The following is a 144179-nucleotide window of genomic DNA, read 5'->3' as shown; positions in this document are numbered from 1 at the left end:
GCCTAGCACGTGGTCTATTTTGGAAAATGTTTCATGTGCACTAAAAAAGAATGTGTATTCTTTCTTTAAAGGAAGAAATGAAAGAAACAGTGGATTGGATAGTTGAGAAAATATAGAAAAAAATGAGTTTTTAATGTCATCTCCCGAATCCTTTGTGACACGTTTTTTTTGGTAGTTTTTTTTTTATTTCTGCTCTCATTTCTTCCTGTATTTTCTCGACTATCCGATCCACTGTTTCTTTTCATTTCTTCCTTTAATTTTCTGGATGTCTGCTCAATTGATCTTTGAGTAGTTCCTTGAACATCCTCAGCATTTCCTCTCAGAATTCTTTATCGGAGAGATGGTATTTGTGGGTATCCTCTCTTGGGGATTCAGGCCCTTTTTCTTCGTCCTCTCCTCGTAGTGGTGATTTGCACTTTTTCTTTATGTTGTTGTGGTTTTATAGATGTAGAACCTTCAAGTTGACTAGCACTGTTCCCTCTTTTTTCGGGAAAGGGTTCTGAATGAGCTCTGTCGGTGGTGATCACCCTTTTCCCTTTCTACAATATGTCCTTCCTCTCAAACATTATTCTGTGACTTATGATAGACATCTAGTGAAGCATTGGAGGATATGCTCTTTTATATAGGGGTTGTACAGCTTTTTGCATACATTGGTCTTTTAATGGAGTTGGTATAGGTCGGTGGATTATTGTCATATTGTTTGACACAGCTGAGACATCTTGCACAGAATTAGGTAATATAGGTTGGGATATGAGTTGAGTGTGCTGAGAATGGGGAAAATAACTGCGGCCACACTGAAGGCCACGCCCACTTCTTGAGGAGGCCACGCCCCCTACAGTAGAGCCACACTCCCAGCCTGTTTGGATGCTGGTACCTGGGCCCAAGGGCTTGTGCAGAAGATAAGCGGGCCTAGGTGGGCGGGCCTAAATTAAATTGTTTTAATTTAATTTTTTTCCTCAGGCCAGAGCCATAGTACAGCAATAGTAGGGCTCTTGCTTTGCATGTAGCCAACCTGGGTTCAATCTCTAGCATTCTGTTTGGTCATCTGAGCCCTGCCAAGAGTGATCCCTGAGCTCAGAGCCAGGAATAGGTCCCAAGGACCACTGGATGTGACTGTGCCTCCTCCCCCCCAAAAAAAAACATTTTCTTTCCTATAAGATTAGGAATAAGACAAGGATATTAACTCTTGTCACTCCTATTCAATACAGGATCTGAAACCCTAGCAAGGGTAGTAAACAAAAAGGAAAAAAAAAGCCATCCAAATAAGGAAGAAAACATTAAAATTGTCTCTGCAGAAAAGATTTTAGAACAATCAACAATTTATTTTAAAAAAAAAACCACTCTCCACACGCTCAGATGCACCTCACCCAAGAAGGGATGAGCCTCACCCTAGAGGGGATGAACCTTACCCAAGAGGGGATCAGCAGAAAAAAACAGGTATGCGGGAACCTATGACTGAGATCTCCAAGCCTGCTTGGAATGGGACTGGTTCTTCTCCCCCCATTTCCCCAGTTTCCCAGTAGCTTGGCAGTCACACCCACAAACTGCCCCCAGTGCCAAGTAATCTCATCAACAGCCAAGACCCAGCGACTATAAACTAAAGCTCCCAAAAGAGAACAACCCAGGATTTCCTGAATTGCGTGACCTCTTACACTCTATCTCACTTACTTATCAAAAGTAGCACACATTTGTTTGTTTTTAACATACTTGCTTGTATTCTCTTATCTACAGGATTAAATGGCTCAAGAATGAAATACAACAAGCTTCACACACTTCACTTTTATTGTGGTGGGAAGGTGCTCAGTGGTGGGATTGGTGTTTGAATATTATCTATAATGAACTATTGTGAACTACTTTATGGAAATGAAAACCTCAGTGATAATAACTCCAATAATATAAGTACTCAAGGATGAATTTGGGTTTTTCCCTTTCTTTCTGTTGTAGTTTCCAGGGGTCTCACTCTTGGTTAGGAAGCTTGAGCATGTTGGAAAGTCGAGCATTTGTCGGATAGAGAAGTAGATAATACCAGCAGTGCCGGGAGCACACTAAACACTATGGCCCATCACCAAGATCAAATTCACAGCCTCATGCATGAAAGACAGATACTCTATCCCTGAGCTACATCTCAGGCCTGAAGCATAAATTTTACTGAGGAATTCAAAGATCAGTGAAGAAAATGCTAAGACTTTCATGAAGAAAACTAAGAACATTTAAAAATACATAGAAGGAAATGAATGCTCATGAATTAGGAGAAAATTGTAAAAATTTCCATAGCAACCAACACCATCTCTAGATTCAATACAGTTTTTATCAAAATTTGAGTGGCATTTTTTACATAAATAGAAAAAATCCTAAAATTCCTATGGAACCCGAAGGACCCCAAAGAGACAAAATAATCTTTAAAAAGAACAAAACTGTAGACACAATACTTCCTGATTTCAAACAACAATCATAAATTATTTTACTTAAAATTTTCAACTTTACACTGATGCCAAAACAATATATTTTCACTATAAGCCTTACTTCAAATTTTGATCTTTTCCACGTACATATACAATACTCTTATGCTGGGAAGCAGCAGTTAGCCACCATCCTTGGTCAGTCACTTGGTTACAAGGGAAAACAATGCAAAAAGTGAAAAAAAAATTGTTTACATTTCCAGAATGGTTCAATAAGGTATACAATATTTTCAGCACTTCATTTTATGTTTGATGAGTGTATCCAACTGTATTCTAAAGTAAATGTTCTGAGCACGCTTAAAGTAGGATAGGCTAACTATAATGTTCACTAGATATGTGAATTATGGGTCAGAGAGATATTATAAGGGTTAAGGCACTTGCTTTTACATGGTCAACTTGGATTCAATCCTCAGCATCACATATGGTTCCCTGAGCCTCACCTGGAGTGATCCCTGATCACAAAGTCAAGGATGTGTGCAACACATCAAGTATGTGTGGAATGGGAGACTAACACCCCAGGATAGTAAAGATAAGGACCAGGAGGATTGCTCCACGGCTTGGAAGCTAGCCTCACATGCTGGGGGAAAAGGCAGTTCAGATAGAGAAAGGACCACCAAGTAAAGGATGCTTGGAGAGTCTGCTCGAGGTGGTAGATGTGTGCTGAAAGTAGACTATAGACCAAACATGATGGCCACTTAATACTTGTATTGCAAATCCCAACACCCAAACGGAGAGAGAGATAGAGCAAAAGGAATTGTGCCTTCCACAGAGGTGGGGAGGCCAAGGATTGGGGGTTTGAGGTTGGGAGGGATACTGGGAACATTGGTAATGGAGAATGGGCAATGGTGGAGGGATGGGTACTCAATCATTGTATGACTGAAATGTAAGCAGGAAAGTTTGTAAGTCTGTGACTGTACCTCACGGGATACATTAAAAATAAATTAATTAAATTAAATTTTTAAAGAAAAGCATGTATGTGATCCCCATCATTATAGTAGTGAGAGCAACAAGGAGTAGAGGGGAAATATTTAATATTACCAGTCATTATGGAAATGTGAATTGAAACCATACTAAGGATCCCTTCCTATCTGTATGACTATTATCAAACAATAGAGAAAATAGTTGAGGGTGTGCAACTATTTGTAAAGGAAAGAAATAAAGGAAGCCTTGTGCATGAGCAGATGGAAGAGGAAGCACAAGTGAAGATTTGTTACATTGGTGGTGCCTGATCATCAGACACGTCTAGAACCCAAATACCATATGTTCTGGAATTGAACATTTATACAAAACTTCCTTTCTTCTACCTGGGACTCCGTTCCCATTCCCCATTCACTCTCTCACTGTTTGATCTTCTTTTTCTTCTTTTTTTCTTAATCATGGTATTATCTTGCAGGTCTACTCACCTATTGATACAATTAATTCCAGTACCTTCCATTATCATAGCATATGACTTGTAATCACTTGTAATCACGTGTCATCCCGTTGTTTATCGATTTGCTTGAGCAGGCACCAGTAACGTCTCCATTTATCCCTGTCTCATGCTAGTGTAGCCCAGTAGTGTCTGCTTGCTCCAGGAACATGAAGAGCATCAAACCGTTCATTCAGGGTCTTAACGAAGAAGTCCGACCATCTCATAGGTGGAAGACCAGGTGTTCTTTTGACGTCCCATGGAACCCAGTCGGTACCAACTGGATCATAGCATATAGTAGAGAGATTAGTGTTTGTGTCTTAGACAACCAAGTGTAATATCTGCATTCTAGTCTCGTAAGAGAAAGAAACATAATTCAAGTGGACATACTTTACATGGATGTGAAAGGCATGTATATTTTCAGGGGATTGAGATATACAAGATGAAGAGAGTGATAAACCTGTATTGCTGTTCTGAGGGTCACCATCCAAGCTGCAGTGACCAGAAAATCCCCCAGTGCATTTGGATACAGTCACCATCCCCTGGCGGGCCAACAGCAATGGACAAATGAAGGAATGAGGGCCACAGGCTGTTGGTAATCAATGGTCGTTTATTCAAATCTCACAGTGTTAGTTATAGAGAAATCATGAAGGGTTGGGGGTAGCAATTACACATAGTGTGGTTGAACATTATCATAAACAATGAACAGATATAAAGCTTTTCCTTCAGGGGAAGTTCTTCTACAAGGTTACCTCAAGGACAGAACCTCATCTAGGTGCTCAGCGCTCTAGATTCCTGCCAGGAGATCCACCCAAGGTCAGAATTCCATCTAAGGGAGTATTGCTTTCTCCTTTCCTTCGCTAGTAATCCATTTAAACTGTCATCTTAAATTTACTTCTTAATAATATTTCTAGTCATTTTATATGGACTCAGTAAGAGATATATTAAATTTAATATATCTCTTTGGCACTAAGGCGGCTTTTCCTAGGGACATTTCATTATATATCCCAGACTATAGTCCTCAGGCCAGTTTAGTCTTTCCTCACCCTGCAGGGTCCTTATTCAGTCACTTCTCTTATGGGTCATGTCAGTTTGTTCCATGAAGTTCTTTTTCTTCTTATACTTCTTTTGGCACTTAGCCTGTCCCTTTTTAATGTCAGGGTAGCTTACTGCTTGCCCTGGATCCATTCTTGTCCCTCGCCTGGATCCCTTTTTTGGGGTGTTAGAAACTAAGTGCAACTGAGGCTTAAGTTAGGTAAGTATGGCGAATGTCTAGGAGTAAATATTATTAAGAATCAATTAACTTCCATGCTACAAAAGCATAGCATTAACTGTCTTCCTGTGTCTATACAAAAAGAACATTGCACTAAAATAAACTATGCAAAGGACCTAAAGGAAAGAGAAAAGCAATATTTCACTTACATATACAAAATTCAGATCCCTCAGAAGAATTTGATTTTACAAGTTACAGGTCTGAACTGGGGATATATATTATTAACAGAGAGGGGAAGAACAACACAAAGGTGAGGTTAAAGATAAACACAGAGGATTGGGAATGCCTGTTGGAACTGGGTGTGCCTGGAGAGCACTATAGTGGGAGTAACTAAATAAACCTAAGCAAGGGGAGAAAAAATAAACCAAAGTAAAGCATAAAATGCTTAGAACTAGGGGGTGTTTTTGGAAAACAGTACGGACAATTCTCAAAAAATTAGAAATTGAGCTCCCATTTGACCCAGCAATACCACTCCTGGGAATATATCCCAGAGAGGCAAAAAAGTATAGTCGAAGTGACATCTGCACTTGTTTGTTCATTGCAGCACTCTTTACAATAGCCAGAATCTGGAAAAAACCTGAGTGCCCGAGAACAGACGACTGGTTAAAGAAACTTTGGTACACCTACACAATGGAATATCATGCAGCTGTCAGAAAAGATGGAGTTATGAAATTTACATACAAGTGGTACTACATGGAAAGTACCATGCTAAGCGAAATGAGTCAGAAAGAGAGGGAGAGACATAGAAAGATTGCATTCATCTGGGGAACATAAAGTAACAAAATAGAAGACTAACACCCAAGAGTAGCCGAGATAAGTACCAGGATGTTTACTCCTAGCATGTGTGGCTTGGAGGCCAGCCACACATGCTAGGGGAAAAGGAAGCCCAGATAGAGAAGGGAGTACCAAATAAAGGGTGTTGGAGGATCCTCCCAGAATGGGAGAAGCATGCTGAAAGTAGACTATAGACCAAACATGATTGTCACTCAATGCCTCTTTTGCAAACCACGGCACCCAAAAGGAGAGAGAGAACAAAAGGGCAGGGTGGGAAGGGGGGGTTGGGGAGGATACTGGGATCTGTGGTGGTGGAAAATGGGCACTGGTGGAGGGATGGGTACTTGTTCATTGTATAACTGAAACCCAAGCACAAAATGGGCACTGGTGGAGGGATGGGTACTTGATCATTGTATAACTGAAACCCAAGCACAAAAATTTGTAAGTCTACAACTGTACCTCATGGTGTTTCACTAATAAAAATTTAAAAGTATATATTAATTAGATTATTTTACAAAGAGAAGAAGTTGTTTTTGATATATTGTTAGTCAAAATAAGATGAGTGTTTTAAATGGCCATGGCTAAGTTTTGCATTAGTTTTTGTTACCTAAGACAAACATTCCATTTGGTATGATTAACATATGACTGCTAGAAAATAAATTGATCGAATATGCTATTGGGGGAAAAAAAAGAAAAAAGAACCAGGGGCTGGAGTGATAGCACAGTGGGTAGGGTATTTGCCTTGCAAGTGGCTGACCCGGGTTCTATTCCCAGCATTCCATATGGTCCCTCAAGCACCACCAGGAGTAATTCCTGAGCGCATGAGCCAGGAGTAACCCCTGTGCATCGCCAGGTGTGACCCAAAAAGCAAGAAAAAAAAATCTTGGAACTATAATGCAACAAGACCCGTTTCCCATTTTCCCTTTTCAAGGTACATCTTTGGGATTTTTTGCACTTTGATATTTGGGGAAAGTTGGTAGGCAGCATGTTATTGAGTTTTCTTTTATTAATTAGTTGATTTGTTGGCTATTTGGTTGATTGGTTGGTTGGTTGGTTGGTTGGTGGCAAATTGTTTTCCTCAGCTTGTCTACTTAGTTTTAAAATCTAAATAGGACAGACCACAAAGATGCGATCTGTTTATCAAGGTTACTATTATTATCATCATGTATTATTCTTTCATGTGTCTTCTGTATTTCCTTTTATCTCCTTTACCATCATAAATATTCTGTATTTATGATCATATTCAGATTGTTTATTAGCTCTAATTTGGGATTGCTGACTCTGCTGCTTGTTGGGTCTGAAAATTCTCTTCTTTTCTGTAGGTGGCTGGTGGTGGGACAGCCATAAAATGAGGTCTGCTAAGCAGCACTCAGTGGGCCCTGGGGGCCACTCATGAAGATATTTGGCTAATGGGGTCCGAACTTTCAATGCTAGGGTCCAAGTAAGCTGTTTTGGGGTCTGCACGGGGGGGCCACGTGGTGCCAGGGTTCAAACTGAGGCTCAATACTTGCCAAGCATGTGCCCCTGACAGTGAAAGTATTTCCCTGCACCATACTTTTTGTTCATGGTGGATTTTTTTCCACCGGCTAAAATCATTTTTTTTACTGAAAGCTTTTCTTCAACTGACTTAACTTTTCAGCGTTTTGATATGTTTCCAACATTTTAATTTTTTGACGTTTTGATAGTTTCATTTCACCTCTGACCAGAGAGACTTTTCCATGAGCTCCTGTAAGTGCCCGTGCTGTGTTATAACCAGGACTGGTCTTTTCTTTTCTCTCAGTTTTCACATTTCCCCCTGTGATTTTTAAAAGGGTGATTTGTTTGGGTTTTTTTGTTGTTGTTTTCATTTTTTAAGCTTTCCCTTTTTTCACTCTGAGTGCAGGCAGGGCTGATCTCCCTTGGTATCTTTCAGAGTCAAGGGCTAATTTTATTTCCCTAGTCCTCCTTTTGTGTTTCATTCAGCCCGGCAACTACTCCCACCTTTTTGCTTTCTGATTTAGGCGCCTGCCCGGCCCTGGCCCACGGCCTTCACTCTTCTCTGCAGGGCCTCCTCCTGCCTATTAAGCGCAGTCACACCCGCACCCCTGGCTGGCTCTGGCGGCGCCGCTCACCACTTCCGGCTATGTTTTTCCATTCCCTCTTGACTTCCAGCAACTGGTCTAATTCGGTTTTTATTTTATCCCACACGTCTCTGTGCTTGCAGGAGGAAGGGCTCCACATTTGTCCACTCCTTGACAGTGCCCTTTTCCTTCACAGAGCCCTGGAGAGAATCAAGTCTTAAAACTCCTTACAGACACTGGAACCAGATGCCGGTGAGGATGAGGGCAGATCCTGCCTACAGAAAAGATTCCCCAGAACGGTGCCAGAACCTTTTTGGAAGAAAGACTTGAGCTTGTCTGGTGACTGACTGGACAGTTTCTGCTTAACAACCACCTTTCTGTTCTTGTGCTGGAACAAAATTGGAATGCTCCATCCCTGCCAATTTCGGAGGCTGAGATCATCCTCCCAAGGACCCTGGGGAGACATGAAGTCAGGAATCTTTCACAAAAGAAATGCATGTGGCATGTGAGGCTGATGAAGGATGTCCCCTTGAGAAACAGGCCCAAGGGGATCTCTTTGTTGTTGCTGTTGGTATTGTTGTTTCCAGAAGTTTCCCTGGTTTAAAGTTTGGGTTTTGTTTTGAGGTTTGTTTGTTGTTGTTATTGTTATTGTTGTTGTTGTTGCTGTTTTTTAATTAATTAAAGCACCATGATTTACAAAGTTATTCTTAATTGTGTTTAGATATCCAATGTTCCAGCACCAATCCCAACACCAGTGTCAACTTTCCTCCAGCAATGTTCCCAGGTTGCCTCCCATTAGATTAGCCCCCTCTCAGCCTCCCACCTTGACAAGTACCTTTTGTAAATTCACTTTGGGGATCATGATTTCAGTGTTGATGACTCTGTGGTTTGGATATTTGGCTCTATCATTCCTTAATACCACGGATGTAGCTGAATCCTCTTGCCCTTTGCCCACTGTTGCTTCTTATCTGTCTCTTCACTCTCTCCCCTCCACTCTATAACGTTCCTTCTCCTCATACACTCTGGGCCAAGAGTGATCTAGGCATCCCTCATTTAAACCATTGCATTTCCTTGTTTAGTTGTTCTAAAACCACATATAAGTGATGCCATCCTGTGTTTAGTTTCTTCTGGCTTATTTTATTTAACATGATATCTTCCAGTTTCATCTATGTTGCACTGAATTGCATGTTTTCATCATCCCTTATAGTTGTGTAGTATGTTTTTTTTAAATGGAGCAATTAGCCAGGGATCTTGTTCCTTTATGGAGGAAACACACACTTTCATGGGTCAGCAGCCTGAATAGAGCGGTGTTTAAGATGGTCACTCTCCAGTACTTCTGGTGTGAAAGATCAAGAGGAAAGTCAGCAAGTATCTCAGGAAATTGAAGTCATGGAAAACAGAGCCTATGACCCATGTTTTCAAGTCCCCAAGAGTCACAAACCCCAACAAAACAACCCACCTTGTGACACTTTTGTTCACAAAGACCATGTTTCAGGGTGTTTCAGGGTGCATCCCTAAAATTCCATGATACCGTAAATTAATAATTCATTGAAGGGTCAGCCCAGGAGGCACCACGTCCATCCACATAGACTTAAGAATAGTCAGACTATGATTCCATATGTAGAAATCTTCATATTATTCCAGGGCCTCTAAGCTCTCTGACCTCTTTCCTCTGTGCTATTTCCTTAAATCCTGTATTTCAAAGTTCATGTCCTTCTCAGCACAACTGGCTGCAAGGAAAGTTTGGTAACTCATGTTGCCCACCTGAGTGTGAATTTAAGCAATAATATTAGCCGCCCAGAGATGTTATCCTTTGGCAAAGTCTCAGTGAGCTAAAGGTCTGCCTGAAATTATGTAGTGCAGAGGGCTGACTCCAAAGAGACCCTCCAGCTCCAATCTCAAGTTCTTTTCCAAACCTCACGACTGTGCCTTGGAGTAAAACTCTGAGGTCTTCTCTCTGGGCTTGGAGACCTGGCCAAGCAGCTCTGTGAAGGTGGGGAGCGGGTCCTTGGTCTGTTTTACCACGCAGGCCTCTGGATGCGCACGCATACATATACCTGTCACTGTACCTGCTAGAAACATGAAGAAACAAAGAGCTTGAGAAAACTCACTTCTTTCCTATTAAGGAGTTCTACCTCCTGGTGAAATATCTTTGAGGACCATTAGCTAATACTTTACTATCCCTTAGGGACAATATAGCATCCCAGAAAAATAACCACAGGAATTTTCCTGAAACAATTTCATTCACATCTGTCCAAACCCAAATATATTAAACTCTTCTGAGGTTGTTCATCTCACTATAGCCTCTTCTGTAAAGTCACAGAAGAGGGGGCCAGAGAGATAGTACAGAAAGTAAGGCACTTGGTCTTGCACCCAACAGACCTAGTTTGATCCCTGGCAATGCCTATGGTTCCCCGAACACCACCAAAAGTAATCTCTGAGAAAAGATTCACGAGGAATCACTGAGTGCCACTAGGTGTCTTCCAAAAATGCCCCCCAAATTAAAAATAAAGTAAAGTCATTCAGGCACCACTCCCAGTTTCTGTAGAAAAGTGTATCTGTGGACCGGTCTTTGTAACATGGGTTCATACCTTAGCAACAGTTGACTGAAACCTGAATGGTGTCTTGACACGAGGGAAACCAGTCTATGGATTGGAATGAGCCAGATTCTTTCTTTCACAGGAAATAACCAGAGTAGATAATGCCAGGCTAAGCAGATGCCATGGAGTGCTGAGGTGAGCTCAATGAGAGATGTACACAGATGCCCATAGGTGGAGAGGTAGGCTAAGGACCGCCTAAGATCAGTAAGAGCCATCCAGCCTCATGAGGAGTCTGCTTCAGCCTACAGGCAGAGAAAATGTTGGAACAGAGGAGAGGAGAAATGCCAAAAACAAGTTGCTTTTATCCCACAGGGCAAGAGTCCTCACAAACGCAATGAATCTAGTATTGTATGCCACTACACAAGCTTGTGAGGAGAGAGAGAATGGACAGATACTAGAAAGATGGCCACAAGTATGAGAGAAACTGAGGATCACCGAATGTGGAAAAGGCTTCCTACCTATTAAGTCTCATTTATTATCCTGATGCTTCTGGTGTCCCTTTTTCTGGCCGCTTCTTCTTTTCTTTCTTTTCTTTTCTTTTCTTTTCTTTTCTTTTCTTCTTCTTCTTCTTCTTTTTTTTTTTTTGCCTTTTGTGTCACACCCAGTGATGCTCAGGGGTAACTTCTGGTTTTTCATTCAGAAATTACTCCTGGCAGTGCTTGGGGTACCATATGGGATGCCAGGGATCAAACCCAGTTGCCCGCATGCAAGGCTGCATCATGCCCTCCCCACTGTACTATCACTCTATCCCTTCTGGCCGCTTCTTCTGAACTTTTTACCTGACCTACTTCTTTGCTTTCAGGTGAATATCTGTCTTCTCTATCCATAAAAAGGTTTAAAAACCCAAGATTGGGTCTGTTGTGCCTCTTGCCCTCTACAGACTCATGATTTCATCCCCAGTCACTCCCTTCCACTTTATTCCTTGCAGAGAAATGTGCTTCCTCCCTCACAAAGCACTGTCTTCCATGTCCTGTGTTGATTCTGAAGGCAGGTCCTCTGGGACTCTCCTTCCACTATCTCCTCCCTGCTACATCTTCAATCACTCCCTCTTTGCCACACCTTCCTGCCTGTCTGTGATGTGCTCCAAGGTTTCCAATTGAAATCCCTCTTCCTTAACATCAGGTTTCTCACCACCTATTACCCATTTCCTCTAGGTCTCTTCATGGTCAAATTCTCAGAAGGAGCACTCTATACTTTCTCCAGTCTCATCCATCCCCCTTATTCCCAACATATTGGGGAAATTGGGGAAATAAAGAAAGTCCTCGATTGCAACATTTTATGTCCTGGTTCCAGTCTTCCTCTTGCAACATCTAACTGACCATTCCCTCTGTTGGTCATGGTGCAAACAGGATACATGTGGCACACACAAGCTTGGCTTTTTTATTGTTTGTTTTTTTTCTTTTGGGGACACACCCAGCAGTGCTCAGGGGTTACTCCTGGCTCTGCTCTCAAGAATCACTCCTGGAAGACTCAGGAGACCCTGTGTGGAATGCCAGGGATTAAATCCAGGTCGACTGATTTCGACATTTACATGGAAAGTAAATGTCCTACCTGCTCTAGCCTCAAGCTTAAATTTTTCTTAAACCAATCCATACCTCTTGATTCACAATTAATGCTTCTTTATACTAGGGCCAGTATTATAGATAAGAGCTGCAGAAGCATAGGGGGCTATAGAATGGGCTTCCCGAAAGTAGTGGAGGCTGATAGAGGAAAAATCAAGAGAAGTACACCAAACTCACTCTCCTTCCCTCCAACTTCCTGTCAGTTCTCCCCATCAGCTTGAACACAACCAGAGTCCCTCAGACCAGAGAGAGCCTGCTGTCAAAGTATGATGAATGCATCCCAAGGCTCAGAGCACAAGGGGCAGGGCGAGGGCAGACAGAAGGATGGAGTGCTCCCCCACATTTCCTCCAATTCCCTTCTTTCTTGCTTTCTATCACCCAGACTTTTCTAATTATCTTCCTGATATTTCTTTGTCCTAATCACAACTTTTCAGTCTCTGCATTGGTCTTTCTTCCACCAGTATCTTCAATGTCTTCTCCAAGATATTCTATCATGTTTCATCTCTTCTCTCCACTTCCTCTCTTCCTCCCTCAACTCTCTCTCTCCTTTTATCCCCCTTTTCACTTCATTAAAGAAATAAAGAAATGGAGCAATGGAATTTTACTTCATTGAAGAAATTCAGTAGAAGCTCTAATGTGTGAAGACCCAATCTGCATCTTCAACTTTGATCTCTCACTGACCTCTAGTTGACCTTTCATGGAACTCTAACTCCGTGAAAGTAGTTAACTATTTCATAGTCTTCACTATACAATTTCCCTTAGGTAAAATTTGAGTGCCTCCAAAATCACACATTCAAAACAAAACTCATTTTTCTCTTTCTCGGCCTGTTCACTGTGCTCCCTCTCTTCCTTATCTGCAGGCAACTTTGACTTCTTCACTTTCTTTAATCTTGCTCATCAAAGGGTAGTCCAAACCCAGCAGTATTGAAGATTCCTGTAATCACCAGAAACCCAGAGTCTCTGGCTTCATATTGACCTACTAAATAAGAATTTGCATTTAAGATACCCAGGTGGCAGACAAAAGACCAAATGTGATAGCCTCTCAGTATCTATATTGCAAACCATAATGCCCAAAAGAAGAGAGAGAGAATGGGGGAAATTGTCTGCAATAGAGGCAGGGGCGAGGGTTGGGATGGGTGCGGGGAAGGGGCGAAATACTGGGGACATTGGTGGTGGAAAATGTGCACTGGCAGAAGGATGGGTATGACTGAAACTCAAACATGAAAGCTTTGTAACTGTATCTTATGATGATTCAATTAAAAAAATACCAGGTGGCCAACTACACATAAGAAAATATGGAAGTGCTACTTTACAGCATAGAAGAATTCCCCATTCTGAAAGTAAAGCATTCATATGAAACGTCTCCTAGCGGAAATGGCATATAGTGAAAAGTAAGTGTAACATTCCTATACACGGAATGGGAATTGTACCATTCCTTTACACAGTGTACTGTTTCTTTACTCTTTCAAGCATTCCAAGACCCTAAGAGTTATTTCCCAAATCATCACAAATAATGCATAAAACCTAAGACACTATCACCCAGAGTAATGACAGCAATGACAGTATCACAATCACAGTTCCTGACACGACACTCCAGAAGGCTGAGAGGTGATAGTGATGATATTAGGCTGAGATGGTGGGAGGAAACTGAATGTAGGGGAGAGAAGCAGGGCCATAAACAATATCTCATCGCCATCTGCATCCAGGGAGTGGGCAGGCACTAACATCTACACCCTCTTCTCTGGGGACCTGCCTGAATGTCAGTGATGGGGGTGGGGTTGATGTCTGTTCTGACTGCTGAAGGCTTGAAACGCAGCTGACTGCTTCGCCTCTGTATTTTCCGGTCATCCAATTAATTCTTTGTAGACTCTCAGAACCTCCTACAAGCCTAACCTCTGCTCTCTTTCAAAAGCAAAGCCAGACTTTCTACAACCATGCCTGTAAAGTGGCGATTGTGGAAGACAGTGGGAGGGTGTGGGTGGATGGTCGAGTCCTGCAGCCACCAGGTCAGTAAACTCAGAGGCAGGCGGCAAAGAAAACTTCAGGGAACATAAGTCAGAGTCCCTGCTGGAGGCTGGCACATGCACACATGTATGTGTGTGACTACATGTATACATGCATGTGCATGTAAATGTAGTTGGATCTGGGAAACAATTACAACACCACAGTTCTTTGGAACCTTGAGAAACAGACATCCCTAAGAGGCGTAACTCTTCTATCTCAAACTAAGTTTTCTGGGACAAGGGTTTGTGAAAGGTTAAAGGGCTGAGGCTGGGGCTGGAGTTATAGCACAGCAGGTATTTGCCTTGCACGCGGCTGACCCGGGTTCAATTCCCAGTATCCCATATGGTCCCCTGAGCACCACCAGGAGTAACTCCTGAGTGCAGAACCAGAAGTAACCCCTATGCATCACTGGGTGTGACCCCAAAAAAGCAAATAAATAAATAAATATTTTTAAAAAATAAATAAAGGGCTGTGGCTGAGTACAAGGGAGGCAGCACAGGACAGTGTAATGGCTGGCTCACCAAAGGGACCCTGCTCAGGTTGATTTTTTTTTTTTGCAGGGATTAAATTGAGGGATGGCATGACTCGGTGCTCTGTGGTCCAGTGGGGACCCCAGAGTTATATCTGGAAGTTCTCAGAGATCCAAGAAGTGCTAGTCATCAAACTTGGACTGTCCCTATCAAAGCATATGCTCCAGCCCTCTGAGCTAGCTCCCCAGCCACTATTCAGGGTTTTTAAGTTCTCATGCATGGGATTTGAAGGCATGCATTTAACCTGGCAACTCCTTTGTCTATGTCAAGGAACATTGCACTTAGCTACACATGGCCCACTAGTCTGCGTACCACATTGGGGTCCACTGTGGCATGTTGCACAATAGATGGCACATGCCCAGTGGAGATGAAAGGTACCTGGTCGGGGCTGGAGCGATAGCACAGGATGTAGGGTGATTTTGCCTTGCACACAGTTGAGCTGGGTTCGATTCCCAGCATCCCCTATGGTCCCCCAAGCACCGCCAGGAGTAATTCCTGAGTGCAGAGCCAGTAGTAACCTCTGTGTATCACTGGGTGTGACCCAAAAAAAAAAACCAGAAAGAAAGAATGAAAGAAAGAAAGAAAGAAAGAAAGAAAGAAAGAAAGAAAGAAAGAGAAAAAAGAAAGGTACCTGGTCAAAGAGGACAGAGTGGTATGTTAATGCCACATAGGAATGTTGCAATGGGAAGGTTCTGCAAGTACCCGAAATAGAAATTCTTCCCCACCTTACAGGAGATGAGTCTTTATTCCGTTTTGAGCATAGTGTTCATCCTAAAATACAAGCTGGTTGTCTCTCTCCTGTTCTAAACCCTCCCATAGAAACCCAGTCAAACTCACACTATGTCCTGAATACACTGCACAGTGTCATCCCAAAGTGAGGCCTTTGTCCACTTTCTCTTCTATAGGAAACCCTCTTCTGGATTTCTGTAGTAGACAGTACAACAGGTAGGGTGTTTGTCTTGCTTGCAGCCTACGTGGGTTCAATTGCTGGCACTTCATACGGTCTCCCTAGCTATGTCAGGAGTGATCCCTGAGCACATAACAAGATGTAAGCCCTGAGCACTGTAGGGTATAATCTGTCCACCAAATTATATATATATATATATATATATATATATATATATCCTCCTCCAATTAACTCATATTTTTATAGTCATAAATAATTCTGCAATCTAGCTACACTTGGAGAGGAGGATAGAAACATATGGAACCTAAAGAACTACAGGGAAAGCACAGGATCATAGGATATTTCAAGCACATGAGGGAGATGAGTACTCTCCTGAGCTACAGAAAGAGAAAGAGAGGGGCTGGAGCAATAGCACAATGAGTAGGGCATATGCCTTGCATGCGGCTGACCCGGGTCCGATTTCCAGCATTCCATATGGTCCCCTGAGAACCGCCAGGGGTAATTCCTGAGTATAGAGCCAGAAGTAACCCCTGTGCATCTCCGGGTGTGACCCAAAAATAAATAACTAAAAAAAAGAGAAAGAGAATTGTGTTTCCCAAGAAATAACAGGGACTTCCTCAGAGGGGAGAGAGCAGAGAGCACATATTTCAAGAGGAGATGCAGTGAATCTCCAAGATAGAGAACATGCCTAGAAGATATAAAATTCTGAATCCTAATGGGTAAGAACCAAAGTCATATGTAACACATCCACTGTCTCTTCCTCTCCTGTTACTCATTTTTACCTTCTCTTACTAATCCCCCAGTTCATTCAGGTCTTCATTGTGCACAACTAAATTATTTATTCTTCATGATATTCTTATAGCTCAGACACACTGTGGGGCCTGGATCTGAAATAGGAAGACTTGGAAGAGTGAGGGGACCCCTGGACTATTGTAGCAGGTGACAAACTTAGCATCCTCTGTTGCCTTTTGTTCTTTCTTCCTTCCCATGCCTCCTGTCTGGAATGTGGACATGATGCCTAAAGATGTGGCCAGTATCTTGAGGCACAGTGGGCCCAAGTTTCCTGTTTCCTGAGAAAGAAAGACTTGGCTTATGTCTGTTAATTAAAATCAACACCATGTGAACTGATTTATCATAGGAGTTTTGCTCAGATTAGTGGAAGAAATAGAATGAGAAAAGAAAGAAAAGGAGAAGAGCTAGCATGGGAATTTATAAAAGACAATAGATTATAATCGAGGAGTCGTTGGGGGCAGAGGCTCACTAGAAATGACTATATAAATGTGGGAAACTATGAGGTCATGTTGTCGAGTGAATGGAGAAAAGAGAGTATGATCAAGTGGTACTACATGGAAAGTATCATGCTAAGCGAAACGAGTCAGAAAGAGAGGGACAGACATAGAAAGATTGCATTCATCTGAGGAATATAAAGTAACAACTTGGGAGACTAACACCAACGAATAGCCAAGATAAGTACCAGGAGGTTCACTCCATGCCTTGGAGGCCAGCTGCACATGCTGAGGGAGAAGGCAGCTCAGATAGAGAGGAGAGCACCAAGTAAAGGGTGTTGGGAGGACCCTCCCAGGATGAGAGATGCATGCTGAAAAAAAAAGACTATAGACCGAACATGATAGCCACTCAATGCCTCTTTTGCAAACCACAATACCCAAAAGGAGAGAGAGAACAAAAGGGAATGCCCTGCCACAGGGGTGGGGTGGGATGGGGAGGAGGGGGAGATGGGAGGGATGCTGGGAGCATTGTAGGTGGGGAATGGCACCGGTGGAGAGATGGGTACTCAATCATTGTTTAACTGAAACCCAAGCACAAAAATTTGTAAGGTCAACAACTGTACCACATGGAGTTTCACTAATAAAAAATTTAAAAAAAAAAAAAGAAAAGAAAAGAGAGTATAACGCCAATGACATAAATATGTTAGAAGCTGAAGAAACATTCCGTGAGGAAAGCCCTGAAGACCATGAATACAACACAAACAAAACCTCGAGTCCCAGAAGATTCAAGAGAAGCATATTGCCTGGCCATGGAGCATGAACTAGAAGGATTCAAGAGCATGTGAGGAAGGGGCATGAGCAAGCTGCTGGGGAGAGTGTAGTAGGAAAGACTCTCATGAAGGTGAGAGATACTGAAAGTGCTGATGACTGGAACCAGCAGAGGGGCAGAAACTTGCCCATCCAGAAGGAGGGCAGAACACTGTCTCCTCTGGGTCAGTGACAGAGCTCCCACTGACCATGCGCTCACAGGATGAGGCTTGCCTGACCTGAGCTGTGCCTTATCAGAGCCCAGGTGAGACCCATGAAAGCTGGGTGTGAAGCTCCCAAGTCATTTCCTTCAATCTACAGGCTATGCACCATTATTCATTGCTGTGCTTAGTACAACAGCTAAGATATGGAATCAACTTAGGTGTCCCATGACAGATGAAAGAATTATGAAGATGTGGTATAAAAACACAATGGAATACTGTGCAGCTGCAAGGACTGATGAAATCATGCAATTTGCTGCAACCTGGCTGGAACTGGAAAATACCACGTTGAGTGAAGTAATCCAGAAGAAGAAAGACAAATGATGATCTCACGTATCTCTGGTATATAGAATAATTGGATGAGGAAATGTAATGTAGTGAAGGGGGGGAGGGGGATTGCCTTGATAACCCTTGATCCCAGAGCTTAGAAAAGAGGATATAGGAAAGAAAGCAAGTGGGGACGGAAGAAGATGAGAAAGGAAAGTAATGAGGGAATGGGGGTGGGGTTTTGGGTTATACTGGTGATGTGGGAGACCATGCTGAGACCATGCTGGGTCCCGGGGCTGAGATCTCCAAGCCTGCTCGGATCGGGGCTGAGCATCCTCCACCCAGATTCTCCATCTTCCAGTAGGCAGGGGTCACACCCACCAACTGGTCCCCTGGCGCGGTGTAATCCCATCAATGGCCAAGACCCAGAGACTATAAAACCCAGCTCCCGGAAGCGACAACTTATTATCTCGTTCTTACTTTGGACAATCTGGCAGGCTACCGAATGTAACCTGCCCACACGGCAGAGTCTGGCAAACTCCCCGTGGCATACCAATATGCCAAATATGCCAAATACCAGTAACAATCATGGGTCTCATTCTCCTAACCCTGAAAGAGCCTTGAACGTGGCACTTTTTAGAATCTCAGGGCTAGGATGAAGGAGACGTTACTGGTGCCTGCTCAAGGCAATCGACGAACAACAGGATGATCGTGATCATGATCGTGGGAGAGTGATATAGCCGTATATGCCAAACACCGACTCAATAACGCTGACAACCTGAGATCTAGTTTCAACCACCGACTTTTGTAATGTGCCTGTCGAGGTCACAAGCATGGAGTGGAGCGAGGGCTGAGGGAGGTAGAGTATGGGAGTACTGGTGGAAGGAAGGCGACACCCATGGTGGGACTGGTGTTGACATATGACATGCCTAAAACTCAATTATCTATAACTTTATAAATCACAGTTCTGTAATTAATTTTAAAAAAATTTTAAAGACCAGACGTACTCTGAACCCACGAACTCCCTCCTTGCTTGGAAATGGCAGCAGCCACCTGGACGCCCACTGAGTTTGTCCAAATCCACTCAGCAACTGGGGCCCCGAACCCTCCACCAGCCCCAGCTGCCCACCTACTCGCTCTGGACCAAGGTGCAGGAACGTCAAAACTCTTCCCTCTCACCGAAGCCGTGGTGTGAGGGAGTCTTTGTCCAAAAAGTCTAGCTTAGCCAATACAGGTGCGTGTCAGCCGAGTGATGTGTGGATAAATCAGGCCACACGTCAGTCAATGAAACCAGATTGACACATTCAACCCTGCCTGTGCCCACTCGGGGAAGGGGACACACAGGCATGCTCGCATGGTGACAGTGAAGGTCTTGTCCTTCCCATGTGTGACTGAGGAGGGGATTCCCTGCCATCTCCTGGGCCAGTCCTAGGCAGCTCAGGACCCCGCCTGTCTTCCAGTCAAGAAGCCATGGCTCTGAGTCTCTGGTATGAGGGGACAAGGCAGTCGGGTAGGCGAGCCACCCTCTGAATCTCCTTTCTCCCCAAGAGTGGACAACAGCTAGAACAGAGGGTCCCTCGGGGGGCTAGAGGGCTGAGCGTCAGACAGCTGGTGTGAGGACATGGGGCCAGGGCACAGCCCTCATGTGGGGTCTTACCTGCATCTGCGCCTAGAGTTTCTTCCAGGCCGAGTGTGCCACCAGCCCCAGCACCAAGCAATGCCCACCCATGGGGAACAGGATGCTCATAGTCCACCTGGGCAGATGGGGGCCTTTGGAGAAAAACCCGCCCTGAGTGCAACAAGGGCTCCAGGGAAACCCCAAAGGGCACTGCACCCCACCAGCTTCCCCTCATGCTGACTTCCACAACCCTGCTCAGGGCTACCCTGGCCTCCTCCCTGCCCCCACCCCCGAGTGACTGGATGACAACCCAGCTGTCAGCTGTCCTGGGAAAGAACATCCCAGCTCAGGAAATGGGAGAACCTGGCCCTGGCTCTCCCCCGTCCCGACTGAAAGGCATTTCCTCTTCCCTACAGGCCTGGGGACAGGGAAAGTCTGTCCCGAAGGGGAACTCAGACTCCCGGCCCACTCCCGCCCCTTCCCTCCTGAACACCTGGCGGAGGGATGCCGGAGACCTCTCCACAGGGAGAGGATCTCTGGGAGTGGGGGCCGCTTCCCAGGGCAGGCCTGTGGCCTAGGAGTGGCCACCTCGGCGTGGGGGTGCTGGATCCCCACGACACAGCCCCTCACAGCCCACTTTGGGCCTCCTGTTCCTGTCTGCACCCTGGGGCCCTCACAGCAAGGCTCGCCTCTTCGGTGGTGAAGGAATTAGAAAAGCAATGCCCCTGCCCCAGCCAGGGAGGACACACATTGCCACTGCAGGCATGTGGGGGCCTGAGAGCCTGCAGGGAGGAGGCCCCCAGGCTGGCCCAGAGCTGGGGCTGGCCAAGGACAGTCAGGAGACCCAAGGACTGACAGCAGTGGCACATGATGCTGGACTTGAGCAGTGTCAAGACTGAGGCACAGATAACACAGTCTTACCTGTGTGATGAAGGAGAGGCAGGAGGACTAGTGGTCCCCACCCTATCTCCTAGTACAGGGTCTTTTTCCAGGCAGTTCCTCCTGCTCCACCTGTCACACCCCCCCGCCCAGGTCTCTGACAAGCTTGAACCCACCCTGGAGATGGCTGAGGAGCTGGCACCAAGAACCCCACTTCCAGTGTGATCTCATTGGGCCCTGGACTTGGGGAGCAAGAATCAGCAACAAGCAAGGCCTGGCTAGACGCCCCAACTCCCGAACACCAAGGAATTCAGTGTTTGTGAGTCACTAGATTCCTAATCCAGGTGAAAATCCAACTCACTTTGGACCCTTGTTTTAGCCACACCCAGAGGCAAAGGTGCTGGCTCTCACCCCAGCCTGGACCCCCAGGTCAGCCACAAGTTTCTTTTGGGGACACCAATTTTCCTTTCTCGTCCCCACTGAGCAGCCAACGGAGAACATCCCCCAGCCTGCCTGGCCTCAGCTCTATTCCTTGTGCCAAAATGGTAGGAGCCAAGAAGGAAGGAAGCCTGAGAAAACACACTGTAAGAAGATATTTGCAGATAAATTCACTTTCTCGCTTTCAACACCTGAGCTGCAAAGCCCTGGAAAGTTGCAATTTGTGATCAGATGTCAGACAGGCAAGCTTCTAGATGCAGAGCAGTTGTGCGTGTGATTTTGTGTTTATGAGTGTGTATGATGGTACGTGTGCATTTATGTGTGTGTGTTTGTGTGTGAATGTGATTGTGTGTATGTGGGTGATTGTGTATTATTGTGTGTTGTGGTTGTGTGTGTGTGTAGTTGTGTGTGTGTGTGGTGTGTGAGGGGGACAGGGAAGGGGTTCAGCTTCTAGAATCTTCTTCTCCACATCGTTCCTGCAAGCCCTGTGGGAAATTTCAAGGTGGGCTTAGGGGGCCGGGAGACAGGATAGTAGTGAAGGCACATTCCTAGCAGGCAACCCATCTGGTTCCATCCTGCTCATCGCCTGGTCCCCTGGGTGTGTCTGTAATTCTGGAGGCTGCCAGCACGCTTGCCCTGAGAAGTGCCTCCTCCTCCTCCAGCCCTTGCATTGAATCAACAGCCCAGTTGGTGGAGAATTGCCGGCAGGGTCCCTGGACCTCCTGGACAATGCTTGGGAGCCCACCCCCACCCCCTACAAATTTCCAAATAAGAACTAAAATGGTAAGCACAAGATGAGTCACCCAAAAATAGATGAGACAGAGGGCATGAGGCTCTGCTGAACTGTTGGCCGGCTTGTATGTGAATCCAGTACCTAATTTAGCACGCGCACACGAGGGTGGGTCACCCATCCGCCTGGAACCCACCCCCCACTTTCTGGATGCTGCTCCCTACAGGGAAGCCAGAGTCCTGGACACACTGCTCCCGGGTCACAGTCACTTGCAAGATGCAGTGATGGGGCAGAAGGAAGCCACGGAAATCTCAAGGACCGTGGAAAGCAGCCCGAGCTGCGCGCACCTACATTCGTCCCGGCAGGGTGTTTGAGCGGGAGAGGGTCGCAAGAAGAGAAGTGGGCTCCCTGCTTGCCCGGCCACCACAGTGCCTCGTGGCCCCAGAGAAACTGTTCCCTGTGGTCAGCATCACTCGGGTGTCAGCGGGCGCCCCCTCGTGGTCATCCGCGTCGCTGCCGGTTCCGTCGCGCGGTCCCCGTTCCCGGGGCTCCCGGCCACACCCGGGGCTGCTGGAGACACGCGGTGGCGAGGCTGTAGGCCTCATCCCCCACCCCTCCTGCCGAGACCAAGCCTGGGCAGTGTCCTGAGCACGACGGGCGCAGAGACGTGGTGGCCGGGAGGGCGCCGCAGCGGGGAGCCCCCAACTTCCTCGAGATGCTAATCGGGTCGGCTCCAGAACTGGGCTCTACAGCACACCACCTCCCCAGCCTCCCAGGGGAATACGCGCGCCCGGCCCTTGCAGGCGCGGAAGATCCCGCAGAGAAAGAAAGAAAAAATAAACAAGGACAAAGGGCCTCGCAGTGGGGCCACTTTTCTCCAGCTTCCTCCCGACTCCCTGCAGAATGTAGCCAGTTTGCACGGAGACTGGGGAGGCACTGCCCCCTGGTGGCCGCTTCTTGGTACCGCAACTGTTTCAATCCCCGGCGCAGTTGCCTTTCCCTAAAAGATTTTTATTCCAAGTCACCCTCTGCGTCCTCCCGGTCACCCAGACCTGGGAGTGGATAAAAGATAATCACATATTAGCACGAAATGGAGTGCTTTTTTTTCTGATTCAGTCTCTCTAGAAGAATTGTGGGTATTGTGAAACCTCTCAAATTCCACTCAGTTAGTTCCAAATAGCCCTGGGAGGTTGGTACACCCTGCAACAGGTGACCGTTTCTTCTTGCAGAGGTGACCTTTCTCTGCTCACTGCTCTCCACATATTCCCAATACTCTTTAGCCTGAGAGCCACCGGGGCTCCCTGATGCGCGCTGCTGCTGTGGCCCAAATGTCTGGCCCTGACAGCTGGTTTAGATCTTCAGACTCCACCTTGCAGGGTCCTCCTGCAAATAGGACTTCCATTCCAGTGCCTTCTCCCAAGGTTCTTTAATGAGACTCTCCAAAGCAGACCTGGGGGCTGGAGAGAGAGGACACTCTAAGGAGTGTCCTTGACTGTTGAGGTCAGCTCTGGTGTGACCCCTGACCACTGGCAGAGTTGGCCCCAAATCAAAAACCAAAGAGCCAAAACATGTACTTTTCCTTTTTCTTTATATGTTTTACAAAATATACCTTTTTAGGGGCCAGAGTGATAGTGCAATGGGTAGGGTGCTTGCCACTATCCAAGTTTGATCCCCAGCACCCCAATTAGTCCCCAGAGGCCCCCAGGAGTGATCCCTGGGTGCAGAGCTAGGAGTAAGTACTGAGCACTACCAGGTGTGGCCAGGAAAACCAAAATTAAATAAAATATACCTTTCAAAAATTATTACTGGTTGGGGCGGGAGTGATAGCACAGCGCATAGGGCGTTTGCCTTGCATCCGGCCAACCCAGGTTCAATTCCCAGCATCCCATATGGTCCCCTGAGCATCGCCAGGAGTAATTCCTGAGTGCAGAGCCAGGAGTAACCCCTGTGCAATGCAGGATGTGACCCAAAAAGAAAAAAAATTATTACTGGGTGACGGGGGAGATTATTGAGTCACGCTCAGAGTGCTCGCGGTCTACTTCTGGCTCTGTGCTAAGGAGTGACCTCTTGCAGTGCTCGAGGGACCGCATGTGGTCCATTTGTTTTTACATTTTGAGTCGACAGCAGTCTCAGATATCATTGATGGAGAAAGTTTCTCAGTTGCATAGAAAACAGAACTGCAGAGAACAGGGCCAAGGGGATCCTCCCCCGAGGAGGCCCTGACTTCACCAACCAGTTACTGGATTGGAAGGTCTCTGGACCCCGTTAGGCGCCTGTCGCGGTAGCAGGAGGGAAGACAGGGACTGTGATGTTCATGGGGGAGAATGAACTGGAAGAGGAACATGAAAAGGAGACAGTCGCAGGGCTGGGGACGCAGCTGATGGGGCCCAGCACCGACCCTGTACAGTACTGCCCTCAGTTCAGTGCCCAGCACCACATGCCCCAAACGCAGCAACGCACATCCTGGTGGTCCCCAGCATCCCTGCAGCCCGAACGCTGAACCATCAGTGGGCCAAGGGTTGTCAGAGCCTCAGCAAAACCCAGAGAGAAAAGGAGGAGTAAGTGGAGAAGTGGGAGAGACCTGCAGGAACTGAGCCTGGCACCCCTCCAGGAGCTGTGCAGGAAAGTCCCTAAGAGGGACAACAGCTGGCTGTGGTCCTGGGCCAGGTAGATGGCACAAGTAACGCATGTCCTTCAGGGGATGGCAAATGTGAGCTCCTGCGCCAGTGACGGGCCCTGGACAGGGGAAAGAGCCAACGGATGGACCCTGAGATGCTGGTTCCCAGAGATTCCCAGTCCTGACTGACTGCACGCTGCGTGAATGGAATCAGCTTATTTACTGGGGGCATCCCAGCTGGGGCCCCAGTGGAGAAGGCAGAGGCTGGCATGGGACACAGACCCAAAGCGCCCCCTGCTGGCGGGGAAGACCCCCAGAGGAGCGCCCAGAGATTTACTGGGCCTGGGCAGGTACTGGGGCTGAGAACTGCGAAGGGCCTTAGCCAAACTCTCCGGGATTCTGAATCACATCTTCGGGCAAGGATGCCTAAGACGCTAACATGCCAGCACCCCCTATGGTCCCTTGAGCCCACCAGGAGTAATTCCTGAGCATCGCCAGCAGTGGCCCCCAAACCCAAAACAAAAGTTTCCTACCTCACACACTGCACCTCTAGGACTGAGTCTTAGAGAGAGAAGGTGGGGACAGATAGTGTCACATGTCCCGAAATCTGTGGCACTCTGCAAGAGGCATTGTGGGCTGAGACTGGACTCTTGCCTCTCCAGAAACAGGGGCCAACGAGCCCTATTTCATGCTGAAGTGAGTAGAGATCTCCCTTACTCCCAACCAGAATCCTCTTGAATTATGGGAGCTTGTTGAGATGCCCCTGGTCCTGGCAGTGGGGCTCGGAGATACAGGACTGTGACCGGAGACAGGAGTTGAGGGGGAGTGGAGCCCCCTCCAGCACGAGAGCAAATAAAACTGCAGCCCAGAGAGGCAGGAGGGGCCCCAGGACAGGGGTGAAGGGATGCCGGCACCCTGGTGGCCGTGTGCCATAACACTAAGCCTACAACAGCACTGCACTGCACTGTCCTCCTGTTGTTCATCAATTTGCTCAAGCAGGCACCAGTAACATCTCCATTGTAAGACGTGTTGTTACTGTTTTTACATATCAAATATGCCACGGGGAGCTTGCCAGGCTCTGCTGCACGGGTGGGATACTCTTGGTAGTTTGCTAGGTTCTCCGAGAAGGATGGAGGAATCAAACTTGGGTCGGCCGCGTGCAAGGCAAACGCCCTACCCGCTGTGCTATCGCTCCAGCCCAAGTCCACAATATCAATCATAAAAACACTGTAAATCATGATGGGTTTTTTTTGTTGCTGTTGATTGAGGGGGAGGGGAAGGAGGAAATGGTGGGGGGGGGGCATTGGGACACACCAGTGGTGCTCAGGAGTTACTCCTCACTCTGTGCTCAGGAACTACTCCTGGTGGTGTTCAGGGGGACCATATGGGATGCTGGGACCATACCCAAGTCAGCCGTGTGCAAGGCAAGCTGTACTATTGTAACAATAGCTGCCACACTATTGTTCCAGCCCCCAAATCAAGATGTTTTAACGGCAGCCTATATACTTCTGTGGGCTGGCCCGGCAGACGCCGGCTCCAGGAAAACCTGCTTCCCATTTCCAGATGGCAAGTTCCCTCTTCCCATCACTGGCCGCCTCTCGGCCTGCGTATGAAGGAGTCGGCACTCCCCCACGTCATCGTGAGGTGTCCTGGGTGCCCCCAAATAACCACACACAAGAATCCTATTCTCTCCAATTCCAGGACATGAACTAGCTTCTACAGAAGAGCAGAGGCCCCAGTGGATTGAGAATTATTAAATATGAAGCATGTTTGTCAGGAAAAGGCCTTTGTTGATATAAACAGCGGAGAGCCACCATGGTGATTGGGCTCGGTTTTGCTCGGCCGCCCAGCGCTCTCCCCGCCAAGTCCCTGCCTCGTTTCTCGCGGCTCGATGGATATTTAAAAGAGAAAAAAAAAATCTCCTGCCAAAATTCCGTGATCTGCCTGTTTGATTTCCAGGCTCAGAAAAATATCATTTAAAAAGCGTTGGAGAACCAGCTGGAAAGAATGCTGGGGCTTCTACATGAAGGCTCATTTCTCACACACACACACACACACTCACACAAAGCCACATGTTGTTTGCCAACTACAGTACGCGTTTCCTTTTCGGTGAAGCCACATTTCCTTGGGCCTCACTGTCTGAGTAGCATTCACATAGGACCAGCAGGAACCCGTGTTCACCCTGGCGTTTCCTCTCAGCTGCCCGCAGGATGGGGGGCTGCATCCCATGTGTGACTTCCAGAAGTCAGGGCACTTTGCGAGGAGAAGATCCCTCACTTACAACATGCCCTGAGCCACACCGCAGTGCCCACTGTCCTCTGGCGGCTTGGGCAGAGATACCCTCGGTCTGATGACGCAGCCACATGGCTAAGTCCCCTTCCTAACTGAAGACCCTGGCTCCCCAGGCAATCCCTGCTGTCCTCCAGATGAGATCCAAATTACCCATCTAGGGGCTAGAGCAATAGCACAGCAGGTAGGGCATTTGCCTTGCATGCAGCCGACCCGGGTTCGACTCCCAGCATCCCAGATGGCCTCCCGAGCACCACCAGGGGTAATTCCTGAGTGCGTGAGCCAGGAGTAACCCCTGTGCATCACCAGCTGTGACCCAAAAAGCAAATTACCCATCTAATCTTCAGAAGGCAGCACTACCTGACCTATGTGGTCCCCTGGGGACCCAATGCACACACTGAGATGTATGTCCCCAGGAGGATATCCACAGTGAGAGAGACCCCCTCAAGAATGCCACGTGGCAGCCACCCTCTGTGTGGGTGATCAGGCCCAAGCACTAGAGAAAGACTCCGCTGATCTGAGAGAGAAGCAAATTGACCTCAGATGGTTTTCCGACAGCTTTTCCCACTTCTTAATAGTTGCCACATTGCATCCTACATTCCAGTTCTCTGTAGGACGGGCAAATTAATAATAGAAAAGAAAGAAGGGAAATTAAAGGCAATCAAAAGTTTTCTGATTTTCAATGAGATAAAGCGTGAGATTTACAACTGCACAAGAAAGGTTTTTTCCTAAAATGCCCTTTAGAGATAACAGGGCAAGTAGCATGTCATAGTGCGGCCTGTAGGGATACAGCGAAGCGACAATAAATCATGTGTAAGTTATTTATTAAGTTCGGTCAGATTTCAGACTTCTCTTTTTTTCTTTACAACTTGGCTGGCAATAGAGAGTAAGTCATATCCTATCTGTCACCTACTTCCTGTTCCCCTCTCTGACTAGCTTTATCCTCCCTACGCTGCACCTCTTGCATAAGGCACAGCATGACACGGCCTCAGAGACATTCTCTCGGGAAATAATGGGATGAGGAGCTTCAAGGTTGCAGTTCCTTTCCCTTCTTCAACCTCAGCTCAAGTTCCAGTTCACACATTTCCAACTCCACCCAGGGTAGGCGGGAACCAAAAATAACTTGGAGAGACAGACTCATGGGCCTCTCCTGGTGCCTTTCACTCCAACCTTTACACCAAGAGAACCAAGTCCCTGCTTAGCTCCAGGCCCAGCTGAGGAGCAGGAAGGGAGGAGCTAAAAGGCTTTCTGCATCAGATCTTTTACATCACTATTTTCTTCAGTGTATTTGGTTAATGTTGGGCCCAACTCTCTGGGCGGTCCTTTTGCACTCATAACTTCACGAAGATTCAGATCTGCAGAGCAAAAAGTGTGTCCCTTCCAGCCCATTCTTTAAGCAGTAACCTTAAATAGGCTGATCCACGTACATGAGTTGCTGAATGGTTGCTGAGGTTGCTAGTAAGCACGTTTCCCTCTGGGGAGAGAGAAGTATGGCTTACACACACTCTTTTGTTGGTGTTGTTTTGTTTTGGAGGCCACGATGGCAATGTTCACGGTTTATTCATGGCTCTGCATTCAGGAATTATTTCTGGCGGTGCTCAGGGGACCATATGGAGTACAGGGAATCAAACCCAGGTTGGCCATATGCAAGGCTACCAGCTGTACTATCACTCCAGACTGTACTATCACCCAGCTTACACATATTCTTGCCTGATGTTGGACAATGAATTCATTGAAGCTACGAACCCTAAAAAAGTGTTTCTCAAATTGGACCTACAGCCAATATGTGGACCTATGCAACTACTTAGATGGCGTTATATCCAGATGATCTTTGGTGATTGTTAAAAATGTAAATTCTGAGAGCATGAGGACCAGGGGGTGCAAGGGACGGAGCACATGCCTAGCAGCACGAGGCTCGGAGCTCAATCTCCACGTCACAGGGGTCTCTGGCACCCCCAGGGTGAGTCAGCCAGACCAAGTCTCGACAGCCTGGTCCACATAAAAGCAAAAGACAAATTATCTGACCACAACTCCAGCCTGAATCATAGAGAGAGGAGAAGAGAGGAGAGGAGAGGAGAGGAGAGGAGGGGAGGGGAGGGGAGGGGAGAGGAGAGGAGAGGAGAGGAGGGGAGGGGAGGGGAGGGGAGGGGGAGAGAGTTTATATGTGCTGATGTTTTTATAATTTTTTCAGTTTTTTAAATAGGCTTCTTGAGCATATTGCTTTTGAAGGTTACTTCCTCCAGCCCACGTTTCCAAGGGAGACCTGGCAGTCGCTTTTTTATGAAAAGGCCTTTATGCTTTTTCAATAATGAATTCATGTATCATTTATATAGTTCTAAGTCTACTCAAGTGACTTTTTATACCTAGAGATATAGACTTCTACTTATTAATGGAAATGCTTAAGCATTGTCTATAATATTTTTAAGACAAAGCCAATATTCCCTTTACAGGAAAATAAAAACACACTTAGTAATGAGTTACTCAGATTTTTCTTTTTTTCAAATTCTCCTCTCATGATACTTGTCTATTTGTAGGATTTAACTACATCATGTTCATTTTTAATGTGTTGGCGTGGAATTACTCCTATTAAAACTTTATATACCTGTAAAACTGGTTTTTAAAAACTTTCATCACCTTATCACTGATTTACAATTTTATGAAATTTTGGCTTTATCTGTCTACATATGTGTAGGTGTCACCACTTCCACAAAAGAAAAAACGATCTCACATCTGGGATTTAAAAAAAAAAAGTAGCATAGTATGAAAACAATAAATGGCCAAACTCATTGGAACTGGAGATTTTGTCTATTGAAGTGAGTTTATCTGTTTGGGGAGGGAGCGGGGTTGGGAGGGACTCTTGTGACACTGGTGAAGAGAAGTGGGTCCTCTGGCAATGGGTGTGGAATTGGAAAGATGTATCATGAAAAGAATAATTAACAGTATTGTAAATCTCCTGGTGCCTCAATAAAAGTGATAAAAAGAGCAACAAAAAGCCTTTTGACAAAGAATAACAAGTCCTTAAGTTCTGACTATAGCAAAAATAACCCAACATAGGTAGTGGGAAAAAATTATTTGCAATGTCAGTACGTGAATATAATTACTGCACAATTATCTAATAGGGGGCAGCTAGAGAGCTCCGTGGCATGGAGCACATGCTGTGCTTGCAGAAGGCCGGGTTAATCCTGGCATCGCAGAATCCCAAGCACTGCATCAGGAGTAACCCTTGAGAAAAAAACTCAAGGAGTCCAATTGTAAAATGAGGGACTTTGCAATGTACCTCATCTTTCCTTGATGTAGATACATTTATTCACATTAGTCAACTTTCCCATCTCTTCCAACTATTTAAGATTATGACACTTGGGGCTGGAGCAATAGTACAGTGGGTAGGGCATTTGTCTTGCATGCAGCTGACCCAGGTTCGAGTCTCAGCATCCTATATGGTCCCCTGGGCACTGCCAGGAGTAATTCCTGAGTGCACGAGCCAGGAGTAACTGTTGTGCATCACCGGGTGTGACCCAAAAAGAAAGAAAAATAAAAAGATTATGACACTTCCATTAAAGAAATGAATATGAATGCTATAAATTGATTAATTGTGAAATTACCTTCTTGGGAAGGGAATACATGGGTATTTCATCAGAAAGTTATCAGCTGGGGCCCTATTTATTCTTTGGAAATTGAAATATACACACATATGACTATTCATTTTGTGTGAATATTTATATAAATTATACTCTGGGGGCAGGTAAATGGCTCAGTGGGCTGGAGTCATCTGGACACAAAAGGTGTGTTGTATATAGATACTGTTTCCTAGAGAGTGAAACATGCTGGGACAATGCTGAATAGTCTATACTATTCCCTTCATTCTATTCTCCATTATACTAGAAAACAGTCATTAAGAGATTCCAACATATTCCCCAACAATAGCCTATTAGGCTACTTAGAAGCAGAAACAAGCATTCCTCCTGGGTCACTGCATGGGCTGTGGGCTTGACCTCTGGTCCTCAAGTAGCTCTGTTAGCACTGTCCTCCCGTAGTTCATTGATCTGCTCGAGCAGGCACCAGTAACGTCTCCATTGTGAGACCTGTTGTTACTGTTTCTGGCATATCGAATATGTCATGGGTAGCTTCCCAGGCTTTGCTGTGAGGGGGGAATACTCTCGGTAGCTTGCCACGATCTCCGAGAGGGGCGGACGAACCAAACCCAGGTTGGCTGCGGGCAAGGCAAACGCCCTACCCACTATGCTATCACTCCGGCCCAGGTGTTCAAGTATAATTCTGAAAGTCACGAACCCTGATGCCAAAGGCACTTCACATGAGCGACAGTCTTCACGCGCTTAAGTTTCTACACTGGCAGCTTTCCAGAGTCTTCCTTGGCCTGAGTTTCTCTCAGGATTTTTACCCCTTCTATTAGCCCACTTCCCCACGTTCGATCACTTCCTACTGGAAATGCCAGCTGCGATTTATGATTTCTCGGCCTCAACTCCTACCTTCTGAAAACTGTGGCTCACAACCCCATCTGAGGTCACGTTACAGAATATGCTGGTTGTGAAAACACTGGCAGTGGCCAATGGTTTCCGAATGCGCAACAAGCAAAAGTTAACCTCTGAAATCAACTGCGTCATGAATCCGAAGTATTTCTCGCAGTGCTTGACTGTGTTTCATTTCACAGGTGTAAAAGAGGTTGTCAGTGGAAAACGTTTAAGAAACCCTGCTCTGAATGACCAAGTAAAGGCACTGAAAGAAAAAAAAAAGAGAAAAATCTATTTGTAGTAGAATTTAGGTCTCAAGTATTTCACTAAGCAGCTACTATACCAGGCATTGTGTTTCAGCACTGAGATATGCCTATATGTACACATGTATATAAAAAATGCTTTTCAAAATTTCACTTCTGTGTGGGCCCATCTCTTACGACCCAGGTATCTAGCAGACCACTCGACAGCACAAGAGTGGGAAAGAACTGGCTATTGTATTTTGTGAAAGGATTATTCATATAAATAATGAGTCAAGTACTGAGGTATCCTATTGGGGCACAAATCAAGTCATAACAGATTCCTTAATTGAACAAATTTGTTTAATATTAGGGGGGAGTGACGTGGGGGGAGTGGGTAGTTTGAGCCATGCCCAGCTGTACTCACAGGCTGTTCCTGGCTCTGTACTCAGGAGTGAACCCAGTGATATTTGGAGAACCATATGCAGCAATGAGATTCCAACGAGGGTCCTCAGGATGCAAGGCAAGTGCCTTAATCCCTATACTATTTCTCTAGCACTTAAAATCTTTGGATAAAGATTTGGATAAAAATCTTTGATTGTCAGTTCTCTCGGAGGTGCCCTTACTCAGCTTCACCATATTAAGTACAAAGAAGCGGAGAACTACTGATTTTGGATTATCACACTTTGGGAAGGTCAAGTTGAAAAGACCAATGTGTCTGCAAGTCAGAAGTTCTTGTCCTGGTGAACTCCAATCCGTTACCATCATTCTTGTGTGATGTCATGGGAGGAATCAGAAGGAACTAGCAAACAAATCTCAAAATATCTGTGCACTCAGACTAGCCACTCAGAGCATTTGTGTTAGCAATGCTATCAGTAATTTCTGCATTCAGAGGCCAACAGACTTTCCCATGCCAAAAGATTAAAAAAATAAAAGACTAGTTATATGAAAAAAATTAACAACAAAGTCTCCAATGGAGACGTTACTTTACTTTTCTGTAAAAAAAAAAAAAACCCACTAACCTTAAGAACATGATTCCAACAAACAAGAATGTAAGATAGAAAAGACACCAAGATTTCCCCCAGTTTCTAGGCTTCTGGAGAAGCAGCAGTAAAGGCAAATTAATACAGATCAATGTTAGCTTACATTTCATTCAAAGGATAAGCACAAAATTAAGGAAGCAAGAGGTGAAAGTCAGGACGAATGCTTGTGATATTTCAAATCAATTCTAAATATAAAGTAAACAGGAAGGAAACCCAAAGGAGCCCCCATAAATCACACTGGTTAGATGAGAAAGAAGCAAATGAAAGCAAGCACGCCAACTTTGTTTCAACCAAACAGTGTCCTCTTTATGTAAAACTGAAATTTAAAAGTCCTTAATTTCATATAAAGAGAAGCAGAGTGGTAAGTGAATGGGGAGCAAATGCCAATGATTCTATCCATCTCCTACTTACATGGTCCATTTTTATGCCACATTTTAAAATTATACAACCATCCCCCAACTGCTAAAATCTCTTGAAATATGAAAAGGAAAATATGGCTGCTAACATCACTCTATGAGAAAATACTAAGTGAACCTTGGGATTTGAGACAATAAAAAATAGTTCACAAACGTGCTTCTTCTACTTTGGAAATAATGTCTTGTAAACTTGTTCCCCACAACAGAATAATGATTTTGTCTTACTGCTTCCTGAAGGTGGGGGTAAGCTGGCCAAATTTCAGAGCACTTAGCAAGGGAATCAACAATCAATCCGAATGTTTCTGAGCAGTGAAATGAATTTTAAAAAATTAAGTTCCCATACTGTTTAGCCCCAGTGTTCCTGGGGAAGAGAACTGCAGTGGCCACTAGGGATTCGACCGGGAGCCTTTCAAAAGCTCAACTTTGGCCCTACCTACCCCTAAACATCTTCCCGGCTCTCATCATTTTAATGAGGGAGAACTATTTGCCTTGCGATCACTAAGAAAAATTTACCCTTACTTCTTCCTTCATGTCAAAGAAAAAAAATTCTTTAATGCCACTTCAATATAGTGATCTCTTAAATTTTTAGGAAAGTTTTTTTTTAGCCTTTAATTTGGACTCAGAAAATAGAAAACTGAAAGAAAGCAATTCACTAGGAGTAGAGCTGAATTGCGTGTCAAAAGTGTGGCAGTGGGAAAAAAACAAACCCTGGTGTCAGGCTTTTGCTGGAGGGAGACAGGGAGGAGGGGGGGGGGGGAGAGAGACAGAGAGAGAGAGAGAGAGAGAGAGAGAGAGAGAGAGAGAACTCAGTTCACTCAATTCAGCTGGTAAGCAAAACAGCACACTGATTCATTGCAACTCCCCTGGTATAACTACATCCTGCAAAGCAGAGCGAGTGCTGTAAGCACTATGGACAGACACACTAGCCTGCTGTTTATGAAAGGAGCCTATAAAAGGAATCTTTGTTTTATAATGAACAGGCTGCCGGATACTACAGAAATTGCAGATTTGGAGTATACAAGCTGTTTTGTTACCCACCTTTAAGAACCTTCTTTTGCAACTATCAATTCAAAATTCAACAAAATCATTTACCACTGTACGCCCTGGAAAACTGCTAGAAAATAACACACTATTACAAAAATTTCAGAGACTTGAGGCAGTTTAATATCTATGGAGCATGATGTCATACATAAAAAGTAAAGCCTATGTCGTGACCCACATCCTTTCAAAAGAATCGGGAAGTTGGAGTGGAGACCTGTGGCTTCTGCTGATATTTATGAAATCATTTCTTGTTTTTAAAAGTCATAGTAGTGAATAAACTTTCAGCATCAAAAAAGCTTACCAACAACTACAGTAAACATCACCTACATTCTTGGTACAACACAATCACAACTACAAGTATGTGTACACTTCAAATATTGACAAATTGCTTCAAAATGCAATTCTTAGCAAGTTTTTGGTAATTTATTCACAGTTCAGGATTAGAGTCATTGGACTAACAAGACAAAAGGAAGAAATGACTAACTGGCTCAGCAAACTAAACATTCACTTTAAAGAATAAACAAAACTAAAACAAAGCAAGGATGATTCTAAAACGTCCAGTTCATGAAAAGCATAACTTAAATATCAAAAGTTTTATTTAAAAAAAAAACTCAAGTGCAGAAAATTTAAAAAGATAATTGGATGACTTCTAAATTCATTTGAAAATTAGTACTTTAGGAAAGGTAATTTGAGAATTTCCTAAAATGCTTGCTTTAACCATCATTTATAGTATATTCCATTATATTTATATCAAACTATTACAGACTTACAAGCTACTATAGCATAAATTTATAGTCTTGCTAATTACTATGATTTTAACTCTGGATGGGATTGGTTTGAAGCTAATATTATCAGCTACATCATGTTGCAGATATGAGGATATGCAGTTAAATTAATCAGGGTAGGGAAATATTCATTTACAACAATCTTAAAATATTATGGGTAAAATTGTTTTGTTAAACTTCAGACTAACAGTAAAAAAGTAAAGTGATCTGAAATCTGGGTAAAACACGTTCTCTGGTGTTCTGGTACACAAAATCTACTAGCTATGTGGCTAGAAAATACCTTTATTTACTGTTCCCTTCCATGTCTTTGGCCTTCACAAATTCAATATGAGATGTGAATTTTTTTCAATAAACACTTTTAAATGACATTGTGCTTTTTTTTAGAAAAACCACTTAAGTTGTAGCAAACAACAGTTTACTTCAGAATTTTTTTTATTGCTATAGTATATTCTAATTTTTAAAAGATAAAAGAGTAGCCCTAAACATTCTTAAAATGTTTCTTAAAGCAGCTGTTTTCACTGCTTTGAAGAATAAGAGAAACAAGTGTCAAAGCACTGGTGGCTAGGAGCTAAAAGAAAACGTTTGAAACAAAAAAGATCCTTTCCACCATGCCCATAATGAACTTGGACCAAGAGACCATGTTCAAAAGGATAAGACAATATCCTGTCAGAACAATCGTGAAAGCTAGGGGAGGATACCTACCCTGGGTCCCCTCACCAGCAGCCCAGCCCCACCTCAGCCTGTGTCTGTTCCCTCTGAGTAGCAACAGTGCAGATGCCTGGCTGGTCTTAACTGTTGCAATTAATAACTGCCGCTCCTTAGAGGACCACAGGTATGTGTATGCATCAGTATGACTGATGGCAATAGCTTAATTTATAAACTGTATTTCACCTCTTACAAACATGAATGTGACCCAAAACTTGAAACTTCTCATGGTAGTGAATAAATGCAGTTCCCTAAAACCCAACGTACACTCTCTCTCCTGGCGCCAAATCAGCCTGCTCTTTACTATGGACTTCCCCTGGGGACAACGGCATTGGATTGGCTTAAAATTGGATGCACTGTCCAGCACAGCAATGTGTCTATAAATGGTGGCTTACATAGTTAAACTCAAAATTGTTAACATTCATTTCTTCTTATTATTTCTAGAGTCTAGAGTCCAGGGAACTTTAAGAAGAGAGATGCTGATTGGTTTCATCCAAAGTGACAATCACACTGAACCCTGCACTGAATGTTACATGTGTCCACCAGGATCTAAAAAGAGCTCAATAATCTGCATTAAGAAATTTTATATAAGCAGATTCAAACTTCAATTTTACTATAGGAAAGAAGTTTTTATATAAAGTTCCTGTGTAGAGTATTTTTCTTGAAAAAATTATATTACATTGGCTTTAACTGATCATGCACATTTATTTGTGGTTTACCTCTACTCAGTTTTTTTCATTGTCACTTTTAAAAGTATAAAAAAAATCACATTAAATGGAAAAGGAAGTGGGGGGGAGGAAAAAGGAGGTGAAATTGTGTTTGAAAAATATCACTTCTTTGTTCTTGATATTGTCTGGATATTTGGTTTAGAACTTATCCTTGCTTGAGACAGACAAATGCACAGAAAAAAAGACATTCTGAAAACTAATGATTGATTTCACATTAGTTTCCACTCAGAACACTGATTCAAACTTTAAACATTAACGGATAGTACAAATACATAAAAAAAAATCATGTGCATAAAATGATAAAGTAACAAATGTAAGAAATTATCACACATACTACTACTAGGACTACACAAAATAATCTTAGAAACAAAATAGATAAATAGAACTACAGTAGCTATATGTAGGATGCAAAATACCCCTGTATTATTATTTTCTTAATGATCAAGCTTCCAGTCTCCTTCCAAATTGCCTCAAAATATGCCTATTCTTTCTCAAACCTTCATACACAAACAAAATCAGATGCTTCACTAGTAACAACAGGTATTAGGAAACATTCATTTCACTAGGAAGTTCAAATTTGAAAAAGAGAAAAAAGGCTTTTATTAAGATCGAAAAGGCTGATCTTAATTATACTAAATATACTTTCACAAATCAAAAAAAAGGGAAAACATTTAAAAGAGGACTTGCTGAAAACATGAAAAGCTATCCTAAATGTCCAATATTGAGCAAAAAAACATCATGAAAACATCTATTACTCAAATCTTTTTAGGTGTCAGGTAAGTATTCTAAATATTTTAATCTAAACTTCAAATTTTTATTTCTGATAACCAACTGAAGACATGGTAGTATTATTTATTTGTATTGTCTTCGTTCCTAAATATGTTTCGGGATTAGAACACAAAAAATACAGAGAAAAATAGCTAGAAAGCAACACGAAACTTGATGCACTCCTTCACAAATACAGTCAAGCATATAGCTTTTTCTAAGCCTCAACCGCCATATATGAGTCAGATAGCCAAAAAGCTCGCAAATCTTCAAAAACTTGCAAAGAGCCTAAGAACTGGCATGAAGGGACTAATTTCATACAATACGATGAAGTTCAGATTACTGCAAAAAATTCTGCCTTGGGAAAGGCTTAAAAGAATTCTAAATATGTCAATATTCATTTGAGACATTTGAGAGTAATTGTGTACTGATTATAGAGACAAGATAAAATTTGTCATTCAATGGTTGTTTGGGGCGGGGTGGGGGGCTGTTTGTCTTAAATCTACATACACAAGTAAAGAGAAACCATTTTCAGGAGATGGAAATGGGATACCCTACCTGTGTGCTTCCCATTTCCCATTTTCAAATTTAAAAATCGTATGGTGAGCTGTCCACAGCAGCCCACATCAGAAGTTTGTGCTATGAGATTGTGCAAACACATCCTGGTATGGATTGGAGAAAACTAATGTCCAGCTATACTACTTAGATTCCTATGTTATTTTGACCTACATGGAGATAACAGGCTGTAAGTTTGAGACACAAAAGCTCACCAATCTTAGATACAATTCCCATCAAAAAACATTTGGAGTTTTCAAGTTGGAGCTTGACTGAAAAACAAAAGACAAACTTCAAAATAAATCACAACATGTTCTTTTTATATATAACTTAGCAAGGTCTTAATTAAATGTCAGTGTATACTGGATGGACATAAAGCACTACGCCTATTTGGGGCATTCCAATTAAACACACTCCTCTCTCATTGGTCTGAATATAAGCATGGTAAAGCAAGTGCCAATTATTTTCAGCACATAAAATCCTTTCAGTTTGAAGTGGGGACCCCAGACATTCAACACCCAGCATTCTTTAAAGAAAATGAGAGCTAAATCTTTGATGCTGATTCCAACATATATTTCATTATTCAAACTCCCCCACAAATTAAGGAAAAATATGAGGTAATTTCACACACAAAAAAATCACAAATTGAGTGGAATAATTATAACTGATATATAAATAAGTATTTGCTAAAAAAAAGGCTTAAAAGGGTGACATTTTAAATCAAGGTTTTAAATATAAAAGGTGTCTTGTGTTGCTTAATCGCTCAGTTTTCAGACGCTCCTTATTCTACAGTCACAGATTTGGCAAGATTCCGGGGGAAATCAACCTGCAAGAAAAAGAAAGGAGATCTCAGAGAGCATACAGATTTAGGAAAGACAGAAGAGTTGTTACTAGCAAATTATTTCTGTTTATAAAAAAAGAAAATCTTAAAAGGAGGGTGCTGGAGTACAGCAGATAAGGCACTGGCCTCACACATGGCCAACCCAGATTCAAACCCCGGCATCCCAGACGGTTCCCTGAATACTGCCAGGAGTGATTCCTGAGTGCAGAGACAGGAGTAAGCCCTGGGCATTGCAAGGTGTGGCCTCCAAAACAAACAAACAAACATCAAAAACACCACCAGGAAACACTATGCTCATTTAACCATCTATTAAATCCCACAAAGAATTAGACTAGCAAATAGAGTCACATATCTTGAGACACTAACAGTGAGACAAAAGAAAGAATCCTATAGGAGCCAGTTCTGCACACAAAGCGCTCCTGTGAGGCTCTGCAGGGGGTGACAGGCCCTCTCAAGGGACACAGAAAATGTCTAAGCACAGGATGGTCTCTGGACCGACAGAAATGCTAAAAGTGATGCGCTGTATGCAACAGCCCCAAACAACACAGAACTGCTAACAGATGCCCTTTAAGAAACACAGAATCACACAGAGGAAACAGGCAGGGATTCTCCAAGGGGAGTCAGGATCCTAAAGGTAACCTCCAAGATTCCTTCAAGTTCCATGAGGGGCAAGAAAATGCTGTGATATGATCTCTACATATTCCTACACATTGGACCACACAAACGTACCACATTTCTGATAGATTTCTCAAAAGCAGTTGCTAAAAATCTAGAAGGCGGGACCACAAAGTGATACCACAAAGGATAAGGTGCTTGCCTTGCATGCGGCAGAACTCAGTTCAATCCCTGGCACCCCATATTGGTCCCCTGAACCCTGCCAGGAGTGATTCCTGAGCACAGAGTCAGGAGGAAGCCCCAAGCACTACTGGGTGTGGCCCACAAACATAAACAAAACAGAGACAAAAATTAGAAGGAAAACTGGCAGGAAAACTGGCAGAATACATGGGGGGGAGGGAGCAAACTTAAGGTTCTGCCCTTTCCCTCACTTACATCATAGCCTCTCAGCACAGCCAGATGGAAAGCCAGCAGCTGTAAGGGGATCACACTGAGGATGCCCTGCAAGCAGTCCACGGAGTGGGGCACCTTGATTGTTCTTATCGTGTTCATGATGGTCTCAGTGTCTTCCTTGTCACAAATCACAATGGGGCGTCCCTGGGAAAGAAAAGGACGAACACACACACACACACACACACACACACACACACACACACAACGCCCAGGTAAGCAAATGGCAGGACTACGGCCCATTATTAACAAATTATTACGTGTGCATTCTCTCAATGTGGTCTCACTGCCAACACTCACTCAAAGCTGAGCCCATGTGATTGACTTCTGATGCACATCACAGGTAAAGGAACAAAAGTTCTGTGGGACCCCAGTGACTTGCTGAAACTCACACAAAGAAAAAACAGACACAGCATTTGGGTCTAAGTCTGCCTTTCTTGAACTTGAACCCAAGTTCATACACATAGCATTATGCCTATAATCTTTTTTGAACTTCTATAATGAAGTCAAATTATTTAAAGGAAACGAAGCTAAGCAAAGCTAAGCAAAGCTCCCGTCGTAAATTAAGACCCAACCATTAGCTTTCAACTGAAATATAAATTTAAAACTATGAAACTGGTGGGGGGGAGTGCAAAAAGATAGTATAGGGAGGGGTTAGGCACTTATAGTGCGTTAAATCGACTCTGGTTTAATCCCCAGCACCCCATATGGTCCTTCAAATACTACCAGACAAGAGACCCTCTAACTCAGAGCCGGGAGCAGCTCCTGAGCACTGCCGGGTGTGGCCCCACAACCCAAATATAACCCTACGGACTGGAGTATGTGCTTCAAAAGCTGGTGTCCTAGGCCACCTCTCTCACATCACATGGTCCGCTGAGCACTACTGGGAGCGACTTCTGAGTGTTGAGCCTGGCAACCCCTCCCAGCACCAGTGGGTATGGTTCCCTCCCCAAGGTTTCCTGATTAAAAGGGAGCAGGGGGTAGGGCGTTTGCCTTGCACGCAGCCAACATGGCCGACACAGGTTCAATTCCCAGCACCCCATATGGTCCCCTGAGCATTGCCAGGAGCAGTTCCTGAGTGCATGAGCCAGGAGTAAACCCTGAGCATCGCCGGGTGTGACCCAAAAAGCAAAAAAAAAAAAAAAAACAAAAAAAAGGGAGCAGGATATACTAATTGAAGAGGAGAGAATTAGCAGAATAAAGCTTCAGTTCAAATTTGGTTCAGACCTGCTATAAGATTCTTTAAGCTGGGTCCTGTCAAAGCATGAACATCACAGATTGCTCCCATCTAAATACCAACAAACTGTAAGTCTTGGAACAGGACCCTACTAGGCATGATGAGTGTCATGAGTCACTTAAAGAGTGTGTGCTCGCCACAGTCCCCAACTTACCTGCCGAGCAATGACTTGCTGGAAGGCGTTCTGACACTTGGCGTAAGTGTGATCTCTCATGATGATCATGATGACGGGCATCAACTTGTCCACCAAAGCCAGGGGACCGTGCTTTAACTCCCCAGCAAGGATGCCTTCAGAATGCATGTAAGTGATTTCTTTGATTTTCTAACGGAAAAAGATCAGAATTTGGTCCCCTTTAAAAAAGCCCATTTTTATGTAAACACAAGATATCTGATGTCTGAAGTTGCTGCTTTTCCAAAAGCATTAAAAGAACAGTCACTAATCGGTAACATGTTGCCAGCAAGCTAACAGATTATGATCTATGATATCAGCAAGTTAACTAGAAGTTCTAAAGCCGCTCAAGAACTTTTTTGAAGGTTATTTCTTTACAACTCTTTTCCAACTTGTTTCAGTTGGACCTCAATTAAATTTCACACCTAGAGAACTTGGTTTTATTCATAATGATATCAAGATAACAAATATCAAGATAACAAATTAAACCATTACTTGATAAACCCAAGTTATTAAAAATATACTTCTGATTTTCACTTTTAAGTAGAATACTGTCACACTCTCTCAAAGCAAATACACATCAGAATGCATAAACTATAAAGGCTCTTTTCAAAGTCCCACCTTCTTAATTCACTCAATCTTAAAAGTGGGGCATATGCAAGGCCGAGAGACTGAAATGACAAGTGAGAAAACTTACCAGTGCCCCTTCAAGACAGGTGGCGTAATGGTAGCCCCGCCCCATTATCAGGATCGACTTCTGACGAAAGAGCTCTGATGCCAGTTTCTGGATTTCATCATCCATGCTCAGTACTTCCTTAATCAAATCTGTGAAGAAACCATGTTCGTGAGCAAGTGAAACAGGCAAAGAAGGTCCCTGAATGATGAATGGTGATTGACAGAAACTAGACTGTCTCTGGTGATATTGGCAGAGTGTAGACCAGCCTGCTGCAACCAGGGACCGAATGGCCCCATATGAGTATTTAGGGTATTTAAGTGGTCACAGATGAAAATCACGGTGGGTCCTGATTGTCAACACCAGTCAACAATCTGGTAGGACAGGAGGGTGTGTGTGGGGGGGAGAGGGGGGCATATGAGTATATGAGTATAGGCAGATGTAGAATTATACTGCTGTACACATGAAACTTTTGTGTTATGTCACCAATGTTACCTCAATGAAAATACTTTTTTTGTTGTTGTTTTATTCTCATTTTTATAGAAATAGCCCCAAGCAGCGCTGGGGCACCCCGCACTATTCCCAAGATGCTCAGCCTGCCAGTGTGAAACTAACAGTTCAGTGTTTGAGGCTGTCAGGATTACACTGTTGGTGCTCAAGGGGACAAGTGATATCAGGGATCAAATTCAGGGCTTCTCAAACACCAGTACTTAAATGAGCTCCCGGTCCCTGAAAAAAGAACATTGTCCTGGGTGGAGCAGGGTTAAGCCACACAAGGGGGTGCTTGAGGGGTTACTCCAAGCTCAGGTACTCAGGGGTTACTAAGCAGTGCCAGAGGTTGAACCCGGGGCTCCCACATGCAAAGCGTGTGCACCATCCAGCCCTTTAAGCCATTTCCCTGGCCCCTAAAGAATTTTTTTAAGGTTAAAAAGTAATGAAACTAGCAAAAATCTATGAAAAAAGAGCAATACACTGAACAGATGCAGTAATGATAGACTGAGTCTTACTCAACACTTCAAGAGTGAATATCAGAGCACTTCAAGGCCAAGAGGAACTGACCCGGGACCCACTCCCCTGGACAACGGAAGCGTAACACGTGAGTATCTGCCTACCAGGGAGCCGCTTCAGGCCCAGCATGATCTCTTTGCGTCTCTCTTGCATGGAGATCCTGTCATCGCACATCATAAGGGCGAACATCACCAGGGATACAAATTGGCTGGTATAAGCCTAAGACAACACACAAAAGCAGGGAAATTAGTTTTTGGTAAATGCCCTTTAAGAACCTGAAGGGGTTTGGCAGGGTAGAGGCACATGGGGAGGGGGTTTAGTTTGGGGGCCATCCCTGGCAGTGCTCAGGGCTTACGCCTGGCTCTGCATTCAGGAAATATTCCTGGTAGTGCCTGAGGGACCGTATGGGATACCTGCATGCCTGGGTTGGCCACATACAAGGCAAACGCCCTACCTGCTGTATTATCTCTCCGGCCTCAAGAACCTGGGTGGTTATTTATTTATTTGGAAGCAAAAACAGATTTCACTTAGGGGTTTTGGAAGGGGAAGGAAGAAGAGAAACTGAGAGAGTACTGCGCTTAAGAGAAAACTTGGGCTTCCCCAGAGGAGGAGAGAGAGCCTCTCCACTCACTCCATCATTAGATAGGAAAGCGTGAAAGTACATGTCTCAAGAGGGGAGATGCGGGCAACACATGTGCTTGGCCATGTTGGCACAAGCAGCACACGGGCTCGGGAAGCAGATGCACTCCGTGGGATTTTTTCATTTAAAAACTGAACATAACTAACTCCCTTTGGTTTTCTAAGTACATGCTATTCACCTTTTGAAACATCAGTAACTGAACTTACGAAAATCTATCACTACTCCCTTTAATGGAGTCTTGACCAAATGACTTAACCTTTATTTCTAGATAATCAAGAAAAAAAAACCTGCTTATGAAATCCCTATTGCTATTGAGAAAGGAAGGGAAAGGTACAGCTACAAATAAGAATTTTAACTGTCACTCTCCCTGCCAACTCACAGTTCAAAAGTCAACAGAAAGGCTAAGAGGGCAGGACCCAGTTGGTGGAGTGATGCACAGCCTCAGACCACACTGAATCCCTTGTTTTTCAGTGGTAGAAACAAGGGCTCTGGGATTCCAGACCATGACTCAAGCTTGTCTGGACACTCTTCCAAAAAACGTACAAGCTATTGCTGGGAGCAAGTGGTTACTGTCTCAGACCCAGAGTGAAGATTCGTGCACAGCGCTTTACAATGCTTAATTACCACATGGAGAAAGTTCGGGTTAAGGCTTTCTATAAATTAGAGTGCCATCAACATCAAAATAAAAAAACCTCACTCTGAGTTTTTAACATAACAAAAAAAATTCTCCCTACAAGGTTATTTAAAAGAAAAAAACACTGAAACATAAAAAATATATTTACATCCCATTTCACTTGCCTTTAACCTCAAATCCACCCACCCTCCACACTAGACAATCAACAAAAAATATCTGATGTAGGCAGAAAAAGAATCAGTACAGAGTAAATACATATGTGGAATGAGAACATTTTTTACATTTATACTATTTTCTAAGATTCCTATTTTGTTGCTAAAAGTTATGTATGCATATCTCAATTTCAAAGACAGGTATTAATTTAAAAACGAACATGACTAATTCCCTTTGGTTTTCAAAGTATATGCTATCATCTTTTAAAACATCAGTAACTGAACTGACCCAATATTTAGGAAAATACTTTAGGATAGTCTATCCCAACGTTAGCATTTAAAAAATTTCATTGCTTTGTTGTTTGTTGGGGCCACATCTGGCTGTGCTCAGAGTTTACTCTGGGCTCTTTGCTCCAGTGCCAGGGACTAAACCCAGATTGGCTGTATGCAAGGCAAGTGCTTCCTTGCAGAGCTGACAATCACTCTGTCCACCTGAGCAGTTCTTTAAAAACAAAGGTACGCGCTGGAGAGAAGAGTAAAGTGAGTAGGGTGTTTGTCCTGCATGCAGCTGACCCAGGTTCGATACCCAGCACCCCATACTGGTCGCCAGAGCAAGTCAGGAGTATCCCTTGAGTGCAGAGCAAGGAGTAGACCCTGAGTGCCACTCCTCGGTATGCCCCCACCCCCACCTCAATGGGCGGGTGGGGGGGGTAAATTGCAACAGATGTAGTACCTAAGGAGAAACACATATTGTCATATAGAATTCACTTGTTAGTTTTTAAGTGCCAAATTTTTTACCAGAGATGAACAACTCTTTATAAACTTTCAAAAAATTATGTATACATTGACCTTTTTTAGAAACCATGAATATGTAAAATTAAAAAATTAGAATTAAACTGGATGTTTCTAATTTGTTACACTTTCCTAACACCCTAATACACTTGCTAAGAGAGACCAGCTGTATCAACCATGCATCAACTCAGTCTGGCAGGAGTATGAATGACGTGGACAGTCAACAGAGGCCCTTGCAAATGTAAGCATATGCATATCCTCATGTTCCTTTTAACCTTTTAAGATGAGGACAGGAAGAGATGACCAGTGTTTGATCTATTATTGATCCCTTAGTCTTAGAGTGATAATGCTTAATGTACTCTGCAACTTCTCTAGGTGCTAAGGAGAGAACACTAAGAGATGGATCAGCCTCTCCCCTACACCATCACTCACTCACGCAGAGAGCAGGGATTTACCTTTGTGCTGGCCACACCAATCTCAGGGCCGGCATTAATGTGAACACCACAGTCTGTCTCCCGTGATATGGAACTGCCCACCGTGTTCGTAATCCCGACCGTTAAGGCTCCTCTTTCCTTACAGTACCGGAGACCCATCAGGGTATCTGCCGTCTCACCTGTGTGGAAAAGATAAATGCAGCCAGCAATGAAAACAACAGTCCTGATTTTTTGGATGCAAATGCAAAAACGAACAAAAAAGTGATATTTGAATAGTCATGGTCATGGTCATGGTCCTCCCATTTTTCATCGATTTCGCTCGAGCGGGCCTAGTAACATCTCCATCATGAGACTTGTTGTTACTGTGTTGGTATATTGAATATGTCACGGGTAGCTTGCCAGGCTTTGCCGTGCGGGTGAAATACTCTCAGTAGCTTGCCAGCCTCTCCGAGAGGGTCAGAGGATTTGAACCCGGCTCGGCCGGCCAACTGCATGCAAGGCAAATGCCCTACTGCTGTGCTATCGCTCCAGCCCATTTGAATAGTATTTGTTCTAAACAAATTTAAGACATGAACTTCAAATTAATTTGTAAAATTTTTAATGATAGGATCCAACTTTGTGGGATCTCCTTTCCTCCTCTGAATATTCAGGTCAAATGTCATTTTTGCTCATTCATAATTATGCAATATTAAAATGTTGTTAAGCTGTCTGCCACAATGGCTTCAAGTTTAGACATCATTTTTGGTCAAGATAGGCTAGGCTTAGGAGGAAGAAAAATTTTCTTTTCCCTAAGTCTTTAAAATTAGCAGAGCTGGGGCCAAAGGGCTAGTACAGCAGTTAAGGGACTTGCCCTGCACGCAGCCCACCCAGGTTCAGTTCCCAGCATCCCACATGGTCCCCTGAGCCCCGCCAGGAGTGATCCCTGAGCACTTCTGGGTGTGGCCTCAAAAGTAAAAAATAAAGATGCCAAACTCAGCGTACCTGACTGACTAATGAAAAAACACACGTCGTCCCGGAAGACTGGGGTGTTTCTATCCAGGAAGTCACTGGCCAGCTCCACCATGACGGGCAACTCAGTCAGCTCCTCCAGAACCTGGCGGGTCTGCAAAGAAAAGACACTTGGGCACTCAGTTCTGCTCCCAAGACTTTCTTTCACGGACTGTTGCAGAATGAACACATAGCTTTCCATTTTTCCAGCTATAAAAATTGATGCAGTGCACACTGTTTAAAGACCTCATAGATCAGCTTAGACAGACAAAGGAACACCAAGTAAAGGGAACAGCACGCTTGGGATGGGAGATGCGTGCTGAAAGTAGACTATAGACTGAACACGATGGCCACTCAATACCTCTATTGTAAACCACAAATCCCTAAAGGAAATAGAGAGCAAAAGGGAATGCCCTGCCACTGAGGCGGGGCGGGGGGAGGAGGGGGGGAATGGGAGGGTTATTGGGATCATTAGTGGAGAATGGGCACTGGGTACAATGGAGATGGGTACAAGATCATTGTATAACTGAAACCCAAGCACGAAATTTTGTAAGTCTACAACTGTACCCCATGGTGTTTCACTAATAAAAATTAAATTTAAAAATAAATAAATAAAGACCTCATAGATCAAATAATGAAAATCACACTTGAGAGAAGCACTGTTATTGTTTTGTACAAATGTTGATAGTGGTCAATGCATAAGGTTTCATAAGAAATACACTCACACATGTATTTTGATGAGTGGAAAAGGCACTGTTCTGAGTTAGCTTGTATGTTATTTTCTAATTTCTCAATTCCTTATCTTCAAATGGCAATTCATATACTACTTAAGTCCCTGAGACTGTTCAAATAAAGAATAGTGCACAAATACCCAGTGGAACTTAAACACTTCAAAAGTATAATATGTTCATAAACAGTACCATTTTCCAATAAAAAGTCAGTACCCTTTTGAAATTTTGCTTAAGAAAAAGCTCATTTTGGGCCCAGAGAGATAGGACAGAGGTTAAGGCACTCCCCTTACATATGGCAGACCCCCCCAGCATCACATATGGTTCCCTGAACACCACCACAAGAGACTCCTGAGCTCAAAGTCAAAAGTAAGTACTGAGCACTGACAGGTATGGCCCAAAAGCCAAATGCCAAAATAAAATAAAATAAAATAAACGCATGCATTGCTGTTCAAAGAGCACTTTTACTCAGAACATCACAAAATTAAAAAATTAGGCTGCTGAGAAGGAAAAATCAGAAAATTCTAACGCAATACGTAATTTCTGCCCCAAAACTTAGGTTTTGCAGTGAATGAAATACTTAAGCAGCATAAACTTCTGAACAGAGGATTCATTCAGTAATAGATCTAAGCTGCCTTTCAATTAGCCATTTCCAGAGATTCCTTAATTTATCTGTACTACTGGCCCCTTTTCAGGAAAAAAAATAAATAAAATTACCCAGCACTTCCCTGGCAATCTACTTCCTTCAAATAAACAAGCAGGAAGCACCCCCAATTCTACCCAAGGCGGGGGTTACAATCCCCCTCTCACCTCCCTTCCCCGAGCGCAGGCATACTGCCTACTCAGGAAAGCAGGTCTTGAATACTCTTCTCTTCTGTGCTCGAAACACCCACCTTTATTAACTCTTCAATACTGCAGATATTCTCTTTTTTTAGAACCATGCAATTTTTCAGGGACAAGACGGGGAAAGACACACTTTTCCCCCCTGCAGAGGTGGGGTTGCACATTCCTGGTCCTCAGGAGCTGCTCCCTGCTCCATGCCCAAGAGTCACTCATGGAAGTGACTGGGGTCTGCTGTGTGCAGCGCAAGTGCCACCATCTCTCCCAGCAGGGCCTCTGGTCCCAGGAAAGGCAGGCTTTAGAAAAGAACAAAAGCCTGTAGAGCTGCCAGAGCTGGGTGATGAGCCTACCTCACTCACTAGCTAAATGACTGGCTCTCACAGGCAGAGATCATAAATAATTCATGAAAAATGACTGTCATGTCCAGGGATCGAGACGAGTAGTTAAACACTTGTATAAAGCCCTAGGTTCAAAAAAACAAAACAAAACAAAAAAAAAACCCAAAAAACAAAAACAAAAACCCAAAAACCTGGCATCAAAGGGACTGGAGAGATACTAGTAGTAGGGACTTGCCTTGCATGCAGCCAACCAGGGTTTGATCCATATGGTCCTCCTGAGCCCAGCTAGGAATGACCCCTGAGCACAGAGTGGGGAGTAATCCCCAAGCACTGCTGGGTGTCACCCCCCCACAAAACAACAACAATAAAATGTTCTAAACCATAAACTTTGGAAGTACTGTAGCACTGTCACTGTCCTCCCATTGTTCATCGATTTGCTCAAGCGGACCCAGTAACGTCTCCATTGTGAGACTTGTTGTTACTGTGTTTGGCATATTGAATACGTCACGGGTAGCTTGCCAGGCTTTGCCGTGCGGGCAAGATACTCTTGGTAGCTTGCTGGGCTCTCTGAGAGGGGCAGAGGAATCGAACCCGGCTTGGCCGGGCTGGCTGCATGCAAGGCAAACACCCTACCGCTGTGCTATCGCTCCAGCCCAAGCTTTGGAAATAAATCCTAAAAGAAAATGTTCAATGTACACTTTGAGTTGACATCGACAGCACACACAATGTCTCTCTATAAAGAAACTATAAGCAAACGTGATGTATGGGACTTTCCCACCTGTTCCTGTGCCTCTGCATTGATAACCAACAAAAGTCCCTGTTACCGAACTTCAGCGTCCCAAAAAACAATTTAAAGAACAAAGTCTGAGGAAGAAATACATATACCTACCACATGAAATCCTGTTAAGACTCACACAGTACCCCTCTGCCTGCAGCAACTGAACAATGATAAAAAAGAACCCCAAAAATGTTCTTATAAAAGCAGGAATACACTCCACAAAGCAAGGCTAGGCTGGGGCAAATGCTTAGCCCATTCTTAGCTTTCATAACGTCAATTCTAGGAGGTTTATCCAAAATCTGTGTGCTAAAGTCTTTCCTAAAGCAGCTCTTCCATTAGTAAAGAATTCTAGGCAGTTATTAAAATTTTTCCTACTAACCTTGATTCTTGTGACCATAATATGGGAAGATCACACATTGTTTTACTAAAGGATAGACAGTTTTATGTGCCATGTTCCTGGAGATACTGTTTATCTACATCTACCTTCTGATACCCATATGACACAGTGAAAAATTTAAAACACTCACTGGGCCACTGGAGCACCTGCCTCACATGTGTGAGACTCTGGGTTCATTCCCCAGCACGGCAGAAGAAATACCAAGTGACACTTACCGCTACACCAGCATGGTAACTTGTTCCACAAGCAATAAGTATCAAACGCCGGCACCTCTGGATCTCCTTAATGTGATCCTTCAAACCACCCAAATTCACTGAAATAAGACATGGACATGTAACCATTTAGAAAAGACCACATGAACTTTGCTTAATCAATCAAGTCTCATGAACATCAACCATGGATCTGGTAAATAATGCTGCCATTCTCAAGAGCTCTCATTTCTCTTTTTTTTTCTTTTTGGGTCACTCCTGGTGATGCTCAGAGGGTATTCCTGGCTCTGAACTCAGAAATCACTCCTGGCAGTGCTTGGGTACCATATGGATACTAGGAATCGAATCCGTGTCAATCATGTGTACGGCAATCGCCCTACCTGCTGAACTATTGCTCCAGCCCCTCTTTACAGTTTTTAAGAGTAAAGAAGAAAGGGCACAACTAGACCCCAAACTTGGAACTTCATTCACCACTCCATATATCCACAGCTACAGCATTTACCACTATGCCTCATTTGGCTGCTTTTACATTTGGCTCATTTTACATTCCTCTCTTTAAAAGTTCTCGGGTGGGGGGGAGGGGGGCTGGAGCGATAGCACAGCCGGTAGGGTGTTTGCCTTGCACATGGCCAAGCCAGGTTTGATTCCCAGCATCCCATATGGTCCCCTGAGCACCACCAGGGGTAACTCTTGAGTGCAGAGCCAGGAGTAAACCCTGTGCCTCACTGGGTGTGACCCAAAAAGAAAAAAAAAACAAAAAAAAAAACAAAGTTCTCTTGGGTTTGGGAAAGATAGTTCAAGGGATAAAGCACACTACTTCCATGTGTGAGGCCCTGAATTTGAAAGCAGGCACCAAAAGCAGCCCCGTGTAGCCCCTAATGGTCCCTTAACTTGGCCAGGAACGGTTCTGGCCCTCAGCCCTAGTGGTACCATTAAAAACTACATCAATAGGACCAGGGAAATAGTACAGGGGTAAGACACTTCCTTTGCACATGGCTGATCCCAGTTCAATTCCTGGCACCAAGTATGGTCTTCCAAGCCCCAAAAGGAGTGATCTCAGAACACAGAGCCAGGAGTGAGCCCTGAGCACATAACTGATGTGACCCAAATACCACCCCCCATTAAAAACAAAACAACAACAACAACAACACATTTAAAACAAAACAAACAACAATAATAAAGCACACATTTAAGTTATACTGGGCCACGGAGGTGGCTCAGTGGCAGAACAGACACCCTGCTTGTGTAAGGTCCTGGGTTCAGTTACCAGCACTACAACAATACCAAAGTTGTCTCAAAGGTAAAACTCTAGGGACACTGACTACAGATAAGCAGCCATTGATGAACAGAGGCAGATAAGGGGCCGGGAGGGTCTACACAGGGGAACATGCCGAGTTTCAGAGTGAAGGAACTGTGCCCACAATGAAAATAATCGTTCAGTTTGTTACAGCAGTGCAGATATGACCATAGTATGAAAGTTTATTAAAATTCACTGAATAATATATAAACAATGGTGAATTTTCTTCCTGTTAGAGCTCAAAAGGCCTGCCTGGAGGGGGAAATATTCTAGCGCTGTTATTTCCCACGCGGCTCCCCACACGGTGCTCTGCAGTCTAAACCCACGCCGCTTTCACCTCTCCCCTTTGCAACAAGCCCTCACCCAGACAACCACACAGCATCTCCCCACCTCCACACGCACTCCACAAGCAAGTCCCACGAGTCCCACTTTCAAAACTTATAGCGAATGTCACCTCCCGAGTCTGACACGGCCCTGGCGGCTGAAAGCCACTCTCTCTCCTGGTCTCCTGCCTACCCTCCAGCCTCCCAGCCCGTGTGGCACTCCCGGTCAGAAGGCCTCTACCAAAGCATCCACCTAGGCCTGAAGGAACAGAGCTGGGGCGGAGCACACCAGCCTTGCAAGCACACGCTCACGGGCTCAGATCCCACACGTCGAGTACGATAACCGGCAGCTCTGCTGTCTGCGATCGCTGGCGCCTCGAGGTGACAGCAGTAAAAGCAGGGTGGCTCCCAGCAAGCACAGGGACGAACGCAGTGTACCGTGTGCAAGCACTGGAGCCAGGCAGGACCACCTCGGGGGAGACTCTGTGCGACCAGCAGTGTCTCCGGAGGAGCACCATGACCACAACCCATGCACCAGCACCCCAACCCGAGGAGCCACTCAGTACTGCGACTGAGCGTGCGAGCCCGGGTATGTGTGCAGTTCTCCTGCTGGCACAAGTACTATCCCAACATCAACAAGGGGAAAGGAGGTGGAGGAGAAACATTTCTAATACAAACAAACTGGAAGAGGACAAGTACTACAGGAAAAGGGGGGTTGCTGAGACCACTCTTGGCCCCAGTGCTTAGAGAAGAAAGACAAAGAAGGAAAGAAACGAAGGGGGAGGAAGAAGAGAAGGGGAAGTAATGAGTGAACAGGCATCAGGGCTTCAGCCCTAGAGGTGATATGGGTGAGTGGTGTAGCCAGGTATCCAAAGCCCAGACTCAACCACATGGAAAGCACGAGATCTAAGCTAAAACCACTGAAACTCTGTAATGTGCCAAGTTGACAGGTAGGGGCGGGGTGGGGCTTGGGGTGGGGAGGGAATAGGTGAGCACTGGAGGAGGGAAGTTGACACTGGTGGAGGGACTGCTGTTGAAATATTATATGCCCAAATGTAACTATCAGTTGCTTTGTAAATCACAGTTCTTCAGTTTAAAAGAAAAAAAAAGGAAGAAAAAAGCTAACACATAACATTTAATCTGAAAGCCCTCCAGTGAGCCTGTTCTTTTTCTGTCTCGATGGTAATCCATAAGTCTTGTCAATGATTCCTTCTTAAAAAAGGGTAAACTTTCTGGGCTGGAGAGCTGTTACAGCGGGTAGGGCTCTTGCTTTGCCAATGCAGGCTCGGGTTCAGTTCCGAGCACTATACATAGTCCCCAGCACCATCATGTGATCCCTGAGCAGAGCCAGGAGTAAGCCCTGGGCACTGCCAGGTGAGGTCTAATTTCCCCCAGCCCCCACAAGACTTTCTATCTATGAGAAATTTTCTTTTTATTATTATTTTTTTAATTTCTTGCTTTTGGCGTCACACCCATCGATGCTCAGGGGTTACTCCTGGCTCTGCACTCAGGAATCACTCCTGGCGGTGCTCAGGGGACCATATGGGATTCTGGGAATGGAATCAAACTCGGGCTGGCCATGTGCAAGGCAAACGCTGTCCCCACTGTGCTATCGCTCCAGTCCCTATATATGAGAAATTTTTATTCAGGGTTTATTCAATTACCCAACTGGTACTTCTTGAGCACCCACCAAGTAAACTGGTGGCATGGCCCCCGTGCTTCCAGCGCCAGGTAGGAGCCTGGCTGGGGCATGGAACATACACTCGGGCAGCCCAGGGGCCCAGGCCCACTACCAGCCTGTCCACTCTGCTCCCGCTCTTCTCCTTCCAGCCTTTTCTCCTTCCTTAACAGAAGTTTTAATGTGTCACAAGGTGTGAGTTTTGTCTTTTCTCTTTTCGAATATCTGCATGTTCATGTAACTTTCACTTCTGACAGTATTTATTTTTCTTAAAAAATTGGTAAAATGAAAAAAAAAAGACAAAACAACAAAAGCTTCCGTGGCTTCCAAAAATCACAGAAAACGATGTGAACTACGGGAGCCTTTGAGATCCCACACGCCCCATTTCCTGCTCCTAACCCCTCACACTCTCCGTCTCACCGGTGGCCACTCCAGTCCCACTGGCCTCCCTGCCCTTCCTACACCAGACACAGCCTGTGCATGGGATTCTTTGTTTTTTTGACATGTACAGCCAAGGTTTTGCCAAGAAAGACAAGAACATTAAGAGGAACCAGCAAGGCAGAGAAGCTGAGAGATGTTCCTGTAATCAAGGGAGAGCCGAGGGCTGCCGCCAACAGCCAGTAATGAGAGGAAGGGCTGAGGGGAGACAGCCTGGTCATGCCTGCTTCTCTAAAATGAGTGCTAGCAAATTCCCTGGCAGCTGAGCGGGGTCCAGTATGATCCAGGGGGGTCACGGCCACTGAGAGCCGGATGCACGGGACAGACTTGGGAGACGCAGGGGATGAGAGAGAAGCCACCGAGATGCGAGGCATGTGACCCCCAGCAAGACTCTCAAACCAGCAAATCCCTAATGTCCTCCTTTCAAGGGCAGTGTGATCTAATTGCTGTCCTGCTGACATGACAGAGTGTGACACAAACAAACGTGGGTTATTTATTTATTTTTGCTATTTTTGGGGGGGGTCACACCCGTCGATGCTCAGGGGTTACTCCTGGCTCTGTACTCAGGAATCACTCCTGGCGGTGCTCAGGGGACCATATGGGATGCTGGGAATCGAACCTGGGTCGGCCGCATGCAAGGCAAATGCCCTACTCACTATGCTATCGCTCCAGCCCTGTAAATATGGGTTTTTTTTTTTAAACCACCAGCTTCAGAGTTTGCCTCATTTGCTTCCCTGTGAGATGAAGCTTCCTCCTGTCCTATCTCCGTGAGCAGCATCATGGCTCCTCTCTCAAACCTTCCAGCTCTCCCTTCCATCACAGGTCCTTCCTCGCATACAGGCAGACATGGGTGTTGGCTCCAAGGACTCCCGCTTCTCTCCTGACCCTTCCGTGTCCTTCCTTCCCCAGTGCTTCACCTCAATGAGGACAATTACATTCACAATGCCAACTACATTCAGGCTTCTCTCTCCCAGTGCACACCAGAAGCCGGCAACTAGTTCATCTGAGTAGAACTAGGAGCTCCTAAGTCTCCCCCAAGTCTCTCAATAGCTCTGCAATTTTTACCAGAGGAAGCATCTTTCACAGACCCTTCATTAGACTCCAAGGCCCTATTCAGCACCTCATCCCACCATTATTTTTTTTAATTGGGGTTGTGAGGTGTGGGGGAAATGCTGGGGGGGGGGGGGGGGCGCTGCGGGGAGTATGGACCATACCCTGCAACACTCAGGGGATGCTCGTGGCTCAGGAGTGGCCTCTGGTGGTATGGCTCAGGAGACTATAGGCAGTGTTGGGGATCAAACCAGGGTCCCAGCTGTGTCAGACACGTGGGAAGTAAGTTAAGCATCCGACTTCCTGTAGTATCTCTCCAGCTCTCCTCTCTCCTTCTTTCCTAGACTTTTGGCTCTTTGAGTAGTAGCCACGGCAGACACACCACACCAAGTATTAGCCCACAAACAGCCCTCTGAGAGCTGTCTCTGTCCCCTCTGCACTGACGCTGTTTACACACCTGCAACACTCCTCTCCACCTACTTAGACACTCCAAGTCCTCTAAGTTTCCGAAGCTTTCTCTGACCTCATAGTGCCGACTGCAAACTGATGTGTCTTCTTTACTTTCTCTAAATTCAATGTCATGCTCTAAGCATGTCAACATGAAGATGTGTTCCTACCGGCACTGGTCTTACTTTATTTCCATAGTGGATTGTACATTCACCCTCATCCTGAATCAGAAGAAGCTTGAGAAGGAGACTGAGACAGTTTCCTTCAAGCCCACAAGACATTCCAATGGAGCCTGTGCATGGTGACACTCAATCCCTCCCAGTCAATCTTCTACAAATCTCTCCTGCTCAAAGTCTGATGTGCTAAGAAAAATGACTAAGGGCAGCATCTACTCAGAAAGACCACTTTCTATCAATTAGCAACAGATGGCATTAGGGAAAAGATAGCAACCACTACGCTTACGACACACAGAACCAGGGGAAGTCTCTCGCATATTTGTGATTATTTCTCAAACACTAATTCTGATTTAATTCAACAACTTATTTGCTGTTTATTAAAATGGTCATGATAACAAATCATGTCCCAAAGAATCAGACTTAAGCAGCACAGGTCAAGGACTTCTTATGACCACCGAGTCATTCTTTGACTCAACTCCGCAAAAGTACACAGCCCTGCGACAGAAGCTCTAGGAAGATTTCCCAGAAATAAGGCCAAATGTGCACCTCAGCTTCAATCATGCAGGAAGGAAGCCGCCATCACGTAAGGTATCCAGCAAAGAGCTGAAATGCCTCTGGGGGATTTCAGGCTTTGTCTACTTGTGACAGAGACAATACCCAGACAGAGCAGACACATGAAAGCACACGAGGGCCCTGACTTCTCAGAATTCACAGCAGGTGGCCCACTGATGGCAAGCCAGCCTCACAGTCCCATAACTGGCAATAATAACCATGAGAAGATGGTTAGTAATCCAATCGTTAACAATAGAGTGCTAGCATCATACTGAGGCATGTCACATCTCGTAAAATTCCCCTTTGTAAAAAAAAATATCACACAAAATCACCACTCACCACTGTCTGATCTCAGAACACTGTCGTCACCCCAAAGCGAAACCTCATATCCCAGAAGGACCAATCCCCACCTACTCCATTCCTGGCAACCCATTCCTTATCATTCTCTGCTAAAATACTGCAGTGAAACAAAGATCACAAAAGTGACCATTTTAAGTGGCAGTGAGCGTATTCACCCTGCACGGCCAACATCACCATCCAACTCCAGGGCTTTTTTCAGCTGAAAATCTTCCACCCCAGCCCCTGATAACTACTAGGAAGTTTATATCTTATAAGATGACTGTGTTATGTTGATGGCTGGCCACCAAGATAGTTCTGGAAGGATGTAAAGGACGATGAACCTCAAGGCTAACAACTCCCAACCCAGCAAGTAGACTCTGAAATCCTGACAGAACTGATGGATAATTACCTGTATAGTCATCAAAGTTGACTCTTCCTCTCATTGTGTTCACAACCGACTCTGGCTGCTCAAAAATCTCCTTCTGCATAAATGAGCTGAAGTTACCTAAACAGAATGAAAAGATACAAAAATAATGATTTAGATGATTCAAACATACATTAATAAGAATCCCAAGAAAAAGAAATTTGTTCATAACTCAACACCTATTTCCTTTAATATGATCTTAATAAACTAAGACGCTTCTGCACCTCAAAAGAAACAGTGACCAAAATACAGAGAGAGCCCACGGAATGGGAAAGAATATTTACCCAATCCTCATCAGGTAAAGGGTTAATATCCATGATATAAAAGACATTAGCAGAACGGTACCAAAAAAATTCTCCAACCCCATCAAAAAATGGGGAGTAGAAATACAGAAGCTCCCTCAAAAAAGAAATACAAACGGCCAAAAGGCACATGAAAAAAATGCTCTACATCGCTAATCATCAGGGAGATGCAAATCAAAACAACAATGAGATATCATCTTATACCACAGAGATTGGCACACATTCAAAAGAACAAAAGCAATCAGCGTTGGCGTGGATGTGGAGAGAAAAGGATGCTCCTTCACTGGTCCAGCCTTTTTGGAAAAAATTATGGGCATTTCTTCAAAAACTAGAAATTGAGCTTCCATATAACCCTGCAATACCACTTCTGGAATATATCCTGAAGGTGCAAAAAAGCACAGCAGAAATGACATCTGCACCTGTATGTTCATTGCAGCACTGTTCACAGTAGCCAGAATCTGGAAACAACCCGAGTGTCCAAGAACAGATGACTGGTTTAAAGAAACTTTGGTTCATCTACACAATGGAATACTATGCAGCTATTAGAAAAGAAGAAGTCATGAAATTTGCTTATAAGTGAATGAACATGGAGAGTACCATGCTAAGTGAGTCAAAAAGAGAGGGATAGACATGAAATGACTGCACTCATTTTTGGAATATAAAATAACATAATGTGAGACTGACACCCAAGGACAGTAGAGACTGGGCAAGGAAGATTGCTCCATGGTTGGAAGTCTGCCCTGTGAGCAGTGGGAGAAGGCAGGTGGGATAGAGAAGGGATCACTAAGTCAATGATGGTTGGAGGGATTGCTTAGGATGGGAGATGTGTGTTGAAAGTAGATAAAGGACCAAGCATGATGACCTCTCGGTATCTGTGTTGCAAATCATAATGCTCCAAAGTAGAGAGTGTAAGAAGGAAATTGTCTCCCATAGAGGAAGGGGATAGTGTAGGATGAGGGCAGGGAATACTGGGGACACTGGTGATGGAAAATTACCAGTGGAGGGATGGGTGTTCAATCATTGTATGACTGAAACTCAAACAAGAAAGCTTTGTAAGTGTAGCTCATGGTGATTCAATTTAAAAAATAAATGATCTTAGCAAAGAAATGAGGCAGAAGGCCATGTAATAGAGTAGTATTCATATTTTACCCCCTGTGAAGAAAAAATGATCAACTAAAAGAGAAAAAAATACTCTAATTAGCTTTTAAACTTAAAATACACCATTAGAGCTTAACAAGGTTGTGGGACAAGCTTAAATTTTGGAGTCAGACCTAAGTTTCAAATCATCATTCTACCCATTATAAGCTAAGTGGCTTAGAAAATCATCTTTAATGTATAAAGTAAAAATGCAGCTATTTCATAGCAACTATACAGTGAATTAAAATGATAGACTGAACATCTAGTACAGTGGGTAGGATGCTTGTTTTGCACATAGCCGATCCAGACTCTGTCCCCAGCACCTAATACGGTCCCACAAGCCCCACCAGGAGTGATCCCTGAGTGCAGAGCCAGGAATAAGCTCTGGCATTGCCCACGAAAACCCTACAACTAAAAGGGGGGGGGGGGGAAGACATAACATCTAGCAGCTGAGCAATAAATGTTAGCTTTTAGTCCCATCACAATCTCATCAGAAGGAGAAAAAATAAAAATCACAATACAATAATCAAAAGCATCAAACACTCCACAGGGGCTTATCTGCTTTTCTGTTATTAGATGTGTCAGATACTGTTTTAAGGGTTTTGCATATATTAGCTCTCCTAATTCTCCAAACAGTTGTTTTTTTTTTTGGGGGGGGGGGGAGTGATGTGTGTGGATGGGGATTTCGCCACACCTGGCTATGCTCAGAGCTGACTCCTGGCTCTGTGATCAGGGATCACTCCTAGAAAGAGTCAGGGAAACCATATACGGTACTGGGGCTCAAACCTGAGTGGGCTACACACAATGCAAGCAAGCACCCTATCCACTGTACTATCTCTGATCCTCAATATTTTTATTTTTATTTATTTTTATTGAATCACTGTGAGATAGACCCTTACAAAGCTGTTCATGATTAGATTTCAGTCATATAGTATTCCAATACCCATCCCTCCACCAGTGTACATTTCCCAGCACCAATGTCCCCAGGTTCCCGCCCATCATGCCCCAAGTGCCCCCCACCCCCTGCCTGCCTCTATGGCAGGCACTTTTCTTCTCTCTCTGTTTCTATCTCTGTCTCTTTCTCTCTCCTTTTGGGCACTGTGGTTTGCAATATCAATACTGAAAGGTTATCAAGAATATCCCTTTACCTGTGTTTAACACTCTGATCCCCAATATTTTTAAAAAAGAGGTTTGCACCCTGTGGTCTTGTGAAGGAGGTCAGCTACTCCAGGTGGTACTCAGGGGACTCTGATGTGCCAGGGATCGAACTGGGGCTTCCTGAATGCAGTCAAAGCACACAGTCTGCTGGGCAGTCTCTCTGGCTCGTCGCAATATAACCTTAACAAAGGTCCTATTATCCTCATTTTATATATGAGAAAACTCAAGTATGGGGGAGGGATGAAGATAATAATAAAAACAGAATATAAATCATGCTCCTAAAATAATACCAAATACTGAGCCAGAGAGAGAGTCCAGGTGGCAAGGCACTTGTCTTGCACGCATATGCAGCACAACCTTGGCTGGAACCCCTGGTACCACATCTGGTCTCCCCAAAACCACCAGGGTGTGCTCCTAAGCACAGAGCTAAGAACAGTCCCCTGGGTACTAGTGAGCATAAGCCCCTCAAGATATAAAGTCAAATATCAAATACTGTTTACATGATCTGTTTTTCACATTTCTCTTCTTTTTCTTAGAAACAACAAAGCAGAACTATCAGCCCAGCAGAGCATTTCACAGATTCTTCCAATTTCTGGGACAAGGCCGTTCCAGAGCATCATGTGCTCAGATGCCCACTCTAGGGCAGGAAGCAGGACGAGGGCACTCACCCTTCATGATCTGCTGCAGTTCCATCTGGAGGGTCTGCACAGCTCGCCCAGGGTGGTCTCCCGCAGTACGTTTAATCCTGTGGATGGAAAGACGGCCATCGACCACCGCAGCAACGTCGTCGTCTTCCAGGAAGATGACCCGATTGGTGTGTTCTATGACTGCACTATAAAGGGGCCAAGGAGACAGCACAGTTAGTAATCAGAGAAGGCTATTTTAAAGAAAACCAGCTGGGGCCAGACAGCTAGTACAGAGAGTAGGGCGCTTGCCTTGCACCCAGCCAACCCGGGTCTGATCCCTGATGCCCCATATGGTCCCCTCTGAGCACCGCCAGGAGTGATCCCTGAGTACAAAGCCAGGAGTAACCCCTGAGTATCAACAGGTGTGCCCCGCCCCCAAACCAAAATTAATAAATAAAACCCTCATTAGACACAAGGGCCAAATTTAACAATTTTTTTCTTTTTGGGTCACACCTGGCAATGCACAGGGGTTACTCCTGGGTTTACACTCAGGAATCACTCCTGGCAGTGCTCAGGGGATCATATGGGATGCTGAGAATCGAACCTGGGTCAGCTGCGTGCAAGGCAAATGCCCTACCCTCTGTGCTATTGTTTCAGACCTCCCAAGAGTCAAATTTAAAGACAAACTCTGACTCTGTGCCATCTCTGTTAACTGACTGGCTGTCAGTGCCATTCCTAACAGGGGTGAGTGGAAAGGGGAGGTTACTAGAGACCATGAATAACAAAATCTTGGTGCCTCACAGAGTTAAGACTAGAGCAGAGAGAAATGTTTAGCTACTTCCTCCTCATTCTTTCACCAAGTCCTCCAAAGTGTTATCCCCCTTCTGTGTCGGCCAGTCCAAGTTCTCCAGTCTCTTGGTTGGATTCCTTACTGCACACCCAGCTTCATTCCATTCCCTCAGAGACCTTCCCACCAACCTGCTTCTGCCCAAACAGCAATTAGACGACACTCTCCAACTCTAATTACAAGTTCTCCCAGAGGACCCAGGAAGATGGCTGCATCCCCAGGGTTCTATCTCCAGCATGAGTATGGTTCCCCAACAACCTCCAGTTATGGCCCACAAAAAAAAAAAAAAAAGCCAAGGCCAGAGAGGCAGAAGAGGGGTTAAGACACTTCCTTGAATGTGGCAGTAGCCAGGCCAATACCCCACACCACCTGTGGGCCCCTGGGCCATGTTTGAGGCATTCTGAAGCTCTGGTCACAAGTAAATTTTACATTTGTGTGATTATTGATAAAAGTCTCCTCCAAAAAAGAAATGCTTCACGTGGGTAAGTAATTTTTCCTTTTCCTCCCCATTATCTTATCAACCTAGTACATGGCTTTGCTCAGTGTTCAGGTAAACGTGTGAGTAAGTGATAAAAGGCTTACTGTATCTTTGTGATTTCTGGTTAATTCAGGCCACCTCCATCAACTCAGTAAGCAGAAGTGCTTTGAGGGGGCCTCCAAAGCCATGCTGGGGGACTCCTGGTTGAGGTTTTAATCAAAGGCCTGAGGATGCAGTGCTGTCTGGGTCCTGTGGTGCTGGGGGTCACTTGGACTTCTGGGCCACACTCAAGGATGCTTAGGGGACTAGGTGGTGCTAGTTAACCAAACAGGGTTTGGCTGTATTATGCAAGGCCTGGACGCTCCTCCCTCTACTACTTCTCTAGCCACAACACTGTAACCTATTTAATGACACCAAAAATTCACCTTAGCACTGACTATATACTTGCAAAAACTTAGAAAACAGTGAAGCTGTTTTTTGTTTGTTGGGCTGGAGCGATAACAAACCGGTAGGGCGTTTGCCTTGCACGCAGCCAAGATGGTCGACCCGAGTTCGATTCCTTGGCCCCTCTCGGAGAGCCCGGCAAGCTACTGAGAGTATCTCGCCCGCACGGCAAAGCCTGGCAAGCTACCCAGGGCGTATTCGATATGCCAAACACAGTAACAACAAAGTCTCCAATGGAGACGCTACTGGGCCCGCTCGAGCAAATCGACGAACAACGGGAGGGCCTTTACCTTTACCTTTACCTTTGCTTTTTTGGGGGGTCATGCCCAGCGATGCACAGGGATTACTCCTAGCTCGTGCACTCAGGAATTACTCTTAGTGGTGCTCAGGGGACCATATGGGATGCTGGGAATTGAACCTGGGTCGGCCGCGTGCAAGGCAAATGCCCTACACTGTGCTATCACAATCGCTCCAGCCACTGAAGCTGTTTTTTTAAAAACAAAACAAAACACTATGTTTTCTAAAGTCTTAAACCAAATGACTTCTTCACTGTTAGATCTTCTTAGCTTTCTGGCATATCAATGGCTAAAATACTTGCTAGCAATTTGAGTGATTCCATTTTATCCTCAATACTTATAGTTTTTCATTGATAAGTGCAGTTAACCATTGCATTTAGTCTCAAATGTCTTAGTTTAATACTATTTTCTTTATAAAAGCATGACACTGGGAGTGGTAACCCAAAAACCAAAAGGAAAAAAAAAGGTAATTGTGTTGCAAATTAGTCTTGAATTAAGGCTTCCACATTTAAGTAAAGCTTTGTGGGGCTCTGCCTTTCGTGGGTCAGCCCAGGTTGGATTCCCGGAATTCCATATTGTCCCTTAGCCCACCAAGTGCGATCCCTGAGCACAAAGCCAGGGGTAAGTCCTGAGCACAGCTGGGCTTGGCCCACCTCACCCCACACACACACACATTCTACAAATGAATGCCATTGGAAGACTTCTCTGCTTCCTATGGCATGAAAAGTTTAAAATTCCTTCGGAATCAGCCCAGGATGCGGACCTTGCATCAGAAGCGAAGTAATATTCCACTGCTTTTTCTTCAACCGGGAAAAGGCAAGTTGTGCTGTCCACACGCGAGAGGTTGCAGTTGCTTTTCTTGTCTTTCCCTGGAGCACAAAGTTAACACAAATTGGTAAATGTATAGAGAAATGTATGGCTAGCATCTAAATATACGTGATTTTCTATAGAATCAACAACAACCAACAACAACCAAAAAAAAACCCCATAGCAACAAAAAATAATTATAGCAATTAAAAATGCCAGGTAGATCATCTTACTTCATGCAATAAGCCAATGAAAATAACAGACATGTAGTGAAGAGTGAAACAGCAACTATTGAAGAGAGCGTGGCAGGAACTAGTGCACATTATCATTTTCCAGATCTTTCTTCCCCAGGTAAAGCTATTAATCACTTTTTCTGGGTTGTTAAAGTATGTACAGACTAGTCTTAATTTAACTTTCTACAAAACTTCTTGGAATTATGACATAAAAGTTAGTGTATCTAAACTGATTTAAAAATTATTTAAAATATCAAAACTGTGCATACAAAATGAAATGAAGGATAGTGGCAAATTTGTTCATTATCTTGCAACAAAACTTCTCTAAGCTTTAAGTCAGCAGAGGTGATCAAGCTTAGCCCACACTAACTCTGGTGTGAAAGCCAAGATGCTCACATCCCTTACCACAGTCCAGCACTGTTCCACCTGCTGCCAAGACTGGACTACCATACACCCAAAACTTCTTTCTTAAAATTAAGTTTTCAGACATTTCTTGATCAGGATAAAATATGGTATTTTGGCAATTCTGTGCTCCTAACACTAGAATTCTGACATTTCAAACAGATTGTCACTGATGGGTTTTCCCCCCACACCTTTTTGCTCACTGTCAAAGTCAAAAGTTGATACCTGGGCTGGAGTAGAGGACACAGCATGTACATATGAGGCCCTGGGTTCAATCCCCAGCATTATATACTCCCCGAACCCAGCACTGTTAGCAGTGGCCCCCACAACAATGAAGAAAAATTTTAGGGGACAGAGGCCAGAGACAGAGTACAAGGGCCTACATAGGGCACTTGCCTTGTATGCACTCAACCTGGGCTCGCTCCCTGTCACCTCATATGGTCCCCTGATCACCAACAAGAGTGATCCTTGAGCACAGAGCCAGGAGTAAGTCCTGAGCACTGCCAGGTATGACTCCCACCCAAAACCGGAAAAAAAAAATAGATAAAAATAAGCCTACTTGTAAAAACTAATATTGTGTCTATCCTCTAAAACATGTCTATTAAGACTTGACCTCTAGAACAGGGAAACATTATAGAAAAGTAAAACAGATCAGTGTTTTCCAGGGGTGGAAAGGAGGCAGAGTTTACTACAAAGGGACGAGAGGGAACTGGAGTGGGGCAATGGGGGTTGAAACTAATCTATACCTTTGATAGCAGCTGTGGTTCTATAACTCTGAATTTGCCAAGACTCAAAACCATACATCAAAACTTTATATAAAAACCAATGAACTAAAAAGTATGCTAAAGCAGTGTTTCTCAGCTGGGACCCACATGATTCCTGCAGGCCCCCAGGACATTCCAAGGGGGCTCAGATGAGAAATCACATAAACAGGGTCACGGCAGGAGACCAGGGAACCAACAGATTGGATGTGGGGGTCACAGGAAGGAAACAAGTTCTGAAGGGGGCCCCAGTCAGAAAAAGGCTGAGAAGCTCAGTATTCAAGGCACGGCTCGGCGCCTACATGTTTTAAAGAAACCCAAGAGCTTCATTAGAAAATGTCACACTGGGGCTGGAGCGATAGCACAGTGGGTAGGGCGTTTCTCTTGCTTGAGGCTGACCCCGGTTCAATTCCCAGCATCCCATATGGTCCTCTGAGCACCACGGGGAGTAATTACTGAGTGCAGAGCCAGGCCAGGAGTAACCCCTGAGCATTGCCGGGTGTGACCCAAAAAGAAAAAAAAAAAAAGAAAGAAAATGCCACACTGGGGCACTCCTTCTCTAAATATCACTTATTTCATTCTTCAAGTAACAAAGCACATTCAATTACACTATTTAGAAGAATTTGAGGTATCAATTGGTCTACTTTAAATAAAAAGAACATGAATGCTCTGTCTGGTATATGACTTCCTCCAACTTAAGCAGTCCACAATTATTTTCGTTTCACTCTATTTGATCAATTGGAACATCTGGAGAAAAAGAGCAAACACCTGAGAGTTTCCCTAGGGCTCCCCCTTTCCATCTCCTCTTCTACGCTACTGCAACTCAACAGAATCACCTACTAACTGCCTACTAGCAGAGAAATAAGGACTAACTAAAACAAGTTACATCATCTCAAAGAGAGAAAGAAAGGAGGGGGGGGGAGAGAGAGAGAGAGAGAGAGAGAGAGAGAAAGGAGAGAGAGAGAGAGAGAGATCATGAATTATACATTAAAAATGATGTGGGTTTCAATTCTTTGGCATGGACTGCTTTAAGCAGTAAGTAAATGGAAAAGCACACCGTGTTGTTTTTCTAATCCTGTCAATGAAACAATCCAAACTTTATAGCTAAAAGGCCTATCAAACTTTAGGTAAGTGAGAAAGTACAAATAAACCTTAAATATAAATAATAGAAATAACAGTTCCAAATGCAAACAAAGCTAATCAAGACATTAAATGTAAACCTAAAAGTAAAATATCATACAAAAAATAACGATCATTCAAAATTATTTCAGTTAAGTTAGTAAATGATTCAAATTCTGCTACTGAGTGTAATCCATAATAGCCTAGTACATAATGTTCTTGTCTTAATCTTAGTTATAATAATGTATTCTAATTACATAGTGTTAATTTAAAAACAGAAAAAAATGTTATAATTTTCAAGTATTTCATCAAATTTCAAGATACTTTAAAACAAATTACTAAAAGCAGTTTTCTAAATGCCAAAAGCAGACAGACAAAATATACTCTGCAAATTAGGAAAATGTCAAAATTATGTTTCCCCATAATAAGCACATTTTTAGAGAAGCCCAGCACATTCAATCACTCCAAGAACAAAGAATTAGTAAAGAATGAACAAAAGAGGATAAGATTCCTCCCCATCCATGCAGAGTGCATTTCCCACCTCTTTCTCCCTGTGATCCCCACCGTGTGAATTTTGATCCAATCTGAGTCCTAGCTAAGGATATACAACAGAAAAAAAATCTACTCGTCAGAAAAATCATAAAAACAAATCCTTTTCATGTCTAGACACACTACGTATATAAATGGATATGACTAAAGGGGAATCGATTCCAACTTAAAGAAAACATTCTTTACATATCTACTGCACTCAAGTTACACATTTCCCCCAGGACAAGACATATGAATAGTTTTTACCTGTTCTGTAGAGGATTGGAATGTGATCAGTAGAGAGTTTGTGTTCACTTCGTACACCAATCAACAGAGGACTACCACGTCTATTATCATAAAATTAAAAAGAATTAAGTCATCTTTACAGGTAATGCAGGGATGCTAAATACTTCTAACTTGATGAAAATTTAAACATTTAAATTTTCCACATAATTTCAGATTTTTAATGATATGCAATCTTCCCCAGTTGCAGATTTCTCTTTTTTATTTGAACACAACTATTTCCATCCTTTTACATATACTTTCACAGCAGTGCTAAGGGCTCAAATATAAGATCCCATTTGAGTCTGAAAGTCTAAGATATTAACGTAGGCCCATTACAGAAAGAAAAAAAAATTACCAACCAACTCCTGTTCTCAACAATGTATTTAGAATTTTTTTCCCCTTTTAATGCCAAATGGATTCTTTCTTTCAACTGAAGACAGAACTCTGGTGAACATAAAAAATCTCAAAAGTCATTTAAAACAATAAGGTGTTTTATATATATATATATGTATATATGTATATATTCTCAAAATAAGATGATCCCTTTCACCTAGGCTATGCTCACATATTAAAGTAGCTCTCTTAGGGGCTGCACAGCACAGCAGGTAAGCTACTACTTGTTTTATGTGGGCGCAACCCATGTTCTATCTCCAGCACCCCACAAGGTCCCCTGAGCACTGTCAGGAGTGATCCTGAGCATAAAGTCAGGACTAAGTCCTTAAATTCAGCTGGGAATGGCTCAAAAGGCACATCAAAATAATAATCATGATAAAAATTAAGTACCACTCTTTTCCCAAATTTTAGAGTTCCTCATTGCTCTGAAAAAGGGTTTACTTTTTTTTTTTAAAGAAGTTCATGGTTAGACTTAATGTTCTAGCAAAAGCAGTATTGGTAAAATTATCTAGAATTCTGTCTAGAATAAACACTTCAAAAAGATAATATAAAGTGGAGGAAGTCAATGTATGTTTTGGACCTGGAATTAGAAAGTATTCAATAGGCTAATTCACAATGCAACCATGGTTTCCCACCACAGACAAATGCCAAAATGTATTTTCTCTATTAAAGAATTCTTTTGGGCTGGAGCAATAGCACAGCAAGTAGGGTGTTTGTCTTGCATGCAGACGACCCGGAAGACCCGGGTGCAATTCCTCCACCCCTCTCAGAGAGCCCGGCAAGCTACCGAGAGTATCTCACCCGCACGGCAAAGCCTGGCAAGCTACTGTGATATATTCGATATGCCAAACACAGTAACAAGTCTCACAATGGAGATGTCACTGGGCCTGCTCGAGCAAATCGATGAACAAGGGAAGGACAGTGAAAGAATTCTGTTAAATGATGGGGCTGGAGCAATAGCACAGTAGATAGGGTGTTTGCCTTGCACACGCTGACCCGGGTACGATTCCCAGCATCGCATATGGTCCCCTGAGCACCGCCAGAGTAATTCCTGAGTGCAAAACCAGGAGTAACCCCTGTGCATTGCCGGGTGTGACCCAAAAAGCAAAAAAAAAAAAAAAAAAAAAAAAGAGAAAAAAAAAAGAATTCCGTTAAATGAAAGAAAGGTGAAATATGATAAGAAGTTTGTTCAAATAAGTACATTCAATAAGGGTATCTTTAAGAAAGAATAAAATCTTGATAGTTGAAGGGTTATTTATAGTACATAAACAATAAACTTGCAGTTCAAATGTCTCAAAACACATTATTAGTCACAATTGAATTTATATGTACCTTGTGCCAACTGCTTGACCAGGAAAATGAACACTTTTAAATACAAGTGCAAAAGCACCTTCCTACATAAGGGGGAAAAATGCATTAGCAATATTTTATCACATTCAATTATCAAATGTTTAAAAACTACTGGCTTCAGAACAGAAATTTTTTGTTCATCCATTGCTCTTTTATGCTTATTTATAAAAGAATCTATGTTCTAGGTATATACACTAGAGATTTGGTATACTCAATATTGGCTTTTTAATCAAACCCACTTTTTAAATATGTTCAATAGATAACATTTCCACAATAGACTATTTTAAAATTTATTCTTGGATATGTTACCAATATTTCTCAATAGACACAGCTGATCTCCATTAGTGAAAAAGGACAGAAATAGAAAAGACACCAAGCACAGTATCTAAAACCTGTTATCTAGTAATTTTATAATACTTTTAATTTTTGTTTGGGGTCCACCCAAAAGTGCTCATCAGGGCTTACTCCTGGGTCTTTGCTCAAGGATCACTCCCGGTAAGCTCAAGCGAACATATGAGATGCCAGGGATCTGAAGGACCCAGGCCGGGCACATGGAAGGCAAGAACCCTACCTGCTGTACTATTGCTTCTGCCCCAATTTTACACGACTGTTAACTTTTACATGCTTTCATTCTTTTTTGACCTTTATATTAAAGGTAAAAATTTATATGATCACAATTACTGGCATTTACACACTGCCATTCCCTCAACCGAACATCCTAAGTTACTGGGAGCTGAAGAAATAAAAACTGAACTCTGGGGAGCTTGGTGACAGCTCCAAGGGATGGAACACAAGAACAGGCACCCCGAAATCCCAAGGACCATGAGGATAAACTCCCAAGCACCAAACCAGGGTGGCTCCAAATACGGCCAGTGTGGCCCCCAAACAAAATAAATGAGTAAATAAGGGACTGGAGGGTATCTTCCTTACACTCGGTCAACCTGGGTTCAAACCTCGGCATCACCTATGGTCCCCAGAGCACTGTCAGGAGTAATTCCTGCATGTAGAGCCAGGAGTAACCCCTGAGTACTGCTGGGTATGGCCCCAAAACAAAAAAAACAAAAAAATGAATAAGTAACAAAAAGTAGGAATATGAAGGAATTACCACAGAACACAAACCAGGTTATACAATGAACAGGAAAAAGAAGGGGTAGGGTGTGGGTAGGACATGACTTCTGCCTGGAGCACATTACTACTCCAATTTCCCAATCCCTCCTTTTGCGGCAGAAGGTGAGGGCTAAATTTGGGCAAAGAAAAGCAGCAAAGGCCTTTTAAATAGAAAAGCTAGAATTCTGAGTGTCGGGGGAAAGGTGTGGGCATTACTATGCCTTTGGAATTCTTTGGATCTCTGATGTCTTAAGTCTTCTGTTAGGCAACTGGCTGGGACCACAAAGGCCACTCGAGGATGAGGGGAGCTCAAAGGCAGAGTGCCTACTCTGCAAGCATGCAACAGGTGCAACACGAGCTCGATCCCCAGCAGCACGCCACAGGGGCCAGTGTGAACTCCAGTGCTCTGCGGTTTAGAATCCCCAGAGCCACGAGTGTGTGATACTGAGCTCAGGAAAGTACTGAAGTACAAAACAGATCAACCCTCAAACCATGCATGCAAGAGCCCCTGCACCTTCATCCAACCTGGCCACCCAGCATCCCATATGATCCCCAAGCACTTCCAGGAGTAATTTCTGAGTGCAAAGCCAGAAGTAACCCCTGACCATCGCTGAGGTGTGACCCAAAAAATAAAAAAAAAAAGAATATTACTCTTCTGGGGCCAGAGAGAAAAGCCATTGAAACAAATGTGCTTGCCTTGCAGGTGGCTGACCCTGTTAGATCCTCAGCACCATCTAGTCCCCCGTACTGCCAGGAGAGAACCCTGAGCACAGAGCCAGCAGCGTCTGTGAGCACCAAGTGAGACCCCTAAGTACCTGAACAAGAATAATAACAGTAACAACACTTTTCTCAAGCTGGGAAATACCTTTCTATAGAAGTAGGGGCCAACATAAATGCAAAAAGTATATGGAAAAATAAGAGTGTTCAGAGACAGACATTAACTCCTAACAGTCATGCTACCCTCATGCTAAGCGACTAGTAGGAGGACACGAGTGAGCCAGTTCTCCATGAGGAGCACTGCATACGTGCTCGTGTGTGCTGACGGTGGACTTACACATTTCAGATACCAACGTTTCAGACAAGCTGTTTGATTCTGAGGCTCTGGAGTGCAAAGCTGGTGGTTCAGTGCTCCCAGGCCTGGCCCAGCCCTGCCACACCTGATGCCCTCGTGCTTGGTAGAGGTGGGGGGATGTGGGGCTGGGGGTCAAATTTGGCATCTCACATAGACCAGGCAGGTGCTCCATTCCATTGAGCCCTAGCCCAAGGCCCAGGAGATTATTGTTAATCCTCATAACACAAAACAACTATAAAATAAAGGTCGAGTTGTTTACACGTATGTGGAAAGGAAAGGATGACCAAGTCAAATTATAGGGTTTCAGAGTTACTCAAGTTGATCATATAAAATATGATTCTATATATATTCAATATATAATGTGTGTCTATATACATACACATATAGACACACACATATACACATATATATATATGAAATAGAAGTCAAACTAAGCATAGATTCTGCTGATTAAAGTTACTTAAAAGTTTATGCTAGTCATTGCTGGCAAAAATTATCTTTGAAAATACAGTTTAATACCAATTGCTGGATAACTCTCTCCACCAAGGTTGTGAAGCTGGTATCTTGACTTTCTCGATTGTCATACATGTACTTAACGAGCTTGGCAATGGTCTCTGTGTCTGTTTCAGACTCAAAGTCATAACCTTTGCTTTCCTGTAATTTAAAAGAAAAAAAGGAAATATTCATGACATTCAAATTTTTTCTACAGAATCTTCTTCCTCAAAAGAGTGGGTCAGGGGGCTGAAGCGATAGAACAGAGGGTAAGGTGTATGCCTTGCAAGCAGTCCACCTGGGTTCCATCCCTAGCACCCCATATGGTCCCCCGAGCACTGCCAGGAGTGATTACTGAGTTCAGAGCCAGGTTGTGCTCTAAGCACTGCCAGCCATGGCCCTCAAATAAACAAATTAAAGAACAGGTGGGCTGGAGGTGTCAAGTGGGATCTTGGACACATGACTGATGGTGAGGGGAGGTCACTCACTATGTCCACCAAGACCACTGTCAGTACCACTGTAAATATATTTACTATAATTTTGAAATTTTTTCTCTAATCAACATTTAGTATTTGAGGACCACCATCTTCCAATATCCACTGTCCAAAATGAAGATCACCACCTGATGACAGTTCGTCTTCAAAACAGGTGTGACTGTGCACATTTCATAACCACATGAACAGTGAGCCACCTGTGCACTGAGCTTCACATCATTAAAATGTGGAACATGAAACACTAATTTCGTCATGAATGATTCTTCCTTGGTTGAAACTGCGTTGTCTGATACAGCCATGTATGTGTCTATTCAAATTTCAAAGGGCATAAAACTTCTAATGCAGTGCCTCAGCTGTCCGAGTCCACCAGCGCGCATGGACAGTCGAGGGTCCCTCGCTGCAGGAAGTGGGCAAGGAGCGCCTGAGAAGGCCCAAGGGAGCGCATCATCCTGACCACCATCACACGATACAGAGCAGCTGATGCCAGGTGCCTTCCTTGTTCCCGCAAATGGTCCTTCTACAGCCTAGAATCTTTCTTACTTTGATTTCATTTGTGTTATTCTTGTGGTGTTGGTCCCCACGGGAAACAAGGCGATGCACAGTAGTAGTTGCCCAGTGCCACGAGAGGCAAGTGTTCACCACCTGAGCCGCAGCTCCAGGTCCCGCCTAGAATCTTTTTGTTTCGTCTTGGTTCAGCTTTGGTTTCGGTTTGGTGAATATATGGGGAATGCATCCAGCTTCATGCTTGAGGAGTACTTTCAGCAGTGCTCAGGGGGGCAATATAGGGCCAATGATTGAACAGAGACTATCCACATGCATGGAAAGCACCTGAAGCCCCATACTCTATCATTCCAACCCCCCAAATCTCTTTAAAATGGCAAGCAAGGCCTCTCACAATGATGTCCTCCCACAATTCTGATTCTTGGGTGGGGGGAAGGAAACTGGGTTTCTGTGCAAGGCCGGGAAATGTGATGAACTCAGGTCCTCGGATGCCAGGGATACCTGGGCCACCATGGTGAACTTGGGATCCACCAGGGCTGCATCCAGCAATGCTCAGGGACCAGATGGTACCAGGAATCAAACCTGGGCCTAGAATGCATCCTAACCACTGTACCTCCCAGTCTAATTGTGTTTTGAGTTTTGGGATCATTCATAATAAAGCCAAAGAACTTTTTATTTTTCCATTCAAGAAATAAAACTTGGGCCAGAGAAGAGAAACTGAGAACAGGTCTTTAGTAGAAAGTATATCACGATGGGAGGTGGGGGATGAGGAGGGGATAGGACAGGATGAAAGGTGGAGGGGAGGAAGGAGGCACTGGGACAATGGTGGAAGGATGCTGACACTCTGGTAGTGGGTGTGCTGTTGGAATGTTTCATACACGAATCCCTGTCACTACCAGTACTGCCAATCACAGTGCTGAAAATAAAATTGACCAAAACACCAAGGCCAGAGAGATACTAACTACAGTGGTGAAGGAGCTTGCCCTGCATATGGCTGACCCAGCTTCGATTGCTGGAGCTGCATTTGGTCCCCCCAGCACCACTAGGAGTGATCCCTGAGCACAGCTGGGTATGATTCCCTGCAATTTCCCTCCCCTCCCCCACCTCCCCACCTCAAGAACATTCTCAGGGAACTGAAGATGTGGTTCAGTGGTACTGCACATGCCTTGCATGTGTGAGGCTGTGGGTCCATTCCTTGGCACTAGGGAATGTTCTCAAAGCGTGTTGGCTTGTGTGTAAACAAACCTCGGTGAGCGCCACTGGCAAGTATGCACAGCGTGACCCAACGTGTGGTCCCCACTGAGCACTGTGTGCCACCCCTGAAGGAGGGAGGAGACAGGGAGTCATTTTTTAAAGATATTCATAAAAGATAGGTCTGATGTCTTTTCACTTACCAAAAACTTTTTCAAGTCTTTGTAGTTGGTGATGATTCCGTTGTGAATAACAATGAATTCTACGAGATCAAAGCATTGATGACAAAAAAATTACAGGTCTGGCAAATACTGTGAGACATTTGTTAACAGTCTTCTGAAGTCAAGAAGTTTGTCGCATGTTATCCTTCCAGATAATTAAGTAAAGGCCCTCCCGTTGATCATCGATTTGCTCGAGCAGTACTATCACTCTGCTCTCTCTGAGAATAGGTAAAAAGGTAAGGTAAAGGCCCTCCCGTTGATCGTCAATTTGCTCGAGCGGGCCCAGTAACATCTCCATTGGAGACTTTGTTATTACTGTGTCTGGCATATCGAATACTCTCGGTAGCTTGCCGGGCTCTCCGAGGTAGCTTGCCGGGCTCTCTGAATAAACTTAACTAAAGGGCTGGAGCGATAGCACAGCGGTAGGGCGTTTGCCTTGCACGCAGCCAACATGGCCAACCCGAGTTCGATTCCTCTGCCCCTCTCGGAGAGCCCGGCAAGCTACCGAGAGTATCTCGCCCGCATGGCAGAGCCTGGCAAGCTACCCGTGATGTATTCGATATGCCAAACACAGTAACAACAAAGTCTCCAATGGAGACGTTACTGGGCCCGCTCGAGCAAATCGATGAACAACGGGAGGGCCTTTACTTTATTTTATCCTTCCAGATATAATCAACTATCATTTCTTATCATAGTCAGATTTTCCTCAAATAGATGACACTATGTTTTATGTGGTCTGCTGAAAACACGCAGTGGGTAGAGTAGAGAAATACATTAAATTGGGTCCTCTGGACACCAGTTTTGGTTGTGGCTAAACTTCTGTCTTCTATCGCCATAGAAAGTCAGGCAGTTCCTGGGCCTGTCTCCTTATTTACAAAATGAGAGGGCTGAACTATTTACGGGTTATTCTCGCTTCTTTGTTCATTCATTCTAATTATGCACAGAACATTCCTAAATTTAAAGAGAGAGCCTTTCACACAAAAACAATGATCTGATTTATACGGAATGTAAGAACTAAAACTAAAGAAGTTAATAAGAAAAGCCAGACACTGAGAAATAACTTAGCTGAGATTAATTCCTAGAATGTCAGATACAAGAATGTCAAAATAGAATTCCAGGATCAAATAGATAAGATAGTGGGACTATTTTAATCTTTTTTTTGAACGATTCAACAGTTGACAATGTGGCCACTAACAGTGCATGTAAACATACCAGAGTGGATTTATTATTTAAAATTCATATTCAGGGCCAGAGTCATAATACAGTGGGCAAGGCACTCGCCTTGCATGCAGCCAACCAGGGTTTGATCCCAGGCACCACCAGGAGTGATCCCTGAGCACAGAGCCAGGATTAAGTCCTGAACACTGCGCAGGTGTGCCCGCTCCCCAAAAGAAAATAAATTCATATTAATTCAGCACAGCGGGTAGGGCATTTGCCTTGCAAGTGGCCAACGTAGCCGACCTGAGTTCGATTCCTCCGCCCCTCTCAGAGAGCCCGGCAAGCTACCAAGAGAGTCTCGCCCGCACAGCAAAGCCTGGCAAGGTACCTGTGACGTATTCGATATGCCAAACACCGTAACAACAGATCTCACAATGAAGACGTTACTGGGCCCGCTCAAGCAAACCGATGAACAGCGGGAGGACAGTGACAGTGACATATTAATTCAGAAGGAAAATTATCATGAGGCCTTATACTAAACTATCATAATTTTTGTAATATAATATTTGACATTTTGATTTCACAGTAAATGCATCTGAATTCAATATAAACCAAATAATAAATACTTCCACTAAATTTTTATGAGAAAAGATGGCACCACACAAAAAATAAATCCAAGAGAAAAACATATTGCTAGAACACAGAGAAACAAAAATAGCAACTGCTGATATAAAGAATTACAGTCAGAATTCTCAAAACTTACTCAGATGTAAGTTTTCAGAAGTGGTTTAATAAGATCTTGTCAGTATTAAAATGCTGAGTGAATCAGCATTAAATCTGACTCAATGTTAAAAGACGGTAAAGGGATATACCAGATAACCTTTCAGTATCTGTAGTACAAACCACAATGCCCCAAAGGAAGGGGAAGGGAGGGAAGGAAGGAAAGAGGGGGAAAGAGAAAGAGAGAAGAAAAGTGCCTGCCATAGAGGCAGGCAGGCGGGAGGGGCAATGATGACAAGGAACCTTGGGGACACTGGTGCTGGGAAATGTACATTGCTGAAGGGATGGGTATTGGAACACTGTATGACTGAAATCTAATCATAAACAGTTTTTTAAGGGTCTATCTCACAGTGATTCAATAATAAAATCTTTAAAAAATCTGACTCAATAAGAAGTATGTGAAGCAAGAGAACCCTAAAAAGTGCAGACATATATGCATAATATGTATTTTACTTATTTTTAAAGATGAAATAAACTAAATGACTATTTTCAAGGAAAGGTGGAATAAGAAAGAAGAAATAGAAAAAAGAGGTGCAGTAGCACTGAAACATAAAACAATGGTTTCAATACTATTATAGACCACGATGCCACAATTAGAAAACCTGATTTTAAAAAAAGAACGGGGGGCTGGAGTGAGTAGGGAAGGTGCTTGCCTTGCACATGGCCAATCTGGGTTCGATCCCTGGCATCCCATATGATCCCCCAAGCACTGCCAGAAGTAATTCCTGAACAAAGAGCCAGGAGTAATTGCTAAGCATTGCTGGGTGTGGCCCAAAATGAAAGCAAAAAAAAAAGCAAGAAGGAGAGAGAGAACAAAAGGGAATGCCCTGCCACGGGGGGCAGGGTGGGATGGGGGGGTGGGGGGTAGGAGGGATACTGGGATCTGTGGTGGTGGGAAATGGGCACTGGTGGAGGGATGGGTATTTGATCATTATATAATTGAAACCCAAGCACAAAAATTTGTAAGTCTACAACTGTACCTCATGGTGTCTAATAAAAATTTAAAAATTTTTTAAAAAAAGCAAGAAGGGAGGGAGGGAGGGAGGGAGGGAAGCAGGGAAACAGGAAGGGAGAGGGGAGAGGGGGAGAATGCTCAGAGGGCTGGAGCATAGGTCTGTGTGCATAGGGGTTGAGGTTCAAGGCCCAATTCAAGGTGTCCCAAGCCCCAGTGGGGACAGTTCTGGAAAAGACTAGCACCACTGGGGAGGCCACCAAAAAAGAATAAAATAGAGATTAGATTTTTGGTCTGCCTTGTTCTACAGACATGAAGTCAGATCTACACAAATATTTTGAACAGTTTTAAATTAAGTTGATTTCCTCAAAAAGAGAATCAATCCTTAAAAAAAATTAATGAAATGTATTAACAATGCTGCATCTGGTTGGTAGCACAATCACATACAGAAGGAATATTCCAAGTAACTTTCAAACACAGTAGTTTGTCTATATATCCCTAGAGAGATATCCCCTATGGACAAAAAATACACTAATCACAATAACAAAAAGAATAAAAAAACAATAAACATACTGTTATAACAGTACTGGTCTCACATTTCTGTATTATACATATCATGTGGTAAATCAAATTGTTGCTGGTATTAAAAGAGCTTTTAATGTGTGACGAAAAGGAAATACATACATCAGTGAGGTTAAGTAAATGCCGTAAAGCTCTGATGAAAATGTTTGTGCATACATATAGGAAAGGAAGAGGTCAAGCTATCACGATTTGTGGTTGATATGATACTAAGAAAATCCTAAAGACTCTACAAAAAAGCTCCTAGAAACAATAGTCTTGTATAGTAAAGTGTCAGGCTACAAAATCAACACCCAAAAGTTCATGGCTTTCCTATATACAATGAAAGAGAAAAAAAGAGATATAAAAAAAAACCAATCCTGTTCACAGTAGTACCTCAAAAAAATCAAATACCTCGGAATCAGCTTAACTAAAGAGGTGAAGAACCTATACAAGGAAAATTACAAAACATTACTTGAAGAAATAAAAGAGGACACTAGGAAATGGAAACACATCCCCTGCTCATGGATAGGGAGGATTAGTTAACATTATCAAAATGGCAATGCTCCCCAAAGCACTATACAGATTTAATGACATTTTTCAAAGAAATAGACAAAACACTAAAATTCATATGGAACAATAAACCTCCATGAATAACTAAAGCAATCCTTGGTAAAAGAAGATGGTGGCATCACCTTCCACAACTTCAAACTGCACTACAAAGCAGTAGTAATTAAAACAGCATGATATTGGACTAAAAACAGACCCGCAGACCAATGGAACAGAGTTGAATATTCAGTCACAGACTTTCAAGCGTATGATCACTTAATCTTTGATAAAGGAACAAGAAATGATGAATGGAATAAGAAAAACCTCTTCAACAAGTGGTGCTGGGAAAACTGGACAGCTACCTGAAAAAAAAAATGAATTCTGACCTCTCTACAATGCCAGGCACAAAAGTCAGATCAAAGTGGATTAAAGATCTCAATATCAGACCTGAATCCATAAGGTACATGGAAGAAAATGTGGGCAGAACCCTCCACGACACTGAAGCTAACCGCATCTTTAAGGATGAAACACCACTGACCAAGCAAGTGGAAATGAACATAAACAAGTGGGACTACATTAAACTAAGTAGCTTCTGCACCTCAAAAGAAACAGTGATCATACTACAGAAAGAGTTCACAGAATGGGAAAGAATATTTACCCACTACCCATCTGAGATGGGATTAATATCCAGGATAAACAAGATATTAGTAGAACTGTAAAAGAAAAAACCTCCAACCCCATCAAAAAATGGGGAGAAGAAATGAACAGAGCTTCCTCAAAAAAATAAATAAAATACACACACACACACACACACACACATACACACACACACACACAAATGGCCAAAAGACACATGAAAAAACTGCTCTGCATCACAAATTATCAGGGAGATGCAAATCAAAACAACAATGAGATATCATCTCACAGCAGAGACTGGCACACATTCAAAAGAACAAAAGTAACCAGTGTTGGCGTGGATGTGGGTAGAAAGGGATGCTCCTTTACTGTTGATGGGAATACCAAATGGTCCAGCCTTTTTGGAAAACAATATGGGCATTTCTTCAAAAACTAAAACTTGAGCTTCAATATTACCCTACAATACCACTTCTGGGAATATATCCCAAGGGTACAAAAAAGCACAGCAGAAATAACATCTGCACCTGTATGTTCATTGCAGCACTGTTCACAACAGCCAGAATCTGGAACTAACCTTAGTGCTTGAGAACAGACGACTGATTAAAGAAACTTTTGTACATCTACACAATGGAATTCTATGCAGCTGTAAGAAAAGATGAAGTCAGAGAGGAACAGACATAGAATGACTGCACTCATTTGTGGAATATAAAATAATAGTAGATACAAGGGCCAGGAATATTGCTCCATAGTTCGAAGCCTGTCTCATGAACTGGGGGAGAAGGCAGATGGAATAGAGAAGGGATCACTAAGTCAATGATGGTTGGAGGAATTTCTCAGGATGGGAGATTTGTGCTTAGAGTAGATAAAGGAACAAATGTGATAGCCTCTCAGTATCTATATTGCAAACCATAATGCCCAAAAGTAGAGAGAGAGTATGGGGGAAATTGTCAGCCAACAGAGGCAGGAGGGTATACCGGGCCATTCATGGTGGAGAATGTGCACTGATGTTCAATCATTGTATGACTGAAACTCAAACATGAAAGCTTTTTAACTGTATCACAAGTGATTCGATAAAAACAAATAAAAAGGAAAAAAAAAGAAAATGTTTGTGTAAAGCTGTGTTCGCTTTGGGGCTCAAGAGATACTATGGCAGGTAGGGTACTGGCCTTGCACATGGTCCAGGCATGATCCCTGGAACCCCATATGTCCCGCAAACCCTGCCAGGAGTGATCACTGGACACGGAGCCAGGATAATCCCTGAGCACCACAAGGTATGGCCCAAAACACAAAAAATACAAAAAATAAAAAATAAACTGATCCTTAATCTTTAAATTTAAACATATATGTATGCATACATACACAATATACACACACACACATACACACACACAACTACATATATTGCCTAGTTCTGTCCATTTAAAAGACACAAGGGCAATGAGCACTTCTCTGTCTCAGCACCAAGCAGTGTTCAGGAACCACTCCTGGCAGTGCTCAGGGACCAGTATGTGGTACCCAAGATTGAATGGGGGTCGTGCCCCCTACAGCTACACACAAGACAAATGCCTTACCCACACCCCACCCCTGAACTATCCAACCCAACAACTGGCTAATGGTTTGTAAATATCACTTCCACTAAAAGGAACAAGGGCTCTTGGATATAAATAGATAATCATGGGCTCTTTATCTAACAAGAGTTAGATAAACCTAAAACATCCAGTTTAGCTTAAACTAAAACACTCATTAGATTACTGGGGTCAAATCAAAAGAACTCAAGAGCATTATGACTCAGCTCCCGTGGCCAAAGATGAGGAAATCTGTACATCAGGAGAGTTACTCTATTTTGAAATGAACCCCAAAATAGGTAAATGCATGAGTTTATAATTAAAAAAAATCAATCAGGGGTTGAAGAGATACAACAGGTCTATGAGGGCTTTAGACGGGAAGCCCGGGCCCACTCCCCAGAGCACATACTCTCCCAGCACTAAGAGCCGCCGAGCACAGAGCAGGGAGGACTCCCACACCCAGCATCACCAGATGTGACTAAGATAAATAAAATCATAAAACAAAATTGGGTTGTTCATCTAAGAACATCAGAATCCTGCAATTTTAAAAGGCCAAATAAACAGAGGAGTCATTAAGCATTTTCTATATAGTCAGTATGTCAGGGAAATGGGAAATTGACATGAACGAAATCAAGTAACTGAATTTCTATTTATACAAATATTTGAGATAACAGGAAGATGTAATGATAGTACAGGATAGTATTAGGATAACAACCCTAATGAAATGAGTCTTGGCAATGACCATCAATTGTTGCTAACAAGAGGCAAAAAAATCCAGTGTCAGGGGCTTGAGCAATAGCACAGTGAGGAGGGCATTTGCCTTGCAAGCGGCTGACCTGGGTTCGATTCCCAGCATCCCATATGGTCCCCCAAGCACTGCCTAGAGTAATTCCTGAGTGCAGAGCCAGGAATAACCTCTGTGCATCGCCAGGTGTGACCCAAAAAGTAAGGTAAAGGTAAGGTAAAGGCCCTCCCGTTGATCGTCGATTTGCTCGAGCGGGCCCAGTAACGTCTCCATTGGAGACTTTGTTGTTACTGTGTCTGGCATATCGATTCCTCCGCCCCTCTCGGAGAGCCGGCAAGCTACCGAGAGTATTCGATATGCCAGACACAGTAACAACAAAGTCTCCAATGGAGACGTTACTGGGCCCGCTCGAGCAAATCGACGATCAACGGGAGAGCCTTTACCTTACCTTTACATACTTCCAGATGTAATTAAACATCCTGCCATTAAAATAAAAGGAACAAAGAGACACATTCAGTTAAGCACAAAAAACATGTGACTCTAAAAATCTATACGGTAGAAAAATCTAAAGGACAAGTGACTCAGTAAACTGTATGGAAAAAGGAGGAAAAGGAGATATCTCTAAGAGACACATCAATCTACTAAACGCTTATCTTTCATAGACTGAAACCTCTACAGACTAAGCAGTACAATCCTTTGCTCTGTGATCTACCATATGGTAGATACCAGTTTCCAAATAATCTGGGCAGGGAGGGCAGATTACAGATAAAATACAACTGATCATATACTCATAAATGCTCAAGACTGGGTGACAGATACAACAGATTTCACATATTCTCTATTTCTAAATGTATTTGAAATTTTCTAGATTAGATAAAATAAAGCATAAGTCCCTTCATTCTTTTCCCATGATCGTTTCCTCTGTAATTACTCTGTATGTCCATACTTACCATTGTTTTTATCAGAGCGCTGAGGATGGCTATTGACCGGATTGGGTTCTCCATGTGTTGCCCAACGGGTATGAGCAATTCCAAGGTGCACATCAAATTCTATGTCCAAATCCATATCCTGTTGTTCTGAAGAAATGAAATTTAAAAAACAGTATGAAATCATGTTGCAGAAATCATCCCCTATGCTATATTTAAATATAATTATCATAGAGCTGCTCAACTAGAATAAACAATTATTGAAAGGAAAGATCGGGCATATTCAAAATAGTAATTAAAAGATTTAGAAGTTAATGCATGCGAAATATTTTAGGTACATGGTTCCAAAAATAATAATGACTGTGCAAAGAGAAATAAAGTAAAAGTAACAAAAGTGAACAACTGGTAAAGCTAGGTAAAATGAACATGCGATTAACATACTATTTTATTTTTTCAGTTTTCTGTGGAAGTTTAAAAATTCTCAAACTCAAGAGTTGAACACAAAAAATTAATGTGATTTAATTAAATGTGATTTAATTTAAATGACTGTCATGTTAATTAAATGTGCAAAAATAAAACTATTTTAATCCCATGGCTACAATTTCTTTGAACCCTGGTGAATGTAAATATCTGTCGCTATATAAACTGCAATTATGGAAAGCTTCTAAATGAAAAGTAGGCCCAGAGAACAGGGTAAGCAAGAAGTTAGAAACTGACGCTTCTTTACCTTAAAGGACAAATATTCTAAAATATGTCCTCATAAGTACCATCTTCTTATTTCCCCCAGGTTGGGGTGTGTTTGTGTGTGTGTGTGTGGGGGGGGGGGGGGGTTCTAATTATTTACCAGTAAAGCCTTACTTCTAGTTTTCTAAATAAAAATTTCATTTGACTAAGAAACCAGATTAGCAAAAGTTATCAGAATTAGGTTTCAAATAAGAGCAAATGATCCAGAAGTCTGAATAGAGAAGTTCATGCAATTTTTGCATACAATCTTTAATGGTCTACGCTGGTTAATCAGAGGTCACTGACAACACAAATCCTATCAGGAAACAACAATTAAAGTCCTTGAATAGACCTGCAGTGCTTTTTTAAAAAGCAGTTTGGTAGCCCTAACTATGCCTATGAATCATCTGACAATTAGTCACAGGAATTTATAAAAAGATTCCTAAATTCTAACATAAAACGAGAGAACCATTTTTGTCATAAAGTCCAACTTTTTCCATGAAAAGCACACAAGGTCCTTCACTGTCTGGCTCCCCTCCTACTTCTCACCCTCATCTCCAGTCCCTCTCCAGTTACTCATAAAAGCCTTCAATGTACATATTTATAAATCATGACAACAGTTGTTTGCTTTCTAAAGACTTCTCACCACCCTGTGCCCCTGGTTACCATCATCTTCCTCTGGGCTATTTCAACAGAATCCTAACTGGACTCCCTGTGTCCAATCTTCTTGCTGTACAACCCAGCCTTTGTATACCAACCAAAAAGGTCCTTTCAAGACAGAAGTGAGACAGTTAACTCCCTTCTGCAAACTTTTCCAGTGGTTTCTAACGGCACACAGAGTTCACAGTCATCATCTTGCAGACCCTACATAACCCAGCCTTCCCTCACTTCTCTAGCCTCGTCTCCTGCCACTATCCCTCCCCCTTCTGATGCTCTAGTCCCACTGACTTCCAGCAAACCAAGCCTACCACTAACCAAATGATAGCTGTGTGGCCCACTTACTGAACAGTAAGCCCCACCAGGGCACAGAGCTTGCCTGTCTTGGATCCTTAGGACCTAGAACAAAGGTTGGTTTTAGAACAGGCAGTCTAGTTCAGTGGGAGAGTTCAAGGCCAGGTGTGTGTAAATTCAAGGAAGAAGATGAAGGAAGGGATGGAAGAAGGGAGGGGCGGGGGAAAGAGGAAAGAAGGAAGGAGGGAGGGAGGGAGGAAAAAGAAAGGAATGAAAGAGGAGGAAATAAAGGCAGGAAGGCAGGAAGGCAGGAAGGCAGGAAGGCAGGAAGGCAGGAAGGCAGGAAGGCAGGAAGGCAGGAAGGAAGGAAGGAAGGAAGGAAGGAAGGATTGTGATTGATGCTTGACTAAACAGTTTCATCAACAGTTTGTTTTGTTTTGGGGTCACACTTTGCACAGCTCAGGGGTCACTCCTGGCTATGCACCTAGGAATCACTACTGGCGATATTCCAGGTACCACAGTGGATGTTGGGAATCAAATCCAAGTCATCAGGGTGCAAAGCAAGCACCCAATCGCTGTACTATGACTCTGACTCCTCAACTGTGTTTTCTAACGAGAATCCAAGGTGTACCCTGCTGGTACAGAAAGGAGCTAGGCATAGAAGGAAGGGAAGGAGAGAGGGAGGGAGGGAGAGAAGGAGGGAGAGAGAGAGAGGGATAAAAGGAGGGAAAAGGAGGAAAAAGAAGAAAAGGAGGGAGGAAGAAAGAAACTGTCCTTGGTCATAGCTAACAGGACAGAGATAGAATTCTTTCCTTTTTAAAATACATATTGAATTAATTAACAATAAATGACATCTGTTTGTCACCATTTTATAAGCTAACGCAAGCAATAAAAACAGAGAAGGTGCTAGCCTTGAACTGGCCCAACAGGGTTGGCCCTGGTGTATGATCCGCCAAGCCCCACCAGAAGTGATCCCTGAGCAGAAATCCAGGAGGAAGCCTGCAGGGCAGGCAGTGTGGCTCAAAGCAGCACACTCCCACCAATTTTTTTGACTAGTGTTTTAGGCTAACTACACTTAAAGCAGTAACACAGATACATACACAATATATATACAATATTCTATTGCAAAACAATAGAACTGGAGGGGAAAAAATAAGATTCTATAAAGTGAATCAATTTCAAAACCATGGCAATTATTACCAGACTCACTGTTACCAAAAGAACATTTAATGTTTAATTGACACTATAATAAGCACATCCTCACAAAAATATTCTTCAAGGATTTTTTTTTTTTTTGGTGGGGGTGGTGGTGGTGGTGGTGGCAGTTGAGGTGTTTTTGTTATTGTTTTTTGATTCTGGCTTTTTGGGTCACACTTGCTGGCAGTGCTCAGGTGTTACTCCTGGCTCTGCACTCAGGAATTACTCCTGGCAGTGCTCAGGGGACCATGTGGGATGCCGGGGATTGAACCTGAGTCAGCTTCATGCAAGGCAAACTCCCAACCCACTGTACTATCGCTCTAGTCCCTTTCCCCAAATTTTATGTATCTTGAATTCGCCTCTTTGAACACCTCTGTTCTAAAGACCTTTGCTGAATCTTTTGCCTCTCACTCCTATATCAGGCTTCTCCCCCTGCCGCCATGAGCTGCCAGGTGACACTGAAGCAAGTCATAAATTGAATTCATTTCAAGTTCATAATTAGTCACCACACCTATACTTCTCACTGTTGCCATTTAAGGAAGTGATAGTTCATTCAACTCTACAATAACTCAGGGTATCTTTGTACTCTGCCTAATCCTCAGCCACATCTATAATTCCACTACCGCCACTGTACTCTGCATTTTTATTGTCCCCTATTGGCTGTTTCACAGAGCTCATTGTTCAGTCTTTGCTCCTGGCAGGCTAACTACTGCCAGAGTCTTTCTAAGCTGCAATCCCTCAACAATTTCCTTTCTCCTCCTTTTTAATATACCACCCCCATACCTTTCTCCCCAAAGATTCTCTTCCCCCGAGAACCGTTCCTCAGATGTCATCCTTATTGCTTTTTTAATAGCTCCAACAACCTTAAACTCTCTGATAATTATAAAACATTCTCAAATCTATGCCCAGAGGTAACAAATGCTAGCAGGCATTGGTGCCTCACCGCTTTTAAGGTATAAAATGCGTTGAAGAATCACTAATTCTTCTGACTCCCGAGCATATGAGCTCTCCTTTGCCCTCTTCTGACCCCAAAGGCAACTTAATTGCCCCTCATCTGCAACCTCTCATCTGCAAAGGAAGGATGAATGTGACCTAGCTTCGTGGGTTCTGATGATGAACAAATGGGTTTATATTAAGCATTTAAGAAAATGCCTGGACAGCAAGAGTGATACCACAGTGAGGAGGGCATTTGCCTTGCCTTGCCAGGCTCAATACCAGGCACCCCACACAGTACCCCAGAGCCCCAAGAGTGATCCCCAAGTGCAGAGCCAGGAGTAAGCCCTGAACACCGCTAGGTGCGGACCAAAAACAAAACAAAAGAATCTGAAACACAGAAAGTAACCAATAAATGTAAACTATTATTTTCTAACTCAGCAGTTATGGATGACCTCATAATCCACCAAGCCGAGAGCCTTTTAGTAAGATGTTGCCCTTCCCTTTTTCTCATGTTATTGTAGCGCCGGCAATCAAACTCAGGGCCTCACACGTGCAGGGAATACAGCCCACCACCATGCCCCTGGCCCCACCTTCTGATTTTTTTTAATAGGTGAAACATATTGAAACTTGCTGGGAATAATAAAATAAGCACCCCAAATTTCCAAATACAGCACCCAGGGTTAGCAAATACTGTTAACAAATGCTATTTGTGTTTTAGACCTGCTTTTGACCTAGAAATGTAAAAATTTTTTTAAAAAAATGTAGCTGATAAGTTGACACCTTCTTTATACCCCTGGATTCTCAAGTTGCTATCCAATCCTTTGAGACTTCAAACTTCTATTATGAACATGTGTCCACCTACCATTGATGGCATTCCTCTGTGTGTTTTTAATGGTCATTTTACTTAGCTTTCTGGCCGACTGCTTTTATTGCTGGACACTCAGTTCCCAGAAATCACTCACATTTCTGCATGCAGAACCAGACCAGTGCACACTGTTCAAGAGTTACTTAGGGTCACTTACTATCCGTACATCTTATTTTTTCATTCCCTTATGGGCAGATATTTGCTTTTAAATTTTGAAGTAGCAAATTTTTGTTGCTGTTGCTGCCATTGTCTGATCTCCTGGTCCAGAGTGTTTGGGATCATGGCCAAGAATGGGACCAAGAGAAAAAGTAACCAAAGGCATCTCCCCACTCAGGCACAGCCAGACTGTTGTTCCAAGAGATTGATCAGTTCGAGATGCTTCAAGGACCCATTTGCTCCTTCTATCCTGACTTTCCCGCAGGAGGATATTCATGTTTCAGTATGTTCACATTCAAAGATGATGATTCTGGATCACAATCTGTGATAATATAAATTAAAAGGACTACATATGAGGCCCAGGGAGATAGCTCTGAGAGGTGGAGTGCATGCCTTACATGCACAAGGCCCTGGGTTTGATCCTGGACACACCACATGGCACTACAGGAGCAGCCCTAGAGCTCCCAAGCACCTCTGGGACACCCTGGAGGAAAAAAAAAAAAAAGAACTACCTATTACTGCCAACAAACTCACCTGGCCTATTCTTTTCACACAAGCTACCTTACTCAGAAAGTTGACTCTTCTCAAAATTGCTACCCAAATATCACTGGCAGGGAATCCCTCTGTCTCCTCAGGCTCCCAAACTTGTGGGAACTCTCTCCCCACTGAATCTTCAGCAGGCTCTAGTGGTACCTTCTAAAATTGGCCTAAGGTAGAGGCTACAATATACACAATAGACAGAGTATCTGAATTTCAGGTTTTAGAGTACAGTTAGGTAGGTGTCTGTTTAATCCTTAACTTTAGCCATAAGACAAAAAAAAACACGAATTAATTTGTTAAACAAGTATGATGAAACTAAATATTTGAACTCTATGAAAAAAAATTACTAAACCCACCATTTTCATCTTCTACTCTCATGATTACGATGGCATTGTCTGTTTTAAGGCCACTCCCAGCAGTATTCAGGGCTTACTCCTAAATCAATCCTGGAGATATCCAGGGGACCGCATGGGGTGCCTGGAATCAAACCCAGGATGGCTACCTGCAAGTAAGCACGTTACCTCTTGTACGATCTCTCTGGTCTCATCAGGTACATTTTAAAACCACTATAATCAGTTGTTGTTTATAAAAAATCACTTATCTTTTCTTCTTTTAACTTTAAAAATCAATACTTTCAGAGCTGGAGTGAGAGTACAACAAGCAGAGGGCATCTGCCTTGTATGACACTGACCCCAGTACAATCCCTGACACCCCAGATGGTCCCCCAAGCCATATCTGGAGTGATCCCTGAGTATATAGTCAGGAGTAAGCACTGAGAACTGCTGGCATGCTCTCTCTCTCTCTCTCTCTCTCTCTCTCTCTCTCTCTCTCTCTCTCTCTGTCACACACACACACACACACATACACACATACACAAATAACTACTCTTAAGGCAGGTTTCAAATGAGGGGAAAAGTCATTTGATAGGATAGGAGGAGGAAGGAACAGGAGGGATAGGAGGAGGAAGGAAACAAAAATAAAATTACTGTGAACTTCTTCATCCAGTGCTTTTACTTTCCCTTTCTTCTTAATGAGTTGGATTTTGCAGGCATTGGCCTCCCAGTCTTTATCATTGCCTCCGTCAAATCCCACACCTACGGGGATCAAATGGAAGAAAAGTAAGATTCAGAGATAACTTAGAGGATCACCATGGCAGACATTTTTATTGAAAACACTTTTCATCTATGCAGTTAATAAACTCAACATTTTCTAAAAATCTTGTGTCAAGAACCAAGATAGCTGATAGGTCACTTGATCACTTGACTTCCCATTAATCATCATTTGCTCGAGCGGGCGCCAGTAATACCAAGAAGGGCTTCAAGAAAGCTGATAGATTTAAAAAAAAAAAAAACCCGAATCAGAAATAATTAATTTACTAGTCTCGAATTCCAAAGGGTCTGTAACATAAACAAACAAAAAGGTAGTTACAAGAGAATGTAGTTTTAGGTTTCAATAAAAGTATTAGAGGATGCAACTGGCAGACAACTGGAGAAAAACAAAAGATGGGTGGCCATCTCAGAAGGCAGGCACAAAGGGGGCGCTGAGGAACAGTCTCAAGAGGTTCTATTTATGTTCCTAAAGAATTTGAAAACCTTCCCCAGCACCTGAGGCAGGCTTCCAATCGTGGACCAAACCTTCTGGTCCTTGTTTCTACTGTCCTTAGATATTAATCTGAGATAGAGAAGAGGCCACTATGACAAAGATAGTTGGAAATGATCAATCTGGATAAGAATGATGTCTCACTAATAAAAATTTTTTAAAAAATTGTGTGCTGAGAATAAGTAAAGAAACAAATATGATAACCTCTCAGTATCCGTGTTGCAAACAAAGATAGTTGGAAATAATCAATATGGCTAAGAACTCTGTGCTGAGAATAGGTAAAGAAACAAACATGATAACCTCTCAGTATCTATATTGCTTTATTGTCTCTCCTCAAAAGGAGGGGGGCGAGAGAGAGAGAAAGAGAGAGAGAGAGAGAAAGAGAGGGGGAGAGGGAGGCTGGGGGGGGGGGGGAAGGAGGCTGGGGGCGGGGGGGAGGGAAACTGGGAACATTAGTGGATTGCTGGTAGAAAAAGTGTACTGGTGGAAGGATGGGTGTTGGAACATTGTATGACTGAAACCCAACCATGAACAGTTTCATATCTATTTCACAGTGATTCAATTAAAAATTTAAAAAAAAAAAGAATTTGAAAACTGAAAGTCCTGGATAAGCACTGAATAGCTTGAAGCACAAAGGGAGCATGGCAAAAAAATAAATTAAAAAAAAAACTTTAGAAAATGCTTTTCAAAAATAGCACACAGAGGGAAAACTGAAACTTATGGCAGAAAAGAGTTACCATAAGTTCTAGTTACGGCAAAGAAAAAATCTGGAGGCCCTCAACTAAACAGTGACACTGATGACAGAAGTGATACTGAAAGCACCGACAACTAGAAATAATGTGAGAAAGCAGAAGTGTAGGGCAGGTCCCAGACTGGAAGGACAGCCTCGTCACTGATCACAGGAACACAGTAGCAATGGAGTGGAGGGTGGGGATAAGATGAACAGTAGCAGTGGCCTATCCGGGAGAGAAGTCTACGAGAAAATTGAAAATACAGGTTCATGTCTTGAGAAATACGTCTGGGAGATAAGTTACCTAAATGATATTTAGAAAGCTGATGAGGTCAGAGCTTACCCAGGATGATACAAAGTAAGAAAACTAAGCCTAGGAAAGGACAGTGAAGAATATTACTAGCCAAGCAACAGGTGGAAGGAAAAGAACCTCCCACAAAGCAGACAAAAAAGAACCAGGGGCCGGAGGGCAGGACTCTGACTATCACACAGTTAATCCAGGTCTGATCCCCAGCACCCCATATGGTCCCCTGAGCCCCACCAGGAGTGATCCCTAAGCACAGAGCCAGGAGTAAGCCATGGGCACAGCTGTAAAAAAAAAAAAAAAAAAGAAAGAAATAATAGGTATGGCAAGATGAGAATCAAACACACTGTGTCCGAGGGGCAAAGGAAGGAATAGGAAGAACAAAACTGTTGAGGAAGTGAATTTCCATTGATGGTACAAAGTCACGGAAGAAAAAGTGCACAGGACAAAGGCTGCCATCATTATAAAGGCTCCTGGCTATTCCGGGAAACTCACTGGCATCTGAACTTCAGGAAGGTTCCCCCCAACAGCTGGTTCAGAATGTTTCTGTGGGGCCAGAGAGACAGACCAAAAGGACTAGTGCCCGAGGCCCAGGTTCAATCCCTGGCATCAAATGGTCCCCTGAGCACTGCAGGGAGAGACCCTCAACCCCAGCAAGAAGTTCAGAGCAGTCCCCAAACACCATTGGCTGTGGTCCAAAAACAAACCAAGTTTCACTGCAGCTAAATTGCAAATAACCTAGTTTCTGCTGAACACCTGCTCCTTTTTAGAAACCTGAAATGTGATCAATCCCCACTACAATCTTTGGGGGTGCTTTATTTGGTTGATTGGTTTTTGGGCTATAGACCTCATGGAGCTCAGAGTCATTCCTGGTGCTCAGAGGACCACGTGGTGCTGGCATGAAACCAGGGCCCCCACCAAGCCAGGCACGTGCTCCAGCCTTTGGAGCTGCCTTTCCAGTCCTCCAGGAAGAACTCTGGGTGTACAGGGGCTAATGAGCTTTCCCGGCATACAACAGTTCACACACTCTGACAACTCCCTGAGGAAATGCAGTGCATTAGGCAAATGGGACTCCACTGCAGAGGACTCTGGGAAGCTTGGGCCGGCTTCCGTCCTGGCCTCAGCCTGTGACCCTTTGCTGACTTAGCTTTAAAGACTTCTGTTGTAATGCTTCATAACCAGGGACTTGAACTACACTGGGTTCTCCTCGGGAATTACCAACTCTAGGAGTGGCCTTGGAGACCCTGAACAGTTAAAGGAAAATGCTGGTATGGAACATAAAGTTGACAAAAAGTTACTTTTATCTGCTTTGTCATTTAAGGTAAAAGAAAACAAGGGGCCAGAGGAAAAGAGAGAGAATACAGGGAGAGAGAGAAAGAGAGTGAGAATACAGGGAGAGGGAGAGAGAGAGAGAGAGAGAGCGACAGAGAGAATACACAGAGAAAAAGAGAGAAAACAGAGAGAGAGAGAGACAGAGAGAGAGAGATAAAGAGAGAGAGAATATGGGGCTTATGATGCATGTTTAATCCCCAGCATCACAATGACCCCCAAGCACCAGTGGGGGTAGCCCAAGCATCACCAACCAGGATGGCCCAAGTAATCCCTCAGAAGCACCACTTTGTCAGGCCCTACCAGTAAACAGCCAGTCCAAGTGACCAAGATTCTTTGAAAGTGACTCTGGGGTCATCCTGAATACCAATCTGAGTGGCACCCCCCCCCAAAAAAAAACCCTCAGACACATCTGTGTTCCATAGGCATGAAATCTGTGAAGAAAAGGAAATTAAAAGTTATAGAAACATAGAAAGATAATGAACAGTCAAAGGTCTTCAAGAACTTTGTTGTATCCTGAAAATGCTCAAGTGACAATTTTTATAGCAACACTCTCACCAAAAGATACCCATAAGAAGTAATACTTTACTAGATTATTTTGAACATTATTTTAGACTTTGAGTACAGAATTACCTATGAATGGTAGCAATTTTTAGTCTAGCTTTTCATTCTTAAATTACTGAATTATTATTTTTATGATACCAGCAGATCTTTTTTTCATAGTTGCTTTATATCAAATTAAATGATTAGCTTTTCCTAAATTGCTGAGTTTTCATCCTAAATGAATAGTGATTTGTGGAAGGCTCTTTTTGCATATAATCATATAATTGTTCTATCAGGGATGAATTATATGGACAGAGACACTGGATTGCTCTGATGACTCACTTTATCATGATTTGTATAGAGAGGGGTTTGAGATAGACTGATAGCACAGCATTAGGGCGTTTGCCTTGAGCGCAGCCAGCCCAACCAAGCCGGGTTTGATTCCTCTGCCCCTCTCAGAGAGCCCGGCAAGCTACCAAGAGTATCTCGCCTGCACGGCAAAGCCTCACAAGCTACCCATGACATATTCAATATGCCAAACACGGTAACAAGTCTCAAAATGGAGACGTTACTGGGCCTGCTCGAGCAAATCGATGAACAATGGGAGGACAGCGTTTGTTTTGTTTGGGATTGAGATAGATAGATAGATAGATAGATAGATAGATAGATAGATAGATAGAAAGAAAGAAAAGCATTAAGATGTTGCCTGGGCTCAGACCTCCAGGATGATCTTGAGGGGGGAAGGGTCAAGTCCAAGCCCTACCAAAGCCTCGGCAGCCGCTCACACCCCAACAGCTGCTGGCTGAACTCCACCACCTCATAACTGAGCTCCACAGAGAAGCTAATCTGCAAAAATTTCAAACACACCAAAAAAACTTTTTTTTGGCTGAAAACTCTGGACCTTCTCGAGTCAGGATGGGTGACCTCCCCCCAACTCCCCGTACTTCCAGAAGCCCCATCAGCCACACACCCACATCCCACTACCACAACCATGTAAGCTCCTGCTCCAGAGGCCCATAATTAGTTCTTAAAAGAGATCAACTAGCCACAAAAATTTCTTGGATACCTGGTCCCAGCTGAAATCTCTGGGGTGATCTAGGGACAGGGGCAAGCCAAGTTCCCACCCTACCAAAGCCCAGGCAGCCACACTCACACCCCAACAGCTGTCGCCATGCCTCTGGCCAGACCACCCAGTTCTGGATTCTCTGGAGCGACATCTCCAAACTCCACAATGCTAACATCCCAGTAGGAGGAGAGCAGACTGGATGGGAATGGAACTAATCTTCGACTAACAACAACATGAACACAGAAGGCTTAACTTGCAACAACAGCTTAGCAAACCCTCAGACAAGGACTTAATGTTCCCAGGGTGAGATACAAAGATTCTCACAAATTTTCTTTTACAATTTTCTTTTCTGATTATTCCATTAGCCAGCCAGTGGTAAAAAAAAACAAATATAAAAAAAAATACTGTGGGCCTGCTATGGCAGCAGGTTTGAGGGATGGTTGAGAAAAGAGAGACAATGGTGGAGGAAAGGTGACAGTGGCGGCGGAGTTGGTGATGGAATACTGAAAACCTGCAACAAATCATTATGGGCAACTTTGGAAATCATGGTGTTTAAATAAAGTGTATGGGGGAATGGGATACAGTCGACCGAGAATTAGTGCAGTGGTTAGGGTAACTTGCCTTGCCCATAGCCCACCCAGGTTTGATTTTTTGCATCCCATAAAATCCCCTGAGAACTGCCAGATGCAATTTCTGAATGCAGAGCCAGGAGTAACTCCTGAGCAATGCAGGAGTGGCCCCAACACCAAAAATAATAACAATAAATGATAATAATAAAATAAAAGCAATAGGATGCAATTTTCTTTCCTATTATCTTTGGGGGGCTGGAGCGATAGCACAGCAGGTAAGGCACGCAGCCAACCCAAGTGCGATTCCTCTGCCCCTCTCAGAGAGCCCCGCAAGCTACCAAGAGTATCTTGCCCACACGGCAAAGCCTGGCAAGGTACCTGTGACATATTTGATATTCCAAAAACAGTAACAAAAAGTCTCACAATTTGTTGTGAGACGTTACTGGTGCCTGCTCAAGCAAATCGATGAACAATGGGAGGATACTGCTACCGTGCTATTGCCTTTGTGATTTTTAAACTTACTGCTTCTATTAGTTCAAAAGCAACAGAAGGTAATCTTCTTTCCTAGCATTTTCTTTGTAATTTTAAAATTCATTTCTTTCATATTACTATCAAAAGGAGCTTTAAAATGTCAAAAATAAAATATTACTAACAAAGATGGGGAGAAGTAATACTCTTATATGAATGGTAAGACAGCTGAATATACAGATAAAAACCTTTCCAACATGATAAAAAAAATTCTAATTGTTCATATTTTTTATTTATCTGAGACAAAACCATTGTTACTAAAAAATCTATTCAATTAAAACAAAAATTTCTCTACTTAGAGTCAAGAATCATTCAAAACCCGTATTTTTTTAAAAGAAATACCAGCAGAATCATATCCTCTGTACTCCAGTCTCTGGAGGCCTTTGATCAGGGTCTCCAAGATTTCTCTTCTTGTACGAGGAACATGGTAGTTCAAGTAAGCAAATATACCTGAAAATAAACAAATACTTATGTTAATAAATTAATACTTCATACTTAATACTGATACTTGTTAACGTTTAGCATCAAATTTGGCACAAATATGACAAAAATCCTCATTTGCACAATTAAGTCTAAGCTGTGTCCAAACGTGAAGCTAGAGTTCCACTCCTATTTCCTATTTTTTGCTTTGGGGGCTGTATTTGATGGTGCTCAGGGGTGACTCCTGACTCTGGGCTTAGGGGACAACATATCATGTGTTTAAGACAAGCACCTTACCGCCTGTACTATGGCTCCTAGAGCTCATATTTAAAATATAAATATGGGATGGAACAATAATACAGCAGGTAAAGCATTTGCCTTGACGCAGCAGATTCAGGTTCAATCCCTGGCATGCTGTACAGTCACTCAACCCTGCCAGGAGTAAGCCCGGAGCACTGCCAGGTATGGCCCCAAAACGAACAAACAAACAAATAAAAAAAAATCAAAGGAACAGACAGTTTAAAGGCATTCAGGCACTCGTCTTGCATTCCAGTGGTCCTGGTTCAGATTCCCCAGCACCACATACAGTCCCATGAACACCACTCAATGTCATTCCTAAGCACAGAGCCAGGAATAGCCCCTGAATACCCAGGGCTAGTACTGGATATAGTCCAACCTCCCCCTCCCCAACACACACACACACACACACACACACACACACACACACACACACACCATTTATTTTAGAAATAAACTGAAAAATAAAGAAGGACAGGCTGAGATTTGGTTCAGATGACAGAACATACATCCTTGCAGGTACTAGGCCTTAGTACCTGAGAACTAGCCTCACCACGGCACCTCTGAGTTCAAATGCAGAGAGAGATGGTCCTTAGCCACCAGACACTGCCAGGAATGCCTCCCCTCAAGTAACTAAAAAAGAACAGCTCACTTCAAATTGTCTACAGGCAGTGAAACCTTTCTTTGAAGAAACACCAGGTGGTGTTCAGGGACTACCCCCATCTTGGTGTTTGGGGGACCGTGTGGTGTTGGGGATCATAACTGGGGCTCCCTCATCCAAAGTACATGCTCTAGTCCTTTGAGCCATCTCCCACCTGTGATTTCAATCTGGAATTTCTATTAAGTGTAAGAATCTATAGGATAGATGTTGAAGTAAATTTTAGTCTTTTTCCAAAGCAGCTTATAAAGTCTGTCACTTATCTTCCATCACTACCACTTTGTCAACTAAAAAGACATCAATGAATCAACGAATGGATGGTTTACGTCCAGCACCGTTTTTATAAAAGACTCTCTGAAATAAGTATTTTAAGTAACATCAGGCCCAACAAAACTATACAGATGGAATAATTTTTCTTGCTTCCAATGACTATGCTATTAATAACTCTAGTACATAAAAAAGGATCACAATTCCTACTTGTTATGTCTCAGAAGTGTGTTTTATAGCAGAATAGTCTCCACTGCTGTCCCAAACTAACTCGCTGACAAGTCAGACCAATTTTTTCTAGATGAATGTCTCACCTTCTGACTGTATCTAATTGTTTCCTAAGAGTGGTCTAAGCAGCGTCTCTATTCCTGATATTCCCTGTAAACCTGGAAGACAGCTTGGCTCTACAGCTTAGAAATTTGGGACAAGAATTATTCACAGAAGAGTATACTCTGTTGGTTCCCTATTTACTGATGCTAAGATTCATCACTGGCCTACAATAAAGACAATCAAGGGGCCACGAAAATCTCTCAGGTAGGAAAGCATATGCGTTGCATGTGTGAAGCCCTGAATATGATCCCAAGCACTGCATGCCCCCTTACTCAGAGAATAGAGTGTGACTTTCCAAAGAAAAAATAAATAAATGACACTCAGATCATTCAGCCTATAACATTCTAAAAGCACCTTCAAAATTTTGATTTTGGAATCACCCAGCAGTGGTCAGGGGCCACTCCCAGCAATGCTCAGGGGACTATGCAAGCCAGGGATCAAGCCTGGTACTTGATCTCCCATAGACAAGGCTTGCACCCTAGTCCTTGGGGCTATTTTCCTGATCTCTTTTTGGGGTGCATGTGTGTGGGATGTGTGTGGGGTGTGTGTGTGTGTGTGTGTGTGTGTGTGTGTGTCTGTGTCTGTGTGTCTGTGTGTGTGTGTATGGCCAGAAATGAACTAGATCCTGACCTCCTGGAATATATTCCAAAGCTTTAGGTATTGAAAGTGCTGATTTTTGGGCTGGAGAGATAGCACAGCGGGTAGGGCATTTGCATTGCACGCAGCCAACATGGCCGACACAGGTTCAATTCCCAGCACCTCATATGGTCCTCTGAGCACCGCCAGGAGCAATTCCTGAGTGCATGAGCCAGGAGTAACCCCTGAGCATTGTCGGGTGTGACCCCCCAAAAAAAAGCAAAAAATAAAATTAAAATAAAACTTTAAAAAAAAAAAAAGAAAGTGCTGATTTTTAAGACTTTCCTATCTGCTTTCTTTGTGGCCCATATAGTGGTACACTTCCCAATTACGGGCATCTTAGAGCTAATGAAACTCAAAACCTCCCTAGTCGTTGAGAGAGGAAGCACAATCATAAATAATCATTACTGTCACATGTGGTTCACTATTACAACAAAGGAAAGAAGAAGAAAACTAATAGAGAAAGAAGAGGAAGCAGTATTTCTCCTTGCACCGTTAAGTAGGGATTGGAAGAAAGACGCAGGTAGACAAATTCTCTAAAGCCAAAATAATAGGGCAGGGAGGATAAAGGAATCATTGGTTAGGATGACAGGTAAAGAGGCTGACTGCCAATAGTACAGACCAGTGACAGCTCCAAGGGCCCTTGACAGTCCACCTGTTGGGATTAAAAGACTATAATCTGTGGGGAATCTGGAAAAATGTAATAAATAACCAGCTCATCAAGCGTGCAGTGCGGGGAGGTGGGGTAGGGGAGGGAGAAAACAGTGCTCATCACAGCAGATCTATTTCAGGTCATAGACTCGTCTTATCAAATCTTCCAATAAACAGTTCTGCTTCAGAAAACCACCCAAGGGGATAGGGAGATAGTACAGGGGTTAAGGTGCTCTCATTACATTTGCCAGTTTGCCCCCCCCCAATCCAACAATGGTCCCTGAGCAAAGAGCCAGGAGTAAGCCCTGAGAACTGCTGGGTGTGGCCCCAGGCACCTCTTTCTCCACAAATAAATAAATAAATAAATAAAACTTTTAGTGGCATTTGCTTGGAATAATGGTTTCCCTAGCAGTCTCTTTCTCCACCCACAGGCGTCTTTCTCAAAATACAACAACTAAAATTCAGTGACACCAAAGCACCAGGAGCACCTTGATGTGATGCATGAAATACTCAGACACACTCTAGGTCACAGGCTTCACACACCTACAGAAAGCAATCTACTGCGAGTTAAGACTATCAAACCTCACTGAAATGAAAGCCGAACGCAGCTGAGCTGACAAATTAAACTATTAAAGTTACCATGCCTGGTAGGATCTCTGCCCTTACCAGTAAGACATTTTTTGTTTCAATTGACTTCTATATTTTGAGACCCTAGACACTGCAACAATCTATTAGTACTGTATTCAAGTCCATTCTGTAGATTTCATGTTTTCCAAATCAAAATTCACCTATAATGTCACTTAACAAAAGCCATAAATTTAATTCAGTATCACTGCTCAGATTCAGATTAAGTAAATGTGAAAATCTCTTTTGATCACAACACAGGTGACATAACCATTAAAAAACATCATTATATAGTGGAGTTCATGCCCAATTCAATCAACCTAATCAGTGGCTGAATAAATAGCAGTACTCCTACATTAAAAAAAAAAAAGTCATATACACTGTCACAGCCCAATTATGCTATTTTTTGCTTTTTAGGCCACACCCAGTGGTGCTCAGGGTTTACTCCTGGTTCTACAGAGATCATTCCTGCTGGGGCTCAGGGAACCATAAGAGGTGCTGTGGATCGAATTCAGGTAGACCGGCCACATGCAAGGCAAACACTCCACCTGCTATGCAATCTCTCTGGCCCCCAAATATGCTTTTTAAAAAAATTTAGGCACATAGATAACATTCTATCCTGTGTATTTTTTTCTTATACTTAAGATACTGGAGATCTATTTTTCATATTGGCATGCACACATCTACCCTATTCTATTTAAAGGCTGCAGATAAGTCCATCGTAGATTTATCTAACAATTTACCTAGTGGGGCTTTCTACTTCTTTATAGTGACAAAGAATACTGCAATTAATATTGATCCTTGGAACAAGCAAGAGAAAGAATACAGAAGCTAAGACAATTGTCTTGCAATGCAGTTAACCTGCATTCAATGCCAAACACCATGTATGGTCACCTGAGCTCCCCCATGAGTGATCCCTGAGCAGAGCCAAGAGTAAGCCCTGAGCACAAACAGGTGTGCCCCACCTCCTCCTACTTCTACTCTCCCCCCCCCCCCGCCCCCGCCAAAAAGAAAAAAAAATTCTAAGTAGATAACAAGATGCTTGTCATAAAACACAGCCAATACTGAAATTAAGGAAGCATAATTTATACTGGTCAATTTCTTTACAGGATGAAATACTACTTGAGTATTCTCTGGAGTCCTAAAAATACAAAGACAAAATTATCGAACATGGGATGAGATAATGAAGAATTTCAATCTGTCTTCATTGTCAAACTTCCCTATTTGCAAAACACTGGTTCGAGAATTGCTAACTGTAAAAATTACATGCTGCTGCTGGACAAGTTCCACATTTCTCTCCTGCACATGGAACACTCTGAAACTAAAGGCACTGCTTAAACTCCAACAGTCCAAACTCTACACACCTTTACAGTCGGCCTGTCATCAGCACCCCTGACAAGCACGCATTTACGGCCCCCAAGCCTTCAAACACTCCATCTTGCCCAGGCCTCTCTGACCATCAAATCAGACCACATCTTCCTACCATCTTGCTAAGGCAGCCTCTCTGCTACACCATGCTTTCTCCTACACTTGAATACAAAGTTGAGAGTCACAGAGAACTCAGCATCCACAGTAGGACCACTTTGATATGGTTCCAAGTGATGAATAAGCCCATTAATGAACTGCTTGCCAAATTATCAAACTTCTGGATGGTACTATTCTCAAGCCTACATTCTTGATTTCTCTCTCCCCAGTTACATTCTTATTTCTGGTAGATTCTCAGTTGAAAAACAAACAAAAACAAACAAACCCCAAAAACCGAAGCCTTCATCTTTAGTATAGTACCCTATATGCCTTTTTTTTTTCTTTTTGGGTCACACCCGGCGATGTTGAGGGGTTATTCCTGGTTCTGACTCAGAAATCACTCTTGACGATGCTTGGGGGACCATATGGAATGCTGGGAATCAAACCCAGGTCGGACGCATACAAGGCAAACGCCCTACCCACTGTGCTATCACTCAAGCCCCCTATATGCCTTTATCTTTCCTTGTAAGCTCAAAGTAGTAAAATATTTGAGAAAAAATATATTACTTCCTAGAGCAAGTCTTTCCTTTTACTCGATAAGTGATTCATATTTTAAATATGAAGAATAGTATTAATATCAAAATATTTTGAGGTGGGACCAGAGAGACAGTCTAGGGCATATTTGCCTTGCATGCAGCTGACCCTGGTTTGATTCCCAGCACTTTGATTGCCCCAAGCACTGCCAGAAGTAAGCTCCGATCATTGCCAGGTGTGGCCCCCCCAAATCCCTACCCCCCCACACAAATATATATATGCATATGCATATGTATACACATACACAAACACATATACATATATATGTTAAGATCTTGCACAATACTGGGCGGAAAATTTTCTATCCAATGATTTAAAACAACTTTCACTCAATTTATAAATTATGACTAAGAGTGTGAATCAATCACTGGACACTGAATCTATGAAGTTCATGGATTCTAAGTTCAGATCTCAACTTTTCAAATCTATTAGGGGACCTCATTCACACAACATTCCCTGCTCTACTGATACACTTACCATCCTCCTCAGCACACACTCACATCCTTCTTTCTGGGTTATATACGTGACTTCTCTGATGATTTCTTTATAGCTAAAGACAACTAAATTCTCTCCGCAATATCAAATGCAAATGATGTTTTCTTCCTTCTGTAGACTCTGTGCAAGGAAGTTTACTACTCTAGAACTTTTGGTCTCTTTTCTAAGCCATGGGAAAGAGTTCAACAAATTTCTGACTTCATTCACTGTTGGTAATAAATTGCCATCAAAGTGTACGAATAATTCTCAGTCATCTGGCATTCGTCCTCAGCATAAAAGTCCTACCTCTTTACCTGAAACATCCCTAGCCTGATAAGCATGTCTATGTATTCCACTTGAGGTAGAGAACGTGACAATGAGCAAGAACTGCATTTAATTCTTGAATTACTCACATCCGTTGCATGTTTCCTCCAGCTCTTAGAAGGGAAGTCCCCTGCTTCAGTCATTTCTTCAAAAGGCAGAGAGTCAAGTATTGAGTATTCAAACCAAATTATCTTCTAAATGTCTAGGGATCTGAAACGTATTTTCAAAAACTCCCAAACTAGAGAAAGTGCTATTTTTGCAAGATGCTAAATAGCAATATGGTGAAAGTCAGGTTCCACAGGTAAAGTTTTAAGAAAGGGCCAGACTTGTCCCCAGCCCCCCATGCATGAGATTATATCTACTAAAAAAAAAAAAAAAAAAAACCCGGTTATGCTGAATCAGCGACTGAAAACTCCATGCTTCAAGGAGTCAAGAGATGGGCAACCTGACCTCCCCAAAACTCCCTGCCCTTCCAGTTTCCTGGCAGGCAGTTACTCCTTCCCAAGAATTGCCTCTGGACACCATTAAGGTACATTAATGGCCATGATTCAGAAACTCACAAATGAATTTCGGAAGAGAGCAGCCCACCACAGATATGCCTCCAGACCCCAAGTATTTAAAAATTTTAGAACTCCAGGAGCACGTGGCCACTTTCACAGCTGCATGACACTTCATACTATTAATGGCAAGCAATACAAAATAAATTATCTAGCATCTGCCTAAGGGACAGGCAGGGGTGGTGTGAAGATTCAAAGTAATGGTTGGTGGTGAGAAACTGCAACGGTGGTGGGATAAGTGTTGAAATACTGAATGTAAACAATTATTGTGAATAACTTTATAAAAAAAATTTAATTTTAATTATCCAGTTTTAACAATAAACTTTTCCATTAGTATTGCATATATTAAAAAAAAAAGAATAGAAAGGGCCAGAAATTACAGCAGGTAAGACATTTATCTTGAACACACCCAAGTCAGGTTCAATCACTGTCACCACTCGCCCAACCCAGTCCAATTCCCTGAACCCACCCTTCCAGGAGTGACTGCTGAGCCCAGGGGCCAGCAGTAAGCCCCAATGACCACCAGGTGTGCGCCACTTGCAAAAAAAAAAAAAAAAAAGAAGAAGCATTGGGTTAAGGGTTGGGGAAGAGAGCTCAACAGGCTAACTGTGAACTTTGACTACAGGAGCCCTGGATTTGATTCCAGCACTATATGATCACTGAGCACCACAAGAAGTGAGCCCAGGAGTAACCCAGACCACTACCCAAAGAGCAAAAGAGAAACAAGAAATACCAGGCTAAACAAAGTTGATGCATATACTTATGGAACTGCCTCAAATTTTAAATCTTCAAAAGCTAAAGTTCTCAAACCTGTGCTATAAAAAGTCTTGGCCCATCTTCCCTACTAATTACCAGCACCCACTAGCTTCTCACTTTCCACGGAACACAACTGAGGAAATGCTTATTAGGCAATCCTTTTCTTTCACAACTACTTCATATTAGGTACGGATTTCTAAGGATGTGCTTTGTGATCTGTCTGGACAGCCAGGAGTCATTCTAAAGTTAATTTTAAGGATCCTTTTCAAGATCATTTTAAACTGAAAGGTCCTTAGTGATCTCAAATATGACTTCATCTTCATAAAGTTCATATGAATGCACTATCAGACCAGAAAGGTATAGGGTATAGGGGAAAAGTCTGTTAAAAGCTGTGTATATAAAAAAAAAAAAAGCTGTGACTAACTAACTCAAGTGACCTGACACTCACCAAAACCAGAGATAATACAAATATAAAAGAACAATGAATTTCAAATAATCAAAAGTAAGATAAATTTGGAAGACACCATGATTCTTCTCTGTGAGAATCACAATGCATATTAAAGATTCCAAGGAGTCTTTCAAATTTACAAAGTGAACTCAATACTGTTTAACCTGTTTTTTTTTAAATTTACTTGAATACTTTTATCATTGTTAACCTTTATTAACAGACCAACACAATTTCATAAACTTATATTGTTGGCACATATGATTGGAAAAAAGCATACCCCAGAATGATCAGCCCTCATTTTTCTTCTTCAGGATTTTATGAAATTGAAACAAAATAATCTTTTATAAAAATCTGAATAGGCAGCAGAAAATCCTAAAGTGAAACTCATTTCCTATCTAATCTGATTTCCATTCAATCCTCTAACAAAAATTTTATTTTACTTTCCTTTTTTGTTGTTGAATTTTGGACAACACCTGGCATTGCTCAGGGCATTGCTCCTGGCTTTGTGTCAGGGGTTATTCCTGTTGGGGTTCAGAGGCATATGTGGGGTACTAGGGATAGAACCCAAGTCTGCTGCACGCAAAGTAAGTGCCCTAACCACTGTACTAACAAACATTTTATTTTAACAATTAAGATGTGGCAAGGCTGGAATGATAGCACGGCGGGTAGGGCGTTTGCCTTGCACGCGGCCAACCAGGGTTCAATTCCCAGCATCCCATATGGTCCCCTGAGCACCGCCAGGGGTAATTCCTGAGTGAAAGCCGGGAGTAACCCCTGTGCATCGCCAGGTGTGACCCAAAAAGCAAAAAAAAAAAAAAAAAAAAAAAAAAACAATTAAGATGTGGCAGAGGACAGAAGTACAGGGCTATAGCACTTCCCTACCATATAGCCGACCCTAGTAGACCCTGATTCAAACTATGTGTTCCCTGGACACCGGCTTGCGTGACCCCAGCACAGAGCCCAGAGAGGAGCCATCCCACCCAGCATCTCTGTATGTGGATAGTCTCCTGAAAAAAAAAGTGTGGGAGGAAAATAAAGACAAACCTGGATGCTGTAATAGCTCAGTGGCAAAAAATGCCTAACTGTAAGGGTGAAGTCTCAAATTTGATTCCAAGCTCCGTCCCACATGCTTCCTGAACAATCCCAGAAACCATGCTGTTTGGGACCCCAACTTCATGCCCCCATGGCCCCAAGTGGGTGAGAAAACCCACAAATCACAATAAGGTATGTGAGCACAACAAGCAAGCGTGCACCTCCAGGAGCATAAGGAGAGAGTAAAACTCTTGGAAGCACATGTGAAAGCCACGAAACCAAGTACGAAGCACTTAGCAAGTACCACAGCCAAGTGTGTGCATAACAGTAACAAAAAAAAATAGGAGGGGGGAAATATTTTTTAAACTTAACTAGAAGTCTAGTAGTACTGCATTGTAGCACTGTCCTCCCGTTGTTCATCGATTTGCTGGAGCGAGTACCAGTAACATCTCCATCGTGAGACTTATTGTTACTGTTTTGGACATATCGAATACATCATGGGGAGCTTGCCAGGCTCTGCTATGCGGGCAGGAAGGTTAAATGTTTGTCTTGCATTGGTTAATCTTCACCCCAGCTTCATATATGGTTCCCCAAGCACTGCTAGGAGTGATCTCTTAAGTCAGAAGTTAAGTCCTGAGTACTACCAGGTGGCCCAAAAAAGAAAAAAGAAAAAGAAAAAAAAGGAAAGAAAAAAACAAAAGCTAAATATAAGGTAAAGGTAAAGGTAAAGGCCCTCCCGTTGATCGTTGATTTGCTCGGGCGGGCCCAGTAACGTCTCCATTGGAGACTTTGTTGTTACTGTGTCTGGCATATCAAATACTCTCGGTAGCTTGCCGGGCTCTCCAAGAGGGGCGGAGGAATCGAACTCGGGTCGGCCATGTTGGCCGCTTGTAAGGCGAACGCCCTACCGCTGTGCTATCGCAAATATAAGGTGTAAACCTTAATCTGTCATGAAAAAGAAGACAAACTCTTCCTGAGTCTCATTAGCATTCGGAGTTTTCATTAAGAGATAATAAATGCTGCACCCTATTCCTGGTTATCTACAACTCTGATCTGATTTAAATGCAATCAGAAATACCCTAGACACCAGCTCTTCATTTATTCTTTATCATCTGTTTCCTAAGCAATAAAACATGGAACGGGGATGTTGGCTGTGCGGAACTCCCTGCAGTCCCCACCCTAAGAGTCCCCACCCTTATATGAACCTTTCTGAAACCAGGTCTCACTTTTTTCCTTGTATAAACGTTGACTCCCCTTTTTCCTGGAACAGGATGAAGAAATGACCAGCAACCAAAATGTCACGCATTTGAATAGGCCCACACCTCATTGGTCAAGAACAGTTAATTACCACAGGTGGCACACTAGGGATTAACCAGTTTGCAAATTCACTAACACACAATCCAAAGGCAGCTCTGTGTTCTCCAAAAGCGTTCTACTCACCAGACATAGCAAAAGCATAACTGATTCTAAAGTCAGCTCCACTCTAATAATTTCAGCAAGCTATTTATAGGTGTTTCTGTTTTTGTGTGTGTTTTCTAATCTACTCTAAATTTAAACCAGCTCCTCATTTTCAAAAACTGAAATTAGCATAAAGTTAAATACAGGGAAAATATGCACTAATGAGTACAACCCACCTCTTGCTGGATCTTCTCACACACAAAAAAAAATACAAAGTCTCTCAAACAGCTTCAATACTATCATTATTTTGGAATTTATTTTCTTCTAGAGGTAAGGTCATTAAAACATTTCAATGAGGTAAAAAGTAAATTCTTTTTATTGACAATGGACAAGTTAATATCAGCTCTGGAGCAGGGGTGATGATCCCTTTTACCTTTTCTGGTGTTGGGGGGTCACATTTGGCTGGGCTGAAGGCTTACTCTAGTCTGTACACTCAGGGATCACTCCTAGCGGATTCAGGGGACCACATGTGGATTGAACCCCAGTCCACTGCACATAAGGCAAATGCCCTACCTGCTGTACTATCTCTTCAGTACCAACATTTTTAAGTAATACGGAGAAGACCAAGTCTCATAACATAAAAGAAAATAATGACTTTTGGGTTAACGTTAATTGGTCTAGGATTATCTTTGATGAGATAGAGACCAATCTCTCATAGCTAATGTTACCAGAGCGCACGTGCAAGAAAGGATGCGCTGTCTGTCCATCCTCATGGTCACTTCTGGGCCTCTTCCATCAGAGGATCTAGGCTCGGCCTAATCGTCACGTCAGGCCCCATTATAGGGGCCCAGGGGTGGAGGGGGACAGGGGTCTGACTGTAAGTATGATCCTGTGTAATGCCTCTGCCGAAGCGCTACCATTGGTGGTTTTCTATAGGGCCTGATTGAAGGGAAAAAAATGCGACTAAGAAAAAAAATATTTCTTAAAAAGAAGAGTCCGACAGGAGGAATGGTGCAGCGGGTAGGGCACTAGTATTGCAGACAGCTGACCTGGGTTCGATCCCCGGCAACAAATAAGGTCCCCAGAGCACTGCCAGGAGCGATCCCTGAGCACAGTGCCTGGAGTAAGCCCTGAGCACCGCCAGGTGAGGCCCTCAAACAACAACAACAAACAACAAAGGAGAATCCGAGGTAAGTTCCAGGGGTCTCCCCTTATATTCCACAGGTTGTCTCACAGTCCGGTGGACTCGGGGTGGGCACCCCCTGCACACCCCACTTCCCCGAGCCCTCGCTCTGTTTCCAACACGGGCATTTATGTCTCTTGCCTCTTGGTTCCCTGCTCGGCACAGAGCCGGCCCCCTCGATCCTCCAGATCCTCCCTTGGTCCACGCGCACGCCCAGGTGCCCTCCTGGGTCGCCCACCCTCCTTGCATCTCTCTGAGGCCGGCCCCGGCTCCCGGCCACCGGCGCATTCCCGGGCCTCGGCCCCCCGCGAGCCGCCCCCAACCCCATCAGCCAGATTCCGCAACCCCCGAGCCTCGGCCGCTCGCGCCCCGCACCCCAGCACCGCCCCGCAACACGCCCCCCGGCCCGTGGCCCCCTTACCGCACATGATGCAGGAGGCACGGTCCGCTGCGCGAGCGGAGAGCAGCGGGCGAGGTCGGGAGCACGCACAGCCGCCTGCGGGACGACCTGCTGGCTTGGGGGGTCCGGGGGGTGCGCCGAGACGGCTCCCTCGGGGATGCGACAGCCACAGCAACCACTGCCCGCTCGGCCGCCCGGGCTATGCCTGCAACTGCCTCCGGGCCCCGCCCCCCGGCCCGCACCGCGCCGCCGCCGCCGCCGTGCGCCGCTCCCATTGGTCCGCCTGGGTGCCGCTCAGGCGCAGAGCCCGCCTCCGCGCGCCTCCCCGCCCTGCCGCGCCCCCGAGCCCACGCAGGCACTGGCCTGCTGGCGGCGGAGACGTGGCACCGGCCCGCGGCCGCATCCGCCTCGGGTTCCCGGAGCTGCCCGGCCCCCTGGGCGAGCCGGGGGAGTCGCCCCGCCGCGGGGCAGGAAGAAACGCGGTGACCCTCCGGGAGTGACGTCAAGATAAGGGAAGAGGAGGAGGATGGGATTGTTAGGAAGGTAAATAACGCAGGGGCACGCGCGCATTGCAGCCCCAGGCCCCAACCGGTAGCTCCGCCGTGCGCCCGGCCAGGAGGAAGCGCTCCCAGGTACACACAGGCGGCTATTGTGCAGGAGGAGGAGATTCCCGGGGACAAACCGGTCAGGGTGGCAGAGCCATGTCAGGCTGAAGGACAGTTGCCCCCGACTGAGGTGAGGGGAAATTCGGAGGAACCCAGATTCTGCAAAGCGACCTTGCAGTTCAGCCTGGGCGGCCTAGTGAAAGGCAATTGAGTTCCCGAGTTCAGCTTTCCACTGTAATATGCTCGGCCTCTTAACAGCCCTGAACACCCACATCTCCACCCCCATGCGTGACCTCCAGGGTTTTGCAGATGAAGGGGTTCGGGGGGTCGAAAAGGAGGGGACATCAAGGCTCAGCTTTGGGCTTTCCTGCACCGCGGCCTTGTGCTTTAGCATCTTCTGCTTGGAGTGGCTCTGCAGACCCACCAGAAGAGGCGAGAGGAGTTGTGGGGCGGACTGGAATTGCCTGGAGCTTGACAGCCTGACATGTGACTCATAAATAATTACTTCTATGAATGAACGCTCCCTTCCTGCCAAGAGAGACTTCATCCGAAGTCAGGGATGTTTCTGAGAATTGATTACCTACCTGAGCCTTTGCTTTGGGAAGATCAAACTGCTGCCATTGGTCAAATGTAGGTGGTCATAGTCACACTACTCAGGACTCTAGAAAGAAGGAACACTTGCCAGGCCTGTAGTGCCTGCTGGGAGCTTAAGACCCCAGAGGTCATCTCTCAGAACGGCCTTGTTTCCTGTTCCAGCTCCCAGCCCTTTTTTTGTCCTGCAGAATCTCCTCTCATCTCTGGTTAAAGGCAAATGCAGCTTCCTCCAGGGAACCTTTTTGTTTGTTTGTTTCCTCCATAAGGACAAAAAGGCCAACAGTAGTCTTCTTCCTTTCATCTACCCTCTCTAAAGCTTTGTGTTTAGATAGTACTACTATTCCTTCTACAATAGAGACAGTGACCCCCAGATACAACACATCATGCTTCGGTCCAAACCCAGTCCAGTGGCGCTCAGGCCTGGCTGTGCTCCAGTGCCACTCTGGCATACCCAGGAAGAAGGTGGGGACATGTAGAGCTGGGCAGGCCCTGGAACATGCTAAGCATGTGCATTATCACTTGAGCTATCTCGCTGGCCTCTGCTATTTTTATATTTTCCTACCAGGATAAGTTTCTTGAGACTAGAATAAATCTTTTTTCATACCCATCACCTCACACAGAGTTAGGCACCAAAATGTTTTCATGAGGGCTGAAGAGATAGTACATCAGGTAGGGCACTTGCATTGCACTTAGCCAACACGAGTTCCATGCCCAGCACCCATAAAATTTCCTGAGCCCCACCAGGAGTGATCGCTGAGCACAGAGCCAGGAGTAAGCCCTAAGCACCACCAGGTATTGCCCAAACCCCAATTTTAAACGCTTTTCAATGACTGGAACAAAGCCACATTGGGCGGGCTGAAGAGATGGTACAGGAGTTAAGGTGCTTACCTTGCATTCAGTCAATCCCAGCTCAGTCCTTCATACCACATAGTCCCCTGAACACCACCAAGAGGGATTTTGCTGGGTGTGGCCCAAACATCTCCCAAAATAAAAAGCTATCTGAGGCCAGAAATGCCTCGTGGAAGAGTGCACGTCTTACATAAGTGACATCCTGGGTTCAATATCTGGTGTCTGCCCTCCCCACCTCATTAAACTCATGTGTTTATGGGGCTGGAAAGATATTACAGTGGGTAAGGTGCTTGCTTGTCTTGCACATAGGTCCTATCCTAGTCCCTGGAGTACTGCTATGAGTACCCTTGAGCACAGAGCCAGGAGTAAGCTCTGAGCACAGCCAGGTGTAAGCAACAGACAAACAAAATGAGCATGTTCTTAGTAGAATCAACTTCTTATGACTTGTTTTAAGATCAGGCAAGCAAAGAACTTTTCAAGATTTTAGCACAGCGAGTAGGGCATTTGCCTTGCACGGAGCTGACTCGGCTTCAATTCCTCCGTCCCTCTCGGAGAACCCGGCAAGCTACTGAGAGTATCCCGCCCGCACGGCAAAGCCTGGCAAGCTACCCATGATGTATTCGATAAGCCAAACACAGTAACAGCAAGTCTCAAAATGGAGACATTACTGGGCCCGCTCGAGCAAATGGATGAACAACAGGAAGACAGTGCTACAGTGCTTCCACCTGAATCATTTCTAGATTTTGTAGTTAAGTGTCGCTAAAGATTTGGTCTTTCTTAGGTCTACTCTATTTCCCTAGCTTTCTTTATTTAATACCATTCTACTAATTGATTGATTTTTTATTAGAATAGGGAAAATGCTTTTATTTATCATTAGCCTCAAGATCTAAAAAAATATTTTTCTCCTGAAAGCACTCTGATATCTTAAATTCCTCAAACACCCACAGTAAAGTGAACTGTTCATTAGCAGACAACACATTTCTCAATTGCCCTGGCATAATCACCCTTAAAAATAAAATAGACAACCATTTCTTACTTGAAGAAACTAGTCTCAGTGTCTGCACTTTTAGCCTCAAAATCTCCATCTAAGAGTCTGGTAAAGCCTCAGTGATCTTGCCAGTAAGTCCAAGGTATGATTCCAATGCTTGAATGACATCTTTGTGCACTGCCAGGAAATTTAATTTGCTTAAAAACTAGTTCCCACTAAAGGGTTCCTGCTTAAACTCTGACCATCTGTGGATCCCTTACTTTCCTGCTTGTCTCTCTGTCACAGAGACCCATTTATCTTACCCATCTCCCGTCTCCAGCTATATTGAAAGGAAATTGTGAAGGAAACTTTGAAAATCAATATTTTCCCAGTCCAGCCTTGAACAGCATCACTAACTCGCACAAAGAGCCCTCTGTACCCACGAGGCAGTCAAGATACTGATACAGAAGACTCTTGTTTGTTAGACCCCAGCGGACATGGAGTGTAGGCTTAGCTGGACCTGTGTACAGGATTAGTGTTGTCAGAGCCCAGGACTTAGCCTCTGCCTTGCCAATGGTCCTTTCAGTTACCCTTTCTAAAGAAACAGACCCGTGATTGAAATGGCTTTATAAGATTCCCTCCCCCACCACTTCCCTTTGTTGTTGCCATTGACTGGGAGGTCACACTTGTGTGTTACTAACATTCTTGGTGCCAGTGCTTGCTAGAGTTCCTGTAGACTCACACCTGTGCTCATTGGGGAGTCACACTTTGGGGCATGATGCATACTGGAGGCAGCATCCCTTCGTTGCTGTGCTCGTCCCCACCGGGCTCTGCACCAGAGATTGGACACAACTGGTAGTGCCAGGAGTCTCAGATGGCACAGCCACAGGGACTATGGGGTCAGCTCAGGATGAGATTGACAGCTTCGCACTCCCAGGGTTGAGATATTCTGCCACTGAGCCACATTCGGGTTCCCTATTAATGTAAGTATCAATTTGTTTCTGTTTTGCAGTGCCTGGGATTGAGCCCAGGTCTCATGCATGCAGGTAAGGGCCCTGCCGCTGAGCCACAACCCCAGCCCAACCATAATAGTTTCTACTAGGTGTTGTTTTTTTGATTTTTACTATTTTTGTAGTGCTGGACATTTATTTTTTTTAAATAATGTAGGAGTACTGCTATTTGTTCAGCCATTGATTAAGCTGGTAGAATTGGGCAAGAACACCACATTACTTTTTTATTTTATTGTATCACCGTGAGATAGAATTACAAAGCTTTCATGTTTGAGATTCAGCCACACAATGATGAAACACCCATCCCTCCACCAATGCACATTTTCCACCATCAGTGTCCCAAGTATCCCCCCCCCCCCCACACACACACACATACACATTGCAGTCCTCACCTTGCCTCAATGGCAGACAATTTCCCCAATACTCTCTCTCTAATTTGGGGCATTAATTTTGCTTGAATTTTCCCACCACCATTCAAGCCCACCTGTCAGGGGCAAACAATAGATAATATATTTTCCATAGCTCATTTCGAATATCACAAGAACTCACACAGGTGCAATGGTAAATTTCTAGGTTGTAAATGGTTGGGTTCCAGAGACATCTCTGTATGGCACTAATCCATTTTGGGATTCAATTTGGAGTCTCTGGGCCAGGGCTGTTGGTGTGCTAAGATGCTATCCAGAGGCAAATTGTGGGCGTGACAGCCAGTCTTCTGGGTGAGCGGGGACCCAGGGAGGGACAGACCAGGTCCTCTGCCACCATGCAGCCTGGAGATGTAATTCTGGAACCCGCATACCTGGGTCTTGCTTGTGGAAGCTCTTGGTCACCGGGATTCCATCTGGAGTAGGCGGGGAGACTGCACCTGCTCCATCTGGGATGTCCCGGTGATATTAGCTTGATATGGGGCCTGGAGAGATCTCCGGAACTGTGGTTTCTTCTGGGACTTGCTGCTGTGTCTCTGGGTCAGGGCTGTTGGTGCGCTAAGATCCACATTACAAAATTTTCAGCAGATTATATCTTGGTGAGGTCCATCCTGAGACAGTGGAGTCAGGCTTGGGGTGTGATGGCAATTTTGGATTGTGGAAGCAAGTGGCTGCCGGGGACTCTGCTTGGGCAGGCACGGGCCAACCCACCCCCTCCAATTTACTCCAGACTGTTCGGCCATGTATGGGTCTGAGCTTAACTGTGGCTTTTGATCTCTTTCAAGATTAATTTAGGGGTCTCTGAGACAAGGCCAATAGTAGAGCTTACAGGGTGATGCTGGCGTTGGTTCATGGGGGTGACTGCCAGTTCTTCCATGTGTGTTGGGAAGTTGGGGAGGTAGCCCATTCCAACTCTGAGTGAGCTTGTATAGCTTAGCTGGAGGTGGTTTGTGGGTGTGACTCCCACATACCTAACTTTTGGCCATTTAATTTCTTGGTAAACTCGTTCCCAAGTTGTTGGGGTCTGGCCAAAAGCATAGTGACAATTTTGGAGTATCAGGAAGCTTGAAAGCAACATCAGGCAGCTGATGCACTTGCCCTGCAAGTACAGGTTGACCTGTTGGTGGCACCATACCCCCCAGTGCTGGACATTGAAGCCAAGTACCTCCCACATGGGAGGCATGTGCTATTCACTACTGAGTCACATTTCCAGCCCTCTAAGATTTTTATTTTTTTAATTATTTAAATTGTTTAATTTTTTGCTTTTTGGGCCACACCCAACAATGCACAGGGGTTACTCCTGGCTCTGCACTCAGGAATTACTCCTGGTGGTGCTCAGGGGACCATATGGGATGCTGGGAATCAAACCTGGGTTGGCTATGTGCAAGGCAAACACCCTACCCGCTGTGCTATTGCTCCAGCCTCAACTCTAAGATTTTGTTTTTTTTTTCTTTTTGGGTCACACCCGGCAATGCACAGGGGTTGCTCCTGGCTCTGCACTCAGAAATTACTCCTGGCAGTGCTCAGGGGACCATATGAGATGCTGGGAATCAAACCCAGGTCAGCCGCATAGAAGGCAAACGCCCTACCAGCTGTGCTATCGTTCCACCCCCCTTTTTTGTTTTTGTTCTTGTTTTTATTTTTTGCTTCTCACCTCTAAGATTAAATGGCCCCTTATTTATCTTACCCCCATCTGAATCCCAATAGTAAATAGTAAGATCATTACAGTTTTTAAAAATCTGGATACGACCACACACAGTATAGATCACTGTCACTGTCCTCCCTTTGTTCATTGATTTGCTCGAGCAGGCTCAGTAACATTGTGAGACTTGTTACTGTATTTGGCATATCGAATACGTCATGGGGAGCTTGCCAGGCTTTGCCATGCAGGCGAGATACTCTCGGTAGCTTGCCGGGCTCTCCGAGAGGGGCGGAGGAATCGAACTCGGGTCAGCCATATTGGCTGTGTGCAAGGCAAACGCCCTACCTGCTGTGCTATCGCTCCAGCCCACAGTATAGATATGCCTAGCAAATGTTGATCTAGTTCACACCCCGGTGCTAGATGGTCTCCGGCCACTGGTACCGCTGGGGAGAGCCCAGATAATGCGTGGCACCCGAGCAGTTCCACATTCTCAGGCCCTAGCATCGAACCCCCAACCAAATTGACTGAGTATCATTGGGAGAGGGCCCTATGTCTCCTGAGCACTTCTTGGGAAGCTTCTTCCCGCCCCTCAAAAAAACCCAACACCTGGGCAGTCTTCCTATTATAAAATAAATAAGTCCTAGGAATATAATATACAGGAGAGTGACTATAGTTAATAATAATGATTATATATTTGAAAATTGCTAAGAGAGTAGATCTTAAAAGTTATTGTCATGGGGCGAGAGAGCTAGCCAGGTGGGGTGAGTGCATGCTCTGCATGTGTGAGACCCAGGTTCAACTGTGGCATTTTGTGGTTCACTGGGCATGCCTCCAGAGCACTGTGATGGGAGTAGCCCCTGAGCACAGCTGGGTGTGGCCCCAAGGCAAAACAAAACAAAAACAGAAAGAAGCAGGTTGAGCCACCAAAAGAAAGCCATAAATCAAAAAAAGAAGGCAGCATTCCACACACCAGAGTGACCTTTCAATCACTGCCAGCCTGGGCAGGGGAGGTAGCATAACAGTAGAGCAATTCTTCACACCAGTGAGGCCCTTTGTCCAGTACACAGCAACGCTCCCACCCCCACACACTAAATAAATAAAGCCCACATATCTGATTCTGGGTTTCCTTGTTCCCAATTCAGTGGGTACCTGCCAGGATTAACGCTATATTACTAGGTACACACTTAGAATTTCATTATTGCCCATTTTTTTCCAGCACTACTTCTTCGAACACCTTCTTATCCTGCTACTCTGAAATGCTGCCAATTTCCTAAAAAGAATACTATCTCAAACATTTGCATCTTTAACCTCTTTTGAAAGCAGCATTAAAAAGGGAACAAGGGAGGCTGGAGCGATAACACAGCGGGTAGGACGTTTGCCTTGCATGCGGCCGACCCGGGTTCAATTCCCAGCATTCCATATGGTCCCCCCAGCACCCCCAGGAGTAATTCCTGAGTGAAGAGCCAGGAGTAACTCCTGTGCATCACTGTGTGTGATCCAAAAAGCAAAAAAAATAAAAATAAAAAATAAAAATTTTGGGCTTGACTATAGATGACTGACAAATCATTCAAAATCATTCACAAAATAAGCATGTTCAAACTGTCTTTGCTTTTTACCTGTCATGCTTCAGACTCCACCCTTAAGTAGAGAAGACTCCACCCTTCCCCGCCTGAGATCAGTCTCACTATCCATACTCTAGAGTGAAACTTTCTATTCAAGTATATATACTTTGTATTTACACTTTGTATTTCGTGTTAAAAGGTCAGAAGAAATTGGGGCCCAGGAGACACTGGAAGAACTAGTAATACATACCTTATGTATACAAGCCCTGGAGTTCAGTCCCCAGTTTTGCTTAGGTCCTCCAAACACTACCACATATGGCCCCAACCGCCCCCTCCCCCCCAAAAAAAATCAAGTTTTGATAGGGGCAAAATAAAGGCAGTTCCAGTATCAGAAGGCAGGCAGACCTTGGCTAATGACAGTGGACAAGAAAGGGGCAATATAAGCATGTGAAATTGAAAATGGTAATGCAGAGAGGAGGAAAATTTTGTGGCAGACAGAACCCAGATATTTGCAGCCATTACTCTGAATATTTCTCCGAGGTACTTTTGGATGAAATTAAATCCACAAATTGGAGCAAAATAGACTGCCCTCCAAATGTGGATGAGACCAATCCGGTCCTTCAGTATAAAGGATGGCCACAGAGCAAGGAGTCAGCTGACACTTGAAAAGCAAGGGATGCTCCTCTCCCACAGGTAGGAACACTTGGGAAGGGAAATGTGGATTCAGTTCCCTCAATGCAGAGCCTAACAAGAGAAGGCACTGCAGAGAGAAGGCCAGGGCTCACGCGTCCCTACTTTCCACTTCAGCTGTACTGTGATGGAAAATGTACTTTGCTGCTCTGTGCCCCGGGAGGCTAGTGAGAGGATTCAATTACTACCTCACTGCAAGGCTTGCAGAGTGGGGTTAGTCGCAGGGAGAGCTCTGTGTAATTCTGCTATAAGAAAGAGTATTCTGCCCCTCATCTTCAGTACAGGGCTTCATCCTATTTGTTTAGCAAAATATCTTCTGAGTGCTTGCCTTACTCTTGGCTATCTTAGTTTCAAATATTGATTAAAATGGCCTGTATTTCTAAAGTTTTCAAGCAAATACTTCATGTTAAAATGTTTTACATTTTTAGGGTCAATATTTTTGGTTTTGCTAAACTCAACTAATTGTGAATAATTATTTCCCACTTTTGGACCTTATAGTAGAAAGTTTAGTATAATTTAAGTATTCAGAACTAAAAACCATTACCTGTTTAAACTATACCTAGTATTTCATTTTTCATTTATTTTGTTTTTGGGACCAACCCAGCTGTGCTCGGGGCTACTCTTTGTTCAGGGATGACTCCTGGCAGTGCTCAGGAGACCATATGGGATGCAGAGAATCAAACCCATGTTGGTGTTATGAAAAGCAAGTTCCTTTCCTACTATACTATATCTCAGGTCCCTTAATTTTTAAATGTTTTCATTTTTAAATTGTCACTTAGAGGACCAAAGAACTAACACAGGGGTGAAGGTCCTTGCTCTGCATGTGGCAGATCCAGTTTCCATCCTTGGCACAGTGCGTGGTCTCCCATGCACTGCATAGAGCAAACCCGTAGCAGAGTTGGGAAGAACTCCCAAACACCAGCAGATGTGGCCCCAAAACTCCAAAATAAATTGGCATTTGGTACTATTTGCCATGAATAAAACTATAGCAAAAGTATTTACCAAGTTTGATTTACTCCATGATTTACTAGGCTCTTTGTTAGAAGGTTTCAAATGAGAGAATATCTGACAACATCCAACTGCAAACTGGGAAAAGCTTTTGTGAAACAGGATCCTCGGGGGGAAATGGGTGACTCCCAAGCTTGCTCAATGACCAATAATGCCTGAAAGGCTCCAGGTGCTTTGTCCCCTTCCCGTCTGCCATGCACAGTGGACTGGCTTGCCATCAGAATTACAGAATGTCTGTCATCATGTTGAAAGGAAAGAGAACACAAGCGCAGCTCCTACCAGCCTCCCCCTTCCCTGCCCATTAGTTGTCTCTCATTTTTCAAAACTCATCCACTCTCTTCCTTAGAGTTCCTTGGCCAAGCCTAAGTCTTATGTCCACACACAGTTTAACAAACTGGCAAAGAGAAATGGGGTCATTTACCAGCACCGCTTCAATATAATGAATTTTCTGCGACTGAGGTGTAACCTTCCCTTGGTACATCACCCAGTGAGAATTACGAAGAACTCTTTTTGCAGCAATGTGTGTTCGAGAAGCAACTAAGAATGTCCATTCCGCCTACTTCTGCACCATTTCCAGCGATCTTCCTTTATTCTAACAGGGAACCAATTCTCCAACCCCACTGGTTCTATGAACCCAAAGATTGGGGGTAAAAAATGTAATTCCCAGCATTCACAACTGTTGAATTTTTCTTCTTTCTCCTTTGGGGAACAGAACTGGAGAGATGCAAAGTGCCACACTATTTCCCTATCTTTATTTTCCTGATGTTGTCTGTGAACCGTTACCTCAGAAACACTATAGAAAAATGAGGAACAAGTCTTATTTCCTATATGAACTCTCTGAAAAAGCAGAATCCTTGGGACAGATTACAGTTCCCTGAGCCAGAAGAAGCCAGTGGAAAAAGAACCAAAACAGTTTCTCAACTGTTCTCCTAAGATTTTGTCTGATAAGGTAAATCTAAAGCATGTTGAGGCAGTTTTTCTTAATTCAGTATGCTCTGTCTCTGCATTCTGGAAATTTGTTCTTTGTTTTTTGAGGCGCCAAAATTGGCAGTGGTCAGAGACTCCTTCCTGCTCTGTGCTCAAGAGTCACTCCTAGCAGTGTTCAGGGGACCATGTAGTGCAGAGACTGAACCTGGGTGTCCACCATGCAAACATGCATTCAGTCCAATAAGCTATTTCTCCAACCATGAAACTTGGGTTCTTTATCAGTTTTTACCATAACTTTTTTGATCCGTTAGTGAAAAGTTATGCGCTGCTACATAGGGGACTTTGAGAAAGATACCATTTTAAACTAGAAATGTTTAGTTTGTTTTGCTTTTAAACAAGGTGAACATTTGATTAAAATAATTTCAAACATCTCATAACAATCTAGGCCAATTTTGAATATTTTTAAAACATTTTCTCATCTTATATATATAAAGAAGATGGATGGGGGACAGTCTATTTTAAACCACTTCACACATTATGCAAAGAAGGACCATGAGAAATGAAGAACAAACATAAAAATATCTCTGGATAAAATCCACGTGCACAGATGATTCAGGATGTTATAAATAACTCATATAAGGTAAAGCAAACATGAAATATTTATACATTATTCTCAAGTAAAGAGCATATTTTATTAATCCTGATATCACTAATAAAAGTTGATATATATTATCCAAGTCCAACGTTGGGTCCAAAGAACATTCAAATGATGAATTTTAAGGTGAATTTGCTTCTTTTTCATCTGTTTCATCATCCATAACCTGAAGTCCCCCAGAAAAGAAAAAAAGAATTTAAGAATACAAAGGTCATTAGTTCCTATTTTCCTTATTTATCACTAGCTTACATGAAATATTCTCAAGTATAGCAATACATATCAAGCCAATAAAAATAAGTATATCAATAGTGCTCAAAAGGCAAGTTTGTACCATATCTAATATCTTAACAAAAAAAGAAAACTGATGAAATCATTGATCTCTCTTGTTTTCATTATTGTGGAGGCCACAGACAGTGGTGACTGGGATCAAAACCAGTGCCTCACACATGATAGGCATGTGCTCTTCCATTTGCTACATCCTTCTCAAAATAATTAGCTCTTTTGATCATGTTGTAAAAGAGACTTCTAATAGCAAAGTCTCAACTGGACAAAGAAGATAATAAATATAAAATATAAGAAAACTGACTCCATAGAGAAATACATAATCTACTATTTTATCTTACTCAAATAAAAATTCATTTTACACAAAGACTTTTACCCTATAAGTTAAGAAAAATACCAGAGAGGAAAATAGCTCAAAGGATTAGCGTGCATGCTTGTCAAGTGGGGAGCCTGGGTCCAATGAGAGATGGTTGCTAAAGCACTCCTGAGAGTGGCCCCTGAGCACTGTCAGGTGTAGTTGCCCCCCTCCCCCAAATAATGAATACTTGAAGAAAAATCAGTTATGCGTTTCCTTCATCATATCTGCTACAATTAAATATCAGTTCAAATTCATAATCTGCTAGCTCATCACCCCACCCTAGGGATGGCTCAATGGGCTGAGCTCATGCCGAACATGCTGGAGACCCAGGTTAGATCCCCAATATCACATGTCCCCTGAGCACTGCAGAAGAGACTCCTGAGTAGGCTCCTAAAACAAAACTTAAAAAAAAAAAAAAAACTGTACCAAACTCCATGGTTCTCAGTAACATCCTGGATCTCCACTCAGGGATGACTCCTGGTGATGCTCAGGGAGCCACATGGGGTACCAAGGATAGAACCCAAGTTCACTGCATACAATGCAAGCTCTCTACCCAGTATACTATCTCTCTGGCCCCAGTCATAGTTTTTGAAATGCTTATTTATTTTCTAGAAATTGCTACTTAATATCCAATCTCAGCAACTTCTAATCCAAATAATTTTGTCACTTAATTCCTTATTGAGGAAGAATATCCTCAAATTTGGAAGAATATTTCAAAATATGTATATAATACAAACTATATTTAGTACATGTATAAAACAGGCCTAAGGATGATAAAGGAACAACAAAGACCTAGAATACATGTCTTCCAAGGAAATTATTCATAAAGAGAAAACATCTACAAAGAGGCTTTTGATCAAAGAAGGCCTTCCTTTCAAGCAAAGAACAAAGATCAAAGAGGAGATATGTACTGTACCAAAAAGATACACTGTAATACTATCCACACATGAATGAGTCTCAAAGGATCCATGAGGAGATGCCATCTCCTTAAAAGCAAATAATTACCCGTCTCACTTTTTTTTCAAATTTCTAATCTCCATGTATTCCTTTCTCCTTCACTCTTCTTGTTAAGAAACACTACATTTGGAACTGGGGAGATAGTACAGCAGGTAGTACATCTGCCTCGCATGCAGCCAACCCGGGTTTGATCCCTGGCACAACATATGGTGCCTTGAGCCCCATCAGAAGTGAGCCCTAAGTGCAGAGCCAGGAGTAAGCCCTAAGCAGTCAAGTGTCACCTCCCCTCAAAAAAATTCACTACTCATTATTATAACAGAGAAGGTGCTGTGCTGTACCTCTTGGAGAATATAGCAAGGTATTTGGGGGCAGAAAAATACTGACACCAGGCTATAGTTGAAACTCTACAATTCGGTACTCTGATCTGCTACACAAAGAGTATGATTTCTCAAGGAGCTGTGAATATTTAAGAGAATGTGGACAGGGGTCAGGAATGTGGCTCATGAGGCAGAGCATATGTGTTACAGATGTGATAGGCTGGGCTCACTCCTTAGCACTGCATGCCCTCCACTGCCCCACAGCACGGCCAGGGCATAGGCCCTGAGTCTCCAGCACTAGAGCGAAATGCCCCCCCTCCCCCCACCACACACACACAAAGGAGCAAGTTGATCAACATGATATCTGTAGTTGAGCTCTTTCACTAAGAACCTAACTTTCATCTATAATAGCACATGAAATCTTGAATCCTCCTTTCATAATTTTCTACAATAGCAGTATTCTGGATTTTACTTTCCTAACATACAAAGTGGGAAGAACTTGATATTATACTGTGTTGATGAAAGATTGAGTAAATATTTACAAAAATGCCTACCACACCCTAGGTTTTGTTTTGGTTTTGGGGCCATACCTGGCAGGTACTCAGAGAATCATAGGCAGTGCCAGGAATTACTCCATGCAAGGCAAGTACCTTAATTCCTATATTATCTCTCTGGCCCCAACACAGTATAGCAAGGTGATTTGGGTTTTTTTTTCTTTTTTTTTCAGTTTTGGGGCTACACCCTGCGGTACTCAGGAGTTACTCCTAGTAATGCTCAAGGGACCATATGGGATGCTGGGAATCGAACCCAGGTCAGCCACGTGCACGGCCAGTGCCCTATCTACTGTACTATCTCTCCAGCCCCAACACAGTAGATATTTTTTATGCTAACTTACTTATAGGGGATATTCAAGTCTGGGAACAACTGCACTGGTAAGGTTCAGCCCTTGAAGAAAATTTCAGGTCATGAATCTCTCTCTCTCTCTCTCTCTCTCTCTCTCTCTCTCTCTCTCTCTTTCTGTATATATATATATATATACTTTAAGTGAAGCAAAAATAGTTTGGGTTTTTTTTCTGCTTTTTTGGGTCACACCCGGCAATGCACAGGGGTTACTCCTGGCTTTGCACTCAGGAATTACTCCTGGCAGTGCTCAGGGGGACCATATGGGATGCTGAGAATCGAACCTGGGTCAGCCACATACAAGGTAAATGCCCTACCTGCTGTACTATTGCTCCAGCCCCGCAAAAACAGTTTTAATTAAAGAAACTTACTTAGAGAAGTGTGAGAAGAGAGAAAGAAATACCTGTTCGAGACAGAACACAGACTTTTCCAGAGTGGGAAAAACCTCAAATAGGTATTTTACAAACTGTCATAAATAATGATATACCTGTTCTACACCTTCTACTTCTGGGATATAAAACTGCAGCATGTTCTGAATGCCATTTTTCAGAGTAATAATTGAACTGGGGCAGCTGGTACATGAACCTTGGAGTTTCAGTTGTACAATGCCATCTTCAAAGCCTTTATAGATTACATCCCCTCCATCTTCCTGCACAGTCGGCCTGCAGTGACATTAATATTTGTGATTAATTGTGACTTCTAAGAAGTTTTTGTTGAAGCTGTTCAATACAGACCACAGCTAACATTTCATAATGGTAAAAACAAAGTTAAGCTACTTTTATAACAGTGAAAATATTGTAAAGATAGTTACTATATGTAACTATTTCATTTGTATCTTTTTGTAACTAGTTACTATATGTAACATTTCATTTGTATCTTTTTGTTTTCAGATAAAGTACCAGAATTTACTGTACAAATATTTTTCCTCTCCTTACTACAGTTACTTTTGTAATAATTTTCATTTATTTTGGGACCATAACCAGCAGTGTTCAGGGACTACACCTGGCTCTGGGGTCACTCTTGGACCATATGAAGTGAAAGGCATGGAACCCAGACCTTTTGCATGCAAAGAATGTACTCCAGTTCCTCAAATTTCTTAATTATAGTGATTACCAATGATATCTATACATTAACTTCTTCTGGGTGGATAGTGAGGATGGCTTTTTTTTCCTCCATGTGAACTTTGCTTTGAAAAGTTTCATTACATTGAAATGCAGTGTATAAATAAATCATATACAATCACTGAATTTTCACAAAGGGCACAGACATTTGTCCCAGACCAAGAACTGAACATTGTACCCCACAAGTCTCTACTGTACTTCCTTCTATTTCTTCCTCTCAATTATCAGCACCCATTACTCTGATTTCTATAACCACTGATGAGCTTTACTCATTTTTGAATTTTGTAATTTATAAATACATACTTTATTTGAAAAACGGTATGAAACCAGGAAGCTTGCTCAAAGGAGTGGGACACATGTTCTGCATGCAGGAGCCCCGAGTTCAATCTCAAGGACACCGCAAGGTCCTCTGAGGAGCAGCAGAAGTAGATACCAAGAATGGCCTGATTGGCCCCCCAAAACACAAACAAGACCAAAAATTTACTTTTTTGAACCCAGTTTCTTTTGTTTTGGGGTCACACTGATCACTTAAAAATACTGAATAAGGTCAAAGATAGTTCAATAAGATGAGCACATGCTTGCAAGCAGGAGGCCAGGCTTTAATATGGTCCTCTGAAACCCACCAGGAATGACCAGAACACAGAGCTGAGAGTAGCCCCAGAGCACCACTAGATGTAATCCCAAAACAAAAACATGTATAAGTGACCACAGGGAATGCACAGTCTTTAAATTTAATTAGACATGGGTAAGTCTTAGAGGTTACATTAATTTATCCTTATTCTGGAACTCAATTATAATTTCACAAGCAACTAAAATGTTATTACTATAATGAATACCGACTCTACAGTATATTTGATCTTAGAAAGAAGAATTAGTACATACCGTATTCTAGTATCTAACAATTCCTTTATCATTGCCACAACTTCATCATCCTCTTCAGATGCTACAATGATAAAATATATCAATAGTTAAAATACCGTATCAATGCAGATATAATTATCTATGCATAATTATAAATAAAATGTCAATAGTTAAGATACTATCAATGTAGATACAATTATCTATGCATAATACAAATATTGTGTCTACCAAGATACATCTTTTATATACAATAGTAAAAGACAATTGGGGCCGGAGTAATAGTACAGCAGGTAGTATTACAACAGTACAAAAATAGTAAATTTGTCCTTCATGTGCCCAACCAGGATTCAATCCCCAGCATTCCAAATGGTCCCCTGAGCACCTCCAGGTATAACCCCTGAGTACTGCCAGGTGTGGCTCAAAATAACAATATCAAAAGTAATAATAAAAGATGACTATAATAAAAATAATTTTTAAGAACCCACCAAAATAAACAAGGTTATATTAACTAAAGTCTCAAAAATATTATGCAACATGGGGCCAGACACATAGAACATGAATCAAAGTGCTTGCCTTGCACGTGGCTGACCCTGTTTGATCCCCAGCATTACATATAGTCACTGAGCACTACCAGGAGTAATGCCTGAGCACAGAGCCAGGAGAAAGCTTTGAGCACCACTAGGTGTGGTCCCCAAACCAAAAAAAAAAAAACCCAAAACAACCAAAACCCCCCAAATATAGAAGATATAACTTATTATGGTGATTATAAATGATTTGGGGAATGAAAGATCACTTAACTCTCAAAAAAAAAAAAAGGAAGGGGTGGCGGGGTATAGCAGTTGCCTGGCACGCAACAGACCCAGGTTCACTCTCCAGCACCCCATATGGTCCCAAGCCCTACTTGGAGTGAGCCCTGAGCACAGATGGTGTGGGCCCCCCACCAACAAAAAAATCAAGAGGGACCAGAGCAAACAGCTTACGCAAACAGCTGCAGTCAATGTCTTGCATGCAGGAGATCTGGGTTCCATTCCTGACATGATATGGTCCCCTGAGTACCTCTAGGAGTGACGCTCAGGAACCAAGCACTGCTGCATATGCTGCCACTCCTGACCAACTCAACATTTTTGTTTTTGTTTTTGGGCCACACCTGGAGGTGCTCAGCGCTTAACCCTGGCTCTGTGCTCAGGGATTACTTTTGGCGGGCTCAGGGGACTATACACTGTACTATTGCTCAGGCCCAATCAACTCAACATTTGATGATAAAGCAAGTATGCTGAAACAACTTAACCTAATATTAGAGCAGGTTTTTTTTTTTTTTTTTGCTTTTTTTGGGTCACACATCCATCGACGATCAAGAATCAGGGACGCTGTCTCATTTGCCAAGGTGTCAAAAATCAGATGGGCTGGTCACGTAATGAGATTTAAAGACGACCACTGCTGGACTAGAGCTGTTACTGACTGGATTCCACGGGATGTCAAAAGACCGCGTGGCCGCCCACCTACCAGATGGTCAGACTTCTTCATCAAGATCATGAACGATCGGTTTGAGGCTCTTCATGTTCCCAGAGCGAACAGATGCCACTGGGCTACACTAGCACGCGACAGGGACAAATGGAGACGTTACTGGCGCCCGCTCGAGCAAATCGACGACTAACGGGAAGTTAAGTGATTAAGTGATTGCTTTTTTGGGTCACACATGGTGATGCTCAGGAGTTTCTCCTGGCTCTGCACTCAGGAATTACTCCTGAAAGTGCTCAGGGGACGATATGAGACGCTGGGAATCAAACCCAAGTTGGCTGCGTGCAAGGTAAACGTCCTACCCGCTGTGCTATCGCTCCAGCCCCTAGAGTAGGAATTTTAATCTTTGTAAGCTTTCATATTCTCAAGGATCGAACAAACAAAACACTGTCTTCCTGTTGTTCATTGATTTGCTCAAGCAGGCCGAGTAATGTCTCCATATTTTTTTGAGACTTGTTGTTACTGTGTTTGGCATATTGAATACGTCACGGGTAGCTTGCCAGGCTCTGCCGTGCAGGCGAGATACTCTTGGTAGCTTGCCTGGCTCTCCGAGAGGGGCGGAGGAATCGAATCCGGCTTGGCCGGGTTGGCTGCGCACAAGGCAAACGCCCTGCCACTGTGCTATCGTTCCAGTCCAATCGAAAAGTACTTGAATTTCAATGTAAAAGGAGGGGTTTAAAAAGGAATACCATTTTATTATGGTTTCAGTTTCTCAATTTAGTGGTTTATTTTGTAGAGGTATTTAAAAAATCTATTTTGTGGGGGGGAGAAAAAAATATTTCAGGTTTTGTTTTTTTGTTATACCTAGTAGATGGACTATTCTCAGCACAGTGCTCAGAGGACCATGTGGTGCTAGCAGTCAAACCAGGTCTCCCACATGCAAAGCATGCACACAAGCCCTTTGAATTATTTCGCTGGCCTCAATTTACGTGTCTGGTTTATTATTTTTTTTATTTAAACACCATGATTTACGGGGCTGGAGCACAGCGTGTAGGGCATCTGCCTTGCATGCAGCCAACCTGGGTTCGATTCCTCCACCCCTCTAGGAGAGCCCGGTAAGCTACCGAGAGTATCTTGCCCACACGGCAAAGCCTGGCAAGCTACCCATGACATATTCAATATGTCAAAAACAGTAACAAATCTCACAATCTGTTGTGAGACGTTACTGGTGCCCACTAGAGCAAATCGATGACCAACAGGAGGACAGTAACAGTGACAGTGATTTACAAAGTTGTTCTTAATACGGTTGTTTCAGGCATTCAGGCATTCAGTGTTCCAACATCAATCCATCAATGTGACCTTCCCTCTACCAATGTCCCAGTTTCTCACCCAACCCCCACTCTTTAGCAGGCACAAATAAATTTACATTCTACTGTTTGTTAGAATAAAACAGCAAATGGAATTATCAGAAAATACATCAATAAGTGTCAACAGTGATAGTTGTTAAACCTCACTATGATGTTTACTAAAGTCATTGTATTGTCTAAGGATATATTGAGCCAACTGGTACTGGTTGAGCCTTTCTGTTACTGTTTTTGCTCATGGAGCTTTGTGGACTTCTGCCCAACTTTCAAATTCGGTGTGCTCCTAATGGGCTGTCAGTGCTGTAAAATATGGAGGGGCTGAACTCCAGGAGCTGCGGAGCAGGGCAATCCATATGTCAAAGGTCGGGATGGTGGCTCCTGAGCCTCTGGAAAGGGGAATCTGCCCACTCCATCCCAAGGAGGCCTCAGAGTTTTCAATCCAGAAATGGATCTACCTGGGATGATTCAGTGGCTTAGTGGCTTTTTCAATTTATGATTTTGTTGATTTTTAATTTTCTTTTCAGTTTATGCTTTTTAAAATGACAGTCACATGAGAGGATGATTATCTGGTGAGCATCATATTACTTTCTGTATATACGAAAACTTCTATAGTAATATTTTGGTTTTATATAATAGTCAATTTATATGTATATAGTTTCATCTAATTGGTGGATGAAACTAATACTTATGAAGTTTTTCCCCTGAATTTGACAGCAGAGCTAAATACAGATGACTTTGCACTACTGTGTCCCACACTATCATGCTCTGTGGATAATACATATTTGTACAAGCTGAAAGAGTGTGCAGTCCTGCATCAAGCAAGTCTATTGGCACCATTTTGCCACCATGTGCTTATTTTAGTGACCCTGTCACACAGATTTGGTAGTTAATGCCACCACACACTTACCAGTGGCAGTACAGTATAAATACAACTTTCATATGCACCAGCAAACCAAGACATTTATGACTTGCTTGATCAATTATCACTTTATTGTGGTCTAGAGCAATATCCAAGATGTGCCTGTATTGTAATTGATAAAAATCTGTATTCTCAAGACTTCTAAAACCAAGACAAATTAAATGTAATGAATTATTGTGAACTTTATAAAAATAAAATTAATTAAAAAATAAAACCAAGACAATGTAAAGAAAGTAAAAAACTCTTTAAAAAAAAAGGATAAAATATTAATCACTCAATACCTGCTTCTCCGGAAGGTGTTTCCTCAGTAACTAAGGGTAAACCAGATGCAAAAAAATCCATGATTGTTGCATAAATATCTGGCTTCAGTAAATTCCAGTCTAGCTCTTCACTTTCCTGTAAATATTTGAAGGAAAATGCTGCATTTCCACCCAGCAAAGACAAAAAACAAATCAATATATTTGTAAATCTTTTTAATGTGTACATTTTTATAGCTTTTCCTAGTATGGCTTATATTACACATCAGCACTCATTTCTGAAAAATACACGTCAATATCAATTATTAAAAGATCTGGCTTAATGACTTTCAGAAGATACAAGAGTTAAACATAAAAATTCTATTAAATAGTTAACTTGAGAACTATGAGAAGCAAACTTAATTTGAGGTTTTTAGTAACTGCATATGCGAAATATATTAAGAAAGTAAAATTTGGATAGGGGCATAGGAACCAGAACTAGGAAATATTACATGTCTTATTTTAAAAATCTTATGTTTACCTTTGTGACAGTGATGAAATCTGGCCCAAAGAAAACACTTTTAACTCCTTCAATCCTAAATAACTGCCTGAAGGTAAGAAATGAGATAATAAGACGTTTTACTATAAAAGTGTAAACCTAGTGACCCCCACCCCCTTCTCGAAGGTCCTCCAGGCTGGGCCGGGAACTGGGGGGGCGGGTACAGACACAGCGCTCCACCCCCCCACCCAGTTCACCAGCAGCTCAGGTTGCCGCCTTCAGGGAGGCAGCCTGGGCGAGGCTGGCAGGTGCGGGCACCCAGGCCTCTCCCACCAGGGCCAAGTCCACGGGCAGGGCCCGCTCAGGACATGCCCAGTGCCTGCCGCTGAACCCCCGTGCCCAGCCCCCCAGCGGCCATGGGATCGCGAGGTGCTCCAGCCCCGTTTTTGCCTGCTGAGAGAGAGAACCAACAGCAATAACGCACCTGTAAGCAGCTAACTCATGCCTGCCGCTTGGCTGCATACGTGGCCGGGGTGAGCGCAGGTGTGTACATACCCCACACTCTTGTACCTACCTGTACATGTGCTGGTCCTGTTCCAGTCCCAGTTGTCAGAGTTGTCTTATTTTCTGGGGTGTTTTGACCTGAGGGAGGCCATGGTCTGCCCCGCCCCCGGGCTGTGTTGCCCAGGTCAGACCCACTTTGTGTTCCATTAAGGAAAAGGCCTTGGCCCGCCTGAAGGCCCGCCTCCGTCTGTCCCTCCTTCCCTGATGCTAATGACAATATGACTTACTCTACTATCCGAAGACTATTTTTATGTAATTAATGTATGCTTTCTTGTTTATAAATGCCTGATTTAAAAAGAAAAATAAAAAATGTAAACATAAAAGAAGAAAGCAAAAGAATTTTTACATGCCCATCTCTCGCTCTATCCATTATCAACTGCTCAATCCTAATCCTAGCCATTAACCCAAGAGAAACGAAAACACAACCATTTATAACAGCTTTATTTATAATTTCAAAAAATTAAGTGGTGAATGACTAAAAAATCTATATATACTCACTCATACAGCTCAACTATGTATTAAAGAACGAATTACTGACACTTAAAAACAAGAATGATTCTCAGGGGCTGGAACAATAGCACAGCGGGTAGGGCATTTGCCTTGCATGCGGCCGACCCAGATTCAATTCCCAGTATCCCATATAGTTCAATCATCCCACATAGCATCCCATATAGTTCAATTCTCAGCATCCCTGAGCACTGCCAGGGGTAATTCCTGAGTGCAGAGCCAGGAGTAACCCCAGTGCATCAAAAAAAAAAAAAAAAGATTCTCAAAAGCATTAAACTAAACTAACTCTCGGAGAGCCCGGCAAGCTACCGAGAGTATCTCGCCCGCAGGGCAGAGCCTGGCAAGCTGCCCTTGACGTATTGGATAAGCCAAACACAATAACAACAAGTCTCATGATGGAGACGTTACTGGGCCCCCTCGAGCAAATCGATGAACAACGGGAGGACCGTGCTTATGAACCGTGCTTATTAAACTAACTAAAAAAAAAGTACAAGAAAATATATAGTTCTATTTAAATGAAATTCTAGAAAAATCAAAACTAAATTGGAAAAAAGAACAATAGTTTATCTTTATGTGACAGCCATGGTAACAATTTCACATCGTGTACATACATTAAATCATCATGTTGTATCACTGTCACTGTCCTCCGGTTCTTCATCGATTTGCTCGAGCTGGCCCAGTAACGTCTCCATTTTAAGACCTCTTGTTACTGTGTTCGGCATATTGAATACGTCACGGGGAGCTTGCCAGGCTCTGCCATGCGGGCGAGATACTCTCGGTAGCTTGCTGGGCTCTCCAAGAGGGGCAAAGGAATCGAACTCCGGTCGGCCATGTTGGCTGCATGCAAGGCAAACGCCTTACCGCTGTGTTATCGCTCCAGCCCTATCATGTTGTATACCTAAGCTTAAATAATATTTCAGGTCAATTATATTTCAACAAAACTAAAAAAATAAATAAAACTTTTAAGAAGCCATTTCCAGGGCAGAGAGAAAGTACAACACTCCTGAGTACCACCAGGATTGATCCCTAAGTGCAGAGCCAGGAGAAGTACTGAACACAACCTCTTCCCCACAAGCCCCGCCACAGTCTTTTCATAAGAAAAAAGTAGTTGCAGGGTTGTGTTTAAAAAATTAAAAATAAATTTTTAAAATTCTAATCTTTAATGGTATTTAAAACTTGTTTTTTGTTTGTTTGTTTTGGTTTTTGGGTCATACCTGGCAATGCTCAGGGGACCATATGGGATGCCAGGGACGGAACCCAGGTCGGCAACATACAGAGCAAGCGCCCTACCCACTATACTATCATTGCCTTGAGCCCAAAATCCCATTCAATATTAAATCTGTAAGTAGCCACAAAGTTCTTGGTTGTGTTTTATAACCCAATAATCTCAAACACACGCCTTTAAATGATTTTGTTGAAAATTCTGAATACTGTATCATATTCAACATTATAACCAAAAGATCATTCTTGTATCCCATAACTATGCTGTTTTTAAAATATTAAATAAAGACTTCATATTTGAGGTTATCAGGATTTTCTTTATTTTTTGTGGGGGGCTGCTGGGGCTCAAAACCTTGGCCTCACACACAGGAAGCATGTGCTCTCCCGGTGAATACATCTCTGGTTCTAGATTTTATTTTGGTGGCTTGAACCTATCAAACTATCAAATCAGCCTAGTAAAACTTATTTTGCCATCCAAAATATAAAATTTTCCCATCTGATAAAATAATTACATTGATAATTTTAATGTTTAACGTTGATGAAAATAATACTGAACAAAGACGTCAACTACAGAAATAGATGCCCCTTGCACGTATCGCTACAGACTGGTTTTACATTTGTGTACATTTCTGTCTGTGCCAGAGTGAGAAACAAGTCAAACGCCTCCTTGCCAGATGATTGACTGTTGTTTACTCATTCATTCCATCCGATAGTCTTATGTTCAACAAATATTTAACACCTTCTGAGTTCCAGACACCAGACACTGCACCACAGACACAGTGAACAAGACAGGCTGCTCTGTGCTCATGAAGTTCACACTCTAGCTCAGTGGTTTGTTTGGTTTGGAGTTTGTTGGGGTTTTTTTTGCAGCAGCAGCAGCAACAGATGGAAACACTCAGAACATCTCAGTTTACATTAAGACACTGTGACACAGTTTTCAAACCAGAGTTGTTTCAGGCATACAATGTTCTAACACCAATCCCAACACCTATGTCCCTTTCCCTCCACCAATGCCCCCAGTTCCCTCCACCCAACAGCGTTCCCCTTGGCAGTCATACTGCAAACTTATTTCACATTTCTAACTCTTGAAAAATATGAAAATAGGATTATTAGAAAATAAGTTAATAAAAGCTAAATTGTGATGACTGATATGCTTTTAACCTTGCTTAGTCTAGTAGGTAGCAACCAAGTGCACTATTAGTGAGTGCTGTACTCAGTGCCACCAGTTGGGAAGTTTCTCCTATCCTTTAAAGAAAGCTCTTTTAACACTTCTTGCCAAATAGCTCTATGGCTTTTACACCTGTGGCCCCATGAAACTAGATATATATTTCACAGACCATAACCCACTATTCTATCTTACAGCAAAACATTCTCTGCTAAAACAAAAGATTTAGTTTTGCCTGGCTGAAGATAAATTCTGTGAAAATAGGAAGTGGGCTACTTTCAAAAGACTAACTTGACTGAACTATAAGCTTTTAAGACTAGGGGAGGGGGCTGGAGCGATAGCACAGCGAGTAGGGCGTTTGCCTTACACGCGGCCGACCCGGGTTCGATTCCCAGCATCCCATATGGTCCCCTGAGCATCGCCAGGAGTAATTCCTGAGTGCAAAGGTAGGAGTAACCCCTGTGCATTGCCAAGTGTGACCCAAAAAGCAAAATAAATAAATAAATAAATAAAGACTAGGGGAGGAGGATGCTGGCTCAGAAAACTTACCTTGTGAATGCCCAAGATGAAAATGCATAGGTAAACTTTTAATTATTAAATCTGCTACAACATGGGACTGGGCAGAGCTCAAGTGGTAAAGCATGTGTAAGACCCTGAAGTGATCCCCACCACTGCCAGACCCAGCATAGACCTACACGCTCCAAGTACTACAAGCAATAAATAATTTCTATTTTTTTAAAAAAATGTCACCAATGGGGGTCAAAAGGCTTATTTGTAGGGGGTCTTGCCAAATAAACACCTGAAAGAATTATTCTTCAAAAAACTGTAAGTGAATTTTTTTCATTTAAAATTTTTAATATAAAATGTATAAACTCAATTTATACATTTTTTTGCAGCAGCAGCAGATGGAAACACTCAGGACATAGGTAAACAAACTATGAAGTGAAAATATTGACCAAAGACACAGCTACTGTTACCAAGAAGGCCATAAATAAATTCCTCAAACACAAATTGTATGTATGAGTATTCCCCAGATTAGTAATTTTTTTTTTTTTTGGAGGAAGGCATGTTAGGCCACACCCAGCACTGCTGAAAGGCTAGTTGTGGCTGTACTCAGGTGTGACCCCTGGTGGTGCTCAGAGGACTGTATGTGGTACTAGAGAGTAGAATCTAGGTCAGGCACATGCAAGACAAGTGCTTTGTCTCTTGGACTATCTCTCTGGCCCCTAGAGTAATGTTTTCACAGCCTAAATTCTAAAATCATTTATGAGATAATCAGATTTTTACCCGTAAAATGGAACAATATAAGAACAAAGAAGAAAACATTAAGAATATATTGTGAAAACTGTCCCATTAAACATATATGTGTATGTGCGGGCACTGGGTGGTTAGGTGGTTAATATAAACACTTTTTACTTTGGCTTATATCAAGCAATATCAAAAGCAAATATTCTAAGGCATATTCTCAGAAATGGAAAGTTTAGGCCAAAGGAAATGTGTGTTTTTATTAATTACAAATTTCAAAACCTATGCCTGAGATAAGCATACATCTAATTCCTCTACATGAGACATATATAATGGTTGTACGCAAAAAAATTATTCACCATGATTATCATTTTGGTGACTTTTTTTTCTTATGGTTGGGGATGTAGCTCCACAACAAACAGCATGCTTCAAATAATGTGAGATCCTGGGTTTGATGACCAGCACCACCAAAACATAAACATAAATTCTCAGATGTGCCAAAGATCTCTCAAATACAGCAAGTTTCAGAATTTTCCTAACACTGACTTTCATTTTTTGTATTTCTTACCAGAAAATATTTCTACACTTAAAAAAAAAAAAAAAACCCGCAGTCATGAAAACGCAAGATCTAAGTATGGCTACCTTAACCCCAAAGTCAATTATTTACCTTTTTTTGGTAAAAGCAAATGTTAAATGATAACATACCTAGCCAGAGGGGAGCGAAATGCTGTAGCTGGGGTGGGAAAATCCATAGTCCTCGTCTCAAGAACTGGTTTTCCTGGAATAAACTTTAAGCTGTTGGGATTTGGAGTATCTTGTGTTTGAATAAACATGTATCTCACTAAAAGAGAAAAAAAGAAGAAAATATTATATTGACCAAAGACACAGTTACTGTTACCAAGAAGGCCATAAATAAATTCCTCAAACACAAATTGTATGTATGAGTGGAAAAACCAGTGCTTAACAAGTCTACAGAATATGATGTACTCATTTGCAGAGAATCAAAAAGAAATTAAACAAATTTGAAAAAGAAAATGTCATTAATGCCCATGCAGACAGAATAAGAATTTTTTTTTTTTTTGCTTTTTGGATCACACCCAGCAATGCACAAGGGCTACTCCTAGCTCTGCACTCAGGAATTACTCCTGGCAGTGCTTGGAGGATCATACAAGATGCTAGGAATCAAACCCAGGTCGGCCACGTGCAAGGCAAAGGCCCTACCTGCTGTACTATAGCTCTAGCTCCAGAATAGGAATTTTTAAAGGAAGAAATTTATCAAAACATGTAGGGGCTAGACTGACAGTACAGTGGGTAGGGCATTTGTCTTGCACTAGGCCAACCCGGGTTCGATTTCCAGCATCCCATATGGTCCCCTGAGCACTGCCAGGAGTAATTCCTGAGTGCAGAGCCAGGCGTAACCTCTGTACATCACTGGGTGTGACCCCCCCCAAAAAATCTAAATTATGTTGAACTGTGTACTATCTGATTGTTCTGACAGTTTAGTTAATAGATTATAGTATAACCTAAGTAAGTAGTTAAGCATATCATTAATAAGGAATATTCAATAAATTCTATTCAATGATGGTAAAAATTACTGACAATCATAATCATTGTGACATTAATACAGTAAAATGCCATATACTCTTCTTTCCACAGTGCCAAGTACCACAAGTCCCAGAAAAACATTATTTCATTATATTTTTTTTTGTAGGAGTACTGCTATTTATTCAGCCACTGATTAGCTGATTGAATTGTGCATGAACTCCACCTTACTTTTTTTTTCTTTTTCCATTTTTTATAATTTTATTTATTGAATCACCGTGAGAGCAGTTACAAAGCTTTTGGGTCTAAGTCTCAGTCATACAATGAAACACCCGTACCTTCACCAGTGCCCATTCTCCACCACCAAAAATCCCAGTATACCCCCATCCCACACCCTCCCCCTGCCTGTGGAGCAGATGATTTCTACATTACTCTCTCTCTACTTTGATCACATTCACTATTTCGACACCAGACCCACCATTATTTAAGATTTTACCCCAACACTCAGATCTGCTGAAAAGGCAACAATAGACAATTTGTGTTCTATTGCTGGTTATGAATAACATATGATGTCGTGTGGCTGCAGTAGGGCCATGTGGTTTTGAAGTTCTGAAATTTTAACACTTAAATCTGGAGGGATTTCTGCCAAAAGTCACTGGGTTTAGAGATCTGCTCCTGAGTCTTTGGGATCATGGCCGTTGAGCAGTTTGATGAGGAGCCAAAGAGGCCATTTGTGGGCGATGACTTGGGGTCTCATTGGGGTGGGGAAGACAGGCCCGGCTCCACCTCCCCCCCCCATCCCGTGAGACCCAACAAGTTTCGTCACTGCGGGCCCAAGCCTGACTGTCCAATGGCCTCTGGAGGATGACAGCCACCAAGTCGCCAAGAGGGAGCAGGCGGAGGGACAGCACCCATTCCCCCCTGGGGTGGCCCGGTGACAGTAACCTACTGCGGGGTCCAGACACATTTCTGACAAAAGCCGCTGGGTTTCAAGATCTGTTTTTGAGTCTCTGGGATCAAGGCCGTTGAGCAGCTTGATGAGGAGCCAGAGAGGCCGTTTGTGGGCGATGACTTGGGGTCTCGTTAGGGTGGGGAGGACAGGCCGGGTTCCACCTCCCCTCCCCATCCCGTGAGACCCAACAAGTTTCGTCACTGTGGGCCCAAGCCTGACTGTCCAATGGCCTCTGGAGGATGACAGCCACCAAGTCGCCAAGAGGGAGCAGGCGGAGGGACAGCACCCATTCCCCCCTGGGGTGGCCCGGTGACAGTAACCTACTGCGGGGTCCAGACACATTTCTGACAAAAGCCGCTGGGTTTCGAGATTTGTTTCTGAGTCTCTGGGATCAAGGCCGTTGAGCAGCTTGATGAGGAGCCAGAGAGGCCATTTGTGGGCGATGACTTGGGGTCTCGTTAGGGTGGGGAGGACAGGCCCGGCTCCACCTCCCCCCCATCCCGTGAGACCCAACAAGTTTCGTCACTGCGGGCCCAAGCCTGACTGTCCAATGGCCTCTGGAGGATGACAGCCACCAAGTCACCAAGAGGGAGCAGGCGGAGGGACAACACCCTTTCCTCCCTGGGGTGGCCCGGCGACAGTAACATACTGTGGAGTCCAGATGCATTTCTGCCAAACGCCACTGGGTTTTGAGATTTGTTTCTGAGTCTCTGGGATCATGGCCGTTAAGCAGCTTGATCAGGAGCCAGAGTGGCCATTCGTGGGCGATGACTTGGGGTCTCACTGGGGTGGAGGACAAGCCCGGCTCCACCCTCATCCCGTGAGGCCCTGTGTGTCTCGTCACTGGGGGCCCAAATGTGACTATACAGTGGCCTCAGACGGATGGCAGCCACTGGGCCGCCAGGGGGAGTAGGCCAAGGAACGAAACCTATTCCCACCTGGGTTGGTCCAGCACTGGTAGCCTACTGCAGAGACCAGATGCATTTCTACCTAAAGCCACTGGGTTCTGAGATTCGTTTCTGAGTCTCTGGGATCATGTCCATTAAGCAGTTCAATCAGGAACCAAAGAGGCCTTGCCTCCAATTATATAGCTGAGCCGGAGGTGGTTTGTGGGTGTGTTTCCCACATACCTAACTTTTGGCCGTTTACTTTCTTGGTAAACTTTGCCCCAAGTTTTTAGGGTCTGGCCAAAGGCACAGCAGCAATTTTTGGGGTATCTGGAAGTCTGAAGGTGCCATGAGGCTGCTGATGCACTCGCCTCACAGGTACAGATTGACCTGCTGGCGGCACCATACCTCCAATTTCATTATATTTTGAATGAGGAAAAATAGAACCAGATCCCAGTGAGAGCCCTGTCCATATGGATGTCATACCTTCTTACATGCATGAGTCTCCTCCAGGGCTTCTGGGTTCCACCCACATACCCATTAGGCCTGCAGGAGCATCAGAATTGTTCCAGGCTATGAATGATGGGGGCCAGGCTATGAATGATGGGGGTAGGGTTTGTGTGTGTAGTCCCTGCGTCTGTGTGCACCCCCCGCCCCCAGCCATGTGTGTCCTGAAAGGGAAAAGCTTACTGTCCAGGCATTGCTCCTGCCTTGGGTTCTGAGCAGCTAAGATATAAAGAGGCTGGACTGGAAAACAGCTGAGTGAACACAAATTATTGTTTAATATTAGAACATTAAATTCTAATATATAGTATACATATATTAGGGGTATACAGAAGTTTGCTGGTGTTTTTCAAACCAGAAAAATTCAAGGGGACTTGTTTGAATTAATTACTATAGAGTAAAAGTAGTTTCATCTTTCTTATACACAGTTTTACTTAAAGTCAGTTTCTAAGAACCTACTGGTAAAATGAACTATAATTAGCATATGCCAGACATAGTGCTGAGCATTTTAAATGAATTACATGATTTTACCCTTAAATCCTCCCCCAAGACGGCACTGTTTTCGGGGGGTTTTGTTTGCTTTTTTTTTTTTTTTTTTGCTTTTTGGGTTACACCCAGCGATGCACAGGGGTTACTCCTGGCTCTGCACTCAGGAATTACCTCTGGCAGTGCTCAGGGGACCATATGGGATGCTGGGAATTGAACCTGGCTCAGCTGCGTGCAAGGCAAATGCCCTACCCACTGTGCTATCGCTCCAGCCCGGCACTGTTTCTAATACCATTTTATAAAGGAAGAAACTAAAGGTTAAAGTCAGCCAAATGACAGTCAGGATTTGAGCACGTTCAATTTTCCAGAGCTGACTTGCTTAAATCACTGTGCAGAATGTGTCACTCCATATCTGTCATGACAAGCATAGTAAGAAAACTTGAGATTAGCCTATTGTCTATCTGAGATCAGTGTATTGCACTGTCATAATCCTCATGTGACATATATCAGGAAAGGGTAAATATCAAAAAGCAACAGTTTTGCATGACTGAAAGGTAATCACAAAAGTTTGTAAGTCTGTAAATAGTAAATAGTAAATAGTCTGTAAAAAGTTTGTAATATCTCAAGGTGATTCAATAAAAATTTTTTTCTTTTAAAAAAAGCAAGTTTTACAGATTATATTTGCAAAACTTGGTTGTATGGAAGTGTTTTCCTTTTTCTTTTATATATCTCTGTTGTTAGTTGTGGGGTCATTCCCAGTAGTATTAAGTGGTCACCAGGCCAAGTCCTGCCAGTGCTTTCAGGGCCACAAAGTGCTGGGGACCTCACACCTGCTGGGCATGTGCTCAACCACTGAAACACATCCTGGCCCCTGGAATGCTTTGTTTTTCCCCGTGGAGGGTGGAGGTTTGGGCCACACTCAGGTCTACTCCTAGTTCTGAGCCTAGCAGTGACCCATGGCGGTGCTCAGAGAGTCATATACGTAATGTCTGAGATCAAACCAGGGTCCACCGCATGCCAGACAAACTCCTTAAGAAATCCTGCACATCTCTGCTCAGGATGTGCTTTTCTTAACCATTGAAAGATTCTAGTTTGATCATCGAACCTTGATTTTGTACCTCAACAAGCAGTTCTAGCTAACTGATGGTAAGTAATTTTCTTGATGAAGTGGAAAATGAAAGTAACCTCCCCGATGTTAGGCTGAAGTCCTTGTCCTCTGAAGTGATCAGCTAGTAACTTGGGGTTTGAGCCCCGGCACTGCATGGCCTCTTACCACCACTTGGAGGGACTCCCTCTAAAAATGGTATCCTCAATATCCACGTTGTTGATTAGAGGTATTTTTACCTCCAACCAGTAAATCCCTTCTAGAAAACTATATTATAAGGGAACAATTTTTCAGAAGAAAAGACATCCAGTACCTTTAGTAAATGGGATTCTCTTAGCCCTGGTCTGACCAACTATTTCTGTCACCTAATTTAAAATCTCTGCATACATTTAGGCACTCTACCAATATCTGAGGAATTAAATGCAGCTTTTTTTCTACTCAATTCATTTGAATAAAACTATATGTGCAAAAAAGAAAACATTTTAGAAATACTTGAGGCAGGGACTAAAGAGACTGTACAGCAGGGGGCACTTGTCTCATACACAGCTGAGCTGATTCAATCTCCAGAACCCCAAAAGGTCCCTCAAGCCCCACCAGGAGTGATCCCTGAGCACACCCCGGAGTAAGCCCTGAGCATTGCCAGATGTGGCAAACAAAAATACTTGAAGGCATAAGTGTTAATAAAAAAGTATACTTGATATATTGTCTGAAGTAGAAATTATGAATGAATACATTAAGAGATAGCACTGCATAAATTTTCTCTGTTGACAGTGAACAAAGTTATTTCAAGAGTAACATGACCAGACAGTAGCAAAATTATTCCAATTATAACTAATTCCAAGTGTAGGGTTAATGTCTCCTAGGTCCACCATCTAGAAGGATAACGGAAAGTGTAGTGAGGATTACAACAGAGTGATAGCACAGCGGTAGGGTGTTTGCCTTGCGTGCAGCCGGGCCCAGCTGAGCCGGGTTCAAATCCTTCGCCCTTCTCGGAGAGTCCAGCAAGCTACTGAGAGTATCTCACCCGCATGGCAAAGCCTGGCAAGCTACCCGTGACGTATTCGATATGCTAAACACAGTGACAACAAGTCTCACAATGAAGACGTTACTGGGTCTGCTCAAGCAAATCGATGAACAATGGGAGGATAGTGATACGAAGGAAGATGTATCTAAAACAAAAATTTTCCTAGTATGCTGGTACTAAGAGATATGGTGTTTAAAGTCATGAACAAAACACAAAAATTAGTAGGTTTCCAATTTGAGTGGACTATATGATAACATAATTCAAATCTTAAAACTTCAAGTAAGGGGCCAGACCTATAGTACAGGGGGTAGGGTGTTTGCCTTTCACGTGGACTACTCAGGTATGACCTCCAGCACCCAATATAGTCCCCTGGTATAGACCACTCAGGAGTGAACCCTGAGTACTAAGCCAGGTATGGCCCCAAAACAACAAAAAGTCAATTTAAATACCTTAACTTACTGAATTACTTCATAGTAATGTCTAAAATATTGTGGTTCAAGGAAACAGGCCATATACTCCTGTTCTGGTCCTGGCAACTAGCAGCAGGTAAGTCCCTACCTATTTTGACAACTCTCCTGCCACTGCCCTGTCAGCCTCCAGCAAAGAAATCCAAACTGTTCAGACAAGCTGGAAATGAAGATGGGACAGGAGCTGAATTCCAGACTCACATTCCATAAGCATAGACAGGTACATCTTTATCCAGAATCACACATACGCCTCCTCTCAAGGGACCCTACCATATGGCAATGCATTGCAATAAGTCTGAGTTCCTATCTTCATATATTTATATTTAATATTAAAGAAAAAGAAACCATGCAATATCAAGATGACTGTCAACAAAACTGATTAATTTTGCCCAAAAAAGTTCTCAAAGTACCATGTTGGAAGGCGAGGTGGAAGTTACAAATTTACCGATTTCTGGGGTATTCTATCAAAATAAGTAGTAATTCAAAATGCTTTGGCTTCTTTGAAACACAAATTCATTTATAACTTTTTCTATATTTTCACTTCAACAAAGTTAATTGGGTAATTTATGCTCTTAAGAATGTGTTAGACAAGGTGACTGAGATGTCACATATCTGCTGGCTCTTTCAGGATCATGGGGATCCTCAAAGTTGAATATCAATAACATGAATGCAAAAAATTTCAGTCGAGTATGATATTTTAGAAAACCTGTTTTTTTCTATAAACATCTGAAGAGAAATTTCATATTCATGACTCACAAAATTTCAAGTACTTTCATAAGATTGTAAAACAGTTTTCTCTTTCAGAAAAATGAAATGTTACCTGTGTGGCGTAAGGCTTCAGGTCGTGGGAGAAGTGGTCTCTGTCTAAACTGATGCAGACACTGTTTCCTAATGGTGCTTAGAGCCATCATATGACAGAACCTACATTTAAAAACAAATAGAAAAGACACTAAATGTGAACTTCTTAAGCTCACTTCTCATGTGAAAATATATAATAAAAATAATTTTAAAATTTTACTTTCCATTCAAAATATTTTACTTCTTCAGGCAAGCAATCTATACATATCATTTAATCGTGTTAGCTGTCAAACCCAGCAGTGCTCAGGGATTCTATTTCAGGCTGAGCACAGGAGAGACTCCTGCATTGCTTGGGGGAACATACGTGGTAGAAGGCATCCAAACCAGAGTCAGCATGATTCTAGACAAATACCTTAACATGTGTACTGTCTCTCCTGCCCTGCAAACATTTCTAGAAGAAAATGAGCTCAAGTGGAAATTATAGCCCTAATGACAAGTATGGTACAATGTAAGAAATGAATCTACATTAGTGATTAATAAATCTAGATTCCAAGTCTCTGTGTTATGCATCAAGAAAGCAAAGAACCAAAAACGAACTTAACCCTACCTGAAAAAAAAAAACAATTTTATCTTTTTTTAAACTGGGCAACAAAGTCATATAGTTCAAAATTCAAAAGTAACAAAAATAAATACAATGAAAAAAAAATCTCTCCCTTTTTCTGTCTCAGCAACTGTTTCCTTGGGAAAAGATAACTTCTATTGCCTGTTTTGGAAAGTATAAGAATGCTTCAAAAATCTTAAGACCGTTTACCATTACCCAAAGTATTAGAGCATCAACAATTTATAGAAGCTTTTAGATTGGAAATTGGGGAGGGGAGCAGGTTTACCCACAGTCCCAGGAGAGTCGGGGAGCAGGGATGTGCCATCACGAGGCACCCTGCACAAATGCACCATCACCCCCAAAGGTGCTCCACGTCCCAGGATCAAACCCAGTCTCCGTGGCTCAGCCCCTTGATTTCTCAGTCCAGAGGTTCCATGATTGGAGATGTACCATGAATTTTAGTTATTTCACTCAAAAAAGTGTTGTTTGGCTATTCTTCCATGATTTTTACAAAAATTGAAAAACAAAGTATTACTAGGAACGGAAATAAAGACACTGGTGAAAAAATGCAGAGATGAATGCAAATTAACTTTAAAAATCAGGTTAAATTGTAATTACTCATTACAATTTTCACAGGTGGATTGAAGAATCTTAAACAGACATGTGATTCTTTTTTGAATTTTTCTTAACATTCCTCGCCTATGTATTGTTCACCTGTAAAGTCATTAAGGGGAGTGACTGTACTAATTGTTGTGACCCCAGCAACTGGCATGGTGACCTCTGTTCCGCATCTCCAGAAATTGAGTCAAGATTCACAATCATCTGATAAAGCTTGGAGCATAAAGCTTGGAGATAGTTCAACGGGCTGGAGCACACGCCTTGCATGTCCCAGACCTAGATTTGGATCACCAGCGCTGCTAGCCCCTTTCCCATAGTATCAATATGTATCACCCTAGCTGCCCTCAGCACCTGGCCCCAGCCCTGCACTGCTGGGTCCTAGCCTGACCTATCATGCCTGCATCCCTGCATCCGGAGCTGAGGAGGCTTGGAAGTGGCCCCCAGACCCCAAGAGCTTCTGGCAAAGCTAATTATCCATAAACTATTAAATAAAATAAAAATTAAAGTGCAGACATATGGAAGTTCCCATCATATGGAAGCAGGGGAGAGACCCAAAACTAAAAACATAAAATACAACAAAGAGATATGCCCAAATAACCCAGTTAAGTGGCTAAAACAATGCCAGCCAATGGAGACGGTCAACACATGTTGGCAACCACCATTATGCGCCCTTTCATTATCTTTTCCACCCTGGAATACAAGGCAGGCTGGACCCAAGTCCAGTGAAAGGAGTCAGGGTAAATTAAAAACGTACTCAGATGCCTGGGAGAAGGCCCCCCGCAGATGGGAGAACCAGGATCCGGTCCCACCACACCACCGTCTCACCCCCAACCCAGTTGAGAATGATCCCTGAGCGCAGAGCCAGAAGCAAGCCCTGAGCACAGCCGGGTGTGGCCCCAAAACCAAAATAAAAGATTTTAAAAAGATTATTCATGGACAGCTATTCAGCTCAGACAGGAAACAAATCCCTCTGCAATCTTAAATCTTTTCAGGAACTCCTAAATTTCAGGCGCATCATTAAGCATTGGGAGATCTAACGGGTTAGGGCCTTTTCTCCTCCAGCTGCAGAGGCAACAGGTATGTGCCAGCCCTTTTGCACCTGACTGGTCGCTGGAGTCCACGCTCTTAGGGCGGGGCGCCCTGCAGGGGTTGCTGCCCGGGAGCTGGGGGCGTGCACGGGGAGGAAATCCAGGGATGGGGATTCTCGGGGCAGCTCCGTCCCGGGGGATGCTGCGTGACCTCCGAGAGGTCGTGCCTCCGGGCCGGGTCCCCTCCCCCTGGGGGGGGCTGGCATTTGGGGGTGGGGGGGCAGCTTCCATAGGCGGCTCCTGTGTTGACTCTGCAGCGGGACTGCACTTGGCGGGGCGGGGGGACCCACCCCCCAGGACTGAAGTGGGGTCTCTCGGGGTCTCCACGGCTGCCGTCGACGAGCCTCCCCCGTGGCGGGGACGCAGACACCGGCTCTCAGAGGCTGGGTCCGCACGACGACCGGGGGTCTGCCGGAGCTGCGGGGGTTTCCCAGCGCCCTCGCAGACCGACGCCCACCGCGGGGCTCCACCTCCCCAGGGCGACCGTACGGACATCCACAGGCTCCTTCGGCGCGCTGCCGCGCTGCAGCCTAGGTGAGGGCGGGTCGGCGAGGCGGCGACCACCGTGCTGGCTAAGCCCACGGGCACCCCAGTGTGGCGCTCTGCGCTCGTCACCTACCGCCTGCGCAGCCCCCAGGCAGCTGCCGCAGTTCCCGGGCCCAGCCGGGCCGCCGCCGCCGCCGCCATCTTGGTCGGAGTGCGCAGGCGTGGGAGCGCATCCCTGCTCGGAGCCACGGACCTCTCAGCGCAGGCGCAGGCCGGCTGACTCGCGGCCCTGGAGGCAGACAGCGCCCCCTACCAACCCCACGGGGCGCTGCTGCGGGTGAATAGGGCTGACTTAGGTCAGCCTCTGTAGTGGGTAGGGCGTTTGCCTTGCACGCAGGGGGACCTGGTTCGATTCTTCTATCCCTCTCCGAGAGCCTGGCATGCTACCAAGAGTATCTCGCCCGCACGGCAAAGCCTGGCAAGCTACCCGTGACGTGTTCAATATGCCAAACACGGTAACAGGTCTCACAATGGAGACGTTACTGGGCCCACTCGAGCAAATCGATGACCAACGGGAGGGCAGTACTACTATCAGGCTAAATTTAGCCCAAAAGTGGATACATATGGGAGGGACGGAGCAGGGGCCGGGGGCCTCTGGGTATGTGGTAATGTGGGGAGAGCGCTATGGCTGTATCTCCAAACCACAGACTCAACACTGAAAACATGAGATCTAAACGACAACCACCAAACTTTAAAACATGCCTGTCAAGGGCACCGGCTGGCGAGAGGGTGGAGGTGGGACGGGAGGGAACTGGGGGATGCTGGTGGAAGGAAATCCACAGGGCTGGTGAGATTGGTGCTAGAGCATTATATGTCTGAAACTCAGTTACCAATAACTTCGTCAATCAAGGTCTTTCTTTCTTTCTTTCTTTTTAATGGGTAAAACATTAGAGTGTTTGCCCTAGCGCCTCTGTTTGGACACGCAGTACTCCACATACATGTGGAGACCTAAGGCTGGTGTTCCTATTCAGTGTCCTTGCACAACTGAACCAATGTTTGGGGGGGCTTTCCTGCCCCCTGCCCTCTGGCTTCTCTTGGCCCTCCTGGGCTTGGCCCTGTGAGACCCTGGAAAGGAGTCCCGTCAGTGTGCTCCAGAGGGGCTTGTCCTCCTGTGAGCTGCTTGTCCTCCCCCGGGCTGGTGTTGACCTGGAAAAGCCTCTCCCTGAACTGGGCTTGTGGGCTGGATCATCTTTTACCAGCCTAGTAGCCTCGTAAGGGGCTGCCCTTCACTGTAGTGATGATCAGTCTGCAGTGCTCAGCACTGGTCACAGGTGTTGACCAGTTTCCAGACCAGAATTATGACTGCCCCTTAACTACTCTCCTAGAACAGTCATGGAGTATTGGGCTTTCTCTGGGAAGCTGTTTTCAAAGTGTGTGATAGGGCAGAAACGGTGTAACTGGTAATGCCTGGGGGCTGCCAAGTAGTTTCTGTTCAGGGAACCAGTCAATGGAGAGACAAGATGAACTGAATGCTACAGAAAGAGCTTTATTAGCCACAAGCCAGCAAGTACAAAGACTCAACTGCTAGAGAACCTTCTTGCCTGCTCAGTCACAGGAATTTGCTATGTGGGAAAAGAACAGAAAAGTTTATGCTTAGAAAGGGTCGGTTTTAGTCTGGTAAGTGCCAGGGTTGTCTAAAATTCCTGGAATGCAAAGAACCTTAGAGGCTTATTTGTATATCTGCAAATACAAACAAAAGCTTTCTGATTTGGGACTGGAGAGATAGTACAATGGGTAGGGCATTTGCCTTGCATGCACTGACCCAGGTTTGATCCCTGGCATCCCATAGGGTTCCCTGAGCAGTGCCAGGAGTAATTGCTGAATACAGAGCCAGGAATAATTCCTGAGCATTGCTGGGTATGACCCCAAAAGAGAGTGTGGGAAGGTGGAAAAGGCTTTCTGATTAAGGATTAAGTAATTAAGTGAGGATTACACCGCTCTCTTCCTGCTTTGGTGCTTTTGTGTGGAGAGATACAATGAAAGAAACCAACCTATCTATCTATCTATCTATCTATCCATCCATCTATCTACCTATCCTATTTTTCCTTTTATATATATTTCTTTATTTATTTTTGCTTTTTTGGGTCACACCCAGCGATGCACAGGGGTTACTCCTGGCTCATGCACTCAGGAATTACTCCTGGCGTGCTTGGGGGACCATATGGGATGCTGGGAATCAACCCTGGTTGGCTGTGCGCAAGGTGCCCTACCCACTGTGCTATCTCTCCAGCCCCCCTTTTGTATATTTTAAACAGCCGTGCCCCAGAAGATTGCTGCCACCTTTTTTAATTTATTATTATTATTGACTCACCGTGAGAACAGTCACAAAGCCTTTCAGTTTAAGTCTCCGGGGGTCATACAATGATCAAACACCCATCCCTTCACCAGTGCACATTTTCCACCACCAAGAACCCCAGTATACCCCACCCACCCACCCACCCGCCTGTGTGTGGCAGATTTCCACTTTACTCTCTCTCTCTCTCTCTATGTTGATCACATTCAATATTATGACAAAATACCCAACATTATTATTTGGAATTTCCCCCAACATTCAGACCTGCCAAAAAGACAGCATTAGATAATTTGTTTTCTCTTGCTGATTATGAAGAGCAATAGTGGCCACGCGGATTTGGATTTCTGATATTTTAGTAATAAGCCTAGAGGGATTACTGCCAAAAGCCCCTGGGTTCTGAGATTGGTTTGTGTGCCTCTGGGATCATGGTCATTCAGAAGCCGGAGGAGGCGTTTGAGGGTGGCAACCTGAGGCATTGTCATGGCGGGGAGCAGGGCCGATTCCACCCCCCATCCCACGAGGCCCCATGTGCCTCGTCAATGCAGTCTCATACATGACTGTTCATTAGGCTCTACAAGATGCAGGCCACCATGCTGCCGCCGCAAGGGGGGGACAGGTGCAGGGACAGACACCCTTCCCCTCCCATGGCAGCATAGCATGTAGTTAAATGCACAGTCCAGATCCATTTCAGTTGGGCATTATATTTTGCTCATATTTTCCCACCACCATTCAAGCCTGTCTTTTAGGGACAAATGTTAGATCATTTACTTTCCATTGATCACTTTGCATATCAGGAAATGTCACATGGCCGCATAAGTGGCAGCACGGTTCACAAAATAATCCTGGTACCCGCATACCAGAGCCATGCTTGTAGAAGCTCATGGTCACTGGGATTCCATTTTGAGAAGGCAGGGATGGGGTAGGGACAGCACCTACCCCATCTGGGACCTCCGGATGATATCGGCTCAGTATGAGGCCCAGTGAATTCTCCGGGAGTTGTGGAGCCCACCAGTCAATTTTCTTCACTGCTGTGTGTTGTAAGATGGCGCTGGGGGCGGGTTGTGGGCATGATTTCCAGGATCAGAGGCTGCCTGGGAACCGGGGCGGAACTGCCTGGCCTGGCATCCCCATGTGGTTCAGAAAATAGTCCTGGTACCCACATACCGGAGCCATGCTTGTAGAAACCCATGGTCACCGGGATTCCATCTGGAGAAGGTGGGGAGACAGCACCTACCCCATCTGGGACCTCCCGGTGATATCGGCTCAGTATGGAGCTGCCACCTTTTAATTCTGAATGTTGCTCTTACTTTCTTTGGTGTAGTCTGAACAATATGGGAATCTGTTGGAATTTAAACTCTCAGATCCCACAGATGACAGTCTCCTGGAGTTGGGGGGTGGGGTGAGGCCTGAGAATCACTTGGGTGAACCCTCCAGGCAGTTCTGATGCAGAGTAAAATCTGAGCACTTCCCAGGAAGACAAGCACAGTGCTAGCTCCAGAAACAGAAAACAACCCATTTGTTGTTGGTCAGGTTGCGGCCACCTTCAAGAAGCCCCTAAGGGGCAACTGTGGCCTCATGGGATGGGGGGCGGAACCAGCACATCCTTCTTGCCCTGCCGAGACCACAAGTTGCCTGCCACG

At 43.7% G+C, this 144179-nt stretch overlaps 2 protein-coding genes across 4 annotated transcripts; both read right to left on the bottom strand.

Moving 5' to 3' along the window:
* Window positions 1–33839: 33839 nt before the first annotated feature.
* GFPT1 (glutamine--fructose-6-phosphate transaminase 1) lies at window positions 33840–104948 on the bottom strand. 2 transcript variants are annotated; one of them, XM_056123730.1, is made up of 20 exons: window positions 104745–104948; window positions 92553–92660; window positions 86529–86636; window positions 80199–80324; window positions 72288–72346; window positions 69926–70060; window positions 67210–67271; window positions 65467–65546; window positions 65213–65266; window positions 62113–62218; window positions 59327–59490; window positions 56047–56142; window positions 49344–49441; window positions 46042–46162; window positions 45082–45239; window positions 42513–42627; window positions 41425–41552; window positions 40713–40880; window positions 39307–39468; window positions 33840–38241 (listed from the first exon to the last, which is right to left on the bottom strand). In XM_056123730.1, exons 1-20 carry the CDS (start codon window positions 104749–104751, stop codon window positions 38197–38199), a joined length of 2100 nt encoding a protein of 699 aa, XP_055979705.1. In that variant the 5' UTR covers window positions 104752–104948; the 3' UTR covers window positions 33840–38196. The 2 variants fall into 2 exon arrangements, with proteins under 2 accessions (XP_055979705.1, XP_055979713.1); XM_056123738.1 differs by lacking the exon at window positions 65213–65266 and having other exon boundaries at window positions 33841–38241.
* Window positions 104949–115566: 10618 nt separating this feature from the next.
* On the bottom strand, window positions 115567–140408 carry NFU1 (NFU1 iron-sulfur cluster scaffold). 2 transcript variants are annotated; one of them, XM_056125504.1, is made up of 8 exons: window positions 140320–140408; window positions 137416–137516; window positions 130334–130469; window positions 124969–125035; window positions 124473–124587; window positions 120472–120532; window positions 118956–119130; window positions 115643–115820 (listed from the first exon to the last, which is right to left on the bottom strand). In XM_056125504.1, the coding sequence occupies exons 1-8, from the start codon at window positions 140385–140387 to the stop codon at window positions 115776–115778; spliced, it is 768 nt and encodes a 255-aa protein (XP_055981479.1). In that variant the 5' UTR covers window positions 140388–140408; the 3' UTR covers window positions 115643–115775. The 2 variants fall into 2 exon arrangements, with proteins under 2 accessions (XP_055981490.1, XP_055981479.1); XM_056125515.1 differs by lacking the exons at window positions 130334–130469; window positions 137416–137516; window positions 140320–140408 and having other exon boundaries at window positions 115567–115820; window positions 124473–124610.
* Window positions 140409–144179: the final 3771 nt, after the last annotated feature.

The sequence above is a fragment of the Sorex fumeus genome, unplaced genomic scaffold (assembly GCF_029834395.1).
Source record: "Sorex fumeus unplaced genomic scaffold, SorFum_2.1 ptg000006l, whole genome shotgun sequence".
Lineage (NCBI taxonomy): Eukaryota > Metazoa > Chordata > Mammalia > Eulipotyphla > Soricidae > Sorex > Sorex fumeus.
Note: the sequence above shows the minus strand (reverse complement) of the source record. Positions and strands in the feature narration are given on the sequence as shown.

Excerpts from the sequence above, each read along its gene's own strand:
- GFPT1 (XM_056123730.1), bottom strand. Across the intron at positions 67,272-69,925 it reads AGAGAGTTATCCAGCAATTG|GAAGGTGCTTTTGCACTTGT; the intron begins GTATTAAACTGT and ends CCCCTTATGTAG. Across the intron at positions 38,242-39,306 it reads CTGTGCTGAGAGGCTATGAT|GTTGATTTCCCCCGGAATCT; the intron begins GTAAGTGAGGGA and ends TTTTTCTTGCAG.
- NFU1 (XM_056125504.1), bottom strand. The coding sequence starts at position 140,387 with ATGGCGGCGGCGGCGGCGGCCCGGCTGGGCCCGGGAACTGCGGCAGCT. Across the intron at positions 137,517-140,319 it reads GCCTGGGGGCTGCGCAGGCG|GTTCTGTCATATGATGGCTC; the intron begins GTAGGTGACGAG and ends TTTTAAATGTAG. Across the intron at positions 125,036-130,333 it reads TTTCGCTCCCCTCTGGCTAG|GCAGTTATTTAGGATTGAAG; the intron begins GTATGTTATCAT and ends TCTTACCTTCAG.